The sequence below is a fragment of the Chanodichthys erythropterus genome, chromosome 14, assembly GCF_024489055.1.
Source record: "Chanodichthys erythropterus isolate Z2021 chromosome 14, ASM2448905v1, whole genome shotgun sequence".
In the NCBI taxonomy this organism is placed as follows: domain Eukaryota; kingdom Metazoa; phylum Chordata; class Actinopteri; order Cypriniformes; family Xenocyprididae; genus Chanodichthys; species Chanodichthys erythropterus.
Window position 1 is genome coordinate 4,429,050 of NC_090234.1, and position 144,179 is coordinate 4,573,228.

The window sequence follows — 144,179 nt, forward strand, 5'->3', positions numbered from 1 at the left end:
TGTGTGTGTTGCATGCATACTGTATGTGATCTGCATGTTTAGGTTCAAATATGTCTGCATTTAAGTTAAACATCTACACCTTTCTATCACCGATATTCTTGTTTTTATGAATGCTCGTGTGTTGTGTATGTGTGGGTGTTGACTTCCTGAAGATGATGTGGTGTCCAGCAGTAATTTAATGTGCTGTCAGCGCAGTCACAGCAAAACTCCATCATGAGTGCACAGAGTCTGGGTGAAATGCCAGGAGATGTCATAGTGGGGACACTATTTAATTTACTATTACCTTTTTTACTACTGACTGGTAAGTTCTGTTTAAAGCTTTCTTGTAGGTAGTTTGAAATCAGTTGTCTTGTTGAAACAATCTTTGGCATGTTATTCCATAATATCCCATTCTTAGTAAATTGGGAAAATATATTGCTCTCCATACAAAATCTCATGGCATATGTTCATGTTGCAGGTAAAAAGATTGAAATGTCTCTGCACAATAGAAATATTTTTATGGTAGTTCTGCATTTCTGTACCAATAACTGGAAACCGGTGTTATATAACAGTCTCTACCTCTTTTTACACTCAATGTAAATCGCATCTGCCCTTTTTTATAATTATTATAACTTATTTGGGTAACATTTTGTTTTGCACATCTAGCATTAGGGTTGCTTGATTATGACAAAAATCATAATCACAATTACTTTGAGCAATATTGAGATCATGATTATTTAGCACTCACTGACTGTGGAAACATTTTTATTAAACAAAACAAACAAACAAAAACAAAAAGCAGCAGTTAAAAAAACAAAAAAAAAAAACAAGTTCAACAATGAACACCTTCAGGACAGCATTGGTTGGAAAGATGTAGACACAACGTATAACATTACAATCAAATTTATTTATACATTCCTAGAGTAAATATGAGAGTAAAGATAAATATGAAAGTATGTCAGCACTTCAAAGAATATTTTATATGCATTTAGGAGGCTAAAATGTTGCAAAGACTGTAGCAATGATTTTCAAATCAAGTGTTTTGGTCTTGTACATTTTTAGTGGAAATAAATATACTGTGTGCAGATTTGTACGTTTTATATGAGTGCATATTTATTTGAGTGCATATTTATTTGTACATTCAGAGTTGGAATACTGAACATTTTTACTTGAGTAAAAATATCGCTATTTACAAAAGAATTCACTTGAGTACAAGTAGTACTGAAAAAAATATAAAAGTAATAGTAAATATGTAGTTTGCTGAAAATTTACTTAAGTTACCAGTTTACAAAGTACTTTAGTACACCTAAAAAAAAGACAAATGTAAAGAATTGCTGATCACTGAACTGAAAACTGATTTACTTAAGGTTCAAAGCCACATATTGTCATTGGCTATAGCTCCTTTTAATATTAAAATCAAGATATTTAAAAATGCTTTAAAATTATTGCTAGTTCATGTTTGTGTAATGAAAAATAAACCAAGAAAAAGAAGAATTACAAGTCACTTAACTACCCAAGGCCCTGCTGACACAAATGTGCCGTGTCCTGGACAAAGCAAAGTTTATTTTCAGTTTTTGCATAATCAAAGGGACAGCATGTTTGTGTGCCATTAACTGTGTGCAAGTTGAGGAGGTGTGGTAAACACCAATACTCTGGAAATTAAAATATTTAATGAGCCCAGGTGGCATGATTAAAATGAGTGGTTCTTCCAGGCATTACAGCACAATTTCCAAAGTTAGCAAGTCAATTTAGATAGACTGATGGCAGAAGGTCTGGCTACGAGAGACTATCCAAACTGTTGCTTACCAAAAAAAAAAAAAAAAATCACATCCAAGTCTGGTATTTTTGTCTTGTCAAAGTTTGTGGCGATGCTCTTGTCATCTACGAAATGCCACACAGATATTATCCTCTTTTATTCCCCCCTTTGTCCAAAACTGTTCTTGGGTCATTTGATTCACCTGTTTACGTTTCTTGGAGTTATCTCTGGCGACAGAATCTTTATATGGTGTCATTGACGGGTGATGGAGGGACGTTACACTGGTTAAAATTGCGAATTTCTCTAGATTTAAACATTGTCAACAAAATATATAACACTGTGCTAGTGTGTTTTGGCCCTGGCATAATTTGTTCTTGCTGTAGCTGACCATTGAGATTCTGTACAGAGGGTTTGTCTAGTTGTCAATGTCTCGGATGAACTGTATCCGGCTGACTATGTTAACCACCGGATAACGGTGAGACAGACTAATGTAAATGTAGATGTCACTCCTCTTTCGATGTAACAGAGTACATTGGGTGTTATGGGAAGTGTTGGCCTAGTGTTCCGGTTGATCTAATTAATGCAGCCTAACAATCACTTAAAGAATTTGAGTTGAAAAAATATTAATTGTTATTTGTATGCTTGGTTAAAGACATTAGTCATTTAAAATAGATTTAAACTGCCTCCTGAACAACACAAGGAAAATAAAAATTTGGGAAAGTTTCATTTAAAAAGAAACAAGAAAAAAAAGAAAAAAAGAAAAAAAAAGCTGAGAAAAGACTTTGTCCGTATCAGATTCAGAAAGAAAACAGAGTAATCCATCAACACCCTCAGTGTTTGCACAGTCATTACTCTGTAATGTAAGATGATTGGTGATCACATAGCTGCGTAAACTACTTCTATATACTCCTTCTGGTTTACGCACTTCTTCACTTGTTTTTGACTCCAGAGATGCTATACCATTTCAGAAGATCAATAACAGCACCCCTGTCATTAGAGTAACAGTGAAAACATGGATTGCTGGAAAAACCTGTCAATGGCAGGGAAGCGTTGCCTCATAAATGGCATAAAATCTCTTCAATTGCTGGAAAAAGTTAAGTACTGAGGAGCTAATCCATACAGCGCTTTATAAGTAATTAGCAACACTTTAAAATGTATACAATTCCTTATAGGCTGTGTTGACAGAACCAGGCTAATATGATCATACTTTTTGGTTCTTGTAAACGCTCTACCTGCTTCATTTTGACCAGTTGAAATTGATTTTTATAAACCTGCCAGACATCCACTCACTTATGCATTACAGTAATCTAGTCTTGAGATAAAAAAATGTGTGAATTAACATATTGGCATGGGAGGCTCCGGTAACAAGCCGAGAAATTCTCAAGTTTTGTCGAAATGTATGACATCTCTGGCCCCTTTTGAGCATACAGGGAGTGAAGGTACTAAATTACCTCGAAGGTTACCTGCGGGTCCCACATCAGGATTTAGTTCTCGATCATTTGTGATATTAAACTTTCTCACATGCATTCATGTATTCCCTAATAGATAAGATTCAGATAGAATAGATTCATTATTGTGTCACAAACAGCACTTATTAGGTGTATACAGTTTTGTGTCCTCCCCTTTTTGTCCATTTTGTATAATAGAAGTGGACTATGTATGTGAAGATCCATCCTTTCCTTGTTGCTTTAAGCCACATGACCAAACATGCTTTTCCTTTAGGGTCAAAGAAATTAAGATCATTTACACTTGGGGAAAGGAATCAGGGAGAACAAAGTCAACATTTGACAACTCTGACTGTGATCTGCATTGTTTTACTTTAGGAAGCAAGTAAACAAGTTGATTGGGGGTCTCACATAGTATTTTGACCTCCACAGGGATTGTCATGGGCATGCAAAATCATACATTTTGTGAGTGTAAAGACGTGGGTAGGAAAGCTTTTACTTTTGCCAGCTTTCACCAATTTGTCCCCGTATCTTAAATTCCCTCAGTCAGTTACCCCCGTCGGTGTCTGTTGGTGTTGATCAGCACTTATTTTCACAAACTGAAAGATGTTCAATCAAATCAAAAGTGTACAAATCACCATTTCTCACATGGGATGTCTGAGAAGTGACGTACTGTAATCTGGTGATTTTCATGGTTGAACGACGTGTGTCGTTGCAGTGTGAATTGGCCTTTACGGTACACTTCAGCAGTTACTGCAGATCACTGGTATATCTACAACAATTTTCAAGTAACATGTAAGTTACAATGCTTTTAGGAATTTAGCTTGTATTTCTAAAATGATTTGTTCAGTTTGTTTATATGATATACTTATGTTTTTGGTGCATTTGGGAAACACAGCCCAGGCCTGGAAACTGGTCATAAAAATGAAAAAACCCTTGGAAATGAAGTAGGCTTTTCCTTCACAATCCACTCTCACTAGAGCTGGTGGTTTAGTCACTCTTCCATTGAAAGAGGCAGAATTGGTAATTTCATTTTTCTTTTATAATATATTTGTTTCTGAGTATATTTAAAAATTGTGTAAATTATGTAACTTTTCTGTTCTAAATTTGAATAATGAGAAAGGTGCATAATCAATCCATCTTCCAAACCTTGTTTTTGACTTACACCAAATCACTACATTAAGCCTAAAATAATTTATATTTTAGAAACAGTGGGAAACTGCATACTTCCTTCATTCATACATGCACAATTACATCATACAGTATCTGTAAATTACCCATCAATGGTCAGGATATTGAATGCACACATAGCTTCACGTTTCTTTGATAATTCTATCTGCATCGTTTTAAATGGGATCATAGTAACATTATAGGCTTTTCTTCTTAAGAGAGCTCAAAATGTTTGTTGTATGTTCATTTTTTATAGAGCAGTGATGGAAAGCATGTCAATGTTTTCATTCACAGAGTGTTTCAGCTGCAGTTCCACAGGGAGATCAGATTAGTGGCATAATATGATCTTCCACCATTGCTGACATTTATGAATCATGCCTACAGAGAACAGGAATGTTAATTCTGATGGATCCCACATATCCGGCCAGATGCCTTTTAACCCCTCTACCTTCAGCCCTTATTCAACTCACCTGTCTGTAATTATCAAGCGCTCCGGAAGATCTTAATCGGCTGGTTCAAGTGTGTTTGATCAGGGCTGCGTTCAGCCCCGACAAAACGTTGCAAAAAAACGTTTTTTAAACGGAAACGGTGGTGCGTTGAACACCCCGTTCTGATGACGCAAGAGTTGCAACTATGGCAGCTGAGAAAGACATTCTTTGTGTTCTTTTTGAAGAATTTTCGGAGCCTGATGAAGTCGGTATAAATACGTGTTTAATACTGCAAAATATACTCAATGTTACAGTCACTGTCCTTGCTGTTCACAATAAAAGAGAACATCCCAATCCAGTGAAAGGATTTGTGGAAACTCCTAATTATTGTGATACAACACTTGCCTTGCATTTCAGGATGAAAAGACAAACATTTCAGGTGAAGGATAATCCACTTCTTACCTTTAAGACTGTGTTATGATCTATATTATTTTTATTGTTTGTATTAATTAGGCTTATTATTTCTGATCACTGTTGTTGTGCTTTGATATTGTAATATTTACCATTATATAATCAGAGGAGTATAGAAAAGCTTATCAAAGTGTCACTTCTCAATACAACAGCAAAATATATAAGTATAGTATTTTTATATTACATTAATACTCATTAAAAAAAACTTTATTAAAACATATTGTATGGCATTTTAGAAATATCTGGAAATCCACTTTTTTTTTTTTTAACCAGACAACTAGTACAAATAATTCTAAATAACACGTAAATACTCTCTTTAATTAGTTATTTAATCTGAAAATGCATAGATATATCTCAAACGGTCTTTGTAATTAAATCACATTTATATGTCTCAATTTATTTGCTTTTTTCCAGTGAATCAAACAACGAACAATATACAAACAGAATTACACGTTAAATACAAAATATGCAAATGTTAATGCATTTACCTACACTATGTAATGAAAGAAAGGAGAATCTTTACTATCAGTTAACGTTAGTTATGTTCCTCGTTTTACTTTTTTGCTGTTGACACATCCGACCGAACTACAAACTTTCCAGCAATGTCTGTGAAAAATAGATGCAGCTGTGCGTTCAGAGTCCAGATTTGAACACTGTGAACTGTATTTGAACTCTGGGAGACATTTTTCATCTACTCATGCACTGTTTGAAACCATTGAGTGGAACAGCCGGGTTTCCATTACCCTTTAAACACATTTTTTGAGCTGTGAACAGATATGTACAGGCTGCACATCATTGAAAACACTAAAGGTACTCATTCATTTTATTTATATTTTCAAATGAGTTGTTTTTGCATTTTTCAGAGCAATTTCTGTCTTCTGACATTATCATGTACCACTGGCAGGATCCGGAGTGCTGGTTGGCTCCAGTATGGGCTGGTCGAATATGCTGACATCAACAGTTTCTGTGTTTATTCATGAGAAAAAGCTTGTTTAATCCAATCACTGCACTGCAGTATGCATACGTTTATAATTGCTGTATTATGCATGAGGAAGTATTACTTCTCTTGCCTCTGTCTCTTGTCAATTAGAGACATGTGCTACAACACAAAAATGTGTTTTCCTGTGCCTCGGCCAGAGCTGAAGTTTTGGAGCATGTGGATTGCTTTGCTGTAGTCTACTGGCACAAATGAAAAATATGTTCGCATAAGATCGCATTACAGCAGAGAATTCAAATGTCACTAAAGTGCTGTTCATTCACCTCTGCGTTCGGACCATAGACATGCAGAGCCGTCGGACAAAATTAAACTGTGTCGTTTATCATGAAACCGCAGTGCTCGTAAACTAAATGAAAGTATTATTAGCCATATTAAATATTCTTCTGCATTTCTCCCTTGTGTTTGGGAGTTTGTTGTCATATTCTCTGTGCTCATATATTAATATTCATTATTGTGTATAATGAGTGTGTTGTATGTCTGTGCTTCATTGGTTGTTCTCTCCCCTCTTCCCCGCTCTACACTCCCACTTTTCCAGAGCTTTACACGCCCATTTTTACAAAGATGTTCCAGCTCAGAGGTGTGAATGACCAGGCTAAAACGGGGGTTTTATGACCCTTTATATTGAAAATTTAAAATACGCTCAATGGAAACGTAAATTTTGCAAAAACTCCCATTTATCGCAAGATAATTTTTTATTTTGAGGTGGTTTTTCAGGCAATTTGAAAAAGGAATATATTTTTGCAAAACTTTTCAGATTTACAGGTCACTTGCTGTAAAGTCAATCATTCTTTAAAGATTGTGGTATGTTTGGACAGAAGACAAGAGTTCTTCATAAAAGAAGTAAAAAAAAAATTATTACGGGAAAACTGGATTCTAAACAACAAAGAAATGACACAATTTGAATTTATCAAGACCTCGAAGCAGATAGGAGGGAGAAACACCCAGAAACACCTTATACGTGGCTGCTCCCAAGTATAAGAGGCTTTCCTTGCCACGAACGCTTGGATAACACACCTACGTCTCCTTTGATGAACCATTTAAGACCTATGGAGCACCGGTGCTCCCATTTGTGTGTCTCTGTTTAAGAGCCAATATAAACTGAACCCATAGAAGTAGCACAATAATTCTTTTTGCATACAAAATCAGAGACTTTACACGTTCAAGCCTCCAACATGCTTCTGTTGCGTTGTTTTCACCCTCTGAGTCTGAGTAATATGCGTTTACAACAAAAACAGCACAGCCGCTAACTGAATAAAATATGTAGATTTCACTTGGCATGTTTGCTCATAACTTAATGAAAAATGCAGATCATAAAAAGCATTATTTAAAGCAGATTCTCACGATGCAAATGCAATTAAAAATCAACGTAATGTATTGATCACGAGATATGACACACAGAATAATTTAACATACTTAGCTAAAAACATGTCTCTCCAATGTTCCATGCGTATCCAATGTTCCCAGAACCACCCATGTTCGCTTTCCAGTGTGGAATAACTTATTCCACACTGGAGGGGCGGAGCCAGACATTGTAAACATTCGGGGCTTAGCCCAAATCTATGTTTGTCCAAAGACATTTTAATTTTCTATTAACAGCTTTACTGACAGGAAAGTAGAAATTTTGTACATTTTAAGGTTAAATGCATCAATCTGGTGCACTCTGGAAACTCAAAATTAAGAGCTTCAACACATGTACAGTGTGCAAATTGAACAAAGAAACAGCATTGACTTGTACCTGGACATTAAAAAGGGTTCAAACATCTTTTTTTACAATACTTTTGTACTCATTTCTTTTTAAAAGATAAATCCTTGAGCTTTTATTTTGATCATCACCAGCTGATCGCGTGCGCAAATGTGCGAGAGAGAGAAAGCGCGGCCGGTGTATGGTCGGATACTGTAGAAGAGCGGTATTGAACTGCTTAACGTATTTTAATAGAGAGATGTGTTAAGAAAATTTTTATTTTGAGAGCACTGTTAAGAAACCTCTAACCTGAAATTCCTGCTTGCTGACTGTCTCGCACTCTTGCGGTCGACTGTGCTAGCTCCTCCCCTACCTGCTGCATATTCAACAGAGATGAAGAAACGGAGTAGCCCATAGGCTAGATTATTTTTAAGGTCTATTTTTACAGGCTGTATGCAGTATATGCAAAGCCAAAGCGCAATGAAATAAAGCAACTTATGATTTCGTGGGTTTACATAGGCTATTGTCCAGTTTCATATTTTCTCAATGACAGCCATTACATTCAGGGCTTGACTCAAAACATTCGGGGCTGAAGCCCCGGCAAAATCGGCTGGCGCCGCCCCTGCAAATAACACAAAATAGGTATCATTTTAAAGCTTAGAAACTCGTTTTTTTTTAATGCATCTAACCATTTTGATAATCTCCTAACAATTGCTGAGAAGTGCCTCTAAATGGGAGTGTACTGCTCGTGGGCGCCATCTAGCTGTGAAAAAAAATTAATGAATAATTATATTTTTCAAAACTACTGCCTTGATCATCACAAAATTTGTATCATTTGAAAGCTTAGAGTCTGAACTTTACAATGAATGTAGCCAATTCGATCAACTCCTAAGTAGTGATAAAAAAAAAGTTCCCTTTCAGTCGGTCACGTTCGACGTACGTCAGTAGTGACCGACGAATTGGGATATCGCTTAGAGAGCCCTACCAGCTTCGTGTGAACTAAAACAAGCCAATGGAATTGGCGTGCGATATTTGCATAATGCGCACCGCCCCCGACAGGTGTATATAAATAGGAAGCAGATGCAATCGCACTCTGTCTTTTGCTTCGGAGCCATACACTGGTGTCCTGCTTCAGAAGACTCTTTCTTCGACTAAAACTGCCTCAGAAGAGGATTAGGAGCGAGCTGTCTGTGTTGGTGAAAAGGCACTTCAGCGAGGTCGCGAGTCCCGGGGAGCAGAGCTGTAGAGCTCTCAACTGCTGTTCTAACAGCAACACTACTAAAAGTGTGTGTGTGTGTTGCGATTTGGGCCGGTTCCTCGGTGTGTTCAGGGAGTGGTGTACCTGAGCACATCGCGTCACTCCCTGTGTGCTTCAGCACGAGTGAGCTGACATTCCCCTTCTAAAAGAGCTTTAGAGACAAACCCTGACAGTATGTCATTTCGTCTGTGCGTTAATGGGTGCGGTCGTTCCCTGGTCCCTGCTGATGGGCACAATCGTTGCATCTCGTGTTTGGGCATTCTGCACGCTGAAGCAGCTTTTGTGGATGGTTCATGTTCCCATTGCGGGAACATGACTATCGCGGTGCTGAGGTCGAGACTCTCCTTCCTGAAGTCTCAGGAAGTGAGGGTACCCTCCCCTATGCCCCGTTCGACCATTTTTTCCGGCCCGGGCCGGAATGACGGTTCGGCGGTGTATAGGACGGGTGACCTGAGGATTACGGTCAGGGCTTCCCCGCCGAGCGGAAACGCTCCTCGGGCCCCTGCCGCCTCATCAGCACCGCAACCCATCGTGCCACCGTTGGTTTCCGCTGGGCCCTCTACGGACTGTCCAGCCGTTACCTTTGGTGTGCCGGCGGCGGATCGGATGTCGATCTCTGCATCGGAAGGTGAGCCTGAGTCCTCGGGGGAGGAAGATCCGGACGCGCTGCCGCCCGGGACGGTAGCGTTGCCCGAGTCGGATCCTGAGCTCACGGCTGTGCTCTCCCGGGCCGCCTTGTGCGTCGGGCTTGAGTGGAACCCTCCACCCTGTCCCGGCCCATCTCGGTTGGGGTTGCGCTGGTCAAACCCAGCGTCCCGCCCCAATGCCTTTCTTCCCGGAAGTACACGATGAGGTGACCAGGTCTTGGCAAGCTCCGTATAGGGCTCGTACAAGGCCTGGTCCCTCGTCCGCCTTCACCTCCCTGGACGGCGGGGAAGTCAGGGGATACGCGAGGATCCTGCCAGTCGAGCAGTCTGTTGCGATGCAGTTGTGTCCAACGGCCACTGGCTGGCGCGGTGAGCCACTTCTCCCTGCCCGGGCCTCTAGGCTTACAGTGCCTGTGGGCAGGCTGCCTCCGCCCTGCACGCGATGGCCCTTTTGCAGGTTTACCAGGCAAAAGCGCTGTCGGAGTTGCCCCAGGAAGGTCCTGACCAACAGCTGCTTGGGGAGCTGCGCGCTGCCACTGACCTTGCCCTCCGGGCAACGAAGGTGACAGCGCGTTCTGTTGGCCAGGCGATGTCTACTTTGGTAGTCCAGCAACGCCACCTCTGGCTGACCTTGGCAGACATGAGGGAGACCGCCAAACATCGGTTCCCCCGTGTCTCCGGTCGGCCTTTTCGGCGACGCGGTGGAGAGCTTTGCCCAACAGTTCTTCGCTGCACAGAAGCAGGCTGAGGCTATCAGACATGTCATGCCACGGCGGTCCACTGCTGCCTCCACCCAGCCGCCCGTGGCTCAGCCTCAGCCTGCTCGTCGCCGAGGGCGCCCGCCTGTGTCTTCCTCCGCCCCTGCTAAGTCGGCAAAGCAGCAGCCAACACCAGCCAAACAGCAGGGTGCCGGTCGCGGACGTGGTGCCCAGCCCGTCTCTGCCAAGCCAGGTGGCAAGCGGTCGAGGAAATCTCGGCCCTGAGACGGGCGACCTGGAGGGGAAGGTTCCTGCTCTTAGGGAGAGTATTCTATCTGCTCTCCCACCCCCGGAGGAGGGCCGGGGGGATTTTGTGGCGTCTGTCCATCTACCGCCGCTGGCTCTCCGGAGTTCAGCGGTACCCACTTTGCCACAAAAAGAGCAATTTCCTCAAACTCCAGGTCACAAGAGGGCGCGTCTGCCAGTGTGCCAGGCCCCGCCTCGCCGCTCGCAACCCCCTCCCATTCCGCCAGTAGGCGGCAGTGTGATGGCGCAGACCGCGTCCCGTGCGCCGTCTCCCATTCGCACTGCTGCCTCGCAGAGTCCGACCTCACTCCGGGCCGCTCCCATGCCGTCCGAGTCAGGTCCCTCTCTGCCTTGCTGCCCCACCCCCGTGCGTCTGTGGTGCCTTTGGTCCCGCTGGCTCGGAGTCTGGAGGCGTGGGTCACGCTTCCCAGCCCGTCCCGCTGGCTCATTCGCACCATCAGACTCGGCTATGCGATTCAGTTCGCCCGGCGTCCCCCGGTTTTCAGGGGTGTCCACTTCACTCAAGTTTCGTTGGACAGTGCACCTGTTCTCCGGGCGGAGATCGCTGTCCTACTGGCGAAGGATGCAATGGAGCCGGTCCCTCCAGCCGATATGAAGTCGGGGTTCTACAGCCCCTACTTCATTGTACCGAAAAAGGGCGGTGGGCTACGGCCAATCCTGGATCTGTGCGTCCTGAACCGGTATCTTCACAGGATGCCGTTCAAGATGCTCACGCAGAAGCGCATTTTCGAATGCGTCCGTCCCCGGGATTGGTTTGCAGCAATAGACCTGAAGGACGCGTACTTTCATGTCTCGATTCTGCCTCGACACAGACCCTTCCTCCGGTTTGCGTTCGAGGGTCGGGCATATCAGTACAAAGTCCTACCCTTCGGGCTGGCCCTGTCACCCCGCGTCTTTATGAAGGTTGCGGAGGCGGCCATTGTTCCCCTCAAGGAACAGGGCGTTCATATTCTTAACTATCTCAACGACTGGCTGATCCTGGCCAGCTCGCGAGAGCAGTTGTGCGAACACAGGGACATGGTTTTAGCTCACCTCAGCCGGTTGGGTCTTTGGGTCAACTGGGACAAGAGCAAACTCGCCCCCGAGCAGAGGATCTCTTATCTCGGTCTCGAGGTAGACTCGGTTGCACGGACCGTGCGTCTCACCGAGGTGCGCATCCAGTCGGTGTTGAACTGCCTGAGCTCTCTCAAGCGCAGGACAGCGGCCCCACTGAAAGTTTTTCAGAGGCTCCTGGGGCATATGGCATCTGCAGCCGCAGTCACGGCGCTCGGATTGCTCCATATGAGGCCGCTTCAACACTGGTTCCGCAGCCGGGTCCCGAGATGGGCGTGGCAGCGCGGCACGCTCCCTGTCCCCGTGACACCGAGCTGCCGTCGCACCCTTGTCCGGTGGTCGGACCCTTCGTTCCTGCAGGCCGGAGTACCCCTCGAACAAGTGTCCAGGCATGCTGTGGTCTCCACAGATGCCTCTGCCACGGGATGGAGGGCCACGTACAACGGGCATGCAGTGGCAGGTCTTTGGACGGGGCCTCAGCTGCATTGGCATATCAATTGCCTCGAGTTGCTAGCGGTACGTCTTGCGCCGGCCCGCTTCAAGAAGCTGTTGTCAGGCAAGCACATTCTAGTCTGCTCACAAAGCACTGCGGCCGTTGCGTACATCAACCGTCAAGGTGGTCTACGCTCCCTTCGCATGTCGCAACTCGCCCGCCATCTCTTGTTGTGGAGTCAGAAGTATCTGAGGTCCCTTCAGGCCACTCATGTCCCAGGTGTGCTCAACCGTGCAGCCGACGAGCTGTCACGGCAGCCTCCACTTGCGGGCGAGTGGTGGCTCCACCCCCAGGTGGTTCAGCTGATTTGGCAGCATTTCGGCGAGGCCCAGGTAGACCTGTTTGCCTCCCCAGAAACTGCCCACTGCCAGTGGTTTTATTCCCTGACCGGCGGCACGCTCGGCACGGATGCCCTGGCACACAGCTGGCCCCCGGGTCTGCGCAAATATGCGTTTCCCCCAGTGAGCCTTCTCGCACAACTCCTGTGCAAGGTCAGGGAGGACAGAGAGCAGGTTTTGTTAGTGGCTCCGTACTGGCCCACTCGGACCTGGTTCTCAGACCTCATTCTCTTCGCGACAGCCCCTCCCTGGCCGATTCCTCTGAGGAAGGACCTCCTGACTCAGAGACGGGGCACCCTGTGGCACCCGCGTCCCGATCTATGGAACCTCCACGTGTGGTCCCTGGACGGGATGCGGAGGTTCTGAGTGATCTCCCGCAAGCAGTTGTAGACACCATCACTTCCGCTAGAGCTCCTTTCACTAGGAGTCTCTACGCGTTGAAGTGGAACCTGTTCGTCGAATGGTTCGCCTCTCGCCGAGAGGACCCCCAATTTTGTTCGGTCGGATCCGTGCTTTCCTTCCTGCAAGAAGGGTTGGAGCGAAGGCTGTCTCCCTCCACCCTGAAGGTGTATGTTGCCGCTATCGCCGCACATCACCACGCAGTTGAGGGTAAGTCCCTGGGGAAACACGATCTGATCGTCAGGTTCCTGAGGGGGGCCAGGAGACTGAATCCTCCTCGCCCTTCCTCCGTACCCTCTTGGGATCTGACCCTGGTTCTCAGAGCTCTCCAGGGTCATCCCTTTGAGCCTTTGCAATCAGTCGACCTGAAACTAATGTCTCTTAAGACGGTTCTTCTGGTTGCATTGGCTTCCCTGAAGAGGGTAGGGGATCTGCATGCATTTTCGGTCGATGAAACGTGCCTAGAATTCGGGCCCGGTGATTCTCACGTCATCCTGAGACCCCGGCCTGGATACGTGCCCAAGGTTCCTACCACTCCCTTCAGAGATCAGGTAGTGAACCTGCAAGCGCTGCCCTCGGAGGAGGCAGACCCAGCCCTAGCTTTGCTCTGTCCCGTCCGCGCTCTGCGCGTTTACGTGGACAGAACGCGAAGCTTCAGGACCTCAGATCAGCTCTTCGTCTGTTAAGGAGGCCAGCAGAAGGGAAAGGCTGTCTCCAAGCAGAGGATGGCCCACTGGATAGTGGATGCCATCGCCTTGGCGTACGAATCCCAGGGCGTGCCTTGCCCGCTCGGGTTGAGAGCCCACTCCACCAGAGGGGTGGCCTCTTCCTGGGCGCTGGCTCATGGCGCCTCGCTGACAGATATCTGTAGAGCTGCGGGCTGGGCGACACCTAACACTAGGTTTTATAGCCTACGTGTAGAGCCGGTATCTTCACGTGTACTCGCATCCACTAGTCGGTAGACGTGTTGTACCCGCTCTAAGTGTCGGCTTGCAATGCCATTCCCGCCACTGGCCGGATACGTGCATACTTTCACTCCAGTCGTGTTCCCCGCTTGGCGAACCCTGTCGAGTTCCTCCACCTCCCCCTTCGGCTCGGACATTGCGGAGTGTCTGATATCAGGCCTACATCCGTCGCTGACGCTGTCTGTTGGCTGGGGCCCATATGTCGTGACCCCTCTACGTGAGCGGTCCCATATGTGTAATTATCCACAGCTCTGCTGTCACCTGTCAGATGAGTCTCCCCCTACCAGGTGGAGCCATCCCAGGGACTCCATATGCGTACTGCCCCCCGGGCCAGTCCATATGTGTATTTCCCACGTAAACTCCTCCCCCATTGGGTAGGTAGTGGTCTCCGCAGCGTCCTTTACGGGTTCGCTTCCCCAGTGTAGTCTAGTTTACTTAGTGGGTATTGGTTAGACATAGTGTTAATTTCGTCACCTATTTTTAATTTAGTCATAGTCTTAGTCTTGTGCCAAATGTCCTTGTTAGTTTTAGTCATATTTAGTCATTCACATATCTTTTTTTGTTAGTCAAGTTTTAGTCGACTAAATGTCTCGTCATTTTAGTCTAGTTTTAGTCAAAAGAAAACTCAAGGTATCTTTGTCAAGTTTTAGTCGACTAAAAGTCTTTTAATTTTAGTCTAGTTTTAGTCAAAAAATTTTTTATTACTGAGATTATTAAACATTTCAGTAAAAAAAGTGTTTCACATACCTCAAACATTGGTTAAATGTAATAATTACCTGACAAAATACACTTGTTGAAAGATTTTTGTTGAATGCAAATGTTAAATGTGTCTGGTTTTCAATTTCTGATTTAGGAGACACATTCACAAATGATTAACCTGTTCTGAAGAGTATTTTATTTTAACCAACACAATTCAAAAGCTAGTATGTCGTCGTCGCTCGTCACTCATGTTCGCTTTGGGTGTTGTGTGTTCAGCAGTTTCGTTTTGCAGCCACAGGCGTATAAAACCTGTAAAGCCTCGTTACACTGCACGCGTGTGCGGCTCGTTACGGCTGCGACGCGGCTACCGGAGCTGATACACGGCCACTCTAGTCAATGCTTGTGTTTACACCAGCCGCGCCGCGTGCGTTTGAGTAGCGGCTCGACGCGTCGCTTCGCTAAAGATAGGCGCCTCACCTCCAAGACGCGCAGCTCAAATACAAAACAAAGTCAAAATAATCACCCTGTGTAAACTCCCGCTCATATTTTACATCACTAGAAACTGACGACAAGAGATTCGCAGTTGAAAAACTTGAAATTTCTTTGAGTTGATATCGCACAGAGGACGGAACAACACATTGCCGGAGCCATATAACGAGCCACACACGCATGCAGTGCAAACAAGGCTTCAACGAGGCTTAACTTGAACAACAGCGCGAAGCCGCGAACTCGTTCTGAATATTTTAAAGGCGTAACAGCTGATGAAAAAGCAGAGACGATTGTAGACGAAAATTAAGAGAGATTTTATCTTAGTTTTTATTTTATACAAAACATTTTCGTCTCGTCTTTTTTCGTCAACAATAATGCATGTTAATTTAGTCTTAGTCAGCGTTTTGGACAGTGATGCATTAGTCATGAAAAAAAAGGTCGTTGACGAGCATATTTCGTCTCGTCTCGTCTGACGAAATTAACACTAGTTAGACAGCAGTAAACTCTCTCGGTGTAAGCTCGCCCCCTTCTCCGTCCAGCCGGTGCTATGGGCGGCTGAGCTTGCGCTGGGCACTGGAAGGGGTTTCGTAACTGTGGCGCTTTAGTTGGGATCCCAATTCGTCGGTCACTACTGACGTACATCGAACGTGACCGACTGAAAGGGAACGTCTCGGTTACGTATGTAACCCTCGTTCCCTGAAGGAGGGAACAGAGACGTACGTCCCGTCGCCACAGTTTCTGTACCCTCGCTGTAGTGCGGACACCAGTTGTCTCCTCAGCGAAAAACAGAGTGCGATTGCATCTGCTTCCTATTTATATACACCTGTCGGGGGCGGTGCGCATTATGCAAATATCGCACGCCAATTCCATTGGCTTGTTTTAGTTCACGCGAAGCTGGTAGGGCTCTCTAAGCGATATCCCAATTCGTCGGTCACTACTGACGTACGTCTCCGTTCCCTCCTTCAGGGAACGAGGGTTACATACGTAACCGAAACGTTTTCCTAATTTAACTAAAAACAAATATGTAGATTTCACGTGGCATTTTCACTCATAACTAGATAAACGTAGAAAATGGCATAATCCCTAGCGCTGATCACGAGATATTCCTTGTGGAGGAACAATTTTAAAAATGCCCATTATGCGGTGTAACGAAAAGGAAACCTTGGTTCCAAATGCTATAACTTGTAATTACTTTATGCTATCACCACAAAATTTGATCCAGATGCAGAATCACATATGGCAGAGCCTCACCAAAAAAAATTTATAAAAATTATATATATATTTTGTATTTTATCAGCAGTTTCTCAGCATGCAAATGTCCAAATGTGATGTATGTTTTTAATTTCTAAAAATGTAAAAAGTGCTCTATCAAACGATACCTACCTTTTTACTCTCCTTGCTATAGTTTTGGAGTTATGAATCTTTACTTTTGTGTGTGTCAAAAAAAAAAAAAAACTAAAAATCCCTTCATGTCTTAAAGGGTTAAAAAAAATAATGGCTAGTGCAGTGGCTGGGATCTACGAAAACCTACCAACATCCGTTGCTATGATATTTGGAATGACTTATCACAAGGAAAAAAAGACGTTTTAGTTAACACCGGTTAATGGAAATGCTTTAGAAAATATTGCAAAAGTTTTGCGCAAATCTGTAATGGAAACGTGGCAAATTACTCTCCTTCAGCTTTTTCCTCGCGAAAAAGCTGTCTACAAATTGGGGAAGGCTATTCTGTAATAAGTTACTTTGTCTACAGTATTTGTGTAATTTTCTCTAATTACCTGTCAGTGATTTCTGATTAAGATTAATGATTAAAATGAACATTAAAAGTCCACTAAATATTTTGCCATTTTTGGCTTGGCCCAGTTTTTTGCCCAGGAGGGTATATTTGTTTAATCTTTAATGTATCTCCTAGCAATTTAACCATTTACAAAGTCAGCAAGTGAACAATGCCGCGTACGGTATTCCAGTCTTTAGTGGAAATCTTTTTCTCATTTTTTTTTTTTTTTTCAAATGGTTTGGACGTTTGAATCTGGTGTGTGTATTAAAAATGTCTGTTGGAGCTTATTAGCAACTTGTGGTTTTAAAGAACTGAAAAGTTTTAAAATTCATAATTCATGTTTGAAGTATGACAGTGTATGATTTACATAGTACAAAGACTGAATGAATGACCATTTTTTGTTAAATGTTATAGATGTTTCAATAATATGTTGAAATATAATTGGTCTTTCAGTCAAATGTTGATCTTTCCCCTTTCAAGTAAATAGGTTTAATATATCTTAAAATTTTGTTCATAATTTGAGATTTTCAATAAGAAAATATATCATTAAAATATCAGATTGCATGCCGTTTCCATTCCTGTCTGGACGCAGCTGCCATCAGACCCAACCGTCTCTGAAACTGTTTTACAGTGAGTGACTGGCCTAACTTCACCCCATTCACGGCCCCGAGAATGAAATTCACACGAGCAGGAGACAGATGCGCCTGCATCATGGTAGAATCCCAGATTACCCCTAAATAGTTTGCAACCTGACTCGGGACCAGCACACTCTTTTTGGCATTGAGCCTCAGCCCAAGCTTTTTCATGTGTGACAGAACAACATCTCGATGTTGAACTGCCAATTGTTCTGTTTGAGCTAATATCAACCAAACGTCGATATAGTTCAGCACGCGGATGCCCTGGAGTCTCAGCGGAGCCAGCACTGCATCCACGCACTTCGTGAACATGAGGAATAGGCCGAAAGCAAACCTGAGGAACTTCCTGTGAGAAGGATGGATGGATACATGGAAATATGCATCTTTCAGATCTATCGCCACAAACTAGTCCTCGGACCTGATCTGTGGAATAATCTGTTTGAGTGTAAGCATTTTGAACTTCAACTTCTTTACAGATTGATTTAACACACGTAAATCTATGATCGGACGCAACCCTCCATCCTTCTTTGGAACAATGAAGTAGCGGCTGTAAAAGCCCGACATTTTGCTGGGAGGAGGAACCCTTTCTATAGCTCCTTTTTGCAAAAGTGTCGTAACTTCTTGTTTCATCACCAGAGACTGCTTTGGGGTTACCACTGTGGGAAGAACCCCGTTGAACTTGGGCGGTCGAGAACCGAACTGAATTCTGTAAACCTGTTCTATCAGGTGCAGCACCCATTTCGAAATGTTCAGGAGACGTTTCCATTCTTCCACATATTCTACTAGGGGAACCAGTCTCTCAAGACTGGTCTCTGGTGTTTTTTGAGCACTTGGCTCGTTCATCTGACACGGCGCACCGGCAGACAGACAAATCAAGCACTTCCTCTGAGGATCGGTGTAGACCGCTGCGCCCTGACGCACACTGGGTGGCAGGGTTGGCAGAACGCCCCCCTGAGGGAACCGGAGAGGAACGGGTATCTGATGTTTTAATAGCCTTCCGGGAGATAATGATGGTCCTCAGATCCGCACTACCCCCAGAAGGCTTCGCCTGTGCCGCCAGCCCCGGTCCCCAAGCTTTCTCGAAGCACGAGTGGCTACACTGGCTTTCTGTTGCGTTCTATGCGCAGAGGAGCTGGCTGTCGGCAGTTGTTACTGTGTCGCCGAACAGGCCACAAGGAGACAGCGGCGCGTCCATAAGCATTCTTATCTTTCTCTTTGATGTCGGATAAGTTGAGCCATAGATGCCTCTCCGTGGCCACCAAGGCTGCCATAGAGCGGCCGATTGACTTGACTTGTCTCCTTGGTGGCCCGGAGAGCTTAGCGTCGATGTTCCCACAAAAAGGAACCATGATGGCAGAAATAAATAAATAAATAAAACGCTGCCAAATGATAACTCATGTATTCTTATGTTTCTTATAATCTTATACTCTTTTCTTTTACAGCAGTATCACTGAGGTACAATGGGCTATCAGTCGTATATCTTCTTTTTCTTCTGTCTGTACCGCTGTTGCCCAGTCCAAACTTGGCTACTATGAAGGGTAAGTAATGCTTTGCCTATAATAAGTTAATGTTATAGTAATGTAATATTTTGTAACAGTTTTTCTTAGAGAGAAGACAAAGGAGTATCTGATGGAGAAATGATTAAAGGGATATACACATTTGTGTTTGTTGTAGTGGTGGCACACAGTGTATTTTTGATTTTTGTTTGTTATTCTTCTCAATTCAGCAAACACTGTTAAAATTCTAGCCATCTCATCAATGATGCATTACAATAATTAGAGAGAGTTGTGCTGTCAGCAGAGTCAAGCTGTAGAGATTACCTTCAAGTGGACATTTGGTTGAGTGCTTTATAGATCCATATAATCCTGTCAGACATTTTCTCACATATTTCCATATATTTCCTCTGTCCTTGCTTTAAACTAATTTAGCCTCATGCGCGCACACACACACACACACACACACACACACACACACACACACAAATGTAAGATAAGGATGGTATGAATCTATAAGGTCTCTGGAAAAAGATGACAAAGCTTTTAGTAAAAATTAAGAAATCAGTAACACATTTGCTGCATCAGCTAAGTGTTTTCACAAATATAATTGATTTATTGCTAAATAATCAAAATCTAACACTTTATGAAACCAAGATGATACAGCTTTCTCATTTCCCATTCTTTTTGCAAGGAATAATGATGTTAAATATACTGTGGGGAAAAAGCACAGGGTCAGACAGTGATAATTATCAGAAAGAATTAGCAGTATTCCCATTTTACAAAGGTTACATTCAAGATTTAAAGGATTTAAAAAAATATATATAATAGTAATAATAGCAAAAACAAAGTTATGACTGCTACATATTTCATGTACACTTAAATACTGGTCTGTGCTTGATTGTCCTGCTCGTATTTGCCTATTTAATGTCAGAAAATGACTTTCACTTTTTTTTTAAGCAGATGCAAATCTGAACAAACTGATAAAAGTTATTACATTTATAAAAGTTATTACATTTATAAAAGTTATTACATTTATAACTTTTATTAGGGGCCAAGCCCCGAAAGGGCTGTAGCCCCTATTGTAATTGTACGTTTTACCTTTTATTATTATTATTCTTCCTCCCGAATGGGAGTCTATGGCAGCCCTATCAACGGAACATGAGAAAATGATGAAATTTGGCACACTTGTAGTGATGGTCATGTCTAGAAATCTGACCAATTTTGGAGTCTCTAGGACCAACTCTATAGCGCCACCACCAGTTCAAATATTCAACATTCTAAAGTTTATAACTTTTGAACCATTTGCTCTAGAAAAATACAATTTAGTACATCTGATTCGTCTCTTCATGCTGATTCTATTAAAATTCTTACATTAAGTCTCCGCCCATTACAGTAGCGGCCATTTTGAAAAGTACAGTATTCCGTTTTTTCGCTACTCCTCCTTCAAAATTTGTCCAATTTTGTCCAGACTTTGATCAGGTGATCTTTGGACTGAGCCGCACAGAAATGACTGAACAGATTTTTTTTATTCATCTTTGTTCAAAAGTTATGATGTCACGAAGTTAACGAGGTTGACCCAAAATTGCTATAGAGGCTGTATCTCGGCCAAACTTTGAGCAATCAAAACTAAAATTGGTACACTTGATCAAGACCATGATCTGAGGTTCCATGCCAAATTTGGGAACAGCGCCACCTACAGGTCATGAGATCTGAAAAATGGCTATTTAGGGCAATAACTTTTGAACACTTTATTAGAAAATCAAGATCTTGGTGTCTATGGATTCCCTGTGCCATGCCGAATCCGAGGATATCGAATTCGTCAACATCGGATGAACCACGTGTCCGCCATTTTGAATTTTGTCATAAATTGCAATAACTTTTAAACAATTTGACATATCTTCACACAAATTGGTATGTATGACCTGTAGAAGGTCCTGAAGGTACCTGAGAAGTTTCAACACATCACCACCTACTGTTCCACAGATGTAATGATTATTGCAAAACCACTTATAACTTTTGAAAACACTTTCCAAAATGTGTATGCTTTATGTCATTTTATTCCCTGGCTTATGCCGATTCCGACGATGTGTCATTTGTCATTTTCCTTAAATGTACCTGTCCGCCATATTGAAATAAATGGAAAACAGTTTTTTCGCTACTCCTCCTACAATTTTTGTCCAATTTTGTCCAAAATCAGCTCAGGTGATCTTTGGACCGAGCCGCACAGAAATGACTGAATGGATTTTTGATATTCGCTACCATTCCCAAGATATTCATCTCTGAATGTGACCTTGCTTGTGTTTGTTGTCTTATGCTAGTTAGCTTAGCATGCTAATTGCTTAGCATGCTAACCAGTTGTCATTCTCTTTAATGTGGCTCTTCAGTTATCAAGTTAACCATGAGCTTCATTAGCATTGTTAGCTTAGCATGCTAATATGGATAGCATGCTAAGTAATGCTTTTTTTGTGAATTCTTTGTTAGACTAAAAGGTTTCTTCCACAGTCTGTTGAATGTGCATCCTCAAGTAGCTCAATGTGTAAAGCCAGTTATCTGAAGAGCCCTGTATCCGAAGTTAGTGGGTTCGAATCCCAGGTGGAGCGGTTTTATAAAATAGTGTGTTTTGATTCCTTTACTGCCTCTTGGATTAGAAATAAATGCTTTTTGTTTCATGCTGTGTTCATTTTCATCTAAGCTTATGTACATTTTGAGTTCATTCTTGCCCGTAATTCTGAACCAGCTGTTTCATGTTTGTTCATTTTCTGCTGTTTTTCCTCTTCCTGCTCTGTATTGCACTACAGCATGATGAGCTGCAGAATGATCTAAAGTGCAGCTTTATAAGAATTCTTCATTTTGAGTTCATTTTCACATGAACTAATAAACTTCGGCAGGTATGGAAACATTCACTTGCACAGTGGTGCAATGAGATGAGAAATGGACATTGGACCCGGAGGTCGTGGATTCGAATCTTGTGTGGGGTTCCTTTATACAATTGTGTGTAATGAGTCATTTTGATACCTTTTTTATCCAAATAAGGATTGTGCTAATCTTTATTCCTCTTCAATGAGATACAAGTATTTTAGTTCATTCCGTGTTCGTTCTCTGAACTTCTATTGATTTTCATTTCATTTCCACCTGTCCTTCTGAACCAGATGTTTTGCATGCACATTCAATTTCTGCTGTTTTTGCTCTTCCTGCTCCGTATTGCGCTACTGCCCCTACTGGGGCTTGGCCCCGAATTGCTGCTTGCAGCTATATTTACATTTATAATTGTGCTTAGGAGATATCAATTATAATACATTAAAAAAAAAAAACAAAAAAAACAACAAGGCCTACATTATAAAACTCAGAAGAGTATGTATTTTAATCTCTCTGTTGTTCTCTGGATGTCAGATAGTCAGAATGACAATTCTTGTGTGAACGTTAATTTAATATACCCAAACCCAAGTCGATGCATTATTCTTTCCTTTTTGTATTAGTGTGTAAAAATATTTAATTTCATTGTTAGTCTGGTTGTTTGATGAGAAAAAGATTAAATGTATTTACAATAAACACGTTAAGAATCCCGTACAACTACAGCAGAGGATCTTCTGCTGACCAATTAGCAGAAAGGGGCGTTTAATTCCCGGCAGAAAATCGAATGTGTAGAAATCAAATATTCTAGCTGTTTTTCTATCTATGGGGAAAAAAAAAATTCAACTATCATTATATACTTGCATGTATATAATCAAAGAACATACAGTATATGTGGTCTTAAAAGTTTTGCAGCCCATCCTCAACCTAACCACAGGCTCTACTCTTCACCACAATGGTTACCCTACAAAACTAACGTAACACAACATTAAACACTAACTCATGGCTCCCTATGTTAATCTTGTGCATAAACACAAAACAATAAAACTTAATTTCAACATTTATTTTCCTTATACAATCTGATGCAAATAATGCTGGGAATTAGAAATCTGCTTCAACTCAGTCATTAAGTTCAGCTTACTACAATCAAATTTTGCGTTCACACATTTTTTTTTTCTATTAAGTATAATGAACTTTCTTTATTATATGAGTGAAATTAACTAATTTCATTGAATTAATTTCACTGTTCGGTTTTACAGTACACATTGCAAATGTGCTTCAATGGCTAGAAAACCAAAACTGAAGATAGAATCACAGGACATGGAGGGATGTAAACTCATAAGGGGTGAAAAATGTGACAAAAAAATTTAAATCTCATTGATAGGTTCAGGGGCATGGTCCCTAAGAATAAATTTTTTGTAAAACATCTGTGGGATGTTGCATGAAGCTAATTTCAGAGTAGGTTTAGAGTTAAAAAAACACAATTACAAAACCATAAAAGTTCAACCAGGTTTAGCGGGCTCACAGTGCTCGGGATAAACGTTCTTTGTCAGCTCAAGGTTTGGTCCATGTGTCATGTGCAGCAAACAGCTAATCACAAGGAACATGGAGAGCGTCAGTTCGATTCACTTCTCGTGAGAGAGATGGTGTAATTCACTTCTGCTGGAGATTAGGAGGTCATAATGGAAAAATATCATGACATTAAATTCATTTACAAGGCAGGAATAAACTGCTGCTGCAGTGTGAGTTTGAGAAGGCAGCTGTATCAATGCAAGTGATTCAACTGAATTTAAATCATTTATGGAGGCTCAAAAAGATAAAAGAAAACATGCAAGCTTAATTTTAAAAGCTTTACATATTAAATGTTGTATTTATATGTATATATTTATATTAATTTAAATGCAAATTTTAATATTAATTGTCATTATTATATGAATATTTTATATGAATTATAAATAATAAATAAATGAGCATTAAGACTATCAGAGGCCCCTGGGCTTTACCTCTTGAGGGGCCCTTCATCCACCACAACTATTACTTACATTCACTCAATCCTCTTAATCACAAAGCACAAGTTATCAGCCTTTTATTTTGCAGGAAGAAATGCCATTAAACATCTCCTGTACTTGCCATTATGTCACTCCCCAGCACACTTTCACACTACACAACATTCACTGTCTGGGATTGTTTGCCATTATTGTGTGACATGTGCCATTTTCTTATGCAAATAGTATTGTAAAAAGTTGAATATACCTTTGAAAATAGTTTTTTTTAATTATTATTATTATTCTTGAAACACACTATATTCTTCCCTGGGTACTTTGCAGAAGTGATCCCCCTTAATTTCTATATCTTGTCGGTTCAATGTAGCCAGGATAGTTACAACTATCAAGCACAGGCTAGATAAAATTGCTTTCTAAAAGAGAAATCTGAGGCGTAATTATGCATCATTTTGAGGCACCGGTGATGTAACCAATGAATTTGAGCGTCTACTACAGACAGCATCTAGGGAACCTAACTAAAAGATTTCAAGATCATATGTGAAAATGTAAATACAATGAATTGACTGATGCAAAATTGTATGTGTTTGTATATGCAGGGAAAACAGGCAGGTTTCTTCGTGCTATTTGCTCCACTGGAGTAATATTTTTGGCATTGCAGTGTGGGATGCAAATCACCTTCACATATATTCCCAAGGATGGTAAGATCTTTTCTTATTTGTTTAACTATTATTTTTTATAATTGCTTAAAAGTAGCTCAAAGTTAAAAGTATGAAGGCAATTGTGAAAGTTTAAAATAAGAAATAAAGTCAAACTGTGAACAGAAAAAAATTATTATAGTATTTAATATTTTTTCATTAGCAAGGCAAGGCAAGGCAAGGCAATTTTATTTGTATAGCACATTTCATACACAATGGTAATTCAAAGTGCTTTACATAAAAAAAGAATAATAAAAATAGAACATAAGGAATAGAAATAACAGTAAAAACAGAGAATTTTGCTATCTGGATGGAAGAGCTAGGAAGTCTCAGGGAGTTTGTTGTTGTTGTTGTTGTTGTTGTCGTCCATCAGAGTTGGATCTAAACGGATCTATCCATCAGAGCAGATCAGAATGGATCTTCCTCATCCAACAGGACTGCTACCTGTTAAGGCACTTCAAACTGATAAACATAGTTTCAATCTCCCCTTTTGCCAAGACACCTCAAACTGCACCACACAGCCCTAATCCCCCTTCCGGAGATTTCTTACATATGGAACGCAGTTCAAATTTCCCCTTTGGAAATTTCCCCCTTTGGAAAGTGTCCTGACTGTAATCCAGAGATATCTTAACCATGCACTACAGCTTAAATTTCCCCATGGTTTGTCAAATTTACCATTAGCTTTTACTTCATTTTTTTTTAGTTTTGTATCAAGGGCACAGAGTATAAATTCATGGTCATTTGGCCTGTCACTGGTCACATACACAGTCATGAAATGTGGCTCTGTGAGTGGAATGTGCATAGTAAATTATTTAGATGACTGGCTGATTAAAGTCCACTCAGACAATGTGCTGAACAGCCACAAATTCAAGCATATTAACCACCTGCAGTGTACGGAGCTTTCAATCAATGCGCAGAAGACACAGTTTCATATTGACTTCTATAAATGAATTAATGTTATACGTTAAAGGTAACTAATAATTAGAAGGAAGCAGTATCAGAGTACATAAACATAATTCACGGAGAACACTAATTATGAGGACAAGTGTTGCTTTTAATAATGAACGTGCATCTGAGTGACAGATAAACTACACGCTCTTATTTCAGTTTTGGTCATTTTGTGGATATTACAGCAAACAGTTTGCTTCGTACATTGTTTAACAGCGTTAAGTTATAGAGGGCCACTTTATCGTTCAAATTAACTGTCACATGTATTTTAAATATTTATGTAATGTTCTTGCTCCACCCATGCAAAAACCACATAATTCTAATCTTCAATTCTTACACTATATGCGAATTCTGAACAAGCAACGTATATGTTCTGTGCTGCATTGTTTACAATCAGCTGATCAGCTGATTTCAAGAGTCAGTACTGGTGAGAGAATATAGTTCTCACTACTTTTTTCATGTGAATGTCTGGGTGTCGAGGTTCATACGGAAGAGGATTAGGGCCAAGCAATAATAAAAAAATAAAACCATCTCGAGATTAAAGTTGTTAAATTATGAGAAAAAAGTTGTTAAATTATGAGAACAATAATTTAACGACTTTTTTCTCATAATTTAATGACTTTATTCTCAACATTTTATCTCAACTTTTTTTCTCTAAATTTAACGACTGTAATCTCGAGATGGTTTTATTTTTTTATTATTGCTTGGCCCTAATCCTCTTCCGTAGGGGTTCAGGATGCAAAGCTGAATGTTTAATTTTATTTGCACTATTCACAAGTGAAGCAGAATAATTTTACTTTTTGCAATCTTAAAATGGTTCATTACTGGTTCAGTGGTTTTTAATGTGTTTTGCGGGGAGTGGCAGTCTCCATGTGAACACAACAGTCATCCAATTGTGTTTGTGGCGTTTGTTGGAGTTTGGTGTGTTTGTTGAATTCACCTTTAAATTCCTTACAATAAGCCTACAATTTGTAAGATATTATTATTATTATCATATTATCACACCTGTTATGTTACACATATCTGAATGATCATTTGTAATGTTCATGTCTTGAGCTCAAAATCCAAGTGAGTGTTTGAAATAACACTAGACCTGGATCTGATGTTTCAAATCACAGAATGAAGCAAAAATTATATTAATTATAGAATTATGTGTAATGCTTACTCTTATGCATACTAATCACTTTTATACTGAATAAAAATACTTTATAGGCCTAATATGTAATGAGTGGGATGTTATTTAGTCCACTAGGTGGCAGTAATGGAGAGTATAAAGTTAAGTGCATTTGCTAAAGAGTGGTGTGGTAATTTGTATATGATGGATGTTCCACGTGGAAGAAAAGATACCAGCACAAGCAATGCTTCGTTCCTCTTGTTTCTTGGTGGTTTCTTAAATTTTACGTGGTACCAGGAGTGGGGTCAGAAGGATGCCATGGACGCAATTAAACCACCTGGTTCACTGAAGTTTTTGGAAATGTTGATGCAAACTGGAGGACTTTCAAACAACACTTTGAGCTGTATGTTGCAGCCATTGGACAACCGGAAGCTACAGATGAAAGAAAGATTGCTATTGTTGCTTACTATTGCTGGAGTAGATGCTGTGGAAGTTTTCAACACCTTTATCTTTGAGGCAGACAAGAAGAAACTGGACAAGGTATTGGAAAAATGTGATGCTCATTGTTTGTCAAAGAAAAATGAAACATATGAACGATATATTTAGAACTCGAATGCAGCATGAAGGAGAGGCTTTTGATTGCTTTCTTACTGACCTCAAGATCAAGGCAAAAACCTGTCATTTAATGAATTGAGAAATTCCATGATTCGAGATCAGATTGTTTTTGGTACCTGTGATAAGAAATAACGGGAAAGATTGCTAAGAGAATCTGAACTCACCTTGGATCATGATGTTGAATTGTGCCAGTCCAGTGAGTTAGCGAGACAGAAAGTGATGCAGTTTGATGCTTCTGCAGCGACGTCCTCTCAGAATGCAGCCGCAGCAGTACATGCCATTTCTTTCAGAGACAAGAAACAAGGTAATGCAAGAAGTAGTAGAGGCACTGACAATGAGACATTTCTTTGCAAACGTTGTGGGACTAAACATAAGTTCAGACAGTGCCCAGCATTTGGTAAATGTAATGGCATGAACCATTTTGCAAAAATGTGTTTTTCAAAAGAATATAAAACAGAACACAAAGTGCATGTAGTGGAAGATACAGTGATACCTTGAGTGATTCCTTTTACGTTCAGATGGTTTCTGAGGATGATGCAATTTCTGAGGTAAAAGGTGCATCCATCATGGATTCTGTGCAGTCATCTAAGTGGATTGTTCCTCTTGTGGCTAATGGGACAATAATACCTTTTAAATTGGACACCGGTGCCAAAGTTAACTTGATTAACATTAGAGATGTGAAAGCATTGAAAGAAAGACCCCTGATTAAAAAACACACAGTTCCTTTTAAATCCTATAATGGACAACCAATTGAAACACAAGGAGTTTGTAGACTGAAAGTACAAGTCAAAGGAAAGACACAAAATTTTATGTTTGTTGTGGTTCCATATGGCCATGAGTCCCTTCTAAGAGATAGGGCATGTGAAGAAATTCAGTTGGTTAAAAGAGTGTATGAAGTTAACAAAGAAAACGTTCTTGACAACGATCTTGTTACTGATATTGTGAATCAATTTCCAGATGTTTTTGAAGGTCAAGGTATGTTGCCCTTTACTTACAAAATACAACTGAAGGAAGATGCTACACCAGTTATCCATGCTCCTAGGCGGGTTCCTGTCCCTCTGCGAGAGCCTTTGAAGCAGGAATTGGATCGCATGACCCAATAAGGAGTCATACAAAGGATTGAAGAACCAACAGATTGGGTAAACTCCATCACTTGTGTGAAAAAGCCTAATGGTGAATTAATTGCTTAGATCCTAAAGACCTTAATGATAACATCAAAAGGGAACACTATCAGATACCCACACGTGAAGAGATTCTTAGTGAAATGTCCGGTGCTCAATTTTTTAGTAAATCGGATGCATCCCAAGGTTTCTGGCAGATCCGATTGAATTCTGAGAGTAGCAAATATTGTACCTTTAATACTCTCTTTGGAAGATATTGTTTTCTCAGTCTTCCTTTTGGGATCAAGTCAGCTCCTGACATTTTTCATTGAGCCATGGAATCCCTGATTGAAGGTCTTGAGGGTGTTCGTGTATATATTGATGATCTTGTGGTGTGGGGGTCTACTCTTGAACAGCATAATCAGCGACTATTAAAACTGATGGAAATAATTCAAGTACATGATTTAAAGTTAAACAAGAAAAAGTGTCAGTTTGGAGTCACAGAAATAACTTTCTTAGGTGAAAAGCTCTCGGACAAAGGCGTGGAACCAGATCCAGCTAAAATACAAGCCTTATTGGATATGCCTCCACCTAGTGACAAGAAGGGGGTTTTGCGTGCCTTGGGTATGATAACTTTTCTCTGAAAATTTCTGCCAAATTTATCAGCCAAAACCACACATATGAGAACGTTGTTACAAAATGACAAAGAGTTTGTGTGGTCTTCCTTACATGATCAAGAATGGAAGAAAAGTCCTTGGTTTTTTTTTTTTCTTTTAATCACACTCATCCAATTAAAATCTCTACAGATGCCTCTCAGGATGGACTAGGAGCTGTGCTTCTTCAGGCCGATGAAGATTCCTGGAGACCTGTTTCCTATGCTTCTCGATCTATGACCGAAACTGAAAAACGCTACTCTCAGATTGAAAAAGAAACCTTGGGTTTATTATTTGGCTGTGAGAAATTTCATAGATATATTTATGGATTACCCACATTTTCAGTAGAGACAGATCATAAACCATTGATATTGATAATTCACAAGAACTTAAATGACATGTCACCCAGAATTCAACGTATGATGATGAAATGACAAAAATCTGATGTAAATCTAGTGTATACACCTGCTAAGTATATCATTGTGACTGATGCACTGTCTCGAGCACCAGTAATCTCAGAGAGCAGTCCTATCATGGAAGAAGTGAAAGGACATGTGAGTACGGTGGTTTCATCTTTACCATTCTGGGATGATGCTGAAACTGATTGTGGAGGAAACTGCTAAAGATGCTTAATTGCAGAGGGTGATTGTTCTTCTTCAACAAGGATGGATCAAAAGCAAGTGTCCGCAGTATTTTCCAACAAGAGCAGAACTTAGTGTGTGTAATGGCATGTTGCTGCGAAACAAACAAATTGTCATTCCAGTGTCCATGCGTCAAGACATGCTTTGTCGCATACATGAAGGGCATCTTGGCATTGAAAAATGCAAGCGAAGAGCAAGACAAGCTGTTTATTGGCCTGGAATTAATATGCACATTGAGGAATTGATCAGCAAGTGTGATGTCTGTTTGAGTCATCATTATAAACTGGCTAAAGAACCAGTGCTTATAGATGATGTGCCTACTCAACCAAGGCAAAAAGTAGGAACTGATCTCTTCCATTTGAATGGTAAGGATTTTTTGGTGGTTATTGATTTCTATTCAAATTATCCTGAAATTGAACAGCTCCGTTATACAACAACGAATGATGTGATTCATAACATGAAATGTATTTTTACAAGACATGGAATTCCCCTCCTCAGTATAGTAGTCATGAATTCGGACAGAACAGTATGGCTTTAAGCATACAACATCTAGCCCCCTGTATCCAGGGGCAAATGGAAAAGCAGAAAAAGGGGTATAAATTGTAAAAAGACTTGAAAAAAGTAACTGCGAGCAATTCAGGTGAATATCTGGCTCTGTTGAGTTACCGTGCCTCCCCACATGGTTGTGGATTTTCTCCAGCAGAATTACTGATGAACCTAAACTGTGTGACACTTTGCCAAAATTCTCCCTATAAAAGGAAAACAAAAGTTTGACATTGAATGTGATGCAACATCAGAAAATAAAATAGAAAGAATATTGTGATATGGGAGCTTGGCAACTGAAATCTCTTTCTGAACGAGATGTGGTAAGAGTTGAGGGTCCAACACGATGGAGAAAGAAAGCTGCTAAAATAAGTAAATCCAAGGTCCTTGTCTTGTTCAAACAGAAGATACTACAAAGAAATCGGCGGAGTTTGCTCAAGTCTTCAGAAATATTTCAGCCCTCTGAACAGTCCTCTGAACTTGATTCAGTTGTACCAAAGACTGACAGTCCCATCTTACGGAGATCTAATCGTGTTTGAAAACCACCCGTTAGACTGGACTTGTGAAAGAAAAAAAAAGAAAAAAAACATATGATGTAAAAAAAAAAATTATGATGATGAATTGTTAATGGTAAAATGGGTTGTTGTATTGTGGGGCTTGTTTATTGTGAATTGCTAATTGTGATGTTAATGATGTTAAATTATTTTTTAATATCTAAGGAAAAGGGATGTAATGAGTGGGATGTAAAGATGCCAGCACCAGCAATGCTTTGTTCCTCTTGTTTCTTGGTGGTTTCCTGAATTTTACAAAAAAAATAAATAAAATAAAATAAAAATAAATACCAGAGCAAATACCACTTAGACAAACATCTCATGTGTTTTGTAACTCTGGACTTCTGATATGGCATGGTGGAGAGTGGCAGTGTAAATTGAGATGTCCCAGACATGTCGGTTATACTCCCCAGTTTAAATTAATTTTACACCTTGTAATTGATTAACAAAGAAGGAGGAGGAGAAACAACGAAAAGCTAGAGGCAATTTATCACAAAGACCTGAGAAAACTGAGAGACAAACGACGGAAAATTACGATGAGTGCAACACTGGTGATCAAGAGGCCGCAGATACAATGAAAGTTTGCATCAGTGCTATTATGAAATTAAGGCTATCAGATCTGACGTGAACTAAACCACTTTCAAGAGACTTTATCCAGAGATTGGAAAACTGACTTGGCAAGCCTGAAAATGGACATTAATCTTAAACTTAATGAAATTGCCAAAGATCTGAAAGACACGGTGAATAAAGTGGAGGAGGCCAAACACCGGGTGGCGGATTTGAAAGAGTGGAGGCTAGAGACGTGCTATTCCAAACCCTTGACATTCAACAAAAAATGCAAGCTAAGCTGACAGATCTCGAAGCAAGATCATGGTGAAACAATATACGTTTATACGGAATCCCAGAGGAGGCCAAAGGAGACAACATACAAGAGTGTATTGAAAGATTCATCAAGACGGAATTGTCCCTCCCCGAACTTGGGATACAGCGTTGTCACAGGGCGCTTAGCCCCAAGCCACCACCAAATGCGAATCCCTGATCGGTTATCATTTACTTACTTGAATATAGGATTAAAGAGCTGGTCCTCCATTCAGCATGGAAAAAGAGGTAAGTTTACCTGAAAGGGAGACGAGTGTACTTCGACCAGGATTACCCTGCGGAGACCCAAAAGAAGAGGAAGACATACACTCCTGTAAGGAAACTACTCAAAGAAAAGGGTCTCCGTTTCCAGACAGCACCCCCAGCCTAAGACCTAAAAAAAGAAAGGATTGACCACAGCCATCAGCAGAGAAGATGACGCTGCCGCATCGGCTTCAATGGAGAGGCTGAGTAAAATCTCCTGGGAAACAGCGGCTGCAAAACTGCAACGTGACCGAGAGGGTCATCAGAAGAATGCGCGGAAAAGACTTCAGGATTTCCGCCGGGACACGGGAGAGACTGTGTGATTCACACTCAGATTAGATTACCAGTAAAACTGTCACATTCGATATCAACATTACTAAAATAGCAGTTTAATATAACAAGGCTAATTTTTATAAAAGAGTTCTGTAACTTTATTTCAATATTTGTTCATGCCCAACGTTTTGATTTTGGAGTAAATTAGTTTTATTATGGTTGATTTACATTATGGCTTGACTGACCCATATATGAACAACGGTTATGTCTATGTTGAGGGGAAAGCCTGCACTGATTTATAATATCAGTTAGCACAGGGGAGGCCCTTCGGTAATCGAAGATTTCCTTTCCAAACAGAAGTTACTTTAAAAGGAACTTTGACTATGGAAGTTGCTTTTTTTTCTGCATTAGTTGCATTACAATGGTAAGGTCACTTAGGAGTAACAATTTGATAGTATATCTTAAGATAAATGTCAATATAGAATTGTCAATATAGAATTATTTCACTGAATAGGTTGCAAAATCTTATCAAACGAAGTAAACTTATAACTAAGATGAAAAGAGATAACCAGCAAATTATTTTTTTGGCAGGAGACTCACCTAATACAAACAGCATGAAAAAATAGAGAAAACTAGAGATGTTTCAGATCATGCAGGACTGTATTTGAGACTACATTTGGATGTTCAACTCAAGAAGAGTTGTTTATATTGAGAGATGGTTTTTATGTAATGTGTTATGTATTTTAACCACATATTTATTTCTAGGGTGACTTGTAACATTCTGTCCAGGGACTACAGATGAAAAATATCCTTCGGCTAATTCTGGTGCATTTACAGAAATGTTTTATTAATGTGCAATGTCCCTGTTAACAAAAAAAAAAAAAAAAAGTAACTAAAGAAAGAAATTACAGAAATTGATGGGGCCATATCAAATTTAAAGACAAATAAAGTACCAGGGGGGATGGGTATCTAGCAGAGTGGTACAAAACATTTAGGGAACATTTATGCTCTTAAAATATTTTACCATGGTCTTAAGAGGGGAGAGACCCTAATATCTTGGAAACAAGCTATTATATCAGTGATACCAAAAGCTGGAAAAGATAAGACAGAGTGTGGGTCATACAGACCTATTTCTGTTTTAAATATAGATTATATGCTTTGATAATTACAAAAAGATTAGAAAATATAATTCCATCCTGAGTTGATTGATACTGACCAAACAGGATTTGTGAAAAACAGACAGACACAGAATAATGTGAGACAAGCATTATTTCTGATTGATAGCATGAGCAAAAATAATTCTAAATCTTTGGTAATTAGCCTTGTTGCCGTGCGATGGGAGTTTTTGTTTCTGGTATTGCAGTGTTTTGGCTTCAATAAAGAGGTTATAGGATGTCTTAAACCACTATCTAATTTACCGACAGCCCAGGTTAAGAAAAAATGGTAATAAAAATAAAAAATGTTTCTAGTTCAATTACATTGAAACGAGGATGTTGCCAGGGAAGTCCCACACTTTTTGCACTATTGATAGAGCCTCTTGCTCAAGCAATTAGAGAAGATGTAGATATATCAGGATTCCAAGGAAATTAACAATTTTTTTTTTAATTATTTTTTATAATGCGAATGATATTCTTATGACAATCTCCGACCCAGACTCCAGTTTACCTAAACTTATGTCATGCCTTGAACAGTTTGGGTGGTACTCGGGATACAGATTAAACTCAGACCTTGTCTTTTAATTATTCACCACAGGAGAACATGCATAATAGATATAGTTTTAAGTGGAAAACTAATGAAGAATGCTGAAGAATGGTTAAACATTTGTAAAACACAGTATACTACCACCAGGTCAGGTCAGTGAAGAGAATTCTCATGGAAGAATATAATAAGATTTTTTATTACACCAAAAAGAAAATTTTACAGGATGCTAAACCAGAATCTGCACTCTGTTGGAGACAATGTAATAACTCTATGGCTGATTACTTTCACATATTTTGAAAGTGTCCAGCAATTAAATCTTATTGGTTAGAGGTAATCACTGAAATAAAATTGATATTGGGATTCGAAATTGAGAGCAGCTTCAGTACCGTATATTTAGGAAACATACCAACTGATTTTAATACTCAAGACAAGTACCTACTTAAATTATTATTGGTTGCTAGAAAAAAAGCATTAACTAAGCAATGGCTGCATGAAAGTCCACCAACAAAAGAAGAATGGATAATGATTGTAAAAGATATGTATGATATGGAGAAACTGACCTTCTGTCTAAGATTAAACATGGATAAATTTTACAAATACTGGTCAAAATGTTTAAAGTAAGTAAGGAGTGTGGATAGAACATAGTGAGATATTGTAAGTAGACTGCAATGTGTGTGTTTTTTGTTGTATGTTTTATGAGAGGACCTTGAACCTTCTATGGACAAATATTCTCCTGGTGGATGTTTTTTTTTTTTTTTTTTATCACTTTCTCTCTCTTCTGATATATGACTGTATATGAACTGTATATCTCAACTGTATATGAACAACATAATTGTATGTGATACCCCTAGTGACCTGTCTGTTCCGTTCTTTTGCATGGGTTGCATATAAAAAAATAAAAAGTAAAAATTATTGCAACTCTGTAATTGGCCAAAATGCAACATTCAACTTTTCCTAGACTCTCTACTCTTCCCTGTGGAACCCAGAAGCTGGACCTCTACCCCACTTTCAGAATTTTTGTTTTTTGAGTTTTAAAATTTGAGTTTATAAAATTCTAATTCAAAAATATATAAAATGCCACGTAATATTATATATATTTTTAAATGAGGTGGGAAAGGACTTGTATATTCAGCAGCTTTCTTTTTTATCCTAAATTAGCCATTGATATTAATGTATGCTTTTTGTTCTTCAGTGAATGGGCCATGGGACAACATTTTGTTTCACCTCGGCATTGTCAGGTATGAAATATATGAATTCTTTTCATTTTGAATCTGTTTTATTTAATTGAGTCTGGAATTCAACATGCTAAATCACTGATTAATTATAATATGATTACTCAAAAGCAGCTAAAATATGAAACATTTTGAAACATTATGAACATTTTTTTTTTTTTAAGTAGGAAACGTCTCTGTTTATGCATGAATCCTCGGTTCCCTGAGAATAAGGGAACAAGACATTGTGTCAGTAGCAAATATTTGGCCAATGATGTTTAAGCTGCCTTACTTGGCATAAATGATATATAAGGTGAGATTCTGCCCAAAAGAAAGCCATACCTCTTGTAGAATGGGCTCTCGTTCAGTTGGGACATTAGAAACCTGTTTTTTTGGTAACACTTTCTATGAAGACCATGCTTATAATGAATTATATCTCTATTTATACTTATTTATAAGCAAGTATTATTATTTTATAAACATGTTTATAAAGACTTGTTAAGACCTATACCACATTATAAGAACAGTTATAGTTACATTTATATTATTTATATAATTAATTATAACTCATGCATTTGCTTTTTCAATGCTCATGCTCATAATCCATTATACACTGATTTATAAGTATTAATTAGTCAGGTTCCATGAATGTATTTATAAAGATGAAACCTGCATTGCTATAATGTTATTATATTATAGTTACAATTACTTTTTAGTAATTCAGATTTATTTCTGTCAAATAAGTGAATATATTGTTATTAATAGCCGTGTTTTGTTCTTATCAATACTTATTGTGAGTAACTACTCTCTATAAATGCATCATTGATGGCTTTAAGTAAAGTGAAAACATAGGATGCAATTTTCCTAAAGAAAATGTTAAGAAATCACGAGGATGTGCTCATTATACATTTTAAGTTGCTTACTTGTAAATGTAACTAATGAACAATAATTCCTGTAATAATAATAAAAAACAGAAATCATTAACACAAACAGTTGGATGTCACATACAAAACACTGCAACGATATTTTAAAAGTATAATTCCCAACTGCTATTAGCAATAGCATGCATATGGCTGACGAGATACTGATTTTGACAAAAGTCATGACCTCTAATGCAAACATTAGCCATTAAAAACATAATTAATAACTAATTGGTACAGCAAACGAGTCTATGGAAATATTTTATATATGATCATTTATAAATCAGTGTATAAAGGATTATGACCATGAACATTGAAAAAGCAAATGCATGGCTTATAAGTAATTCTAAAAATAATATAAATGTATCTATAACTGTTCTTATAATGCAGTATAGGTCTTAATGAGGCTTTATAAATATATTTATAGAATAGTAATACTTACCTATAAATGGGCCTATAAATCATTATTATTTTTTTTTCCATCTGTGAACATAGAGTTGCTGTGCCTTGCCAAAAAGCTCCAGTTCTGTCTCATCTGTCCAGAGAACATTCTCCCAGAAGCATTGTGGCTTATCAATATGCATTTTAGCAAGGTTCTTTCTCTGCTAAAACTGTCTCAATGATTCCAGTATCTTTGCTTTTCTTAGTAAAACATTTTTTTTAAACTCTTTCCAGGTTTAGTGATGTGGACACACTTAACATAATACGTCTGCTGATGCCAGATTTTGGTGTCTTCCTGTCTACACTGTTCATCATACGTTGGTGCAAGGCCAGGATCCAACCTCACAGTGAAAACTGCAGTCAGCTCTATGAGACTGAGGTAATGAGCATCTAGTCTTGTTATTGTAGAGCAGGGCTGCTCAGTCCACCTTTCTGTAAGTCAAATCAAACACCTGAGGATGTTGATCAAGGACTCTGAGTTTACCTGAAGGTGCCCTAGATTCAAAAATTGAATTTATCTTGGCATAGTCAAATAACAAGAGTTCAGTACATGGAAATGACATACAGTGAGTCTCAAACTCCATTGTTTCCTCCTTCTTATATAAATCTCATTTGTTTAAAAGACCTCCGAAGAACAGGCGAATCTCAACATAACACTGACTGTTACGTAACAATCAGGATCATTAATATGTACGCCCCCAATATTTGTATATGCCAGCTCATGTTCAAGGCATTAGACAAGGGCAGCCAGTATTAACATCTGGATCTGTGCACAGCTGAATCATCAGACTAGGTAAGCAAGCAAGAACAACAGCGAAAAATGGCAGATGGAGCAATAATAACTGACATTATCCATGATATCATGATATTTTTAGTGATATTTGTAAATTGTCTTTCTAAATGTTTTGTTAGCATGTTGCTAATGTACTGCTAAATGTGGTTAAAGTTACCATAGTTTCTTACTGTATTCAAGGAGACAAGAGCCGTCGCTATTTTCATTATTAAACACTTGCAGTCTGTATAATGCACAAACACAACTTCATTCTCTATAAATCTCTCCAACAGTGTAGCATTAGCCGTTAGCCACGGAGCATAGTCTCAATCTCATTCAGAATCAAATGTAAATATAAAAATAAACACTGTACTTACGCGATTAGACATGCTGCATGACGCACACTTTGTAAAGAACAATTTTGAGGGTTATATTAGCTGAGTGAACTTTGTTTATGGTGTTTAAGGCAAGCGCGAGCTCTTGGGGCGTGGGGCACCAGATTTAAAAGGGCCGCATACCCTGAATCGGCGCATTTATAATGATAGGCAGTTAAAAAAATTAATAAAAAAAAAAAAAACTATGCGGTATTTTGAGCTGAAACTTCCCAGACACATTCAGGGGACACCTTAGACTTATATTACATCTAAAACATGTTCTTCGGCACCTTTGAAAATTAAAGCATTGATGGAACTAAACTTTGCAGGAAAGTTCATTGAGGTTACCCTCTCGATTAAATCATCCAAAACGTACTAGCTGCTTTGTGCTGCAACAGAAATTATTATAAGGAATAAAGAATTTTTGCTGTATTTATTTTAGTTACATTTATGGTGTTGTCTGCTTTTGTCCCGTTTCCATATTTAATAGGGTTCGGATGAAGAGATTTCAGACTCAGAATGTGAAGGGGAGAGTGGAACGCCTGAAGGTTCCTCCTTTGACACCTCTGTTCAGAGCCGCAGCTCTCCTGCCTCCTCTCCTGACGTTCTGCAGAAACTCATCATATTTATGACTGGACTGAGACTTCTCATGTCTTCAGCAATGAACACTGCTGGAAAAGTTCTGATCACTGTTCTGTTAGGGCTGGCAGGTAATGCATATACATATGAAAGTGTGCATGCATTCTGGAAAATGATCTGTAGATGCAGTCAATGATGTTACATATTTTGGCAGGTATAACGTTTCCCTCTCTGACGTCGGCACTGTATTTCATGGTGTTTCTTGGCCTTGTGTGGAGCTGGGTGTTGGACTACACCATCTCTCTGCTGCACTACAGCTCTCTGTGTGTAATGATGACCATCTTCAGTGGAGGACACGTTCTTATCATCTACCTCTACCAGCTGCCTCTCTTCCAACAGTTCATTCCTCCTCAGGATGACTTTGCCAGGTGCAGTTCAGAATGATCTCTACTAAATAAACCAAAATCGTTCAGTAAAACCCAATGTTATTCACATCAGACATGCTGTAAAAGTATGTTTTGTTATGAAGAAGCATCATCAACAAGTCACGTTGCACACAATTATGGTCTTATTTAATACTTCCGTTCTATTTGATTTGGAACTCACATGTAAAAATGTCAAACACTTGAATTTGAATTTTGGCCTGGAAATTAGTGCGTCAGATGTGCTGATCATAAAGCCTGATACAATTTCTTTTTTAATCAGATTGTCTACTGTGTCAGGCTCTGCAAGTGAAGATTGAAGATTATAGCAAATTATATTTTTTATAACTTGATACAAAGTTATAAATCTTCTGCAGGAGAGCAAAAAGTTAATTTCCTCAGGCATTGATTTTACAGCATCGACAAGAACCAAATTTAAAAAAAAAAAGTGAGTTACAGTGCACATAAAATGCAAATCTTTTTAATCCATGTAGACACACCAGAAAGCTTTCCTGTGCCACACAAGTTTATTTCTGTTGTCCAGGCCATATTTTTCAAGTCAGTCTATTATCATTTTGTGAGGCCTGTTGCATCTAAGCTTTCAGCTGACTGAAAGTGTAAAAAAAAATGTTGACGGCCCTTTTGTATTAGTACCTCACAACTACAGACATTTGTTCTTTTTTCTTTAAATCTAACATAGTTATTTTGTTATATACTGACTGTCATGTACGCTAATGGCAAGTTCTCTGGAAAGAGGTTTGGTTAACGATACCCAGATAAGTAGAAGCCAATATGATTTTGTGTGGCCTATAATGGCTAAATGGTCTCTATTTTGTAATACAGGTTATGGTCACCATTTGTCGCTGAATAGCATAACACTCACTAGTAAAAATAGGCTGACAATGCTCGTTACAATTGCCTCCAAGGTAATTGGAATACAACAATCTCAGCTTAAAGGGATACTCAACCCAAAAATTTAAATTCTCTCATAATTTACTTACCCTCATGTTTTGAGAAATAATCCATCTTTATAAATTCATGTAATACAAGAGAATGTGTCCCTCAAAGTTGATACTCCAAGAACCATGCAAAGCAATCACAACGGTAATCCATAGAACTCCAGGGGATGAATCTGTCTTACGAACTGAACTGATATTTTAACTCTTTCCCTGCCATTGATGGAATTTTCCATCATTTATTATGAGACACTTTTTCTGCCATGGACAGAATTTTCTGGCTATTCGTGTTTTCCCTGTTATATGGTAGGGGTTACTATTACACATCTTCTGAAAGAGTACAGAACCTCCTGTTAAAATCACAGGTGAAGAAGCAGTGATAGCATATATAAGCAGATGCATATGTAAAACAACGCGTTCATCAACATTAAACAGCATATAAATCAATACTGCCTAACATTACCAAATGAAATGAACTTGTGTCTACCCTCAAAGTCGGTAATTTTTACAAAATATTTTTGGTGTTTGTGATTTCTTGATTTGTGATAATATTTTACAATTCTATTATTTTTCTATAGATTTGTCTGTTAATACCATTTTACACTTAGTGACAGGCAACTGAACATGCAATTTATGGTTGTTAATGAGTATTAATGCATGAACTTAGAGCAAGAAAAATTGTTTTAATAAAACCTACTCCATTGTTATTAACACTAGCTAATGCTAGTAGTCGATCATGGTTGGATTTAACTGTTTTTAACTGGCTTCTTGAACAAGTTCAGTAGTCAAATTTGTCTGGCTATTGGACAACTTCATTGCCCATCCCTCACACCGGTGTACATGCCTCCTCCCTATCATAACAGCATTTCTTATCTGATGACATCAATGTTTTTGATTAAAAGATTACGAGGTACACATTACCACATCCCAACCCAATTGAACACCTATGGGAGATTTTGGACTGACATGTTAGACTGCGTTCTCAACCACCATCATCAAAACACCACAGGATGGAATATCTTTTGAAAAAATGGTGTTCCTTCCATCCAGTGGAGTTCCAGAGAATTGCAGAGTCAAGGCACATTGAAGCTGTTGTGGCAGCATGTGAAGGTCCAACACCTTACAAAAACATTTTCAGCATCTGTTTGCATCTAATATTTCTGTCTGCTTACCAGGTTGTTTGGTTTGACAGCACTCATCCAGACCAACATGTCAGAACCGTATAGCCTGGCTCTGCATGAAGATGGTAGTTGGCCTGCAATAGTGAACCCACTGGTGCTCCTACTGCTGTATTTCTCAGTCATGAATCTACTACACAAGTGGAATCATTCTAATGAGGAGGTACTGTAATGCACTTCACATATGCACAGACATGAGGCAACAAAAAAATAATAAAAAAAAAATGTGGCAGGGTGTCCTAACCTGCTTCTGGAGGGCCACCTTCATCATCTGCAGAGTTAAACATCAGATAACTGTAAACTGTAAAGTATGTGAACCCCTTGCAGAATCTGTGAAAATGAGAATTATTTTAATAAAATAAGAGGGATAATAAAAAAATGCATGTTATTTTTTGTTTAGTACTGTCCTGAGTAAGATATTTTACATAAAAGATGTTTGCATTTAGTTCACAAGACAAAACAATAGCTAAAAAACAATATTAAAAACCCCATTCATAAGTATGTGAACCATTGATTCTCAATACTGTGTGTGGTTACCTGATGATCCAAGACTGTTTTTATGTTTTGTGATGGTTGTTCATGAGTCTCTTGTTTGTCCTGAGCAGTTAAACTGAGCTCGGTTCTTCAGAAAAATCCTCCAGCTCCTGCAGATTCATCAGTTTTCAAGGATTTTTGCATATTTGAACCCTTTCCAGCAGTGACTGAATGATTTTGAGATTCGTCTTTTCACACTGAGGACAACTGAGGGACTCAAACTCAACTATTAAAAAAGGTTCAAACATTCACTTTCGCTTTCACATACATTTTTTTAAAACATTTTTCTGGTTGTATTGTGGGTCAAGACTTTTCTAAATTGTATAATACACTTGGGTGATTGAAACAAAGTTTGGTCTGTCATTTTTCATATTATTTCCAGAGGAACGAGCGGTTCCCTCAATTTTAGTGTACGCTCTAGTCGGAGTGTTACATAGTGGTGGCCCGTACGGGGATCGTTCTGTTTGTATTTTTTCTTTTTTCCTTTTGTGTGAATACATACTGTATATATTTGTAAATATGGAGGATACAGGATACTGCTACTCAGACTGCTATGATTAATGATGATGTACAGACACCTAATGCTACTGGTGAAAATATTGTGGACAATGCTGATATCTCTGGTGTTACGCCTGAGGTAGATTTTACGGCAGGCCCATTTGTAACTCGAAGCAATCCTACAGCAGAGTTAACATCTATGTTAAGTTCCTTGTATATCTCTGACCCTGATGACCAAAGTGATGGTGATGATGATGATGATGATGTAACATCAAGCTGTGTGTATAATGTCAATGTAAAACAAACAATGCAGGCAGATATTGAGAAGTTAAAAGTGGATTTATTGGCCCTTAACACAAAAGTGCAGGCTGGGGAATGTGATTTTAAACAGTCTATTGAAAGTGCTTTGAATAGAGAGGCCAATTTTCGGCAGTGGACGCTAGCTTGGCGGAGCTGGATGAATATTTCCAGAAGAGTCTGGAGAAGTTGGAGAGGGCCGTTACAGACTGCTTTCTGCGGAGGGAAGCAAAATGGGAGAGTCAGATGAAAAAGCTGAGACTCACAAGTACCCCTTCTCTGTCCCACCTACGAGCATACACTCCAGCTACCTCCTTTTCTTCTTTTACTGCCCCTAGAACCCCGATACCTGCTGCCAGAACTAAAACACCCACGTCTAAAACTGTCAATGTTACATATGATGTACCCCCTGTTAACACCCCACTAACCACTGTGCTTAATCCTCCAGCTGTTCAAAGTGCCACGTCCTTCTATTTCCAAGGACGGGGTGGTGAGCCGCATCCTTAATAATATCAACCCCAGGGTGGCTGGCTGCCTACGAGGAACTGTGAAGACAGTAGAACAGTTGGTAAAAGTGGGGTCAAAGGTAGAGAAGGATTGTTTAGGGGCGAAGGATTACTGGCAGAAGGTTGGCAGTCAAAATACTAAGGAAAAGGCAGATAAGAGACCATCTGAAAGAAATACCTCCAAACACCTGGCTGGCTTATCCATTGCCCAACCACACGCAGCAACATCTCTCCTATTGGTGCCGGTGGGGGTGCAGGGCAGAGAAATGAAGGCGGTGCTCGACACCGGGAGCACCTTTACACTAATGCAGGAAACCCTCTGGACACAGTTAGGAGGAGAGGCAGCGACAAGAACTACAGACCCTCCCCAAAAGTTCATAATGGCAGATGGCAAGGTTCATCAAGCAGTAGACCAGAGGAAGGTGCAGTACCAGATGCTTATCCCATGCCTCTTGTACACGATTTCCTGGAGTCCATGGAAGGAGCTGCATGGTTCAGCACCCTGGATCTCCAGTCCGGCTATTGGCAGGTGGAGATGGAGGAGGGCAGCAAAGACAAGACGGCCTTCATTACCACCAAAGGCTTATACCAATTCCGGTCTATGCCGTTTGGGCTCAGGAACTCCGCAGCCACCTTTCAAAGACTGATGGAGAAGGTGTTGGCAGAGCTGAGGGGGCAGTTTTGTTTTGTGTATATCGACGATATAATTGTCTTCTCCCGATCTTTACAAGAACACATATCTCATCTAAACATGATATTCCAAAGACTCACCCAGGCCAATCTTACCCTCAATATGAAGAAGTGCCATTTCTTCAAAAGACAACTGAAGTTCCTGGGCCATATTGTCTCCGACAAGGGAGTTGAGGTCGACGCTGAAAAAACCAAAGCGGTCATTCAGTATCCTCCACCTAGAGACCTAAAGGCACTCCAGCGTTTTCTTGGTTTGGCTGGTTGGTATCACAAGTTCATACCTCACTTCGCAGACATCACAGCTCCCCTCAACAATCTGAAAAAGAAAGATGTCCAGTGGCAGTGGACCCCAGAGTGTTAGGCCAGCTTTGAGAACATCAAAACCTTACTTCAAAGTCCACCTGTCCTAATCCAACCAGACCTCAACCAGCCGTTCCAGGTCCATACGGATGCCAGCGATGTGGGCTTGGGTGCCATCCTCTGCCAGCAAACACCTGAAGGAGAGAGAGTAATTGCGTATGCATCACGAACACTTCACGGAGTGGAACTTAATTACTCGACATCTGAAAAGAAGTGTTTGGCAGTGGTTTGGGCGGTGGAAAAATGGAGACATTATCTGGAGGGAAAACGCTTTGATGTATTTACAGACCATGCAGCTTTGGCCTGGGTATTTAACAGCCCCAAGACCAACTCCCGTCTGACCCGTTGGACCCTCCGGTTGCAGCAGTTTGACTTCCAAGTCCACCATCGGAAGGGCTGCTTAAACCAGGGACCTGATGCTCTGTCTCGAGCCCCTGGGAATGTAAAGGAAGAAGAGGCACCATGTTTGGCAGTAACAACACCTAAGCATTCTTCAGACATTACACACTCACTGGCTGAAATAGCACAGGCCCAGGAGAGCGACGAAACAGTCAGCCGTCTGAAAGCAGAACCTAAAACCAGGAGGGTTAAAAACCAGCAAAGTACCTTTGAAGAACATCAGGGGGTATTATATCGGCAAGTTCCAATGAAGAATGGGAGCAAATTCCAGATGGTTGTCCCTCAAGCTTTGATACCTGGATTTCTGCATTACTTCCACGACAATCCATTGGGTGGACACCTGGAAAGACTAAAAACCTTGCTGAGGCTCCTGGAGGTGGCTTGGTGGCCATCGGTGCGTGCAGACGTCTGGAATTACGTCAAGGGATGTGAAACCTGCCAAAAATATAAACATGACAATACGAAACCCAGTGGTCTGCTGCAAACAACACAAGTAACAGAGCCTGGTCAAATTATGGGGTTGGACCTTATGGGACCATTCCCATGCAGCAAGAAACGCAACACATACCTGCTAGTAATGGTGGATTACTACTCTAAATGGGTAGAATTGTTCCCCCTGCGTGAGAGTAAAACACAAAAAATCGTGAGAATACTCAGAGAGGAGATTTTCACTCGATGGGGGGTCCCAAAGTATCTTGTGTCTGACCGGGGTTCTCAATTTACTTCCAATGTGCTCTCTGAATTGTGCAACACCTGGGGAAGCATCCAGAAACTCACCACAAGCTATCACCCACAAACAAACCTGACAGAGAGAATCAACAAAACATTAAAAACAATGATAGCATCATATGTGGGGCAATACCATCATGGGACCACTGGTTACCTGAGTTTCGTTTTGCTATCAACTCAGCCTATCAAGAGACCACTGGCAAAACCCCGGCTGAGCTGATGTTGGGCCGTCGACTTCAGGGACCCCTGGAAAGACTCATCCATAAAGCCCCTGCACCAAATCAAACATCGTATAATCTCATTGAAAGACAAACTATGATGGCAGAGGAGGTAAAACGCAGAGTGGAAGTGCAAAAAGCCAGACAAGCGAGGTATTATAATTACCGGAGGAAAGATGCGCAGTTTCAACCGGGTGACCTCGTCTGGATGAGGACGCATCCCCTCTCATCAGCCACCAACAAATACTCTGCCAAGCTAGCGCCCAAGTGGGAGGGTCCAGCAAAAATATTAACAATAATAATTTATGTAGCAATGCCATATAAGGGGTGATATTTATACTTATGTTTGATTAACACGAATGCATGGTTGATCATTTATTTTAATTGTCACCCTGTGCTCTGTTCCGTTGCTCCTGTGTGTGTGTGTGTGTGAGACCTCAAGTGAACGGACTCTCGCGAGATTCCACAAGTCCCGCGCGGCCTTTGCGTCACGTGAGGATAACACGGAACTTTAAAGTTAGCCGGCAAACCGGCATCGAGCAGCATCTGTGTTCGCTCCCTCACTCCAGTGATGGAGTACTCGAGTCCTGGACTCGGACTCGAGTCCGACTCGAGTCACTATTCTTTGGACTCGAGTCCGACTCGAGACTCCATTCTCTGGACTCGTGACTCGACTTGGACTCGCGGACTGATGACTCGTACTTGGACTCGGACTCGAGGATATATAAAATCGGACTTGAGCATTCATCACGTTGTTTTTGACTAAATATGTTATAAAAAATTATATAAGTTTATATATAATATTATATAAGGTTTCGTGCCCAAGACCGGCCGGGATCTATTTTTTCCCTCACAGACACTGCTACCGCTCGCTCTCTTGACAACACACTCACTGACGTCACTCACTTTACACTCGTGCATGATTCGCGTGCTAAATGTTCAAATTTGGAAAATGCAGAAGATGTGCCCCGGATCGTGAAATTCGCCAACACGAATTTTGCATCTAATGCTGGAAAGAGCAGCGCTAAATGTTATGTGTGTAATTGTACAACTGTGGAAAACAACTTCAACTGGGACAACTTCAAACTTTAACAGACACCTGTCACAGATGCACCCAGAAAAGTAAGTAAAATGCTTTCCATTGGCTAACGTTAGCTTTTAAAAAAACTATTATTGACTAATGCATATATGATAATAAACAGAAGAAGCTAGGGTTGGGCGATGTTTGACAATTTGGCATCAGACGTCGACGATGTCTAATGTCTGGTTAAGATTACACAATTTTTAATTTACTAGTCACTGTGTCAGATCAGATTACATGATTTTTTTTGTCTGTTGCGATAGTCACTGTGTCAGATTACACAATTTTTTTTTTCACTGTGTCAGATGGATGACGCAATTTTGACTCCTAAAATCCTGTGGTGTCGTGGACAAGAAACATGTCAGACTAACGTTACACGTTGTTTTCTGACCAGTCGCGTGCCGTCACACACACATTCACTTGAACACATACAAACGCACTCACGCTAAATCACTCGGTCACTCACTCACAAACGCTCTCTCTCTCTCTCTCTCTCTCTCTCTCTCGGCATATCGTATTGATTTTTACGTTTTAAGTATTTTTAAAATACAGTGCCCAGTAAAATGCACGTTCACAACAATGGAAGTAAACACATGCTTTTGAACACATGCTTTTGATGGCGTCGTAAAGTTGCAAATGTGTCTGGCAAAGTGTATATGTCAAATCAGTAAATAAACTCCCTTTGCAGTCATGACAGCGGTATCATTTTTGTTTAATGTAGAACCTCTTTAATACATTTTATCAGTTCTTTGAAGGTCCCAGAGTGGAGACATGTAGGCACTGGGAGCTCGAGACTCGACTCGGACTCGAACTCTGGTAATGGTGACTCGACTTGGACTCGACTCGGACTCTTCTTTGGTGACTCTGACTTGGACTCGGACTCGAACACTGGGACTCGAGACTCGACTCGAACTCGACAGTTGGTGACTCGACTACAACACTGCCTCACTCTGTCACATTTGTGGATTATTTGCCGAACTGTTTTCTTCTGGAGTTTACTGCCGCCTCACCTGTGGAGTTTTGTCTGGGTGTTTTTGTTTTTGGGACTTTGGACTACTTACCAGGGAGGATTTTTAACAGTTCGGTGGTCACGTTGGATCTGCTCTCGGACATTCATTCATTCATTCATGGACATTTTCCGGTGAGACTGATTCAATAACATACATACTACGTTTGGATTTTCGCTCTCACATACATTTTTTTAAAACGTTTTTCTGGTTGTATTGTGGGTCAAGACTTTTCTAAATTGTATAATACACTTGGGTGATTGAAACAAAGTTTGGTCTGTCATTTTTCATATTATTTCCAGAGGAACGAGCGGTTTCCTCAATTTTAGTGTACGCTCTAGTCGGAGTGTTACAAGGTAACCACACACAGTATTGAGAATCAATGGTTCACATACTTATGAATGGGGTTATTTTAATAAATTCAGCTATTGTTTTGTCTTGTGAACTAAATGCAAACATCTTTTATGTAAAATATCTTACTCAGGACAGTACTAAACAAAAAATAACATGCATTTTTTATTATCCCTCTTATTTTATTAAAATAATTCTTATTTTCACAGATTCTGCAAGGGGTTCACATACTTTTCCACTGTATATTACCCCTCCTCCTACCTCATGTAGTTACAGTGCTAAACAGCTGCTGCTAAGTACTCAAGTTGATGACACAAGAGATTTTCAGGATTACTAGAAACTTCCATTCAGTTGTGGTAGGGTAAGCTGAAGTTGAGCTCTGCAGGAAAGTTTAAGGCAGGAACACACCAAGCCAACGGTCAGCCGTCTGGCAGTTTTTGTTCGTCGACCGACTAAATTTTCTTAGTGTGTTCCACAACATTGGCTGAAGTTGGTCCTCATCGCCTTTTTTCGGCCGATATGAAATGTTGGAGCACGTCAGTCCATCTGATCATTCGGATTGGCTGTTCAGATACTGCCACCTGCTGGTTCGGAAAGGCATTTCATCTCACGCAGGCGCAGAACTGACGTGCTACTTGGCCGTCGGCTGTCTAGTGTTGGTTTGGTGTGTCAGGCCAACTTTGGACACAGACGCTGCCGATGTGAGCCAACCCCGCAGTCTGCTTTCGTCGCCACTAGTTCGTCGGCTTGGTGTGTTCCTGCCTTTTATACGGCATGATTGAACTCCTCTAAAGGCTGGTTCATACTGTGCGATTTAGGCCACGATTTGGTCGTCTGAGACAAATTTTGTAAATCCTAAAAGATTCCTATAATCCTAGCTTAAAATCTGTAGTCTTTGATCACTAGTTTGACATATTCACAGATAGCCGATTAATGACCATTGCAATCAGATTTTACCTCCGACGAAATTCTGGCAGTGTCAGAAGATTTGGCGCACAGTCCTGCAGTCTGACTTCTCCTACGACAAACGTCAAATTGTCTTCGTTTTTCAAGACAAGCTGTGATCAAAATGAATGATAGAGATGTCTTTATCGTGTGATGCAGCTCGCCGTCACTGAACATGTGTGGATTGATAATGTAAAACTCCAGACAAGATTTCATGCGGGCACCTGTTTTTTAACACGTCTTGACTGTCGTACAGTCTGACATAAATGACAGCTGAGATCCCACAGTGTGACATGAGGATCATGTTCATACAGTCTGACAAGCAACAATCTTAAAGGACTATTATAAATCGCACAGTGTGCACCCGGCTTAACACGGTGGTTCCAAACCCTGGTCCTGGAGTACACCCAACATTGCCTATTTTTGATGTCTCTCTTATCTGACACACTCGTTTGAGGTCTCGGAGTATTTAACGAGCTGATGAGTTGAATCAGGTGTAGCAGTTTTACTTAACCTCACACAAGATACCAGTTATGTTGGACTTTCACAGGTGGTCACACCACTTAATGTGTGAAAGTGTGAGATTACCCCTTGCTCTTTTACCTCAGGGCACCAGCTAAGGAATTTCACCTTAACAGTAAAATAAAAACCTAAGACAATAGTTCAAAAAATAAAATTATGTAAATCAGAGGGAGTTTATCATCTGACCAATCTGAAGGCTCTGTGATATCCTTGATTAGCTTGTAGAGCCTCTGTTGTATTATCAGCTCAAGGTAGACACAAGTGTATTGAAATAATTGTATTAACAAAAAGATAAACAAGCGTAAATCAGCATAACTACTAAATGAATACCATGAATGATAAAGGAATAGTGCAGAATATGCTTAAAATACAAGTGATAAGGTTCGGTGTGGTTATGGCAGAGTTATGTTATTTAAATCAGCTATATAATGTCTAATATAAATGAGAAAATCACATACTGATAGTATACAACAATGCCAAGGTCTCTGGAAAGAGGTTTGGTAAAGTGATATTTACGTTCCACATGGTCGAGTGAGCAGTCCGATGGTGTGATATCTTCAACTGGTTTTGCTGGGTAACAATGCACGGGTGAGAGGAGCCAGAATCCATTCAACAGCCTAGAATGTAAAGTTCTGTGGAATGGTGATCTCCTGGAGCTCTAAAAGGGTTCTAAAATCTGAAACACTCAGATGAGGCCCTGCAGAAGATCCTTAACAATCTGGGCCAGAGACTCAGAACTTGGTAAATCTTCTTTGGTCTCTCTGGCATGAAGACTCGGAATGAGCTGTTATTGTCTCGCTTGAGTTTTTTAATGTCTCTTTCCTCTCAGACTGGAGACTCAAAATGTGGTTTTATCTGTTGATGCTTCATAAGCTGTAGACTCAGAGTATGGAATCTGTTGATGTCTGTTAAATCAGTGTCTTTACATTTTTACCAGTGCATTTTTCACTTTCCAAGCCACCTCCAGAATACATCAGTTTTAAGGATTCCAAACATGGTTATGAATGGATTTGGATGGAGTCTTGTGGCTTCTCTTTTTTTCAGCCACCAATGCTGTTCCCAAAATGATTTTTTATGGGAATTTTAATGTAGTTATTTATGGACTTAAATATTATTATTTTGTATTAAAATTAATATTGAGTCAGATGATTCCTTCCAATATTTCGGGGCGCCAGTCAAAAAATAAAAAAATTTTCACCTTGAAAATAAAGAACAATCATTGGAAGATTGTTGACGGAATTACAATTATATAAATTGGAGGAAGTTCATCATCTGACCAATCTGAAGGATTTGTAAGATATCATTTACTTGTAGAGCCCATTACTGTATTATCAACACAAGGAAGACACAAGTGTAATAAATAGATTTTATTAACAAAAGGATAGACGAGAGTAACTAACAACTGCTGAATGTATAAAGTGCAAAAAGATTGATAAATGCAAGTAAATGAGTAGGATGTTACAATGGCAGTTACACATTAATCTTATGGAAAGATAAACTGTAGTTTCTCTAGGTGAAATAAGCTAAACCTAATTCTAAATTTAACAAAAATAAACTGAGAGATTATTTGTTATTAACTGATATCAGCTATGCAAGATCTAATGCAAATTAGATAACCATATACTGACAATATACACTAATGCCAAGGTGTCTGGAAAGCTGAATCTGAGGGTGACGTCTTCCACTTGCTGAGCTGAGCAGCGTTGCAGTGGGAAGAAAGGAGTTGGAATCCATTCCACAGCCTTGAATATGAAGTACTTGTGAACATTGAACTCCTGAAGCACAGAGAAGGTCCTTTTCCTGGAACACGCAGAAGAAGAGGCCTTGAAGAAACCTTGAAGATTCTGATGTCTGTGCAGACGATCCTTATTCTCTGGAACATGCAGACGGAAGGATCTTTAGATTCTGAAGTCAGTGCAGATCCGCGCAGTCTGGAACATGCTGATCTGGGGTGAACAATGGGGAAAATGATGATAGGATTAATCTGCTCAATGACATGCTAATATCATTCTTCCCTTGAACAAATGGTCAGGGTGATTGTCTTTGCAGGCCTATCTGCAAGCCTATCTATTTCCTTGTTTGCTTCTCTTGGAGGTGTGAGTTTTGGAGTCCTGTGCTTTTCATCATGGCAGATGAGGTGATGAGGAGAGTCTGCCCTCATGTCTGCCTGCTGATCACTACAGGTGTAAACCTTACGGATAAGTCTCAAGATGGGTGCAGTGCAGAAACTGCCTGTGGACCAATGAGAAGTCCTGTCCTTCCCGTGCTTGAGGTGTCTGTCAGTTGTCCTAGCATCCTTATTTAATTGTGTTGGACAATCCAAATGAAATGTAGCAAACCTTTCTTCACTGTTGCAGTCAAAGAAGGAGCCTCACCATAAATCTGGACAGTGAAATGTGTTGTTCACTACACAGGTGTGTTTGATTAGGGAGACATCTAAAATGTCCAGTGCTGGGGGTACTCCAAGACCAGGGTTGGGAACCACTGCTCTAGCATATTCAAAATGCTGCTACCTAAATTTTTTTAAACTCCTGGCAATCCTGTAATCTAATCTTTTTGTTATATTACTTCAGTTACTACTGCTAGGCGTTACTACTTAATGCCATTGTGTAAATGGAGTGCAGTTGTTTTTTGCAGTTGTGTTCATGTTTATCTATTTATCTGCATTTGTAACCCAAATATATACCATGCTCAGGAAAATATTGAAAATTATGCTGAAGACTGCAGCATCCCATCAAGCTTCTCCCCTGAAAGAAAAGAGGTAAGATAAAATACAGCAAAATGTGCACTCACCAAGACCACAAGAAACAGACTATACATAACACAAGTGAACAAAGTCACAGAATTCTAGTCAGAGAGCACACAATCATTTGCAAAGGGTTCCCAGTAGCCTTTTTAACAGTGTTGTCGTTCTTGAGATAGGTCTTGGTCTCAGACTAAAAGGACTCTATTTTATTTCAAGACTGGTCAAGACCACAACTGCAGGGATATCGCTAAATTGCCATTGCATTGCCTGATTTCTTTGTTAACTTCATTAATGCAATCGGATGTCAAATTTCCTGCTTCAAAAGCAATCAATAACTTATTTCTAATTTAATTTATTTTGTCACTGTTGTGCTGGATCAGAAATCAACAAGGCATTGTCACCAAATGTCACCAAAATTAATACAAATGCCCTCAAAATTCAAGATATGACTTCATAAAAGTACTTGTATAAGATCTTCATATTTATATTGTAACATATGATATCATTTAAGAAATATCACAACAAAGAGGGCTGTTTTCACAAATATCAGCACAATTGCAAATGTGATATTGTTTTTTTTTTTTTTTTTTTTTTTTTTTTTACAAATGTACAATAAACAAAATTATTTTTAAAACATTAATCTCAAAATTATTTATGCATTTATAATTGTATTCAGATGCAACTTCTGTTTGGCAGATCGCGCATCATGTAATTTTTCTTTATTTTGCAAAAAACAACATTTAGTTTTTACTGTGAGTGCACACAAATAAAAGTAGACAGTCTGTAGTTTCAATTGATGAATTTTGTCTGTATGAAAAAAAAGTGAGTATTTTAAGTCAATTTTGTTGCTATGTGAAGAAAATCCAGCAAAACGCGTTGGCGTGTTTCCCGACCCCTGAATGTTAACACAAACAGGCAGGATGATTTTCACATAATTTTGAAGCAAAAAAACTCTAGTCTACAAGATCTAATACTCAAAAGTATTGTGGACACATATTTGGACCTTATTTCAGTGACTTTTTTGTTTTTAACAAACACAAACTTTATTTTATCTAAAAAAACATATATTATTGGAGCCCAGTATGTGCTGAATACAGTGTAATGAGACTTTAGCCATTAATATGTTTATAAGCAACTTAAAGTAAAAAATGTCAAGTCATGTCAAAACATTTCTCCAAGATAGTTTAAGTTAGTTTAAGTTACCATTATTTAAACTTATGATTTCTGTGTTGTTGTTGCCATTTTTTTAGGATATGGTGTTGGTGTGGAAGAGGACGTGGCAAGACCACGAAGATTCTGGGGTGAATTCCCTGATTTTAGAGGATGACTTCCCAAATTGCTTGGCTTTATCTCCATACACACAGAAGATTTCTTATTGTACCTCAAAAAGTAATTAATATAGAAAGTCTACAATATTCTTGTGCATATTTGCACAAATCCAAATACACACAAAATAATGGGACAGAAGAGAGTATGAGAACAAGGTCAGCTATGACTAAAGGCTAGATGATAAAACCAATGAATAGAGGAGCAGGGAAGGAGGTGTGTTGGTGGCAAGTGGTGAGTGCAGACTGAGCTGAGAAAAATCTGAACTATTGCAAATCTAGATATAGTTTTGTCATTGCAACAGCCACAGATACATATGCAGGTAATGGCTTGCAAAAGCTAAACTCTTAAAATAAAACTCTTAAATATATACATTATATAGGGCTGCACGATTAATCGCATGCTATTCTCACGCGCATTTCGTCAGTAAAGCCGGTTCCCTGATTACCGCTAAATCACAATCACCTGCTTTCAAATGGAGCGCCATTTAATAGACTGAGCCGTAGATCACTGAAAAGCCACGCAATATCGCGTTCATTATCGCAGGCGATTCATCTGCGATATGAACGCGATATTGCGTGGCTTTTCAGTGATCTACGGCTCAGTCTATTAAATGCCGCTTCATTTGAAAGCAGGTGATTGTGATTTAGCGGTAATCAGGGAACCGGCTTTACTGACGAAATGCGCGTGAGAATAGCATGCGATTAATCGTGCAGCCCTACACTGTCACTCTGTTCACATCTATTTATTACGTTTATTTTGTTCACATTTAAGAATCTGTGTGTGATTGTGTGTGAAATGCATTCACAGAATATACTGTGGAGAATGAAAGCTCTGGAGGCAATGAAATATTGAATGACGTGGACCCTCTATCTTCCACTGATCGGCCTGGACCCAGCGCGTTGATCGTGTTTGGACAGTTCATCATGAAACAGAGCTATATAATTGCTCTCATCATCACAATGGTAACAGTGTTTGCAGGCAGAATGGCCCTAATATATGTTAATTCATGATTGCAGTATAGTTTATAGTACTTTTTGACCTTTTTTTATTTTTATTTTTTATTTATAACAGACTGTAAAAGAACCAAAAAACGTATTTTTTTATTCCTTCTTATAAATAATATTTTCTTATTGGAACCTGAATACATTGTGCATACTTTCCAAATTGGAAGATACGTCCACAAGTTTCAAGCCTTGTTTCAATGAAATTGAGGGCACCTGCTCTTCTTCTTTACGGAGGTCCGTCAAATTAAATGCTTATCTTATATGTGTGCAGGTATGGAGCATCAGCTATAACTCATGGCTTACATTAATATTACTGGTGTGGTCATGTGTGATCTGGATGTTGAAGGATCGGCGGCGGTTCGCTATGCTTAGTGCTCCATTTCTTGCTGTCTATGGGACATTTCTGCTAGTGATTACGTTCATCAGTCAACTCCATCTTAACCATATTGACATTTTCCCTACTTTACCAAAACTTGTCTTGATTGACTTTGATGTCTATGGTTATCCAGTGCCCTGTGTGCACCTTGCTGCAAAGGTATGAAACCTAAATCTTGAGATAGTTTAACAAAGTGTTCTCAGCGTAGAGCTGCACGATTAATACCATTGCGTTGCAATTCCTGAATGACTGAATGTGTGTGATCACATCGCCACTACATTGTCATGTATATGAGTGTGACAGCTTCACAAATATTCTTCTTAACAAAGCAATATCTTTATTTTACAAACATTCAAATAATTACAGTACTGAACTAAGTTCTGAAATCAATAATTATATTTTGGACCTAAATACTGATTTCTGTTGTAGTGATCAAACATAGAGTATACATCACCTTTTAAGTAATTAAGTAATTTGATGCTTCAAGATTAGATATTCCACTCGAGCTGTTACACTTCTCCCAGTTTATCAGTCATGCTGTTCCTGTTTAGAACTACAAGCATGAATAAAAAAATAATTGCAAACATATCGGATGTGGTGCTTTATCACTTTTTTCCCTACACTGTATAACTTTTGACCTCTAATGGTTAAAAAAAAAAATACAACTGCACGCATCATAACAACACAGAGCATCTTCATGCTACCCACAGCTGTGAAATCTGTCGTGAACATTGTTTGATACTGTATTTTTATTAGATGTTATAGACCTATGCATAACTTCCCATATCTGTTTTAAAATCAAATTATTTCTTTGCAGGTTACTTATTCGTTTAGTTTCTGGATTTTACTTAGGCAACGGCTGAAAGAAAAAAATGAGGAGCTGCAGAACATGGATGATTTAATGGAAGTCAAAGTTCAAGCATGTATGGATATCTTTTTGATCTTTTAATTAAAAAATGTTTCAACAGAATGTGTGCATGATATACAGAAAATATAAGGTGTGGTTGTTTTGCATTGGAAAGGATTGACACAATGAACACAATGTATACACTTGATGCATGCATCAAAATATGCCAACTGAAGGCCACAAAACAAAGGCTGCCTTCCATGAGTCCTACACTCACTGACTGTTTTCTGTACAAACAGTATGGATGCAGATGCTAATACTGCTAATACTTAATATATATTATGCTTCTTACATTGATTGGTACCCTCACCTGATTTAATTATGTCATGCGACTTTCCATTTATTAACTAATACCATATATGGGCTAGGTGTGCATTAAAATCATGTAATGCACACCTAGCCCATATATGGTATTATTTAAAGTGGAGTGCTTTACAGTACAGATTATTTCAAAGCAGCTTCACTGTAATAAACAGGAACATACAGTAATGATGAAAACTTTAACTATAAGACAGGAGATCTGTCTTTAGGGCCTGTTGAATTGTCCTGGTCTTCACTGACATTCAGAGCTGTGTTGTGGTTGTCTCTGGGTGCAGGTCCAATATCTGCTATAATAAAAGCTAGCTCGCTTCCCATAATGTTTACTCATTAGGTCAGAGGGCGGAGAGTTGGCGGTCTTTTGTGGTTGTTTGAACGCATTCAACCACATAAGTGTCTACACTATGAAAACAATCCGGTAGAATGCATTTTCGACAACCTCTGGAAGTGGTCGAAAATGGACAAGCTCAAAACTTTCTAGACCCCATTTACACCTGTATTTAGCATCTTAATACCAGGTGTAAACAGGGCCTTAGACTTTAGTTACAGCCTGTAATTTATAGGCTTTTACATCATAATTCTTATTAATTATTTCAATTTCAGTTGCTGTCAAGCGATAGAAATATGCTGCTGTTTCTAAGACTAAAAAGGACAGTAGATTACTATGAATTTCCATCAAACAATATCCAAACCAATTTTAATGTGTTGTGTAATTGGGTACAGCATGGTGAACATTTATATATCTTTTGGCTACCATATTTTGCTTTCCTGATGGTTTAGCAACAGTTGAGGACACAGCATGGAAGTCTCATCTAGGTCCTTCATGTTTGTTTGAAAATATAATATCTCACTTGCAAAATAATTAATATATTGTGGAAATGTGTGTGTTTCTATTACAGGTGACAACAATCAAACCTCTCAAATGATGACTGTGTTTGGAGCATTAGTAAAAGGCATTTTGGTGAAGTACTGGATCTTCTGCTGTTGCTTCATGTTCTTCTTTGTCAGTTTTTCTGACAAAGTGGCAGTCTACAAAATTCTCTATATCTGCTTATTCCTTTTCGGTGTGGTTCTGTACAAGGTGAGTTAAAACCATGTGTCAACCTTTTCAGATCCATATAGCCTTGTTAAGAAGAAAGTACAACCTCTTTTAATTCTATGGTTTTACATATTAGGACATAATAAAAATCATCACCCCCCTAAAATTAGGTAAATGCAACCTCAGATGAACAACAACACATGACATATTATGCTGGTTGGAAACATTCAGGTGTTTGCCACAGAGGAAAGACATCAGCAATGATCTTAGAGAATCAGTTGTTGCTATCATCAATCTGGAAAGGGTTATACAGCCATCCACCATTCTACAGTGAGAAAGTTTTTCACAAGTGGAAGACATTCAAGACAGCTGCCAATCTTTCCAGGAGTGGACATCCCAGCAAATTCACCCCAAGTTCAGACCGTGTAATGCTCAGAGAAAATCGCAAAACACCCAAGAGCTATATCTCAGACTACAGGCCTCATTTAGCATGTTAAATGTTAAAGTTCATGGCAGTTCAATTAGAAAAAGACTGGACAAGTATAGCATGTTTGGAAGGGTTGCCAGGTGAAAGCCCCTTCTTTCTAAAAAGAACATGGCAGCACGGCTCAATGAACTGAAGCAACGTTGTTAAGAATAGTGGGCCAAAATTCCTCCATAATGATGTAAGAGATTGATAAAATCATAAAGACAATGATTAATTCAAGTTCCCATTCAGTCGGTCACGTTCGACGTACGTCGGACAGACCGACGAATAGGAATCTCGCTAGAGAGGCCAATCTACTTCGAGTGTAACTAAACGAGCCAATGCACATTGGCATGCAATCATATGCATCAGCTGCTCGCCTCGCAGCGCGGGTATATAATGGGCAGCAGGTGCGTTGCATCTTCAGCTTTTCGCTTCGGAGCCAAACGGTGTTTGTTCCTGTTCTCTGCAAGCGAGTGTCTGCTAGAAGACGAGTCAAGCTTTTTGGTTGAACTTCTCTTTTTTTCCGAGTGCGGGCGAACAGCACAGCAGCGGGGTCGAAGTCCTCTCTTTTTCTGTTTTTGTTTCGTTTGCCGTTTTTGAGCAAATAGCTGTTTGACAGCGTCAGAAGGCTGTTCTCATGGCCGGTACGGTGCGCTTTTGAGCGCTGAAAAGCCGTTTTTACGGCTGGTAAGAGTGAGCGCCTTCAAAGAGAGAGAGAGCACACACGACAGGCTGCACACAATCCCTGTCTGTGTTGCGGTGGCCGTTCCCCTGCATGCTTCAGCACTTCTAAAAGAGTAAAGTCCCTGAAAGAGCTTACACAAGTAGATTTGCGTCTTTTTAAAGATGACATCCTACTTGTGTTTCTGGATGCGATCGTTCCTGTCCTCACTGATGGCCACCATCACCGTTTCACATGTCTGGGCGCGTGCTGAAATGATGTTCGTGGGTGTTCATGTTTTCATACGAGAACATGATCACGTCGACACGCCGGTCGTGACTCTTCTTTCTCCGGGAAGCTTGAGTTCCCTCTGTTGTTGGCCAGCTGCCGCTTGTGTGTAAAAGCATAGCCGCGGGTCTGCCCGACACTCTGGGAGACCGTGGAGATCAACGAGAGCAAAGAATAGTGGGCGGTTCCCTTGCGTAATCTCCATTGTAGCGCCCTCTCTGGTGCACCAGAAGAGGTCTACTTTGCTGATATGGCTTGGGTGACATGAGGTTGAGGGGTTCCTTCGGGGAACCAACCCCCTAGGGCCCCTCCCTCTCTAGCGCATTGCAAGCTGTGCAGTTTCTGGATTGGATTGCTGGTCCTTCTCATAGGGGAACCTAGCATTTCATTCAGAGCTCCAGCTGAGTGACAGACGTCGATTGCAGCATCGGAGAGAGTGCTGTTATGCTCTGGAAATGAGGGTGACGCTGCCCACTGTAATGGTGTGTGCTTATGCTGACTCAGATTCGGAGTTTACAGCCATGCTTTCCTGGGTCTTCCAGATGTGCATGGAAAACTTGGCAGTATGGGGGTATATTGGTGCCATAAATATGGAATATGGAATCCCCTGCAGGAAACTCTGGCCCAGCAGGCTCTGCTGTGTCCATTGCGGGGAGATGACGCCTCCCGTCTCTGCAGTTGTTTAAGTGGTTGGTGAGAATCACCCCTGAGACGGGCGACCCAGAGATGGGTGGGGCTGCTCTTTCACCCCTGGAGGAGGGCCGGGTGGTAAATCCTTTTATTAGGTTTGTTTCTGTTCCGCCACTGACCCAAGAGGCAGCGGTACCCAAATTTAAAAGACCAGTTCCTCCATTTCCAGGTCTGAAGAGGGTTTGGAGAGCAGTGGGAGGAGAAAAACCTCACCACTCTCATCCCCCTCTTCTGTCGCCAGCGGACAGCAGCGAGCAGCGGGCAGCCAAAGCCTCGACTGCTCCCTCTGTCCATCCGTGGAGCCAGGTAAGTGTTGCCTAGCACACTGTGACGCCGCTTCGGGCCGCCTTACAAAGAGAGCCCCCCAAGCCGCGTCCCTGTGTTCCACCTCGCTGCCCTGCTGCGGGTACACCGGTGGTCCCTTTGGTCCCGCTTGTACGGTCTCTGCGAGCCTGGTTAGCGCTCCCCAGTCCGTCTCGCTGGCTCCTTCGGACCATCAGGTTCGGCTTGCGATTCAGTTCGCCTGGCATCCCCCCCAAGTTCAGGGACGTCCTCTTCACCACAGTGAAAGATGCCGATGCCCCTGTCCTGCGTGCGGAGATCGCAGTCCTACTGGCGAAGGACGCGATAGAGCCGGTCCCTCCAGCCGATTTGAGGTCGGGGTTCTACAGCCCCTACTTCATTGTACCCAAGAAAAGCGTCGGGTTAAGACCGATCTTGGACCTGCGAGTTTTGAATCGGAGCCTCTACAAGCTACCGTTCAAAATGCTCACGCAGAAACGCATTTTCGAGTGCATCCGTCCCCGAGATTGGTTTGCAGCGATCGACCTGAAGGACGCGTACTTCAATGTTTCGATTCTTCCGCGACACAGGCCATTCCTGAGATTCGCGTCGAAGGTCGAGCATATCAGTACAGAGTCCTACCCTTCAGGCTGGCCCTGTCTCCCCGCGTCTTCACGAAAGTCGTGGAGGGAGCCCTTGTTCCCATGAGAGAACAGGGTGTTCGCATTCTCAACTATCTAGACGACTGGCTCATTCTAGCACAGTCTCGGGATCAGTTGTGCGAACACAGGGACTTGGTGCTCAGTCACCTCAGCCAGTTAGGGCTTCGGGTCAACTGGGAAAAGAGCAAACTCGCCCCAGTGCAGAGGATCTCTTTTCTCGGTATGGAGTTGGATTCGGTCGAACAGATAGCACGCCTCACAGAGGAACGTGCTTGGTCGGTGTTGAACTGCCTGAATACGTTCAACGGCAGGACAGCGGTCCCACTGAAGTTCTTTCAGAGGCTCCTGGGGCATATGGTGGCTGCAGCGGCTGTAACACCGCTCGGTCTGCTTCATATGACACCGCTTCAGCACTGGCTTCACGGCCGAGTTCCAAGATGGGCGTGGCAGCGCGGCACGTTCCGGGTGCCAGTCACTCAGGAGTGCCGCCACACCTTCAGTCCGTGGTCGGACACTTTGTTTTTCCGGGCAGGTGTGCCCCTAGAACAAGTGTCCCGGCATGCTGTGGTTTTCACAGATGCTTTTGCCACCGGCTGGGGTGCCACGTACAACGGGCATGCAGTCTCAGGGGTTTGGACGGGACCCCATCTGCATTGGCACATCAATTGCCTCGAGTTGCTGGCAGTACGCCTTGCTCTGAGCCGCCTCAAAGGCCTGCTTCGGGGCAAGCATGTACTGGTCTGTACAGACAACACTGCGACCGTTGCGTACATCAACCGTCAAGGTGGTCTACGCTCCCGTCGCATGTCGCAACTCGCCCCCCATCTCCTCCTGTGGAGTCGGAAGCATCTGAGGTCGCTTCGCGCCATTCATGTTCCCGGTGTGCTCAACCGTGTGGCCGACGAGCTATCACGAGCTGCGCTGCCAGGAGAGTGGCGACTCCACCCCCAGGTGGTTCAGCTGATCTGGAGAGAATTCGGAGAGGCTCAGGTAGACCTGTTTGCCTCACCAGAAACCTCCCACTGCCAGTTGTTTTACTCTCTGACCGAGGGGACACTCGGGACGGATGCACTGGCTCACAGCTGGCCCCGGGGCCTGCGCAAATATGCGTTTCCCCCAGTGAGCCTACTTGCACAGACCCTGTGCAAAGTCAGGGAGGACGAGGAGCAGGTCTTGTTAGTTGCGCCTTACTGGCCCAACCGGACCTGGTTCCCAGAAGCCTCACTCCTCGCGACAGCCCCTCCCTGGCCCACCCCTCTGAGGAAAGACCTTCTTTCTCAGAGACGGGGCACTCTTTGGCACCCGCGTCCAGACCTCTGGAAACTCCATGTCTGGTCCCTTGGACGGGATGCAGAGGTTCTAGGTGACTTACCCCCTGAGGTACTTAACACCATCACTTCAGCATGTGCACTGTCTACGAGATGTGCTTACACCTCGAAGTGGAACCTGTTCGTCGAGTGGTGCTCTTCTCGCCGAGAAGACCCCCGAAGATGCTCGATCAGAGTCGTGCTTTCCTTCTTGCAGCAAGGGTTTGAGCGTAGGCTGTCCCCCTCCACCCTCAAAGTCCATACTGCTGCTATATCCGCTTACCATGACCACATAGATGGCAAATCTGTTGGTCAGCACGACCTGGTCATCAGGTTCCTTAGGGGGGCAAGACGGTTAAATCCTCCTCGTCCCCCCTCCATACCCTCTTGGGACCTCACTCTGGTGCTGAGAGCACTTCAGATTGCTCCCTTTGAGCCTTTGCTGTCAGCAGACTTAAAGATTCTGTCTATGAAGACTTTGCTGCTGGTGGCATTGGCCTCCGTCAAGAGGGTAGGGGACCTGCAGTCATTTTCGGTCGACGAATCGTGCCTGGAGTTCGGGCCGGGTGATAGCCACATGGTACTAAGACCCCGGCCTGGCTATGTGCCCAAGGTTCCTACCACTCCCTTCAGGGACCAGGTGGTGAGCCTGCAAGCGCTGCCCTCGGAGGAGGCAGACCCAGCCCTGGCTTTACTCTGTCCAGTTTGCGCCTTGCGACTGTACATAGACAGAACCCAAAGCCTCAGGACCTCAGACCAGCTCTTTGTCTGTTATGGAGGCCAGCAGAAGGGAAAGGCTGTCTCCAAGCAGAGGATGGCCCACTGGATAGTGGATGCCATCGCCCTGGCTTACCAAGCTCAGGGCGTGCCCTGCCCGCTCAGGTTGCATGCTCACTCCACGAGAGGTGTCGCATCCTCCTGGGCGCTGGCTCGTGGCGCCTCGCTGACAGACATTTGTAGAGCTGCGGGCTGGGCGACACTTAACACGTTCGCTAGATACTATAGCCTTCGTGTCGAGCCGGTCTCCTCCCCTGTTCTCGCCACAGGTCAGAGGCACGGAGAGGCCCCGGCTTAGTGTCAGCTTTCTGCGCTACATGCGCTTCTTTTCTCCAGAGAGTCCCTACAAGGCAGACCCTGTCGAGTCCTCCGATATCCCTTCGGCAGCCGATGTGGCGGAGCGTCTGGCGCCAGGCCTATACTCCGTTGTATCCTTGAGAACCGGGTTTAGGCTGGGTTCCATATGTGTGACCCTACGGGGATCCCATATGGTTGGTTCCACAGTTGCTCCTAAACGAAGCCCGTGTCTTTCCCTCTGGGAGAACCTACCCTTCATCGGGTTGGAGTCACCCCAGCTCTTCCATATGTAGCACAGCCCTACAGGATTAGTCCATATGTACTTCTCCACATAACTCCTTCGGGGAAGGATGTGGCTTCCGCAGCGTTCCTTTTCCAGCGAAAGGGTACGCTTTCCCAGCGTTATCCAATAGTCTCACTGAATGGGTTTTGAGGAACAGCAGTGATAGACTCTCTCTGTGTTAGCCCTGTCCCACCATCCTCAGGCAAGGGGGTTCAGGTGGCTTACAACAGAGCGCTGGAAGGGGGCAGCTCCTGTGGCGCTTTGGTAGGGATTCCTATTCGTCGGTCTGTCCGATGTACGTCGAACGTGACCGACTGAATGGGAACGTCTCGGTTACAAAGGTAACCCTCGTTCCCTGAAGGAGGGAACGGAGACATACGTCCCGTCGCCACAGTCACTGTACCCCGCTGATGCTGCCGCCTATCCGGTTTGGCTCCTCAGCGAAAACCTGAAGATGCAACGCACCTGCTGCTCATTATATACCCGCGCTGCGAGGCGAGCAGCTGATGCATATGATTGCATGCCAATGTGCATTGGCTCGTTTAGTTACACTCGAAGTAGATTGGCCTCTCTAGCGAGATTCCTATTCGTCGGTCTGTCCGACGTACGTCTCCGTTCCCTCCTTCAGGGAACGAGGGTTACCTTTGTAACCGAGACGTTATTGCTTCTGAAGCTGGTTCTACAAGCTATTGAATCATAGGGTGTACTTAGTTTTTCCAAACATGGCTTCTCCATTTTTTTTCCCTGTATTTTTGTTAAATAGTTAATCTGAGGTTGTATTTACCTAATTTTAAGACCTGCTAAAGACCAGATGAACATATTAGTACATGGACCCCCTGAAGAAATGTTGTGGGACCCCAGTTGACAACAAATATACTCCGCATCCAGGCTAGGGATATGTGCATTTTGGTGACTTTGACCACACAAGTGATCTTCACTAAAATTGGCTCAGATCATTGCTTAGGATTGATTCAGTTTATTTAGAGGTCTGTGTTTTTAAGTGTTTGAATATTTTGCCCCTGTAGATGAGCTGTAGCTGAGTATAAACATAAATATTAAAGGATTAGTTCACTTTCAAATGAAAATTACTCCAAGCTTTAATCACCCTCGAGCCATCCTAGGTGTATATGACTTTCTTCTTTCTGATGAACACAATCAGATAAATATTAATAAATATCCTGACACATCCAAGCTTTATAATGGCAATACGCATTACCAAACGAGTATGAGCTGAAGAAAGTGTCTCCATCCATCATAAACATATTCTACACAGCTCTGGGGGGTTAATAAAGGCCTTCTGAAGCGAATCGATGTGTTTGTGTAAGAAAATTATCCATTTTTAACAAGTTAGGAAGTAAAATATCTAGCTTCTGCCAGACCGCCTTCAGTATTCAAGTTATGAAGAAAGTGTAAACTGGTGTTGCATCAGTTACACTTTTTCCATAAGTTTAATACAGAAGGCGTAGGGCATACGCTTTTTGAACTGCAAGAATTTTACACTTTCTTCGTAAGTAGAATATGGAAGGCGGTCTTGCAAAAGCTAGATTACTTCATAACTTGTTAAATATGGATATTTTTTGTACACAAATGCATCGCTTTGCTTAACATAACAATTTTAAGTTGAATATAAAAAAAATTATAAATACACATCTAAATTAAATGACTGAACAAAAAGTGAATAAAAGAAGTAATGTTGGAAAGACTGGGAAAAATAGGGATAAACTCATAAAAATCTGTCAATGACTTGCTGATGTGCACAAAAACCAGCCATGTATTGGGCATTTTTGGTTGGCCATCATGTGGTCCCATGCCATCTTCGTCCTCCTCCTCCACCACCTCTTCATCTTCCTCCCTGTTAAGTAAGGGCACTCTCATCTGCACCGCAATGTTGTGCAACCTAGCCGTTACTATTATTACTGCACAGCACTTTTGTGGAGCAAACAGAAGACCACTGCTGGACTGGTAAATAGCCTGAAAGCGCAGCTTCCACCTCCCTATTGTGCGTTCCACAATACTTCGTGCAACACGGTGTGCTTCGTTGAAATCAGTGTCCCTGTTATTAGCCTCAGGGGTGAAGAGATATCGCCTCAGTGGGTAAACACTGTCCCCAAGCAGCCTCCATTTGTGCCTCCTGACCCACAGATGAATTGGTGAACATGAAGGAGTCGTGTGTGCTTCCGGGCCACCTTGCCAGAATGTCTGTGATCAAACCCTTAAGGTCACAGATCACCTGGCAATTGACAGCTGCATAACCTTTGCGGCATATACAGTATGTACATGGCCATCCACAGAAGTGTAAGGTTTGGGATCAAGGTACCATGGATCACTCCGATGACCTGTGGGATGTGATGATGCGTTAAAAAAATACTGTTGTATTTCTGTGATGTCCTGTCTTGATGCTGGAAATTTAATGTGTTCCACAGCAAGTGGAAGTAATGCATTGGGGACAGCTTGAACTGCTCTTGACACTGATGCCTTACTTAGTCCAAGCCCATCTCCAAGTACCTGGAGAAAACTGCCTGTTGCATAAAATCTCAAGGTGGCTAAGAGTTGGACTTCAGGGGACAAGGCAAATTTTCTCCTGGTGGCACACATCAGCAGAGGTCCAATGCTATTCATCAGTTGGGCTATTTGTCCCCTTGGCAGACAATATCTCCCAATTATAGCCATGCCATCAAGGATATCCCAGGGTTTTGATGCTGTCTGATGAAGGCATTTAAAGTCACTAATCTACTTTGTGATCGTCTTTGTCATTCTCTTTCTCTGAGCTTTATTACTTTGGGTTATTCAGATCCCCAGGACCTGCAAAAGACATTGTACAGTCATACAAATAGAACAAACTACAACTACAACTACAACTACAAATAGAAAACATTTCACATTGCACAAGAAATGACAGAAACGTAATCAATCCGCATTGAACAATAATCACATTACCTGACTCTTCTGGCAAGATAATTGGCACAGCCTTGGAAACTTCATCTCCTCTAGTGCAAGTCTCCTCTCTTCTAATGCCAGCTTGGCCTTCTTGAGCTCAATGAGCTGCTGTTGAAAATTGTCATCCCTCTCATTGGCTTCTTTAAGGCATTCTCTAATGTCTTTCAAGATATCTAGTATCTCCCTCTCCAGCTGAAATAAGTCCTGACTACAAGTACACACATTATGAAACTGCTGAGGTGTTGTGGCTGCAGTCTGGACAACCGAAGATGAAGGCTGAGGCCTGGGAGGGTTGTTTGGAGGACTAGGAGATGATATGTGCTGGGAGATGGCAGGTGAAACTGATAGTTCCTCTGAACATGAAGGACCTGGCTCAGGCTCCCTACTCCTCCATGGATGTCAATACCACCACTAATGCCATCTGAAGCACTTGTGCCAAGAATTGACAAGGCCTTCTCTTCCTCTACTGTGTGAAGGGGGGACTCATTGATCACACCACCTGTTTTATTAATTGCAGTCCTCTGCAGTGCCCTCTTCCTTTTTGCCAGACTTGCAAAATCCTTCTTGTGGACCTCTTTGCCTGATCTTTTAACCACCCTGGTTGCTGTTAATTTGGTACCAATGTCCTCCCAGATGTTTTTTTGTTTCCCCTTATTTGTATGGTATCCTTTAAATCTGGTGAAAATAACATCTGTATTCTGCTCCACCTCCTCTAGAAGGACATTTATTTCATCTTTTTGAAAGGTATCTTTTCTTGTTTTTTTTTGTTTTTTTTTTTTTTGTTCAGCCATTTTGTCAGTGCCTCAGCCTGTAGGTGTTTTATATAGGCATGTCTTGATTGCTAATCCACATCAGATGACAATTATTAGGTGAAAGGTTCAGGATACTGTTCCATATAAGGTTATATTTCAGCACATTGCAAATGGACAGCAACTCTTAGGTAGCACTTAGAATGCGTTCCCGTGTGTTCATGTTAAGTGCATTTTTGGGAAACGCACGAGGAATTAAGGCAAGTGTTCTTAACCTTCCACATAGAGAGTGCTCATACTAGCTAAGATATATCATTATTGGGAAACCCGGCCCTCGTCATTCTAACGAGTAAACTCACTTTCAAATTTGACTGGAATTTTCACATTTTGAAAATGGAATGCTCACTTTTCACCATCCAATCATTTCCAGATGCATAAAATAAAGTCCCTACATATTTTTTTGTTGGTTTGTTTTGTTCTCTCATTGAATTTAATTATGGAAATGTCACATTACCTAAGTAAAATGGGTTGTGAATTCTGTTTAACTTGAAAATTGATGTAACTGTTTTGTCCAGGTGCATTATCAAGTATGGAGAAGTCAGTTGAAGTATTTCTGGGTGGTTGTGGTTGGATATTCAATGCTAGTTTTGATCCTGATCTACGTGTATCAGTTTAAAAGTGTCTGTAAACTGTTCCAACAGATTTTAGGCATAACAGAGGAAAGGTAAGAACTGCTATGAAGATAATCATTTCTTATTCATTTTTGGTGGCATTTTTGCCCCAAAGCCCTGTTAATGTTCATAAATGAGTTTGCTGATAGCATATACATATGATTATGAGACAGCTTTTACACATGAAATCCATGTGTTCGCTCTGTCAGGTTGCGAGATCTTGGGCTGGAACAGTTTGACACCGTTGAACTATTTGCACGAATCTTACGCCCAGCTTTCTTCCTTCTGGCCTGCATTCTTCAGCTGCATTATTTCAACTGTGACTTCCTCTCTTTAACCGATCTTCAGACAGTTTCGACAAAGAACAGAACAAACAGGTGTATCAAAATACGCAGACACACATTGCACATTTGTATTTTGGACTCAATAAAGTTTGTGTGGAGTTTATATTCTGATTTTATATATATATATATATATATATAAAATATATCATACCACCATCAGAATAAAAACTCCACACAGATGCCTGCATACTCCATAGCTTCCATTCAAACGTTTCTTTTCATTTTATCTTCATTTTCCTATGTCAACCAGTTGCATCAGCACTGAACTGAACAAACAGCCTCTTATGTCTAATGCTCACTCACCTGCCTTTTACACTGAAAAACTGTATTCTTAAGAAATAGTTTTGTACAATTTTCCAAATAAGACAAAATTAATTTATTTGAGAAGCAACATTTCACAAGATATAAGACTAGTCTTTGGGAAAAAATGTGTATATGTATCTTTAATTTTAGTGTATTTTGCATTACTGCACTGGCACTATCTTGCATTACTGATTTTTTTTCCACCCACTTGAAACTGCCAATGCAGTAAGACAAAATCAAGAAATTTCTATCAATGACACATTCTTTGAAACAAAATTATATCTTATGATATTGTTTCAGAGAAGAAGATCTGAAGGAAAGACTGAAGGGGATTTTTGATATGTGAGTATTTCACCTCTTGAAGCAGCTTTAAATTGTTTTTTTTTTTTTTTTTTTTTTTTTACTTCATTAAAAATTATTGCTCATAAAGTTATTCCTCATCCTTCCTCTCCAAAGCACCATCATCTGTTGAGTGTTATAAGAATTACAAACTGTGACTTTGTTTCTTATTTACTGCAGTATAAAGAAAAACACGGAGAAACTCAAAAAATGGTGAGTGAGCTTCTTTTAGGTTTGCAGGACTTCAAGTGAGAGTTTATTAGTGAGCTATTCAAGTCACAGAAACAGACAGTGCTTTAAAGACACGTGCAGCACATTACAGGTTGCTTTATGTTACTATCACCCCCTTCACCTTCCAGAATTTATTGTTGTTCAAAAACATTTTGACCCAGGTGCACTTTCTCATATAACAACAGTAAAAGAAATGCCAAGTGGTGCTGTGCTACATTTTCTGTTCCCCAATTAATAAATCAAGTAACTGCATGCAATTGAACTGCATTGTTTCAAAATCACAACTCATTTCACCAGAGAGGTATACATGATTCTGTCTTTAGTATAGTGTGTTCTTTTCTCCGTTAAAGGCTGAAGGAAGGGCAGCTCCGTGGAAAATCTGCTGATCAAATGAATATTTCATCTTCCTCCTTGGACAAACATCAAGAAATAGAATTAGATGATGATGGTAAGTACAATTCCTACCTGAACAATTTGGTTAAAAAGAACCACACAAGTAATACATGCAACACATTCTGTCTGAGAAAGCTGTTATTTACTGGAAATCTTCTGCATTTTTTCCCTCCAACAACACTCAAAAAATAATGTGTTTGATGAGCACAATTAGTGTGGAAAATTTTGTAGAGAGTATAATTCAAACAAATGATGTTTTGCGAATCAAATTGAGCTAATTGAAGTTCTTTTTTAACAGAAACCTTATTGAAGTAAAGCTATGCACAAAGAAGACTGGGAGTGTAAAACCAAAATAGTCTTTATTTAAAACACACACACACACACACACACACTAAACTTACAGGAGAATAAATAGTAGAAACAAGAAAACTACTAGCCATACAAACTAGAACCCACCAGGAGCGACTAAAACTGCCTTCACATGCTATCGGAATTATCGTAAGTAGGAGAAATAAATGCACTCTCATGTCCACTGAGAAGCTCTGGAATAATTTTCATACCCAAGTTCCCGAGTTGGGCAGGTCATGAACATTAGTGAATGTGTGGTTGTCAGTAATTGGGATGTTAAATGTTATTTTGTTTATAATAAGATTTTGCCAATAAATAGGCAAGAGTAAACCTGGTGTCCTGCATGATTCATGCTCTTTCCAACAACAAAGCACTTCGAATCACGAATCACGAAGCGAATAAGACTTTAAACGCTTAACGCGAAGTCTTTCCAAACACAAAAACACATACAATAATATTTATATAAATTTCTCCCGATCCAGTTCTATGAAATCCTCTATCCAGTTTTAGTTTTGTACACTGAAAAGGATTAGGAGTAATGAAATTAATTTGTGTATTAATTGGGTGTAATGAAATTAAGTAAACTGAACAAGCAGAGGGAAAAATCCACAAGACAGGTTCTATAAGAGAAGAAAAAATTATGTAATGCAGTATATTGAAATAAGCAGAATGTGTGCATGTATTGTAGTGGATGCAGTGAACCAGTGGTTGGTGGTGGTGGACAGGGTGCATGAGTTGATCCTGCGTGCTGTTCTGTTGTTATGGAGATGTCAGGAGCTATGCTGGAGAATACTGGAGCTCCACAGCTTCAAACTAGTCTCAACAGGCATCATCTGGGTTTGCGTGCAGGAGGTAAGACATCAACCAGTGTACATCCTACACAAACCTTACGTTAGATTAGCTGGACATATCAGTCAACTTTGGCTAGCACCTATATTCTGTTACACACACTCTTACATGCTATGTGTATTTCAGGTATCGCTGATGAACTTTGTGTTTTTGGTGTTGTGGACATTTGCTCTGCCATATCCCACACTGCGGCCTTTGGCCTTCAATGTGTCTTCTGTTTGGGCCTGTGTGATGGTTGTGTGTAAAATGATGTACCAGCTAAAAAGTATCAAACCTTCCGAGTATTCTTCAAACTGCACTGTTGTAAGTATTATTTCTGTGACTGCTGCCTTAGAAACAAAATTTTAATACTATATTACTAATGCACCAGCAATTCTTACACACACACACAACTAAACCTAACTATCACAGGAAACTGTGCGCACTTTTACTTTCTCACAAAAAACATAATTTAGTATGTTTATAAATCCATTTACATTGTAGGTGATCTCAGGTTTATATTACATTGTGGGGACATTTGGTTATTGGACTTTTGTGTTTGTCTTGAATTGGCCATAGCGAAGACCATGTTTAAACATAAAGTGATTCATAAGTGTACTTGGTACCAGACTACCTTAGGCCACTACGGCGGCAACCCAAGGACATGCTGGTGGACACTGGGAGTGAGGGAGCCCGTCAAGCGGAAGGGGGCCTTTTGGATTTGGTTAACCTGTATGGTAAGGAAAGCACTCGGGTATGGGGGGAGCTCGGGGAAGCCATGGAGAAGGACTTTAGATGAGCTTCAAAGAGGTTCTAGAAAACCATCAAATGGTTTAGGTGGGAAAAGCATGGGTTGGTTCAGGCTGTGGTAAGTCAGGACGGGGACTTGATGACCTCACCTGGTGATGTAGTCTGGAGGTGGAAGCAACACTTTGAGGATCTTCTGAACCCAGAGGACATGCCTTCACAAGTTGAGGCAGGGTTGGATGACTCAGGGGGACCCTGGACGATTTTCCTGGCAGAAGTCTCTGAGGTAGTTTAAAAAGCTCAGAAGTGGCAAGGCGTTGGGGGAAGCTGAGATGCTGAAGGCCCTGGATGTAGTCAGGCTGTCTTGGTTGACACGCCTGTTCAACATCACATGGGAATTTGGGACATTGCCTGTTAATTGGCAGATGGATGTGGTGGTTTCCTTTTTTTTTTTTTTTTTTTTTTTTTTTTTAATAAGGGGGGCCAGAGGGTATGCTCCAATTATGGAGGAATCACACTCCTCAGCTTGCATGGGAAAGTCAATGCAAGAGTGCTGGAAAAGAGAATCTGTTCAATTGTCGAAACTTGTTTGGAGGAATAACAATGCAGGTTTTGTCCTGGACGTGGAACAGTGGATCAGCTTTTTACCCTGACAAGAACTTCAAAGGGGGCATGAGAGTTTGCTTATCCAATCTACATGTGTTTTGTGGATTTGGAGAAGGTTTATGACCATGTTCCTGGGATCGCTTGTGGGGGGCGCTTCAGGAGTATAGGGTACAGGGGATCTTTGGGTGGCATCTCTGCTTTTTGCAGATGATGTTGTCCTGTGGCTTTATCAGGCTGTCATCTTCTGCACCTCCAAATCCAAGGTCATGGTTCTCAGCTGGAAAAGGTGGATTTCCTGCTTTGGGTATGAGAGTGAGTTGCTTCCTTAAGTAAAGGAGTTTAAGTACCTCTGGGTCTTGTTCACGGGTGTGGGTAGGTCAGAGCATGATATAGACAGGTTTATAGGTGCGGCGGCAGAAGTAATGCAGTCATGTACTAAACGTTGTGGTAAAGAAAAAGCTAAACCTGAAGGCACCATCACTACTAAATAGAGGATTGAGTCCAGGTACAAGTCAATGCAAAGACAGTATTTTTCTAAAAATGGTCAATGAAGAGTGATTGGAGCTCAATTTAGCCTTTAAAGTGCAAAGACTGATGCATTTAATATTAAAATGTACAACATTTTCTTTATAGAGAATGCCCAGTATTCATTTCTGAATGCTGGTATTCATTTCTGGCTATTTGACTGGCATTGTTAGGGATAGACAGATCATTTTTCATGCACACAGTAACTATTCATATTCCTAATGTTGCCAAAAGTTTAATATGTGATCCATACAATTTTTGTCCTTTTAAATGTCCAAATTTTTATGTCCAAATTCTTTAACAGTCCAACTTTTCCAAAGGGCCTGTCATCATCTAATGAGAGTTGGACTGCTGGTAACACAGAAGAGCTATTGAGGAATTCAGTTCTGTATGTGGCACCAATAGATCCAGCGATGTGGGTCGGCGGACTGAGGAAGTGTGAGGATCGCATCCTGCCCTGTCTCTGGGTATTCTGCTAAACATTTTTAAAATAATAATGAATTACATTCCTTTTTTCTTTTATTGAATAAACCCCCCCCCCCAAAAAAACATTTATATTTCTCATCTAAATATCAGCCATATGCAATTTAAATACAGAATTTAAATCGGTTATGAATGGTGCTTATTGTTGATGTCAACTGAATTGTCTATATATGCATACAGAAGAATAATGTTTTTATTTATTGGTGATTCCAATAGAATCACCTGTTAATTTTAGGCCTCCTTGTGTTTGATGTGACTGTCCATCGCCACCAGCTGCATCACCGTCTTCAATATGGCCTTAAAGCAACATACTTCAGCACCATATTTCAGGGTGTGACACATCATTATCTGGACCAAGGCATTCTGCCCTCCCTCAAATATTTTGCTAACTATTTCTTCTACAAGTTTGGTTTGGAGGTACGTAAAGTTAGTATACAATACTTTAAAACTTTTACATAGCATACATTACATAATAGTTATGTTTGTGCCATGTAATGTCTTTTCATGTTGAAATTAGTTTTTGAATTACCTTAGTGTCTGCTCATTATTGTTCAATTCAAACATGCTATTAGAAATAATCATGTCTTGATTTTGCAGTGTAGACGCCTTCCTGGGTGAACATATTTAGTTGATCCTGGAACAATATTCCTGTCCGGAAATTTAGTTCTAACCATATCCTTGCCCCTAAACCTAACCTTTATACACTTTATACATTTTGTGTATTCTTTTCTATTCAAAAGTTTCTTTTTTTTATATTATGAATCTACTAGCTTGTTATTAGCCATGTAAATATATGCATTAAACATGATACAGTGAGATTTATAGGGTTAAGAGGACAACACAAGTTTCTTGTTAGTGTTCTTTTTTTATTAATTACAGAGCCCAATGTTTCTTGAAGTGAGAAACTTAATAAAAATGTTAGAAGAATGTTGTCTGTGGTATATTTTTGAATGGCACAATTATTGGCACAAATTTTGAGATAACCCACCGCAAATTCAGTCATTTTAGGCCTCAAAACTTGATTTAAACTTGACAGATTCAATATCAATAACTATTTTGAATTCAAATTTTATAGCAATATAATCATTCAGTATTTTATGTTCCAGCTTTTGCTGAGAATGCAAATCAAATGCTGATGGGGCTTCAAACTAGCATTATCTTTGAAATAAATCTACTACATTTTCCACTTTATTTTATTTATCAGGTTTGTTTTGTGGTAGCAGTAAATGTCATTGGCCAACGGATGGATATCTGTGCACTTCTGCACTCTTTTGCTCTAATGGCTGTTCTGGCACGTCGTCGTAGGAAGGCCATAGGAGAAGTGTGGCCAAAATACTGCTGCTTCATCGCAATTTTCATGGTGCTGCAGTACCTGCTGTGCATTGGCCTTCCACCAGCGCTCTGCATCGGTCAGTTACTCAACATTACTACTGCAATGTACACTTGTAAGAAAGGAATACATTTATTTGCAGGTCTGTTGCTGAGGAATTTAATGTTCAGGGAGTTAAATTTACACACAAATAAATGTACAATGTGACGGTATAAATAGCTGTTTCAAAACAAAAACATTAGGTTGGGTTATGGAAACATCATCTTATATTAACTAGTTCTTTGCATCATTTTAGCTAGTTTTCATTTTTTCTTACTGCTAAAAGTGTGAGAGGGTATTACGAATAAAAAAGCCAGACAACAGGACCTAGATGATATTATCACCCAGGAAAAACACCAAATAAACACACACATACACAAAAAAGGTCACAACATGAAGGACCCTGCTGTTTCGTTTTAGATTAGGAGACAGAGATTTGACTTCCAAACTCAATACAAGGATTATTTTACAAGAAATTAACCTTTATTCCATAGTAAACATTCTAAAAGAAATCTCTGATTCACGTTCATGTACTCTGTCTTGCCCTTGACTTTCATTCCCCTTCTCTTCAGTGTGTAACTCCACCTCTATAAACTCGTTTAAGTCTGTTCTATACTCTCACTACAGATCACAATGTCATCTTTGAACATCACTGTTCGTGGGGTTCCTGTCTGATCTCATCTGTCATCCTTTCCATCATCTTTGCAACCTAGAAAGGGCCGATCCTTGATGCAGTCTGTCATTCCTACTGCACACCTCTCACTGCCCTCATACATGCTGTACTTCTCTGCCACTCCTGAATTGCTCATTCAATACCAAACTTCTGTCAGACACTTTCCCTCCAATACACTCTTAACATACTCTTCCTTCAGGGTTACCCCTACACCATTTATCTTTCCATTCCCACCTTGGTAGAACAGTTTGAATGCACATCCAATGCTCCTGGCCTTACTCCCCTTCCATTGTGTTGCCTCTTGTATACACAGTATGTCTTTTATCTGTTTCAACATATCTCCATACCAGCTCTCTTCCTTTACCAGTAATAGTCCCCACATTTAATGTTCAGACTCTTACCTCTACATTCTTACCCTTCCTTTTTCTGCTGTCTCTTGACATGCCTTCTTCCTCTTCTTCTCCTCCTCCTCCTTTCTCCTTTGCCCAACAGTAGCATAGTTTCCACTGGCACCTTGCTGGTCAACAGTTCTGGTGGCGGTCGTTGATAACCCGTGCCTTGACTGATCTGGTATGGAAATCTGGTTTATGTTCAGCATTTAATTTGGCACAGGTTTTACACCTGATGACCTTCCTGACACAACCCTCCACATTTAATCTGAGCTTGGGACTGGCACCGAGAGAAAACTGGCTTGTGCAACACCAGTGGTAGTACAATGTAGAGAAAATTAGATTTAATGATAAAAAAATGTCTCTATTAATTAGCTGATGAGTCAAATCATGAGGAAGTACAAGAATAGGGCCAGGATCATTCTAGAATCAAAAGAATTTTTTTTTTTTTATAAAGCACAATATCCAAAAAGCATGTGTCCTAATGAAACACTTCCACTCTCTGCTAGATTATCCCTGGAGGAAGTCATCTCCGGCTTTGAGCTCTAATCTGATAAAGTGGCTGTATCTACCAGACTATGCCATGAGTCCCAACGCCACCTTCATCCTATGTGATTAACTTCATCACACCTCATTTAATTAGCTTTTCTTCCAAGAGAAATGTGTGTATCACTCTAATTTTCTCATGTCTTTTCGATCAGATGACTGCCTGCTGTTGTTGGTAGCGTCTCTGCAGTGGCAGGTCTTTGAGGATGAAAATCAGGCTTGCGTGAGACTCCTGGCAGGAGAGAATGTGGAGATCAGTCGAAATCTGGATCCTCAAGCCCTCAACCAGTACACTCCAGTCAACAACTACCTTCATTGCCGGTATTTGTTGGTTTTCAATTAGTGTACATTTTTCTCAACAAAACAATGTATATTAAACAATGTATATTTTCATTGGTCCTTAGCAAAGTATAAGATAATACAATTTTAAAAGCTTAATAAAACTTTTGTATGTGTTAATAATTCATTAGTTACAGTTGTTGACAATTGCTTACAATTTCTGAAAATGTGGCTTCTTTTCTCTACACACACATCACCTAAACATATTCACAGCATCCAGTACACAGGTTGAAAAAATTAAGATGGACTTGTTCAGACAAACCTTTGTTGTGCTTGCTCTTTCTGCATACAAACATAAAAAGCGATATTTTGCACAGACAATGCCAAAGAGTCATGCACACAAATAGAGGTTGAATAGTACTGTGTACATCATTGAGTTTGAGACACAGTGCTAATGAAGAATATATTATTTCTGTTTCACTACGGTTAATGCACTGAGCAGCCATATTGGGATTTGAAGTCAGGGTTGTTGCAGTTCCCCTGAGTTTCCAAATCACTATTCTGACTTGAGGAGGCATTCCAGTTAAAAGTTTCTACTGGGAACTAGGAATTTTCCACTTCAGAGGACAGATGGAATGCATCATTAATTCAACTCTATTCAAATGTTGTTTTTTGCATCATAACTATTTCATAATTAGCTGTAGGTGTTTTCACTAGCTGTAGTCTGTATTTATCAAGTTTGATGTTTGACTGTCTGCAGTTTATGTAGAACGAAATATGAATTTCTTTTCAAGTAATGTTAATAACATACCTTATTTTTTACCAGAAATCAAAAGCCATCATTGTAAAAATGCAAAAATACATTTGGTGCAAAGATGGGTAAACGGTGAAATTAAAGGAACATGGATGGTTATGTAAGACAGACAGTAAATGACAGGTGTCAAGAATAAAGACAAACAAGTAACCAGCGGAAGCATACAGAGTTTCACACTGACTGAATGGATGCTTAGAATGTGACTTTCATTTGTCCTTTTGTAGCTTAGCCTAGAACCTTCAACATGTAACATTACAAAAAGAAGAAGAAAAGAAAAAAAATCAGGGTTTTTTTTATCTGTTTCAACATATCTCCATACCAGCTCTCTTCCTTTACCAGTAATAGTGCCCACATTTAATGTTCAGACTCTTACCTCTACATTCTTACCCTTCCTTTTTCTGCTGTCTCTTGACATGCCTTCATGCCTACAAAAAGAAGAAGAAAAGAAAAAAAATCAGGGTTTTCAGTTTGTGAAAAATGTAATGCCATTTATTGCATTGCTTGAGCATAAACGCTAATGTAAATACATGCTGTGTTATATGTACAATGTTGTGATGTGTTATGCTTTTGTGTGTGTGCCTTCAGGTCGTACCTGGACATGGTGAAGCTGTTTGTGTTTAGTTATTTTTTCTGGCTGGTGCTATGCCTCATCTTCATCACTGGAACCACAAGAATTAACATCTTTTGTCTGGGTTATCTGGTGGCCTGTTTCTACTTCATGCTGTTTGGAGGCACATTACTGCTGCAGCCAGTGCAGTATGTGCTCAGACTGTGGGACTGTCTCATAGCGTACACCTGCGTGGTCATCAGCCTCAAGAACATGCTCTCAGTGAGTCTTCTGTCAAGCCCTGTGGGATGATACTGTGACCAAGAGAGTTTGACGAATGGTTTGACGAACCATGCTGTGCCACTTTGCCACATTTCACACAGGGAAATTCTGTCATTTCTACCATTTAAAGACAGTTTTTACAAGGTCAACACAGAGGATTCAGAAATGCAGTTTTTGATTACAAAGTTTTAGTAAATGCCATGCATAGATAAAACCAGATTAATGAATAGAAATAGTTTTATTAAATATCAGATACACTACAGAAGATGTAAAAAGTCTGCCCACCTTTAGGAACAGAAAGGCAAATGGAGAATAATTGGCGTAGCTGCTGTCCATAAAATAGTAGTCTTCGCTTCGACTTTGAAATAAATACGAACTATAGCAGCTGCATTTTGGACTAATTGTAGTCTAGAGGTCATGTATGCATGGACTTATGACTTATTGTGTTTGTTTGTTTGTGTGTGTGTGTGTGTGTGTGTGTGTGTGTGTGTGTGTGTGTGTGTGTGTGTGTGTGATCAGCTTGGCTCTTGTGCTTATCTGGAGAGTCTACAAAAGCACGGCTGTTGGCTCATTCAAGCTTTTAGCATGTTCTGCACCATCAAAGGCTACAAGTTACGTAAGTAAAAGTCCAAAAGTAAGTAAAGTTCATTTATATTTTCAAATCGTTCATAGGCTTTGTACACACTGCAAAGTTTTGGGAGTAATTCTGCTTTACATTGTGATCACATTAGCACCTCAACTGTACATACATTTTCAATAATTCAATGATTCATCATCAGTAATTCATTGCATATGTATAATAAATACAGGAACCACGATGGATGACAAAACTATACCAATGTATTGGCACTTCATGGCTGTTAATGAGAAACACAGATGCCAGTTTAACTTGTTTAGTTGTGTAAGCTATTGTTCCCAAAACTAACATTAGTTACTGGAGTCCTATTATTGTCTGGAAATGGTTTGAAAACTGTTGTTTGTGCTCATTAGTGTTGAGTGTTGAGCTAGTGTTTTTCATTGTTTTTTTTTCTTGTAAACTATAAAAAATAACCAAAGACTACTTACTATCCTTAAGTTCTAGCGACTTATAACCTTTACAAACAAGCAGTAATGAATCTCAATACAATATCATTACAATATAAGGTTCTGTGATTTATTTACTCTATTTATTTATTTATTTTTGCTGGCTATTGGTTTTGTGTGTATATATAGCACAGTATATATTAAAAAGTCATTTTCAGAAAGTTTAAATCTACATTAAATGTACTGCAGGTTAATACTGGAGATTTAATTTTCAAGAAGAGAAGAGATTCTGCAGCAGAGATTTCTAAAATCTTAAACTTAGCATAACGGGAAAGCAGTTGACCAGAGGCATTGCAGAGGTTCAGTGACAGACCTCAATCAGATTTGTGTTATATCATTAACATGTATGTGTTTGTATAGCCATGCCTGACAGTCAGTGTGAATTGCCGGAGGGTGAAGCTGGTATCGTCTGGGATGCGATCTGTTTCACTGTGCTGTTGGCTCAGAGGAGAGTCTTCCTCAGCTACTACTTCCTCTATGTCGTGTCTGACCTTCAGACTTCTAAGATCCTTGCTTCAAGGTGAGAAAGGAGCGTACAACATGGGTGTATTGACAACATCTAACCCTTCAACATATCACGTATTTTATCATTATCACAAACCCATTTTATCATTATCATATATCCATAAACATTATCATGTATTTCAAGTACACATAAAAATTATTGCAAAAAAAAAAGTCAAAAAGCAGTACCAAAGTAGTCCTACATATTAATAATTTAACATCTAGGGTTATTCTAGTATTTCTTTATCTTAAGAGGTGCGGAGTTGTTTGAAGCCAAAGTGAAGAAACAGGTGGCAGCAAGATTGGAGATGGAGCTAAAATCTGTGGAGATTCTAAAGAAACAGTATGGAGACTTTTTTGTTAATTATTAATGAAATATGTTAATATTTTATATTAGTGTAAATCTGGTTTCATTCTTGTCTCACAGAATGGAGAAAATCAAGTCAAAACAGAAGAATGCTCCTCATGAGCAAGATAAATCATCTGCTGTTCATCCTGAATCCTCACATGTCCCAAAGCGAAACGGTAGCCCATTTTATTTTAATATTATTTAGTTGTGATGAAATCCACATGTCAGTATGAACCATAAGATAATTTATCTTCTCACTGGTGCTTATTTAATCTGCCAGACCATATCACAATATCACCAAACTTCAGAATAAAATTTAATGAACATCATATAATAAAATTTCAGACTGTCCTCCAAAAAAAGAAAAGAAAATGACCCTATAGGTCATTTTTCAAGAACCTTATTACGACCTATATTTATGTTTTAAAGTCATGCACCCTCTAGCTGGCATAAAAATAATGACAGTGTCGTGTTACGTCTGTCGTCATGAAATGACATATGACTGTCCTTGCCAATCAAAATGCGTGTTCATTTAAATGCAATGTGTGGACTTTTTATACCATTTGTCATATTTCCATTTAGCAAAACTCATTTCTTTATTAACGACTACACCCACCCCACCCCACCCCTAAACCTACCCTTAGTGATTTATAGTGGATATACACTTTATGAGCACATGTGTTCCCTGGGATCAAACCCAAGATCACGTGATTGCATATTGTTATATATTGCAATTCTCTACCAATTGAGCTACGCGAAACCCAAAATATGACGCAGATAAAAGGGAACAATGCATTAAAATGAAAGTGTCCTGTTGTCGATAGGGGCGCAACTTTAGTAAACGTTCCTATGGGTCGTGTTTCAGGGAAGTGACAAACGACATATATAGGCGTATTGTTTGGAGGGCATGTTGTAAAATGTGACTGTGATCTCTTTAATGTGTAGAGCTTACTGAGATGTCTATGTGTGTGTGTGTGTGTATGTCTGATTGTATGTTCAGATGGGGACTGCGGCTATGATTTGTTTGAAACTGACAGTGAGGAAGAGGAAGAGGATGTGAAGGACAGGGCACAGGAAAACATTTTACCTAAGAAGAAAACTGCTTTTCAGGTACAGATAGAGAGAGAAATGCAAAACACAATTTATAGATATGAATTCATATACATTTAACACCATTATAGGGATTCTCACACATGGCACCAAAATATATTTTGTGTTTTGGTCACTCGTCACGTAAGGTAAGTGTGAGAGTGTCAGATGACTCTTTCATTGTTTAATTGCAGAGCACCAGGCAAAGAGTCTCACCTTGAGAGTAAAGACAATCCAGGAAGATTGTTAAATTCAAATGATATAAATTGAAGGGAGATTGTCATCTGACCAATCTGAAGGATTTGTGAGATATCTGTAACTTGTAGAGCCTCAAGCTGCTTTATCAACAAGCACAGCCACAGGAACATATTATATCAGGGGGTGGGGCTTGATGCTGCAGGGTGGTTCCGCAGTGGGGGATTCTGGTTCCTGCGGCCACAAGTGTAATAAACGTGTTGGAAATCGAATAGGAAGGACTGTCTCAGTTTATGTACTGATGGGGCCGCTAACATTTAATGTAAATTAGAAAATCATATACTAATAATATACAACAATTCCAAGGTCTCTGGAAAGATTTGGTTAAGTGATATTTATGTTCCACGTGCTTGAGTGAGCAGTCCAGTGGTGGTGACTTCTTCCACTGGTCATGCTGGGTACTTTTTTTTTTTTGTAGTGAGGGGGTGATCCTAAATCCATTATGTTTTGCACAGGTGTCTTTAAGTATCATCAACAATGTTAAAACATTTAATTGTAACTGCATGTGTGTATTAAATAATTAACTCATAAGAGCATATGTACAGTGGACCAATACAGAAGCAAATACAGCGACTGGTAATTTTCTTTTGCACCAACAGTTGGCATATGAGGCTTGGACAGCAGGCTCCAAGGCAGCTCTGAGAGACCATGAACGTCAAGAGCAAGAAGAGCAAGAAGAGCAAAGGAAAGCCAAAAGAAAATTGCACAGACAAGAGGGTACAGTTTCTGAATTATGTTTGCATGAAATACCAAGCTTGTGCTTGACTTGTGTAATTATTAATCACTTCCATAAGTCTATTAAGGTTCACTCTGTGACTTAAATATTCTGTCTAACCATCTGCTCATTTAATCTCATTCAGGAATTATTTGAGACAGTGCATACATTCAAAATCTCTTGATCTCTCTGATTTTTTATGTAAAACATATAGAAAAAATGTATATTACAGAATCTTCCTATCTTACAGTAAGTCTTAAGTTAATTACTAACAGATTGAGTTATGGACCTTTCTTGTGCTATTTAGAGTTTCGTAACAGAACTTTATATTAAGAAGAGGATCTATGACTTCCAGAAGCATCTTTTTAAGTTGCAAAGAATGACTGGAATTGTTCCTCAGGGGGTTTACAGTGCTCTGTCTGATCCAATACTGTAGCAGACGGTGGCATGGTTATACTTTTATCTCTAATAGTATCAATCTTGTAAGTAAAGATATTCATAAAGTCATTGCTGCTGTGCTGTTGGGAAATGTCTGAACTTGTTGAAGCTTTATTTCTTGGTAATTTAGCCACTGTATCAAATAAATACCTAGGGTTGTTTTTGTTTTCTTCTAAAAGAGTTGAATAGTAAGCAGATCTAGCAGTTTTTCAGGGCTTTCAGTAGGCAGAAACACTATCCTTCCATGCATTGCAAAATACCTCTAGTTTTGATTTCTTCCTGCAGGGGTGTCCAAACTCGGTCCTGAAGGGCCACTGTCCTGCAGAGTTTAGCTCCAGCTTGCCTCAACACACCTGCTGGGAAGTTTCTAGTATGCCTAGTAAGACCTTGGTTAGCTGGTTCAGCAGTGTTCATTTGGGGTTGGAGCTGAACTCTGCGGGACAGTGTACCTCCAGACACCCCTGGTCTATAGTTTCTGTTGCAAAATAAAGTATTTCTGAGCTATCAGGTATGCTGAGGAGTTGAGACAAATCATGACTGTTATTTATAAAGCAATCTTTAGTGGTAGAAGTGATAGTTCTACCATATTTGTTACAAGGAGTTAGTTTTGCAGCTTTGGCTAAATGGAGCTGTTGCGTTGCACTGATGCAGACAACATCATCAACATCGATTCCATGTGAAAATATTAAATCTAAAGTATGATTATGACTATGAATGGGTCCTGACACATATTGTCTAACTCCAGTAGAATTTAACATTAAGTATTAATAGACAAAACATATTACTTTCGATTTAAATAACTTTAGTATTTGTATCAATACTAGGTGCATGCTGGTGAGACTTTTAAAAGTATAAGGCCATCCTCACCACCTAATAAATTTATATTATTAAATAAAACAATCTACTTTAAATAATATAGGAGATTTAAGGTGTGCCTTTAACCCTATTTTACCCAAGTGGTTTTCATTGTTATATCGTAGCCATGGAGAAAGAGGAGTCTGATGAGGAGCAGCAAGAGGAGTTCAGTCAGAATGAAGAGGAAGAAAAAGGTAAACCTGCTGACAAATATAACATCCTTCTATATTAATGACAGACCACAAAGGGGGACTTGTCTTTTCTTTTACTAAACACTAACCACAGCACCTGAGTTAACACATCTGAGGTGCAACACCTCAACTCCCATTTGCAAATGCTCACCCAGATTCAACCAATCAGAATATAAAGAGATTACTGTTCAAAATGGGTAAACTTCTAAATCACTCTTGTATAACATATTAACACCGTAATCACAATGTCAATGCCATGATGCTATTACAGTAAATGTCATGACATCTCTTGCCTCCTCAAGGCACAGAGAAATTTGAGTTTAATTTACACACAATATTAAGTTAATATAATGATCAATATTATTATGTCAACAGAACTCAGATTATACAAGTTCACACATTTAATTGTTTTCTTTAAACATTTCCTCTCATTTTCTTGTAGAGCACATATTTAGGCGAATACTTGACACTGTGAAGTTTCTCTGGGTTTTCCTGCTCCGTCTTACTGAAGATGTAATATCAGGTCTGAAGTCTCTCTGTAAAGACAGCTTGAACATCTCTAAGGTGCTTCGCCTTGAGAAAACTCTGCTGAGCATACAACAGAACAAGGTGATGTCGATGTTCTGCCAGTTATGTTTTACTCCATTGCCTGTCTGCACTGAAATAGATGATTATTCAGATGATGATTATAGTACAGGGTTATCGCCGTTATTTCCCAATCTATGGAATATTGCTGAACATGGGATACTTCAGTGACTTTAAACTGAGATGAAATGGAATATCTATAATATGAAATGGAATGTCAAGTTGAAGTCACTAGATTTTGGATCAGAACCCCACTGTGAAGCGGCTAGAATTTTTGGTTTATCATTTATTTTGTAAAATATTTTAAGTTAAAATGGCACTTCTCACTGTTTAGGGCAGGGATGTCAATCATGACAGTATTCATCAATTCTACAAAAACTGGCTCTCCAGACAAGACACAGAGGCATCATTGGACAAGTCCAAAGAGGATATACAGGAAATAATCTCCACACCTCCAGCCATGAGCAGATATCCATGTGGCTATGTCAAACTCAACAGTTTCCACTCATGGGGCAGCAGTCTTTCCAGGTATGCTAATAACATTATACATGTATAAGTATGGCATTGAAAAGACAGGTAAAATTACATTTTTGTATAGTGCTTACAGAATCTTGTGACCTCAGGATGAATATATTGAGGTAGAAAACATTGAATTGAGGGAAAGATTTCCTGGATTTACTTTTAATTTTGTTCCCCCTATAGAGACAAATCTTGGTTGAGATGTTTTTATTTAAAACTAAACTGAATTGAGTAAATTCAACTAATCTTTGATATGTCCATATAACTTGATTCAGCCAGTTCATCCTACATGATATGTTTGAGTAGAGAAATGTAGAACCACTGTCCATGACTGAATCAAGTTCAGCCAAAGAGTTACTCTTATCATATTTTTATCATGTTGAATTTACATTTGTATATGTTTTTTTTTTTTTTTTTTCAGCTGCCAGACTGACGACACTCCTCTAGTAACACGCCAGCCAACTCAGGAGGACTTGGATCCCCTGGATCTTACACAAATGGATGATGTCCAGCAGTGCAAAAATGGAGATGTCCCGATAGAGTAAATATCAGAGTTTCTACTTTTTTCACTATCACAACAAAATAGCCACTTTCTGTGCCTGGTTTAGCTTTTGCTTTTTATAACTTTAACATGATGCTGTACAATAACTTTCTATTAGCACGCACTTATACAAGAGCATGTAATTTCTGTTGTTGATTAATTTTATTCCTGATTCAGAAATCCTGAGTACAATGAAGAGCTGAAGGATCATGATGAAGGATTTGAAATGGTAACAGATGAATGGACAAATGAAGAAAATACACCTAACGTTGTGTTGCCAGAATTCCCCGGACTGAATCATCTGCATGAGGCAAAAAATGAAGAGATCCAAGAGTCCAGAATGCTCAATCAAGAGACCAGAGCACTTACTGCCAGTGAATTGCTGCTTAACAAGTGAGATAGACACACACACACACACACACACACACTCACTCACTCACTCATACACGTCTATATTTCTAACAGGGTCTATCACTCTACACTGGCCAAGAGGGGACCAGTGTTTCTGGTCATTTTGAAGAAACAAAAATGACATACAAAATGTTCTTTTAAGGTCTTTTTTAATAATAAAACTTCAAATAAGCATTTTTTATTTATTTATTTATTTTAAAAATAGTCCCTGACCGTGAACAGCAGCAGAAGTTACATTATTATGCCATTAGATGATGGCAAAGAATGTCTTTATGAGTGTGTCAGTCAGTAGCGAAGACTTTTACATTGAAAAGACTGAATTGTTGTGAACACAGAACAAGACGCAACTGACAAATGCTTTGACTAGTGCTGTCAGTCACGGGAAAACCCCTTAACTGTTAAAAGGACAAGATAATACATCAGACATTTAAACAGTTTTTTTATTATGAATGTAGGACTGACCTGTGTTCCATTAAAACCCATTAATGACATATTACTTAACAATTAGTTAATAGTCATGTGCCTCAACAAGTAAAGTCATAACATATACATAATACATTTACAAATTATTAGTTAATGATTAATTAAAGCAGACACCTGGAAGTTGAAGTACATGGCTTCAACCCATTGTGGTAGTTAACATATTAACTTACACTTTTTAGTTAATAAAGGAATTAATACATTATAACACATTTAATTAATAACAATTCATATATTACTTAACCTATTAATCAGATAGACTCTTTATTAGTTGCTGATGCAGTAATCATTAATTAACGGTTTAGTTCTTCGTGACTCATACATTAACACATGATTATCTGTGCATTAGTTAAGCATGAATTAATGCATATTAGTGCACCAGTTCTGTAAAGTGTTACCGATTATTTTGCTTGTTTTAAGGAAAAACTCACTTAATTTTGACTATTTTTTTTCTGAAAACAAGACAATAATTTTTACTTGTCTAGAAAATGCTTCTTGATTTAAGAATTTTTAGATATTTGGACTAGAAACAAGACAAAAAAAATGTAAGTAAGAAGCATTTTTTGCAGTGCAGGTGGCTACTTTTAAATAGCTTGCATACTTGTTTAAATGTGCACAACTTAAAGAGGAAAGAACTTTCATTTTTGAGTTTGCTATTACTGTCAGCCAGCAATAGCTAACAATTAAAGTATATGTATTAATATGCTATTTTTTTTAAGTAAAATCATTCATCCTTCCGCTATTAAAATAGTCCCTGACATCTAAAATGTGCAGTTCTGCAGGTATGCAGAACCACTGCATCAGTTCATAAAGACACACCAGGCACACACTTTAAATATGTGGGGTTTTCAGAAGGCCGTTTTCTAATTTCTCTGTTTTCACTTCCTTCATACAGAATATTTGATATTCCAGAGATTGAAAATTCTGAGAGGTTCTACTCTTCATTACCATGTGGTGTGCGTCTCATCTTTGCTCTCTACCATTTGATGGAGTCTCAGTCAGAGATGTTCTGTTACTTTGTGATTATCTTAAATCACATGGTCTCTGCCTCTCTGCTAACACTCTTCCTGCCCATCCTCATCTTCCTGTGGGCCATGCTGTCAGTGCCACGACCAACCAAGCGCTTCTGGATGACAGCTATCATCTACACTCAGGTCAGCATCTTCCCAACCGCTGCAGCTGATGTTAAATAATAATCATTGTTAATAATCATTTGTTCCACATTTAGAATTTGGGTGCATCTGGAGATATATGCCTGGCTTAAGGCTTAAGCCTAGTCCCAGACTAAAATGCATGTTTGAGCTTTCTTAATTTACACCGAAAGCAGTGCATTGTTTTGTCTCAAGATGCACACCAGTTTTTTTTTTCTTTTTTCCTGAGGCACATTTATAAATGCTACTTAAATGTCTTAATTGATAGAATTAACTTGATATAGCTGAATTAATATTACAATAAATTAATCTGTTCGTCCAGAAAACAATCAGTATTGATCGTCTATCAACTCACAGAAAGAATGTTTTTTTGTGGCCACCGAAAAAATCTCCCTTTCTCGCGTGTAGCTGTGATTACAATCGTTAAAAAGCACCTTGTTAACAAGAAGTCTGCAGCTTATACTAAACCTCTGTTTAGTTAGTTAAATGTACAATACTTGCAATGCCTTAGCCATTGAACGAGCGTTTGGAGTCTCAGGAGAAAGTCTTGATGGTTCAGTAGTTCGATAGTGCTGAATTTGTTATTGAATTAATTTCTTCCGTGTTGACTGAAGAAATGATGATGAACTTGTGATGTTAGCCTGACTCGGTTATGATTGAGGAAGTTACTATTGTTGTAACTCGAGTCCCCTCCGGCTGCACATCAGGGCAAAGGTCCAGTCATTTCCACAGGAACAGTAACCCGAAGCAAAACAGAAGAGAGGGAATCCTCACTGGGACAGTGGCCTTTAACTTCTGTAGAGGTCACTTTTAACAGAAAAACACAAAAGAACCACAAAAGTTTTTTTAGGTGGCAACAGCTGTAACACTGGAGCAGAGAACATAGACCTGAAATGTTCAAAACTGTCCTGCCATCTTTTTCTCCTTTCTTCATCTCTTTCTACTCAGCTCACAGTTGTGGTGAAGTACTTTTTCCAGTTTGGCTTCTTCCCATGGACTACATCAGCCTATCGTGGCATTAATGCGGAGCGTGCGTTTGCAGTACCCAACATAGTTGGAGTTGAGAAGAAAGATGGCTACGTCCTGGTAGACCTCATCCAGTTAATTGCTCTGTTCTTCCATCGCTCCATCCTTAAGGTACTTGACCTTCCCAGAAATCTACATAAGAAATTGTATGTAGATATACGTTTTATTTTATTTGTTTTTATTATTGTTAGAAATTAATGCTTTTATTTTGCAAAAATACATTCAATCGATCAAAACATTGAATGTTTTCAAAAATCATGGGAATGTCTGCTAAAAATTCAGCTTTGCCACCATAAAAATAAATTATATTCAAATATATTAAAATAGAAAACAGTTATTTTAGTTGGTACAATGCATTCTGGGATTGCGTTCTCTGTGAAGGATACATGCGATGCTGCGTAAGCAAAACTATAGCAGTGTAGCAACAGGCAGTTTTTGCATCAGGATGCCTAGTCAGGTGGCTCAGTAGGTTTTAGAACAGAGCCAGTGAGATGAGATGTGTTGTGTTTTTGTGCTTTCAGGGTCATGGTTTGTGGGATAACAAAGAGGTGGAGATGCCTGACTTTTTTAAGAAGCTAAAGAGGAAAACAGAGAAAAACAAGATGACTGGAGGATCAAGACGACGAGAAGAAAAAACAAGCAGACGAATTCCCTTCTTTTCTCTTCAGGCTTCATGCGCTTCTTTATTTCGGAGACAGAGAGCAGAGAGCCCTGAGAGACAGGGTAACTCCTCCATATGGAAATGAATGGGGAATATATATACATACACAGATAACATATAAAAATACATGTACATACATATACACAATGACACATTTTGCACAGGCCAGTTTTGTTTTCTGTGTGTTTTGTTCATTTCTACTGTTATAAGATGTCATATAAGTAAGTATTTATATATCCGTGTTAATATCTTTTTAAATATCTTATCATCAGATGAGAACCATAGCAGGAAAAAGCATTCACAGAAGAAGCGCCAGAGGAATGTGCCGCTAAGCAGGAAGGAGCGAATGAAGAAGTACATGAATGACCGACTGCTGGAGGCCAAAGCTGCTGTCATTGAGCTGTAAGAGATGAGTCGCATGGAAAATACACTCAATGAAACATCTGTAGATACTTTGAAAATGTATTATTCGAGAAAGCTTTACATAATCAAAAACATTATTTAAAAACATTCTAATGTTTTTTGTTTTTTTTTCAATGCCTGGAATTTTTGTTCATTATTTATTTTAAAACAATTAAAATAATCTGTATGTAATCATGGAATATTATACACAAACATCTCAGTGACGCAGACCGTTATTATGCCAGACGAACATAATCAATACTCTTGACCAGGGGTAGGCAAGTTCGGTCCTAGAGAGCCGCTGTCCTGCAGAGTTTAGCTCCAACCCTGAAAAAAACCCTTCAGCTGCCTATGGCCTTAGTAATCCTGAAGAGCTTGATTAGCTTGTTCAGGTGTGTTTGATTAAGGTTGGAGCTAAACTCAGCAGGACAGCGGCTCTCTAGAACCGAACTTGCCTACCCCTACTCTTGATATACCACAATGAGATAATTACCTCGATCTCTATACCATGAGGATAAAACTGGGCAAAGTTTTACCATGTCGAGGAAGCCCTGGCATTAGTACTGGTGTGAACAGCTTCACAGTCCCCTAAAAGAGGGTTTAATCTAGGAGCCAGACACAAAACAAGACATAACCCTTCATCTACAGTACATGCATCTCAGCAGACAATATAGGATAGATCTTGACACTTAATCAACCATTTTACAGATTGATTAATATCCATTAGTTGCATACAATGCCAGATGCAGATGAAAATGAGGCTGTGAGGGATAGATATACAGTCTTTACAATGGCACGCACAGTATAAAGATCCTAGATCATGTAATTTTTACAACTCACAACTTTTAAAAGTATGAGTTTGTGTCTTTTTTTCAGAAAGACATTTTGTCAGCTGAACTGGTATGTTGTTAAACAACAGTGCAATCCACTGAACGCACTGTTTTCTATTCCTCACAGCCTCGTTTTCATTCCTGTCAAAAATTAAATATGGTGCTACCCTGAATAAGGGTTATTCTGTGCAACATTTTTAACTGCAAAGTAATGGGGGAAAGCATGCAGTAAGCATTTTAGCTAATCCTGACACATCTGTCATGAACATGAAGTGGACTGGACATGTGAGTAACTAACTACCTGACATGAACTCTATGAAGCAAGAAAGACACAGAGGCTGAGTAGAGTCACTGCAACTTATGTACATCGTAAATTCGGTCTGCGTCACTGAGTATTTTTGCATGTGTTCTATCCAGCTAGTGCAATGAATATCTAGTGCCAAGCTCTGCCTCTGACGGTCAGCAATACTGAGACAGAATCTCTTCTGCTGTTCAGACACAGCACACATGCTCACCAATCACTTTCACAATTACCATTTCATCGGCATTGATTGTCAGTCTGGGCTGATTTAACTTTTTTTTTTTCAGAGCTCTAAACATATACTTACCCATAAGGCAATTCTTCTATGACATCATACACCCTGAGTACAGCCCTGTGTGTGATGTGTATGCGCTGATGTTCCTGATAGATGTGGTGAACTTCATCATCATTATATTTGGATATTGGGCTTTTGGAGTAAGTATTAGAAGTGCTCTCACAATCCTTAAATAATTTGTTCACTCTTCAATTCAATTAAGTTTGGAGTATTTCATTTTTAAGGAATTGCAGAAAGCAGTATGTCAAAAGTCCCTGGATAGTCTATTATTTCCAGTATATTTTAAAAGCTAAGAACAAACTGGTGTGACGTTATTTTGAACAAAATCAGGCCAAAAACAGTTTATTTGGACTTTGTTTCGGGAGTTCGAAACTACAGAGCCCCTAAAAGGACATGCTGGTGGAAAAAAAAATGAGATGGAAGGAAAAATAATAAGTCAATGCTTTTGCGTTCTTTCGCAAATGTTTTGCGTTCCCTCAAGAAACTTTGCGTTCACTCGCAAATCCTTTTGAGCTCTTTGCAAGGGGATGCAACATTTCTTGGCGGAATGCATATGTTTTTGCGAGAGATTTTTTCCTTCTCCATGTCCCTTCAGGGGCTCCGTACGAAATAGCTGGCCAAAACATACGTTGTCTCCAGCTGGTAAACACCTTCAAACTAACATTGGTTTGTAGCGATTATGTAACAGGTAGGTGTGGCTCTGTGACTCTGCCTTCTTTGACGTGAGTTCATTTCTTCTGTTCTGTCCTTCGAGGTCAGACGTCCACGAGTAAAAACACAAATTCACTGGAGAGCTGCTTTATAGTAGAAATTAAAGTTGTACTTCTAATTGAAAGCAAAACTGACACTCTGTTTTCATGTTTACTTTTTATCTTCATTTGAACATTTGAGCTTACTGAATTTCATTGTTGAGATGTGACTAGCATGTGCTCATTTTTAATTTTTTTTGGCAAATAATGAATGCGTTGAATTGATTAATACAGAAACACAGTGCAGCCGCTGATATAACAGAGTCACTGTCAGAAGACCAGGTTCCTGAGGCCTTCCTCGTCATGCTTCTCATCCAGTTCAGCACCATGATTGTGGACCGAGCACTCTATCTCCGTAAAACTCTGCTTGGGAAGTGTGTTTTCCAGGTTGTGCTTGTGTTTGGGATCCACTTCTGGATGTTCTTCATACTGCCTGGTGTCACAGAGAGGTGAGGAATAACTGAAGAAGTGTGTATACTTGTGTGTATACTTATCCAGTGTGTCATCCAAAATGGGAATATCATGAGAAATTAATTTAGCACACCCCTGATCTTCCCAACTAGAACATGTGAAGCATGGCCCTTACTTGACCTTGTTCCACCCCTGAATGACCAAACAAATCTGCTGGCTCAATTTGTTCATAATTTTGGGAAATAACACTAGCTATGGCCAGCTCTAGCTATGACTCTTTTTAATAAGGTTTTAAAAAAGTATAAATTACTAGTATAAGTTTAAATTAACTGTGGTCTCTCATTTTCCTCCAATGTTTCCTATTTCAGGAGATTCAACCGGAATCGAGTTGCTCAACTGTGGTACTTTGTCAAGTGCATCTACTTTGGTCTCTCAGCCTACCAGATCAAATGTGGCTACCCAAACCGTGTTCTTGGGAATTTTCTTACCAAGAACCACAACTACTTCAACCTCTTCCTCTTTCAGGGGTAAGTCAGTTACCCACTTCACAATGACTGATTTGTTCATTGTTTCTGTATATTCAACAGAATAAATTAAACTTCAATGGGCCAGGTCTACTATATGAAAAGAGTAACTTTAGAGTAAAGGTCCATCATTAATAGACAACTATGCAGGAAGTAATTTTCACACCACCTTCTTCGTTGTGCACTTAATGTTGTGATTAGTATTTATTTGGTATAATTTGTCATAGTTACTTACTCTAAATGCAATGCAAAAAATAATTGAAAAATTGTCTATTTGCCTGATCATGGCGACTTGCTTGTTGTATTCCTCACTTGTAAGTCGCTTTGGATAAAAGCGTCTGCCAAATGAATAAATGTAAATGTAAATGTAAAAACAGTACAATTTAGGTTTTTGAGGTAATGCTAATGAAGTAATCATGAATGACTGGAAATTTATTGGTTGGTCAAAAAAGATAGGAATCCTGAAAATTATAATAATGTGTGGATAATTTCTATAGCTCAAATAATCAGTTTAGAAGCATGATGCGTTTGCTTGTGTAGTTGCCATCTTAGACCAGTGATAGTGTGTCTGTCTCTCTAATGGGCTGTTCCCCCCCACAGGTTCCGCTTAGTTCCGTTCCTGACCGAGTTGAGGGCCGTGATGGACTGGGTGTGGACAGACACCACTCTTAGCCTGTCTAACTGGATCTGTGTGGAGGACATCTATGCTAACATCTTTATTCTCAAGTGCTGGAGGGAAGCAGAAAAGGTGAAAACCGGTCTTTCTAAACTGATGCATTTGGGTTCATTGTCATTTTAGAACAAGCAACAGTTTCAGATGTGTTCATATCTTTTTCTCATTCAGTACCTGTAATATTAGAATGTTTCTATGTTGATTCGTTTTTACTACCACAATCTCAGACCAAATTCGCAGAAATAATATACTAATAAAGACCATTTGAAAACTGCAACCTTTATCGACAATCAGTTCATGTTTTAGTGTCTGTCACACAATCCTAGGTGAATTACCAAACTTACACTGCAAAAACATAATATAATAAAATAGAGAAGGTTGTAACTTATGTGTCAGTGATCACAGGTGTATTCAGAATGTTTTCTTGCCACAGAAATATCCTCATCGACGTGGACAGAGGAAGAAGAAGGTGGTGAAATACACAATGGGTGGCTTCATCATTTTTGCTCTCATCTGCATTGTCTGGTTTCCTCTTCTCTTCATGTCATTGGTTAAATCTGTAGCAGGAGTAACCAATCAACCTTTAGATGTGTCCATCCAGCTGAGCATACTGGGATATGAGGTGTGCAATTTACACATTGACATTGTTATCTGCAGTACACCGATCAGGTATAATATTATGACCACCTTCCTAATAATGTGTTGGTCTCCCCTGAACCGTCGAGGCATGGACTCCTCTAGACCCCTGAAGGTGTGCTGTGGTATCTGACACCAAGATGTTAGCAGCAGATCCTTTAAGTCCTGTAAGTTGTGAGGTGGAGCCTCCAAGGATCGGACTTGTTTGTTCAGCACATCCCACAGATGCTCTATTGGATTGAGATCTGGGGAATTTGTAGGTCAAGTCAACACCTCAAACTTGTTGTTGTGCTTCTCAAACCATTCCTGAACCATTTTTGCTTTGTGTCAGGAGCATTATCCAGCTGAAAGAGGCCACAGCCACCAGGGAATACCGTTTCCATGAAAGGGTGTACAAGGTCTGCAACAATGCTTAGGTAGGTGGTACATGCCAAAGTAACATCCACATGGATGGCAGGACCCAAAGATTCCCAGCAGAACATTGCCCAAAGCATCACACTGCCTCCGCCGGCTTGCCTTCTCCCCATAGTGCATCCTGGTGCCATGTGTTCCCCAGGTAAGTGACGCACACGCACACGGCCATCCACGTGATTCATCAGACCAGGCCATCTTCTTCCATTGCTCCGTGGTCCAGTTCTGATGCTCACGTGTCCACTGTTGGCTCTTTCGGTGGTGGACAGGGGTCAGCATGGGCACCCTGACTGGTCTGCAGCTATGCAGCTCCATACACAACAAACTGATGCACTGTGTATTCTGACACCTTTCTATCAGAACCAGCATTAACTTCTTGAGCAGTTTGAGCTACAGTAGCTCGTCTGTTGGATCGGATCACATAGGCCAGCCTTCACTGAGCCTCGGCCGCCCATGACCCTGTCGCCGGTTCACCACTGTTCCTTCCTTGGAGCACTTTTGATAGATACTGACCACTGCAGACCGGGAACCACAAGAGCTGCAGTTTTGGAGATGCTCTGACCCAGTTGTCTAGCCATCACAATTTGGTCCTTGTCAAACTCGCTCAAATCCTTACGCTTGCCCATTTTTCCTGCTTCTAACACATCAACTCTGAGGACAAAATGTTCACTTGCCGCCTAATATATCCACCCACTAACAGGTGTCATGATGAAGAAAGAATCAGTGTTATTCACATAATATTATGCCTGATCAGTGTATATGTGCTCACTACATATATTTCTGAAGTATGTTTTATATCTGTGATATGTCTATGTATTAATATACATAATTATTATATGAATATATTTGAATAAATATATATCAGAGCTGGGAAAAATGATGTTCATTTCCATGTATAATATAGACTGGGTTAGGCCTTGCGATTCACACCTTTCCTAGTTAAGACTTAAAAGAGCAAGAGGGATATAGCAGCAGTGTGGAGATCTCCAAAAAGCAGTGGCAGTTAGGAGCGGGAGCTGCAAAAGGGCTTTAACTATTACTGACTAAGTCCACTCCTCTTTGGAAATCTCCGGGCTGCAGCTACTTTACATGATTTAAAGTATGTGGTGTGTGTGTGTGTTTACAGCCATTGTTCAGCATGAGTGCTCAGGAGAACAATTTGATCATATACTCTGAATCAGCCTTACAGAGGATGACCAATCACTACGCCACTTACCCGGTACACATTACATTTTTCCCACACAGTTATCTACAATCACACTTTGAACCTTGAGTTTTTAACAACTAGACTGTCATCCTTCTGTTGTCGATCTGATCAAACTGTCCTCCTTGTGCCTCAATTAGTCGGCGATGCAGTTCATTGTGAACTATATGGCAGAGGACATAGTGATGGCAAAGATCAAAAGTGACGCCAGTCTGCTGTGGAGCGTCAGTCCTGCCAGCCGAGACGCCATGATCCATGAACTCAGCAACTCAACACACTTTTACATCACACTGCGCTGGTCTTTACTGCGGTATACTCTCACAAACACAACAACTGCACACACTATACAGGCCAAAGGCTTAATGATTTTTCAGCAGAAACAAGCAAAATTATTTTCAAAATTTAAACAATAGAAGATATGAGCCTTAAAAAAAGTCTAAAAAAGTCTCCAAAAAATAAAATTAAAATTAATAATTCAAAAGTTCAAAGAGACAGTAAAATATTTAACACGAAATTTCATTCGGTGGAGTACTTCAGACTGGGGTCAAGTCTCGAGCACTCCACCATAGACAAGCCAAACATGCCTACCTCTGCTTTCATTCAAAGATTACATGAAGATGTCAACTCATGAAATAAGTAGAGTACACCTTCACTGATTATGCTGTATTTTAAATCATACCATTCACAATAGAGATCAAACACGTCAGAATAAATTATTTAAACTAACATTGTGACTAGTTGCTTGTCAGAGACCAAAACAGGTCTTGAGCCCAAAGGATCTGTTCAGCCAGTCCCATACATCCTGCAAGAGCAAGTGTACCATGATTGGAAGCAGTGCTATATGTTCTCATAATCATAAAAATGTGTAACATTTCATGGCACGTGTGATGTCATTGTGTTTTTGCACATTTGAACAGAAACGCGTCTCTGGTGATGAATGCAGAGGCGGCTGGTGAACACACAGTGAAGTATGAAGACAGCGTACTGAGAGATGAACTGGTGTCTATGCTCAGAGGGACACAGGGCCGTCCACTGTACGTGTTCCTCAAACGTTTAAATGTGGACTCCCTCTATATCTGTTTTTGCCATTTCTCATTTTGTTTTCTGATGTCTGTCAGGTTGCTAGAAAATCTCCTGCCAAAGTATATCAGAGGAACTTCCGGACCTAATGCTAAAGTGGCACATCGACTTAAAGTGGGTGAGTTATCAACTCTAAACATTTGTATTTTTGGCATTTCTAGTGTTTATTGCCTCCTTGCAATTAATTGCTTCATTGTTTTTCTCAGTTGCTTTGGATAAAAGCATCTGCTAAAGGAATAAATATAAATGAATGGCATTAGAACATATCTGCAGGATGTTTTCATGACTTTAACCTAATCATTCACAGAGCATTCCAAAGGCTCGGATGATCGTCATCTACAGTTCTTCCGTTCTCTGTCCATCAAGCTGCAGCGAGGTAACGGGAGCTCCTCAGAGATGGGGCCGCAGTGGTGGGTGGTGGAAGAGTGTTTCCCTGAGCCTCCAGCCAGCAGATGCCAGAGTATTGAGATGGTGGTGTTCAATGATAAAGTCAGTCCATCCAGTGTGGGCTTCCTAGCTGGATATGGGTGAGTTTAAGCCATTTTTACAATATCTGTAACATACAGTGCATCCGGAAAGTATTCACAGCGCTTCACTTTTTCCACATTTTCTTATGCTACAGCCTTATTCCAAAAGGGATTATATTGATTATTTTCCTCAAAATTCTACAAACAATACCCCATAATGACAACGTGAAAGAAGTTTGTTTGAAATCTTTGCAAATTTATTAAGTATTCACAGCCTTTGCTTAATACTTTGTTGCACCAATTACAGCCTCAAGTCTTTTTGAGTATGATGCTACAAGCTTGGCACGCCTATTTTTGGGCAGTTTCTCCCATTCTTCTTTGCAGTGCCTATCAAGCTCCATCAGGTTGGATGGGGAGCGTCGGTGCACAGACATTTTCAGATCTCTCCAGAGATGTTCAATCGAGTTCAAGTCTGGGCAGAGTTGTCCTGTAGCCACTCCTTTGTTATCTTGGCTGTGTGTTTAGTGTCGCTGTCCTGTTGTAAGATGAACCTTCACCCCAAGTCTGAGGTCCAGAGTGCTCTGGAGCAGGTTTTCATATTGGCCAGGTGATGAGCGGTGCCTGGTTTCCTCCAGACATGACGCTTGCTATTTAGGCCAGAGAGTTCAATCTTTGTTTCTCATGGTCTGAGAGTCTTTCAGGTGCCTTTTAGCAAACTCCAGGCGGGCGAGGAGAGTGGCTTTCGTCTGGCCACTCTACCATACAGGCCTGATTGGTGGAATGCTGTAGAGATGGTTGTTCTTCTAGAAGGTTCTCCTCTCTCCACAACGGGTTCTTGGTCACCTCCCTGACTGAGGCCCTTCTCCACCGAACGCACAGTTTGGCCGGGCAACACGCTCTAGGAAGAGTCCTGGTGGTTCCAAATTTCTTCCATTTACGGATGATGGAGGTCAATATGCTCATCGGGACCTTCAATGCAGCAGAAATTTTTCTGTACTCTTCCCCAGATCTGTGCCTCGATGCAATCCTGTCTCGGAGGTCTACAGACAATTCCTTGGACTTCATGGCTTGGTTTGTGCTCTGACATGCACTGTTAACTGTGGGACCTTATATAGACAGGTGTGTGTCTTTCCAAATCATGTCCAATCAACTGAATTTACCACAGGTGGACTCCAATCAAGTTGTAGAAACATCTCAAGGATGATCAGTGGAAACAGGAGCACTTTTTGAGCTCAATTTTGAGTGTCATAGCAAAGGCAGTACAATAGTTTTGTACATGTGATTTTTTTCGTTTTTTATTTTTAATAAATTTGCAAACAAATTTCTTTCACATTGTCATTATGGGGTATTGTTCATAGAATTTTGAGGAAAACAATGCATTTAATCTTTTTTGGAATAAGGCTGTAACATAACAAAATGTAGGAAAAGTGAAGCGCTGTGAATACTTTCCCGATGCACTGTATCTGGTAGGTAAATATTAGAGTAGTTCACCTAATAATGAAAATAATAAGCTTTCATTTACCATATTTGTTTTGAAATGATATGAAGATGAGTAAATGACACTATTTTCTTTTTTTTTTGATGAACTAATCCTATAAAATGAATTTTTGAATAAACTGATGATTTAAAATATCAAATCTTCTTGTTTTCTTTTCTCTCACACTGCAGCATTGTGGGTCTGTACATGTCCGTGGTGCTGGTCATTGGTAAGTTTGTGCGGGAGTTCTTCACGGGCATATCCCGATCCATCATGTACGAGGAGCTGCCGTGTGTGGACCGCGTGCTCAAACTGTGCAATGACATCTTTGTTGTGCGAGAGGCTGGAGAGATGGAGATGGAAGAGCAACTGTTTGACAAGCTCATCTTCCTGTACCGCTCACCTGAGACCATGATCAAAATGACCCACAAAAAGAACGAGTAGCATTCATTCATGACTGCATGACATTTCTGTCACAAATATCAACCTCTGCACATCTGAGAAGGACACTTTTGTGTGAAACGAGTGTCTGCTATAAGGCACCAACCAGAAAGTAATTTTATACATTGTACTGCAGTACTAAGGAATGTGCATTTACATCTATCCATGAGTTGGTTTGAAGCTAAAGAATACATGGACTGAATGAATTGAAAAGAGCATCAATGTAAAATAAATTATATACATGAATGATAGAAGTTGGATGAAATTATTTATGCTTTATTGACTTCACTAGTGGTATATCATCAACATTCATACAATGCATGATTATTTAATCTTTAATATTTCAATGAGCCTTTTTTAATCAGTTAGACTATTTCATATATTATGCTGTCATTCCATATAATAAACCATGGCATGTGGAAAACAACTTGTATTACATTTGTATTGCATCTTATTGCGTAGCTGGAAAGTTCTCATTGAACATTAAGACTATCTTAAAAATCTTTGGTCTTGAGGAATAATTGTATTTATTCAGAAGTAAATCATTATTGTAATTCAGTCCAGAGGTAAGCTATTCCTCTATGCATAAAAAGAAAGGATATTCAGGCTGTTAAAATACACCACAAAATCAAATTGAATGTTTTTGCTGGTTTTATATCTTCTACCTTTACCATCAACTATATGCAAGTGTACTTCTAAATGTTGACTGAATAAGACATGTCTAGTTCAGTCATGAAAGATGTCTCAGGCTGCTAGCAATCACATCACTTCCTCCATGGCACAAGCTGATGACTTGACTGATTTGATTTGAAAAGTGAATAATTCAGAGCAATGAATCAGAGCAATTATATAAAAATATACATTTTTAATAATACAAATGATATATCTTTATTTATTTATTTACTTCTAAACTATACATTTATGCTATGTTTTGGGGGATATACTGTATGTTTTTTTTTTTTTTTTTTTTTTAATCTATTTACCACAAAGTTACTCAACTATGCCATTAGTTTGCTTATGAAATGTTACATTTTATTAATAAAAAAACATTTTAATGATGCTCAAAATGTTCATTCCACATTGTATTTGTGCTCTAGTACTAGGGCTTCATTTATACAGAAATTTTCAGATTTATGCTGGATGTAATTATTGATTGATTGATTGATTGATTGATCTTGACAAATGAAAAATAAAGAACTCATTTTTATCAACTTTCCCATTCGTTTTCATTGTTCGGTCATTTTGACCCTGAACATCCTTAAACTTTTTTTTACGCATCTTCAGAACAACCAAATCAATCATATTATATATATATATATATATATATATATATATATATATATATATATATATATATGATAGATAGATAGATAATGTCTCAAAAGTCACTGCTTCTGAAGTCACTTATACTTTCATTTATTATTTCTTATGTAGTAAATACCACATAATGCACTAAATAGGGAGTGATTATTACAACAGTGTAAGTACAGTTTTCATCGGGGCAAATGATGCCTGGTTTCACATTTCAGTTATACTGTATCAATATTATTATAAAGTTTGAGAATTTAATACATTTATTGCAGTGAAGTATTTACCATAAAATGATAACACTGTTTTTATAGATACTAAACTAGACAACATACAAATATACACAAAAAGGCAAGATGGATTGTAGTAAAGTAAGGGCATAAAGAAATTTTCTAGAGTGTAACCTTTAGCCAGTAGGCTGTTCAAGCCAGAAATGGTATCATATAAACAGAAGGTCTGACAATTTCACACTGAGGGGTGAGTGAGTGATTTTTCATTCTCACATCTGGAAACTCTGACCCTCATTTACTAATACACATTCATTAAATCAGACAGTGAGCTACATGTGCCAAAGAAAGAAAGAATACCAGATTCAGCATCTGGCCAAATGGTTCTGGCACCTGAAGAGCCACACAGGACTTTAGTTGAATTGCTTGAAGGACATTGTGGTGTGGAGTAGGGATGGGCATTTTCCCAAAATATTGTATTCGAATATTTGGGCTTGTTCCTCCTTCGTTTATTTAAATTACCTTAAACATGAAGGACTTTATTTTTTTTTTAATTCATCAAGAGTTTGTAACCATTTCTGAACAAGCTTATGATTAGGCAATATACACAACAAGCTTAAGTTATATCTTAAGGTTTTCTTTTAGTTTAAAGCATTAAACAATTTGTGCAAAAAAAAAAAAATAATAATAATAATAATTGTATATATATATATATATATATATATATATATATATATATATATATATATATAAAGAACAAAAGCACTTAAACTCAAGCAGTGCAAACTAGAAAAACACTAATAAAGCAGACAGCGCCAGTTATCGTACAAAACGTACATAATACACTCAAGACAGTAGCCTATATGTTTATCGTTTTCATATTGTTTCACATGTTCATGTCGAGAAAAACAATTATCCACATGCTCGGGTCAGAAAACGAGCCGTGCTGACAGACGTTGCAGAAACAATGATAATACATAACGGTGTGCTAAGCTAAGTTTCTAACAGCAGCACTTTGTGTTTTCTGTTCGTAAACACATCTCCCTCGACGAAATTTAAAGGAAGCATATGTCTCAAAATCATTTTGCTATCAGATAAGTTATCTTCTCGGCTCACTTTGGGTATAGCTGCGCTTAGCCTACCTGTCGTGAATTCAGTGATGAACAGCTGTCTTTCTTCATTTCATGTGCTTTCTCATGATGGTGGTGATATTATGATAACTCGGTTTCATTAATTAATTTGATCAAACGTAATTCCTTTTAGTATGATCATTTTCATCCACGTAATTCCAAACGAAGCAGACAACAACATTATGTGACGATCAAATAAAATAAACTTCTTAAACACGCTCCACAGCGCCACCCGGTGCATTTAGTTATAACTGCGAGTGGATTTATCATGGATTCACTGCATTTACGGCCAGAAAAGCAACAGTAAAACTCGAATAGTATTTTTATTTTTCGAATATTAATTACAGGTCAAATATTCGACTATTTGTGCACACCCCTAGTGTGGAGAAAAAAAAAAGACACCAAATTTACTGGCCTGAATTGGAGCAGGACATCTGCAAACGGGTGCGTTGTCACATTTCCCACATTACACTTTACTTTCAGACAACTCTGTGCCTCAAGAGGGCCTTTATGATGGAAAAGAAGGAATACAATCCTATGTATTAAGGACTCAAGTATTACAACCCAACCCCGGACATAAACCTCTCAAATTTACTTATCTATTGCTGAGTTTTCTATTGCTTTCAGCCATTTCACTGAAATAATCTTTTCATCCTTCCTTCACAGGTGGTGCAAACATTGATTATCTGGCACCAATAGCTGATCTTGATTTGTCCTATGGAGGAGGACACTTCTACACATATCACAAGCTCTTCTCCACAAAGTGCGCTGTACAGGTCACCCAGTGGAACCAATGCCCCTACTGGGGAGCACTCAACCCTGATATCCACAGCAGAGTGCTTCTAGACTGCAGAATCATCTCGTGCGTGACCTGCAGGCACATTCTACCATGTCTTGCCTACAAATTAACCCCTAGATGGACACAACCCCAGTTAAATCCATGCGCCAACACCCGCAACCACAAGTGCAAATCCCCACAATCCTGATCCCTTCCTCTTTTACAGATAGCCGACAACCCTGCAACAACTTTTACATCGGGAAAAGCATCAGACAGCATTGCCGGTACCTTGCTCATGCCTGCGAAGTATGCCCAGTGATGAAAGCAGTCAATAAAAAATATTTCTCGCCTATCTACCTCACCACCCAGATTCCAATTTAACTAATTATCTGCTGTTCAGTTTTGAACAGTTTTAAAGGTGCCATAGAATTGAAAATTTAATTTACCTTGGCATAGCTAAATGTTTCGTTAGCATGTTGCTAATGTACTGTTAAATGTGGTTAAAGTTACCATCGTTTCTTATACTGTATTCACAGAGACCAGAGCCATGTCGTTATTTTCATTAATAAACACTTGCAGTCTGTATTATTCATAAACAACTTCACTTTATAAATCTCTCCAACAGTGTGTGATGTTAGCTTTAGCCATGGAGCACTATCAAACTCATTCAGAATCAAATGTAAACATCCAAATAAATATCATACTTACATAATCGCAACATGACGAACACTTTGTAAAGATCCATTTTGAGGGTTACATTAGATGTGTGAACTTTGTTTATGCAATGCATTATAGAGTTGCGAGCTCGGGGGGCGGGGAGCGCGAGCATTTAAAGGGGAAGCACGCTGAATCAGCGCATATTTAATGATGTCCCAAAATAGGCAGTTAAAAAAACGAATAATAAAAAATGCATGGGGTATTTTGAGCTGAAACTTCACAGACACATCCAGGCTTATATTATATTACAGTACAGCCTTCAGCCTTAGACTTATATTACATCTTGTGAAAAAGCGATCTAGGGCACCTTTAAACCCGGCGTGGAATGCCCACTCTCTCTCTCAAAAAAAAAAAAAAAAAAAAAAAAAAATATTTTAAAATAAGTGTCACTAATTAAACAAGTGTATGTTCAGCTTATGTCAGCCTCTCACATGTCTGCATCATGAATTGTTGGACAATGTGGAGTCTAGAGTGGGCATTTATTGTTTTATGGGGCATTTATTGGGCATTTATTGTTTAACTGGTGGTGGATGAGGAGAGACCCCTGATATGATTGGAAAGCGCTTTGGGTGAACAGTTGTACATATGAAATATATATATATATATATATATATATATATATATATATATATATATATGCCTCATTCATTCATTCATTCATTCATTATGCAATATTCTTTTGACCAGTGTTGGGTAAGTTACTTCAAAAAAGTAATTAATTACTAATTACATCATCAATGTTGTATGTAAAATACTTTTCTAATTACTCTGTCTAAAAAAGTAATTTAATTACTCAATAAGTTTAACCTTTTATAACATTTTAGCTTTATTATAACATTCTAGTTTTTAGTAACAAATAGGGATGTCAAATATATAGTAGTCGGTACAGATACCACGAGAAGTGCACAATACTCGATACCAAAGTCGATACCACAGTAAAAATATATACAAATAAAACAACGCTATATATTTCCAACAGGTCTAATAGTAGTAAGTAAAAATACCACAGAAATTGAATAATCAAATATAAAATAACCTATCTATCTATCTATCTATCTATCATACACCTCAAAACATTAGATTCTTTCGCGTAAAGAAGATAACCACAAATAACTGCAGTTTCAGTGTTCAAATAGAGATGGCGACAAAGAGGTAAAACTTACTGTTTTATGTAAAGAGTAATTGATTGCCAGTTAGTGTAGTTCTTTTCCTTAAAAATAACATCAGCAAATATATATGCAAACCAAATAAAAGGACAATATTTAGTTTAAAAACACTTAACGGGTCAATTATTTTCCAATATAGCATATGCCATCTCTAAAATTAATAAGAAAAACTGAACTGCATTAATATATAGATAAAATGCATTGATACATAGACAATGTATATTTAACAGTTAATATTTAAAAGTTAACAGAGGTACATTTTAACAGAGTCCCGTTTCACTAGGCCACAATATCAGTACAGCTTTATTCTTCTATTGGCGTGTCTTTTTGCAAACACTTCAACAAAATCATCAAGATTCATGGCCCTTGCCCTTCTTGACTCTACGTTTAACACCCCCAAATTGCTCAATCGTTCGATAATAATTGTATTTCTCAAGACAGTCTTAATCAACTTTAGCACAGAAAAACTGTGCTCACATGCTGCAGTGCTCACAGGCAATGCAAGAGCAATTTTGCAAAGTTTAAAAATCTCATGAAAAACCTCCCTATATGGCTCAAGGAAGGAGGTCTACTAAATTGGACGGCACATCCACACCGCTGGCAAGCTTCCTTTCAAGAACTCGTTTAAGTTGAGGAATTTCATATTCTAGGTCCTCGGTGATACAGTTGTATTGTGAAGCAAATGGAAACAATAAATTTTTCTCACAAATTGTGGGACTTCCAGGATTCAAGGCATGTATCCCTTCCATTATGACACAATTCTCTTTAGAAAACCTTCTGTTCATCTCAGAGAGAAGTACATCAATAATTGGAATGAAGGAGCCTGTCCTATATGATTCCTTATCTGTGCTGACCTGTCTCTGAGCTATTGGTGTGGAAATGTAAAACCCTTCAGTCTATTTAACTTCACCTGCTGGCCCAAGAACCATAACTGATTCTGCCTGTTCCTCGCTGTGCTCTGCAAGATCCCCTGTAGCAGACTCTGCCTGCTCACTGGCTTGCTGCTCTGCCTCATTTTGGACATTATCTTCAAGTGTATTCTCACCTTCCTCAGACCTACACTCCCCTGTGCTACATTTCTTCTTAAAAAAATTAGAGATGCTGCAAATTGACATAGCACAGTGTGACTAGCCATAGCTAGTAAAATAACTTTGCAGCTTATTAGCACCAGCGTTAATTATAGCTAATGTTAATTCAACACTGTAAAAACTTTACTGAGGAACATTTAGTTGGCAAAAAAGTTAACTTAGAAGATACATTCATGTCTTCACTATAAGTCACTACTGTATGGCATACATACCTGTTGCCGTTGTCATCTTTACAAAAAGTGCAGGTGCTCTCCTGTGATCGAATCACTTCTGCAGCCTGAGCAGTCAACGACGGGATGGAGAGGGGAGAAGCAGCGAAACAGCTACTCTGGTGGCGCAAATCAGTCTACAGTCTTTTTTGGTGGCTGCAGCGTGTGCTTAATTTTATTTGTTTTTTGTTCACTTCATGAACTATTGTGAATTTTCATTATGCATTCAGATCAACAGCACCCAATGCAAATTCATACTAGGGGTGGCCACAGGGGTGGCCAGAGTTTATACAGGGGTGGCCTTGGCCACCCCTTGGGGGCGCCCCTGCTGCTGAGATATACCTAGTTCATCTGTGCTGCATAGCTGCATTTTCGATGCAAGTCCGAAATAATTCTTATGAAGAAAAATGGTTTGAACATGAACTCAACGTACAGCAATGATTGTCACGTGAAAAGAAGACTGGATGCAATAGCAAGTTATTCACTTTAATAGTGCTTCACGTCAGGTTAGTCAGATATATATATACAGTACAGTCACAACACAAACAGCAGGAGAGATGGTAACACAGGGACTGGATGGGCGATGGTGTCCGTGGTGAGTGGTGCTCCATGGTGAGAATCCGTGAGATGAGATGAGCAAGGTAAATCCAGAATGAGTATCCAGGGGAACAGACAGGAAACAGCAACGAGAACTCCAACTCCAGGAAACAAGAAACACGGTAACACGAGACAACACCACGACTCCAAAAACAACGATCTGACAAACATGAGACGAAAGACAAGGCGTTAAATAGGCAAGATCTAATAAGCCACAGCTGCCGCTGATCAGTAATCAGCGGCGACGCCCACACAGAACAATCAGGTGACACACCCCACAACCCACACACAGACAACAGAATGACACAGTGGATCTGCGAACCGTGACAGTACCCCTCCTCCTAGAAACGCCTCTCGGCGTTCCCACCACTCCTTACCTGTTGATTGTAATCATCAATAAGGGAGTGATCCAGAATGTCCCTCGCAGGTACCCAACTTCTCTCCTCCGGACCGTAACCTTCCCAGTCCACCAAGTACTGGAATCCGCGTCCCCTCCGCCTCGAGTCCAGAATATGATTAACCGAATAAGTTGGTTCCCCGTCTACGAGACGCGGCGGTGGAGGAACCGGAGCAGGCGGATTAAGTGGTGAATGAAAAACTGGTTTGATTTTGGACACATGGAAGGCGGGATGAATCCTCCTGTACGCCGGAGGCAATTTGAGGCGGACTGCCACTGGACTAATGATCTTAGTGACAGTAAACAGGCCAATGAATTTGGGAGCAAGCTTATTAGCCATGGAGCGGAGCGGAATGTTCTTAGTAGAAAGCCACACTTTGACCAACGACGTATACGGGTGGCTTTGACCGGTGGCGATCGGTCTTAGCCTTGGTGCACGCCCTCACTTGCAACAGAGTCTCGCGGGCTCTGTTCCAAGTGCGATGGCACCTCTGGACAAAGGCGTGGGCAGAGGGGACCGCAACTTCGGACTCCAGACTGGGAAACACAGGTGGCTGGTAACCTAGGCTACATTCAAACGGAGAAAGGCCCGTAGAAGACACTGGTAACGAGTTGTGAGCGTACTCAATCATAGAGAGTTGTTGGCTCCAGGAGGAAGGATTCTTGGACGCCAAACATCGCAACATTCGCTCTAAATCCTGGTTGGCTCTCTCGGTCTGACCATTGGTCTGTGGATGGAACCCAGAGGAAAGACTAACCGTCGCCCCCAGTAACTTACAAAACTCTTGCCAGAATTTGGACACAAATTGGGGACCCCTGTCAGAAACCACATCTACCGGGAGGCCATGTAGCCGGAAGACATGATCAATGACAGTAACCGCTGTCTCCTTAGCAGAGGGTAATTTGGCTAAGGGTATAAAATGGGTCACCTTCGAGAACCGGTCCACAACGGTCAAAACAACCGTATACCTGAGGGAGAACGCTGGGAGAGAACTGCACCTACCCCCACCTCTGACGCGTCGACCTCCACCACAAACTGACGCGAAGGATCAGGGGCTATCAGAATGGGGGCCGAAACAAGGCGGCCCTTCAGTTTGGCAAATGCAGTCTCGGCTGCATCTGACCACCTGAAGGTCGTTCTGGAGGAGGTCAAAGCGGTCAGAGGTGCGGCTAGTTGGCTGAAATTGCGAATAAAACGCCGGTAAAAATTGGCGAACCCCAGAAACCGCTGTAGGGCCTTACGGGAATCTGGACTTGGCCAATCCACCACAGCCTTAACCTTGTCAGGATCCATGCGAATTCCCTCAGACGAGACGATGTACCCTAGGAAAGAAACAGATTGTGCATGAAATTCGCATTTCTCCGCCTTGACAAAAAGCCCATTCTCTAGCAGCCGCTGAAGCACTCGTCTGACGTGTTGAACATGCTCCTGGAGGGACGATGAAAAAATCAATATGTCGTCCAGGTAGACATATATGAACTGGTCAACCATGTCTCTCAACACGTCATTGACGAGTGCCTGGAAGACCGCGGGCGAGTTGGACAGCCCGAAAGGCATGACCAAGTATTCAAAGTGCCCTCTAGGGGTGTTAAAAGCGGTCTTCCACTCATCCCCCTCCCTGATGCGGACCAAATGATATGCGTTTCTTAAGTCCAATTTAGTGAAAATGGACGCTCCTTGCAACTTCTCGAAGGCTGAAGACATCAGCGGCAAAGGATAAGTATTCTTTACCGTGATGTTGTTCAGCTCCCGGTAATCAATACAAGGTCGCAAAGACCCGTCCTTCTTCCCCACAAAAAAGAACCCCGCCCCCGCTGGAGATGAGGAAGGGTGGATGAACTTGGCTGCCAGAGAATCAGAAATATATTTCTCCATGGCCTCCCTCTCGGGAACAGATAGAGAGTACAACTTGCCTTTAGGCGGAGACTTACCCGGAACTAAGTCTATTGCACAATCGTAGGGACGATGCGGAGGGAGAGAAGCAGCTCGGGACTTACTGAACACCTCCTTCAGGTCAAGGTACTCCTTGGGCACGTTAGACAGATCCACCGCCTCATCCTGCAAAACAGAAACAGACATCGTGGGACAAGCAGACAATAGACAAGACTTGTGACACTGGGTGCTCCATTCAGTGATAGTTCCGAGTTGCCAGTCGATGCGAGGGTTGTGTTTGGTGAGCCAGGGGTGTCCAAGAACGACAGGTGCGTGAGGGATGTCCATGAGGAGGAACTGTGCTTCTTCTGAATGGTTACCGGAAGTGACGAGGGTGATGTAATCCGTAGTGTGGGAGAGACTGGAAAGAGACTGTCCGTTGAGTGCATTGACTGAAATGGAGTGCTCAAGGGATGATATTGGAATTCCATGTTGTCGTGCAAACGTGATGTCCATGAAACTGCCCTCCGCCCCAGAATCCAAAAGTGCGCTACAGGTGATGTCGTGTGTAGCCCATCTCAGTCTAACCGGGAGGAGGGTCGATGGCGAGGACTTCTCGGCGGAGATCCCGCCCGATAGTAGCCTCGAGTTTACTATCGGGCTTGGTCTTTTACCGGGCAGCTCCTGATGATGTGTCCTGATGTCCCGCAGTATAAGCAAAGACCAAGGGACCTCCGCCGCTCCCGCTCCTCCCGAGAAAGCCGAGCTCTCCCTACCTGCATGGGCTCAGGATCGGGTGCTGGGCTAACCGCATCCACCGGGCTGACAGGAAGACCGCTGTGCCTCTCTCCGGATTCCACTAGTGACTCCGCTCGTCGGAGGCGAGAATCAACTCGAAGCGCCAGCTCAACAAGCCCGTTGAATGTCTCTGGAAGGTCCAACGTGTATATCTCCCGGTGGATACGATCAGCCAGCCCATGCAGGAACACGTCCCACTGCGCCTCCTCGTTCCACCGACACTCTGCCGCGAGGGTGCGGAACTCGCTGTTCCCCATAGCGCCGCCTTCCCGTTGAGCAGGGTCAGTACGAACGCCACCTTGGACTCCTCCCTCTCAAAGGTGCGTGGCTGCAGGGTGAAATGGAGAGAACATTTATTCAAAAACACTCGACAAAAATCTGGCTCACCGGCATAGTTCTGAGGAACGGGAAGGCGGGGCTCCGACAGGTCTCTTCGTGCGGGTGATGGTGGGGGAACGGACGGTGGGGCTGACGCAGTGGGAGCGCGAAGTTGTTGTAGCTGCTGGAAGAGCTCGGACACCTGTGTTACCAGCGCCTGGACGGCGCGTCCGGTGGATGAAAGACTCTCCTGCTGCTGGTCCATACGATTAACAGCGTGACTGATGAACTCCGTGAAAGCTGCTGAACTCGCTGCATCCATGGTAGATGGTCAGATCGTTCTGTCACGTGAAAAGAAGACTGGATGCAATAGCAAGTTATTCACTTTAATAGTGCTTCACGCCAGGATAGTCAGATATATATATACAGTACAGTCACAACACAGACAGCAGGAGAGATGGTAACACAGGGACTGGATGGGCGATGGTGTCCGTGGTGAGTGGTGCTCCGTGGTGAGAATCCGTGAGATAAGATGAGCAAGGTAAATCCAGAACGAGTATCCAGGGGAACAGACAGGAAACAACGATCTGACAAACATGAGACGAAAGACAAGGCGTTAAATAGGCAAGATCTAATAAGCCACAGCTGCATCATGTCATGCATGTCTGTGTGTGGGTTGTGGGGTGTGTCACCTGATTGTTCTGTGTGGGCGTCGCCGCTGATTACTGATCAGCGGCGACGCCCACACAGAACAATCAGGTGACACAACCCACACACAGACAACAGAATGACACAGTGGATCTGCGAACCGTGACAATGATGTTGCGTGCTCCCAATTTACAGGAGTCATCACAGATACATTGAAAAAAGAAAAGACATGGCATTCCTGATAGACGGAGACACAGATATCGCCACAAAGGAAAGCGTCATTGTGTACAGTTATATCTTGCGGAGAGGAAGACCGGTGAATATACTGATTGGTCACATTGAGGTCGAGCATGCCCATGCCCAAGGTAAGCCATGTCATGTAGTCTATGTCAATAATATGCCTACCATTGTGCTACTGCATTAACCATATGTAATATGGGGGTAGATTGCATTATAAAGTCTTGATCTGGGATGTAAATGGTATTATAATTTTTATTTGTCTAATTAGGAATTTTGCTGCCTCAAAGAAAGCATTTGCTACTCTTGGGGACCAGTGCAGTAACTGGCTGGAGAAAATCATTGCTCTGGGTGCTGATGGTGCTGCTGTTAATTTGGGCAGCAAAGGGGGTGTCATAGCCCTTCTGCAGCAAGAGGCAGGTGATCACATTGTGCCTTTCTACTGTATGCCTCACAGGTAAGGCTAGAAGATAAGGTATGACTGACACCCTAAAGTCACTGTGGGTTATTTTCTTTTATAGAGCAGATGTATCTACATTTAAAATTTGACTATCTTTTCAGATTGGAATTGGCAATGTTGTCAGTGCAGAGGGACAATCCAATGATGGGGCAATTGTATGACCATCTACATTTAATTTGGAAGAAGCACCATTTCAGCCCAAAATCAATGAGAGAGCTCAGGGTGATTGGGGCTGACTTGTGAGTAAATGTGCTGATGCCCAGTGGGGTGAAGGGGACAAGGTGGGTCCCACATGTTTCAAGGGCCGTGGAGACCTTTCTTAAACCAGCACAGTTCACTTCTGTGTACTACCATATGGACCATTTGGCAGGCTCCTCTGCCAATGCAGACATTGCAGACCGAGCTACAAAGGCATTCTTTCAGAATATTCCTTTCACTAGAGACACTTATGACATTGTTATTGATTTTATTTTTTGGGGGGAATTTACTTCAGTGTTCTTTGTGACAAATTTTTACTGTTGTATGATACAGGTTAAGAAATCAATGGAAGATGCCATTTTTGTGGCCTTTTGCCATTTTATTGCAGACGTGTTCAGTTCAGGGGAGAGTGTTTCTGAGTCTGACGCAACCAAGGCTGTCAGATGCTTCAACATTTTCAATCATGATAGCTGGCCAAAGAACCAAGAGGACTTAGTGGACCATGGTGCTGATCACCTTGCATTTCTCTTGGATCACTTCTCCACAGTCCTGAGAAGGTAGCTGGTGGATTACTACAATATTATGTTCATGTGAACACTGATTAGCTGTGTAATCCACATCATTTTCAGAAATGGTGTAAACAGTGAACTTGCAAAAGAACAGTTTGGAGAATTGAAGCTGTTGTGAGGATGTTCAAAGACAAGACCTACCTCAGCCTTTGGGAGCTCATGTTGACCAGAGAGCCCTACTGCTCAGAGTACAAGGTCAGTTTTTGTTAATGTTCTTTCTTAAGATTGTGTCAGTTTTGCTATCTAACACATATTGCTTGAATAAATCTCTTTAATGTATTTTTTGTCCCAGATCATCCTGCACCTTGTACACATTATGCTGGTCCTCCCTGTCTCTGCTGCAGTTTGTGAGAGAGGGTTCTCTGCACAGAAGAGGATCAAATCAGACACTAGAGCATCCCTTCATTCAGACACAGTGGAAGATCTGATAAGAATCAGTGTAGAAGGGCCAAGTCTGAAAGATTTTGATGCTAGAGAGAGTGTGGCCAGATGGTTTAGCCAGATCAAGAAGGCCAAACTACAGGAATTGGCCATCCGAGGGGCATGTGACTGCAATGGAGGATAGTCCATAAGACACTGAGCCATGAGATGTTCAGTTTGAAGCTCTTAAAACACTTAATTTAGATTTTCTTTTTATTTAATTTGTTTTGAGATGTTTTAAGTTTAAATTTCAGCTTAGTGAAGCACTTTAAGCACCAACACTTTTTCAGTAAGTTACCTTTCTTGTAGAATCAAATAAAGAACTTTATGTTGACCAGATTGTTAGTTAATCATTTGCAAGTCAATATTGCCTATATGGACAGTGATTTTATAAAAAAAGTGAACCAGTGCAACCAGTGCAAAAAGTTAGTCTAGAGCCCTGAGGAGCTACTTTTAATCTTTAGAAATATTTTTAAAAAGATATATCAGTACAACCAAAGGAGATGAAGGAGACAATGGGCAGAGAGAGCAAAATCCCTAAGATATCAGATAAGGGGAACTATGATCAAATATTTAATTTATGTGAATAAAATAAACAGTCAGATCAGGCTAATAAACTATTGACCTACTGTGAGCAGCAACAGCTAACTATGCCAGCTTTCACTCCCGGAAGTCACCATTATTGTTTTAAAAGCAAACATCAGGATGCCAAAAGTTGGAGAAAAACATCATAAAACTGGCCTGGCAGGACATCTAGTCATAAGTCCACATCTGATCAAATACATGATTGACAGCTGATGGCATGTCAAAAATTGGTAACAGGGGCCATAAATCAGCATTTAGACCCATAATATTAAATATAAACTACTGAAGCTCTTCCCGTCCATTTAGATACAGGTAGTGACTAATGCAAAAAGCAAGTTCCTTAACATCTTTGAGGGATATCCAAGTTCTTGTATATTTAGCTTGTATATTTAGCTGATTTTTGTGTCATCTGATAATCTAGGTGCTCATTCTTTCGCAGAACTACAGGAGATTTTATTTGTTGAGCACATATGTCGGTTCTGCTTTGCAAAGAGGAATGAAATCCAGGAGAAGGAGGTCCAGTCGGGAGTATCTTAACTGAGAACCAAGCAGGAGCATGACAGGCAAGTGGCTGAAGTGTTACACGATGCGAGTTTGGTAAAGCAGTATGGTTTGTATGAAAGGTGGCTGAGTTTTAAGTGAAAGGTTGGAACATTTTCACATAGTTGGTGGATTTCCACCTGACATAATGCATGACCTTATGGAGAATGTCATCCCTATTGAAATGTCCTTGTGCATTAATGCTGTCGTCTCAAGGAAATTAATCTCATAAGAATGTATGGACCACTAAGAGAGATAAGTGGACAATGCGATTTGAGGGAAAACATAAACTCTTCAAGCAGGTAATCTGTGACACCAAAAACTTAAAAAATGTTCCACAAACTTTGGCTGCTCACCATCAGAGACTGCTGGCTTACTACACTGACTCGCCCTCCTTTCTCATGCCATTCATACAGACAGAGAAGGTGATGGGTACTTTGATTTCAACTTTCCCTGAGAACATTTAAAAGTTGTATTATCTCAGTAGGGAGTTGTGTGGTACACATATTTACAAGTGATTAGTGATTTGTAAACATCTAGAAAAGTACTTTGCGGCAAGGCAAGAAATAGTTAATTTGTTTAAGCCTCTGGTATTGTACATATCGGGGTCACTTTCATATTGTTCACTGTAGAAACTGACCAGAGACAATAATCTTACAATAATATGATAATAAATTGATTTCTACTTTTAGTTTTATGAAATGACTGTTAATTGTATCTAGTTCAATGACATTTTTTCTTTATGATTGGCAATATTCGCATAAATTATGCACATTTTAACTAAATCAAGTATAGAAATTAAATATAGTGTTAATAAAATAAAACTATTTAAAAAACCTTATATACTATTAATGAATGAATACATTATTTAAGAGAAAAAAGCTAAAACATTTAGGGGTGGTTTCCCAGACAGGTATATAATTTATTTTTATTTTTTTATTTTTTTATTTTTTTTATTTTTGTATTTTTTTTTTGATGTTGTTCACTTTATTTAAGCAATTTATTTTGATTTAACACCATTGTTTCTGGTTCAAATGTGATTGCTTCATGTTATGTTGACTTGAGATGGTTACTAGAACTCACTTGAAGTTTTCATTTTGAAATAACATGTTTCAGTCAAGTAACCCAATCAAACAGGACTTTCACTTCCCATCATGCTTTGCACTGGGCTGAATTGGGAGAGTAAATGTTGAAAAAGTGTTATTTTATGCATTTTTTAGAAAGATGAGAATATGGAGAGACGTGTTACTGTTTAATGTTCTATTATGTAAAACTTTATGTTTGTGTTTTTTGGAGATTATCGTCGTGGTGAAGTGTCGATGAGAATTGCTTTTTTTATATAATGAAGTAATCACTATGATAGTGCTTTAGATCAAACCAGTATCATTTCTAGACTGCCAACACTGATCATCACATGTGTAAATAGTTACATTTAGTTTGTTGCTATGTAAAGACAAAAGAAAAGCATTAATAATCACAGGATTAATATATGTATAGAATTCATCTTTTTAAATAGAATTCATGACAAACAGATTTCCAGGCATTTCTTTTTTTCCACAGTTGATGTATTTTGCTTGCTTTAAAAGAACTGTCTCTTGTTAAATAAAGTTTTTTTTTTTTTTTTTTTCTGTCTTTTTCTGCTGCTATTGTTTTCCTTGGATTTGCTTCTCAGTTCCATGCAATTTTAAGCTTTTCTTGGTTCATTCCATGTTTTACAGGCAACCAATCTTGTGCTAATTCAGATTAGCACAGTTGGTTTTAAATTAATCTAGTTTATTTTAATTCAGGACTCCATAGTCCAGGTTTTAGTAATCTGTACTTAATCTGTGTTTCAGAAAGCCATTTTTTAAGACACGTTTAACTGTTCTGGATTAAGGCCTATCCTGGCTTAATTTAAACCTGTCCGGGAAACCTTAAAATACAATGAATGAAGGCAGGAATTGGAGCCATCTGGTGGAGAAAAAAAGCGTGCGCGTGTGTTCTTTGGCTCTTTCCCCTGTCCCGTTCTTCACAGGTCACTCTAATTGGACGTGCAGGCTGCACGCACGGTGATTGGAGATGAGGAGTGAAGGCATCTTTTAAAAAAGGAATGAATGGGCGGTATTCGGGAGCAGATAGAATCCAAGTGATTGAGATTTGTTGTAATTAATTGAAATAATGTTTAGCGATTGTAAGCGTTCCATTGCTTCAGTTGCTTGGCCCTTCTATAGGTATAATATCAATACTTTGTGCCATCTTTCTAAATTTTTTTCTCCCTTGTGTTTGTTCAAGTTCAAGTGAAGTGAGTGCGTTTTTTTTTTTTTTTTTTTTTATTATTTTGTTAGGTCATTTAGTTGTTTTGGGCTGTGATAAACTAATCCTTTGCCTGGCCTAGCCTTGAAGTTTGTTTAAAATGGTTATTTTAGGCCTATAGGCTATTTGTGATTTACCTATCTTCACATTAAATGTGAAAACTCGAATAAAAAAAACTTACTTAAACTATATAATTATTTATCATTAACTTTATATTATACACTTGATTTTGTGACTTAGTACATTTCATAGTAATAATAAACTTTATTAACTTATAAAATCTCTGAATATCATTCGATGTTGAGATAAAATAATCGACTAAAAATTCAACAGTTAATTTTGTCTAAAATTTACAGTTATATTTAAGTTTTCTTTTTCACTAAAATTAATTTATTATTTGATTAAACAATTATTTTTTTAATAATATATTTGTGGATATTTTAGTGGCTATTAGTGGCTATTTGTGAAATTATATTAATTTGTGAAATTGAATTAATCAGTATTTTTAATCTTTAACACACTTACATTAAGTTTATTCAATTAAAACAATGCTCACTTCCTCCGCCCTCTGACGTGATGACAGTGAGTCTAGCAGAATTGGTGCATTTCCTCTGTGAAATTCAGGTTTGAGTATGTTTTCTTTTATATATAAAATCATTGCTGTACTTTAAATCATTTTATTTATTGCAAAACAACATACAGGAATGTGAGTCACCTAAATGCTTAAAACACGACTTTATTCTGAAAGATAATGAATAATTATTTTGGATGATAGCATGTTCTCAAAACTGTGCACTGTTTGTTTTTTAGCAGGTTATGGAGTCAGTCGCGTTGTAGTACCTTTCGGCTATGATTGAAATGTAGGATGGTGGGGAACACGTGTCCATCTCAGCCTCAAGAACCAGCGCTGATACGAAGGAAATGGGATAACAGACCGGTCGATTACACTTGAATTAATTTTAAATGTTTAATTTTTACTTGTAAAATGTTTGTTACATTGGTTTAAATGTAGGCAGTATTGTATAACGTTACATGTTAAAACAGTATAAAAATGCTGTCTTGCTGTAGGCCTATCCATCGACAACAAAGGCCAATGTCATGTTGTGTGTACTACAAAGGTTTAAAGGAAATTAAGTCAGTTTTACTCATGAATAAAAACAGTTCATATTACTCATAAATATTGGTCGTTAAATGTTTCCCCCAAAATATTTCTATACTCTTTTATTTTGTTGATGTACCAAATGCAATTACTCAGGGGTGCGTTTCCCGAAGCGAACTACGGTCGCAAGTTCCATCGTTACCAATAGAGTTCAATGGGACTTACAGTCATGGTTCACCAATGATGCTTTCGGGAAACGCACCCCAGATCTTCTTTTTTTTTTTTTTTTACTTACATTTACTTAGTTCATACGCTATATGTAATTGATTAAATTGCTTTACAATTTAATCAATATTTTTAAGTGTAAAAATGTTTTACCACAAATCATAAAAATCATAATAAAAGTTTTAGAGTGTGTCTAAAACCCCTAGATGGGGTTATAACAATATTAAAGACAATAAGTAATTGTGTATGACCTAATAAGAACGTGAATAATTAAAGGCATTTTAAACACTAAAACATTGCTCTTTGTACACTCTGATAATTGCTGGGCTATTTCACCCCAAGTTTGGGTAAAATATGGACCAACCCAACCGTTGATTTAAAAATGTAATTTAAAATTGCACACCATTTTTGTTTTTAAACCAACTCAGCATTTTTTAAGCTCACAGCTGATGATACATTAAGATATGCGTAATGGTATCGAGGTGAGCATAACCTGTTGCCACTGTTTTAGTACTGACGAAATTGCAATAACTATCACCTGTACTACACAACTGCCTCACCTGCTACAAATCTTTTCAAAATTTAGGTAATGGTTATAAAGGTGCCACAACTAGTGTTTCAATGCTATTGAGAAATTCAACCACTAAACAGTGTAATCATGGCAAAAACTAAAAGGGGGAAGGGAGCTGTCAGAAAAGACATGTGGAAAGCAGCTGGAGGTAAAGAGGTAATTGTAAAGTTTTTCAAGACAGCATATATAAATCAGCAAGACACAACTCAAAATGCACCAATCTGACATATGCTATCCACTAACATATTTGGTCAAAACACGCAAAACAACAGACAATGGCTTTATGTTGTGTTGAGGGGGTACAACAGGAGGGACTTGAGAACAATTGTTCAAACGGAAGATGAGTCTACTGATTCCATGCCCTCCAACTGGCATCCAAGAGAAGTAATTCAGGGTAGTCAGAAGAGGGGTCAGAAAGGGCCTGAGAGAGTGAAACCAATGGAGCGTGAAACTGACGTGCCTCCTCCCAGTGAGCTGAGTGTTCAGAGTGAAGCTGATCATGTGCATCCTCCAAGCAAGTTTCAAAGTGGTGAAAATGAAGATGTACAAGGTACAAAGGATGACTTTCGAAAGATGTTAAACCCACCAACAAAAACCTTTAAAATCTGGGAAAAAAAACTGCCCTTTGAAAGGGATAAATAAACTTAGACCGCCATGGACTCACTACATATATAAAATTTTGCTGTCCAATTAGATTCACATACCAACACGTTTGTGTAACAGGAAGCCGAAAACGGCACTGTCTGTACATAACGGTGCGGACCAAATGCACATTCCCTTCATGCTCCGCTAATTACAAGTTTGTCATCAAACACAAACCCTTGCAACATCAGTACGTTCCAGTGTCAATGCGCCGTTCTGGGGAAATACTCCATCAAAAATCCCATCAGCGCTTCCGAGCAAGTAACATCAGGCGAGGAGCTATTGCCAGAAGTGTCAGTGAAGGCGTCGGCAAAGAGTGTTACACCAGACTGCGAAACACCCCAGTGGAGGAGCTTGTGGCAGGTAACATAACCCACAGCCTCAATAAAAACATCCTGAAAGTAATCTCTCATGAATAAAAAAAAACATGCAGCTTCATGACAACGTTTTAATTGAGAAACAGCTGACACAGTCAATAATCAGGGGAACGGATACTGCATTCTACAGCACACCGGGATATGTGCACAATTTCAAGTTGACCCGTTTGGGGCCCACCTCTACACATAAACTGGAATGACAATTTTAGCACATTGCTTAAAAAAATCCTGAGTGACGCAGTATTAAGACGCTACAGGCAGTGTAATCTCCAGTATCCCAAGTCAAAAATGGAGAATACTGTACTATGCTCTGACCTTACCAGGAAGAGGGAGAGATGCCCCACCTTTGCCAGTTAGTGAGATGATTTCATCAGAGCATTCTGTCCTGCCTATAACATTCTGGCTCATGCAGTTTTTGCTGAAATTGCAAGTACACCGTGTAGACACAGACTACAGCTGGTCTCTTATGCAAGCAGTTCTTCTTTCTTTTAACAAGGAATCAGTGCTTTTTCTATTTATTTTATTTTTATTTATTTAACCTTTATTTAACCAGGAAAGGTCCCATTGAGTTACAATAACTCTTCTCCCAGGGAGTCCTGGCCAAGACAGGCGGGCAAAAGTTTCAATACATAAGACAGGACATAAATTACATAATACACCACAAATCTCTATACAATATACATACTAGAAAACAAAACAAGACATTAACGTCAGCAAATAAACATACAATTGTATAAGATACCTAAATAAAAACAATTGCACTGTTCAGTCAGAGATGACTTTAAAAGGTTTTTAAAAGTATTAATAGATGGAAGCGATACTAGATTTAAAGTATTTTGGAGTTCATTCCAGGCATTTGGTGCATATGATGAGAAAGCGTTTTGACCAATGGCTTTTTTTGTTGATGGAATAATTAATAGTACTGTCCTATAAACACTATTTTGGTAAATTAGCAAATTTAAAATATAGACGGGTAATTTACCCATTAGTGCTTTAGTAATAAAAATCAAGAAATGGATTTTCCTTCTAAGGGAAAGGAAGGGCCATTGTACAGTTTCATACAGAGTCCAGTGGTGAGTCCTAGCTGCTGCACCTGTAATGAAACGTAAAGCTGAGTGGTACAGTATATCTAGTTTTTTTAAATAAAAGTGAAGTAGAGTGCTTATAAATTAGATCACCATAATCCAAAACTGATAGAAATGTGCTCTGCACCAACCTTTTCCTTGCTGAATAAGGAAAGCACTTCTTTAATCTAAAATAAAAACCTAACTTGGGTCTAAGTTTTTTTAAAAGGCTCTCAATATGGACCCCAAAAGACAATTTATCATCCAACCAAATACCTAGGTATTTGTAGGAAGTAACTCTCTCTATTGGAGTATCACTTTGTGTTAAAAGAGTAAAATCGATAAGAGAATGAGAATGTGAATGTGTAAAAACCGTTAATTTTGTTTTTTTAGCATTTAATACCAACTTTAATCCTACCAGAGATTTTTTGTACCTGACTAAAGGCAGACTGTAAATTATAAATTGCTTCCTTCAATGACATAGCAGAAGTGTACAAAATATTGATTCAGATTCAAACCTAAATTATTTATATAAATGGAACATAAAATAGGGCCCAAAACTGATCCTTGAGGGACACCCATTTTTACTTCTAGCAGGGATGAAGTACAGTTATCTAATGCCACACACTGAGTTCTACCACTCAAGTAATTAGAAAACCACTTTAGCAGATTGATACTAAAACCTATGTTTTGCAATCTTTGCAGAAGACAATGATGGGCAACAGTGTTGAATGCTTTAGATAAATCAATAAATAAAGCAGCACAAGACTTTTTTGTCATCTAAAGCATTAACAATATCATTCATAACAGAGGTTACAGCTGCAATTGTACTGTGTCCTTGCCGGAAACCAGACTGAGTGGGACTTAAAATACAGTTGTCAGCTAAAAAATGTTGTAGTTGCTCATTTATTAGAGACTCAAACAATTAAGCCGAGACAGATAGTCTGGAGATTGGTCGATAATTGTCTAAAGCTGACGGGTCTCCACCTTTTTAATAATGGGAGGACAAATGCAGATTTCCATGACTTGGGGATAGAACCACTGTATAGACTAAGAATAAAAATGGAGGTAATAGGATCAACAATCAAGTTTGCAGCAGTTTTAAGGAAATATGGCTCAATCTGGTCTGGGCCAGCAGACTTTTTACAATCCAAGCCTAACAGTGCCTCTTGTACTTCAGATACAGATATAGGAGTAAAATAAAAATGATTTAAACTTACACTAGATGAGTCTGTGATAGAGGTTACACTATCTGCAGAGTTGGCTTGAAGTGTCAACTGAGTAAGTATTCCTGCATTAATAAAATGCTTGTTAAAAGTGTCTACTATATTTTGTTTACCCCTTACTTCACCATGACTTGCTATTATAACTTCAGGGATAGTGGAGGGTGGCACGTCACCCGAAGAAGATCTAATTGCTTTCCAAAATGTTTTGGGGTCATTAAGGTTTTCATTTATTAAATTCACAAAATATTTACTTTTTGTACTTTTTATTAGTCTTGTGCATTTATTTCTTAATACCCTATAATTTAACCAACATGTATCATTATTATTTCTTTTTGCTTTGATCCATGCTTCATTCCGTTCTCTAATAGCTGTTGCAATAGAGTCATTAAACCAAGGATTATCTCTACCCCTCACTCTATATCTTCTAATAGGGGCATGTTTGTCAACTATGGCTAAAAAGGTTTTTTTTTTTTTTTTTAATAATTCCAGGCCAGCTCAACATCATCCATATCGCAAACTGAGTTTAAATCACTCTGATAGATTTCATGAAGGAAAGCTTGTTCATTAAAACATTTGTAATTTCGTTTAAAAATGAACCGTGGCTTGTTTTTAGACAATTTGCAATTTGCAAATGTTGGCTTTGTTATTGACTCAATGGAGCAACATTCCAACGGCGCCTTAGCATATATGGCTACTCCCCCTCCTTTACCCACACAATCTGTCCTGAAGAGATTATACCCTTCGATGTGAATCATATTACTTGTAATTGATGGTTTGAGCCACGTCTCTGACAAGACGATTATATCACTTTCTGTCAGTTTAGCCGACAGACGAATAGAGTCCGTTTTATTAAACAGACTGCGCATGTTTACATGAATAAAACACAGGCCACTGCTATCTTTCAGATCGTTAGGGCTCAAAAGGTCAATCGTTTTTGTTCCTGGATTAGGATGGATGTTACCTGATAGGAACAGGAGTAAAATAATCCAAAAACCTGCTGATCTTGTCAGGCATGCATTGCTGATTCATACAGGGAATACATCCTAGGTAATGGTTTTCCTCAAGATGACCAAGAAAGTCATCTAGAGATGTGTCATTTGCTGAGGAGGGGTATGCTAAAAGATCCGGAAAAAGAGGCAAACGAAAATCCTGCTATTTCAGTGCCCCACATGAAATGCCAGAGCCAAAAAAAACATTCACCTGAACACAGTCATGAAGATGCTGTTAAAAGGGTAATTTCAGAGTTAATAATAATATATATATATATATATATATATATATATATATATATATATATATATATTTATTTATTTTTTTTCTGGCTATTCATTTGAGTTCCAAAATAAATTTTCCAGATCAAAACACACCGACAAGCTGCCATTCCAAAGATTTGTAATAAAGGCAAAAAACAAACAAAACAAAACACATCAGGTAAGTACAATGAGCAGGCCACTGCGGGAGAAACTGAAGAAGGACAAATTGCAGATGAGGTATAAGAACTATAGCATTTATAATAGGTCTGACTGTGCTTAATTTTATTTTTATTTATTTATTTTGCAAAAACGAGACTAGGAGGGGACCTGTACTTCCTTCAAATGGAAGGAAATGGAATATATATAATTACACATATTCTTTTTTGATTACTGTGTTCTGTGTTTTTGTTGTTGTTGTTGTTGTTTTGTTTAGTATCTTCACGTTCCAACAAAGCAAATTTTTATTGTGGATCATGCAGCTGCTGAACCGGACATGAAGATGCTTACAGCTGCATCTCAAAAATTCCAGTAAACACTGACCCCAATCCCCCACCCCTCCAGTTTGCAACACTCATGTGAACACACCCACAAATTATTATGAAATGCTTTGCACTAAATTTTATTTTCTTTCGGATACTTTGGAAAACTGGTAATTGTTTTCAAACATAGGCAGTATTTCAGGATGCGTCTGAACCAGCTGGGAAAGGAGGGGTGGATCAACATTCAGTGGAAGCCTGGACACATATCACACTGTCCAGCATGATGCAACAAGCTGTGGAGTGTTTGTCTTGCAGGTATCTGTTTAACTGAACAATTACAGTCATTATATAAAGTTTGTATTGCCCTTTTAAAGTATTGACCAAAACCAAAAAAATCGAATAGATCGAATAAAAAGTCATGTTTCACAGTATCAAAGGCTTTATATATATCTACAAATAAAATGTAACTGTTATCTGTTATGTAATCCTTATAATCTATTAAATCTAAGATTAATCGAATATTATTACTAATATGTCGTCCTTGCATAAAGCAAGTGACCATCATCTATAATTGTATCTAATTACAACTTTATTCTTTGTGTAAAAATATGAGCCATCAATTTTGCGTCATTATTAATTAAGGTTATAAGCCTCCAATTGTCAAGAAGCAAACAATCCTTATTAGGTTTAGGTAACAATGTAATTAAACCTTGACACATAGTTAGGGAAAGCCTACAAGATTCTATAGCCTCCTTAAAAACCAATAATAAGAATTCAGAAATATAATCTTGAAATACCTTATAAAATTCACCTGTAAGGCCATCATTCCCTGGGGATTTATTATCTTTTAACTTATTGATGTTCTTTTTGAGTTCGTCAATGGATATATCTTGATCACAAAAGTCCTTCTGAGTTTCATCAATACCTTGTGCCACATTATTTATATAAGAGAAGAAGTATGAGCTCTGATTACTGTTGTGTTCAGAATAGAGTTTCTTATAAAATTCAACAAAATGTGAAATTTTAGAGAGCTGTTCATTAATTTTAAGTTTATATATACTATTAACACGAACATTTATTTTTTTTAGATTATGAAAATATTTTGTATTCCTTTCACCATGTTCTATCCATTTCTGTCTAGAAAGAATAAAAGCTCCCTGTGCTAAATTTTGATAGATATTGTCTATTTTTGGTATGTTCCCAATGTCCCATATATTTAGTCTTTTTTTGCCTTTATTAAATTTTCATTTATAATTTTTTTTGGCTTTTTCTTTGAAGATCTTCTACACTTTGAAAAGTATATTATTTAATTTCCAATAATTTGGTTTATATTTTATTGATTGATTCCTTATACACAAAACTAAAATAACCAAATTATGATCAGAAAATATTGAGGCCACCGCATGAGGTGCTCCGGGAGTTTCTCCACAAGTTTGTTCTGGTATACATCGACGATATCCTGATCTACTCCCAGAGCTTGGCCGAACATTGCGGAGGTCCTGAAACGCCTGAGAGAATACCAGCTCTTCCTCAAAGCCGAGAAATGTTCCTTCCATCAATCCTCAGTGCAGTTCCTTGGGTATCACATCGACCACAGTGGCATCCGGATGGACGAGGGGAAGGTGGAAGCCATTAAGAACTGGCCCACTCCAACTACGGTAAAAGAACTCCAACGATTCCTTGGATTCGCCAACTTTTACAGAAGATGCATTCAGAACTACAGCTCCATCACCAACCCACATACAAGTCTCCTATGCAACAAGCCCAAGTCTCTGTCCTGGACCCCAGCTGCCACGGAGGCCTTCAACGACCTAAAAGAAGCATTTACCACTGCTCCTCTCCTGGTACACCCTGATCCTAACAAGCCATTCGTGGTGGAGGTGGATGCCTCCACAACCGGAGTAGGAGCGGTTCTTTCTCAGCAGCAGGGGAATCCGAGCCGCCTCCATCCATGCGCCGGCTTCTCCCGCAAGCTCAACCCGGCGGTTGAAAACTATGACATCGGAAACCGAGAACTTCTTGCAGTCAAGTTGGCCCTCGAGGAGTGGAGGCATTGGTTGGAGGGGAGCTAAACATCCCTTCCTGGTCCTAACGGACCATAAAAACCTTGAGTATCTCAGAGTATCTCACTGAGAGGGCATGTCCATCTTGGCGTCGCGATCGCAACTCTCCTTCTTTAACATGGATGTTGGGCAGGATGTGGTCTACGTAGAGTTCCCCTCCCTCAAGGACTAAAAAATGCTTCCCTGGCATTTTGGTCATGGCTGAAAAATGTGGGAACTGAGTCCTGAAACACTCTTCCCTGGGGTAAGGAACAGCAGCTTCGACCATCCCCTGAGTAAGGCCCAGTCTACTCCATCCCCCTGGTATGGAGGACACCTCTCGGGTTTACTCCAGATGCTGGGTAGGTTACGACATTTGTGGTAGCACTTGCTCCCCCCCAACACTCGTAACATGGTTCAGTTGCTATGGCGTTTTCCATTGGGCCCCCATTACGTCAGAATCGATGGGGGGTTACAGTAGTAACCTAGACGTTTTCCAGCATCTTCTGCATATTTCTATAAAACCATCACACCTCAAACAGATGTGTGTGTGCTGTCTGTGCTGTCTGGGAGTGGAGATTTGTCAAATGTACTCCACAAAACTGTTTTTTTTTTTTTTTTTGGTAAAGAAACAGAATGACAATGAAAACACCAAGACTTTAAAAGTCTCCAGCTTTATTTAGCACATTAAAAGCAAAATCCAAAATGGCATATGCTATAAAGCAAAATATGTGAAAAATATGTGAAAAACAGAAAGTTACATGTATACACCAAATGCATGAGTACAGAATGCAGCTCTGTTTACAACTTGTGAATCAAACACTTCAGTCAACTTTGGTTACACTTCGGTGACAACATCTATGACTACATCTACAATAATATACTCTAAGCCCCCCTTTTTTTTTCTAGCAAAACTTTCCCAAAGCCCAATTTAGCCATCATATTGAAAGATCTGCAGTTAGGTTGAATGTGTTTCAATAATACCATAATGGATAGTGATGTAATTTGTAGTTACATTGACTGTAACTGAAAAATGTCTTTGCTATATTAAACAATCCCAGCCTCATTTTAAGCAATGCATGCAGATATCTAAATAATTACTTGATAAGTTATAATTAAGGTATTTAACTGAAGCATTTGATTATCCTTGGAGTTAAAGCATCCTGATATGTTTTCATGATTGGGCGGGTGGCAGTGGGACTTCATTTGGAGGGTTTGGCTCATCATCAATCTTTAAATCACGACAGAACAACACCGGTTCTTTACCAAGACCCATTCTGTACTGCCACAGATATAAAGACCCATGTGGCTTCAGCTCAAATGAGAGTTGTTCTTCCTCTTCAGTCATTTCAGTCCAGCTTTCATTTTCAGTGCTGACATGTGAACCTCCATATTCTGCAGAAAATGAGAACTGACACTTGGCAATTAATCCTGCAAGAGCTCCAGATTCAATCGAGGCTGACGCGGCTATCTTCCAGTTGTGTGTGATCTGGGTCATCTTCTCCTTATTGTATCCAACCTTTTTAGTGATTTTCTTTTGCCATGTCACTGGTGTATTGCTGTCATTAGATATAGTTTTAATATTCTCCCAAATGCCAAAGGCTGGGCCTTTAGTTACTGACAGCCCACCAGGAAGGAAATTAAGAACATCAGGATGAACAGAATAGACATCAGTGCACTCATCTTTGTTGAAGTTGGTACCTTTGTAGTACTCAACTCCCCACTTTGAGGCTGGCTTGAGGAAGTAGTAGTTGTTTGGAAGGCCCCAGTAATAGAGACCGTCTCTGCAGTTGGGATGCAGGCTGTATTCTACAGCATCCGAGTCATGATTCATGTTTGTTGTTCTTCGGTAAGTGCCTTTTCCTTGGAAGATGATGTAAAACTTGCCAAAGGCTGAGAGGTAGTGGTCTCCACCCTGGCAGTTGGGATGAAGGCTGTAAACTACAGCACTGCTGTCTGCCGTCAGGTCAGTGACTCTGCGGTAGGAATTGCCCTTGATGATGTAAAAGTAGCCATCTTCATGACCAATGTAATGGTCTCCATTTTGGCAGGCAGGATGCAGACTGAAAACAGAGATGTCTGAACCTTCTTTGAAATTACTTGACTGCATATAGCAGCCGAGATCAGAGCGGATTATATAATAGTAGTTGTTCACTCCACAGAAGTCAGTGCCTTTTGCTTTGCTCTTGGGAACAATGCCGTTCATCTTGCCTGAACCTGCAACACAAAATAAATCAAACATTCAATCTCCACACCAAATGCAGTTATTTTAGTCCTTCTATAGATTGAGCTCACTGATTACCAAAACAGCTTTATATATGAGGGAGGAAACATGAAAGCTAACTGATGATATAATACAGGGGCCTTATTCACAAAACATCTTAAAGCTAAAAGTAGCTCCTAACTTGATGATTTAGGAGAAACTCTTAAAAATAATGGGCGTGTCAGTCCTAATTTTAGGAGTCCTAAATTTTTGCTCTAAGAGTATTTCACAAAGCATTTTAGTGCTAAAACTAGCTCCTAAATCTGTGAATTGTTGGGAGTAGTCAAGAGGACTCCTAAGTCACTAAGACCAAATCACAAACAGTCCAAATCCACCCAGAGACACTGAACACCATTGAGACAATAGTGATAGAACCTTAGGTGCTGAACCTTTTCTTCATAAATGCAATACATCTTGATTTATAGATTTGAATCTACGATAAGATGCCAAAAAAAATAAAAAATAAATAAATTAACAAAAAAATAAATATTGTCTGATTACCTGTGGCAAAGGTTTCACACTTACAAATAATTAAATAGATAAAAAAAGTGTGTGTATATATATATATATATATATATATATATATATATATATATATATATATATATATATATATATATATATAATAAGTGTATTTGGTGTGCTGTCCAAGGGGATCGAGGGCTCCGAGATCAGAATTTAGCCCAAACCCAAAGTTCTCCCCATATCCCCAGCCGAGAGTGAGGAGCGGGTTGGCGGAGGGATACAGAAAACTGTCAAAGTAACTATAGGCGAGTCAGCTTTCGTCTGTGTATATATTCATCCTCTCGAGCTGATTAGAAAGACTGTTTGAATGTGTTCCTCACAATCTTTGTTTATAAAACGTAATTTGTCGCTTGAATTCTGCATTCTCTTGAGATGCAGACATCCAAGAGGTGGACAATTAAATGTATATACTAGTATAATGAGAACTAGTATAATTAGTGACACTTAGCCTACATTTTAAAACCTTTATTTGAATATGGCAACATTTGTATTTTAAAACCTTTATTTTAATATGGAAACATGACACCTCATTCTACAATATTTCTATGATTAAATCGCTGACTCCTCCCCCATCAGCCAATCACTGTGTGTATACTCCATAGCAACGAGGTCAACCCCGCCCTTACTCTTAGCTTTAAGGGTTTAAGAGAAAACTCTTAGCTAAAAACTTTTACTGCTATTTAGGAGAACTCTTAGTGGTAAGATAAAGTGTTTTGTGAATACGGCCCCAGAGCTTTTATTTCAATGCAGCAGATCTATATCTAGCAGAAAAGACACTTTTTTTCACATTTGATATTCAATAGTGTTTTGATCTGCCTGCATTGACACTCTATTGTATGCAAACTGAACTGAGCTGGATGATGACATCACTGTTTACTCCAGTGCTGAATTTACTTAAGATGGATACTGACACCATTTTCTTTAAGAGCTGCTGTGCAGCCAAAATTATACACCAGTTATCACTTTAAAGCTGCTTTGACACAATCTGCATTGTAAAAAGCGTTATATAAATAAAGGTGACTTGACATGACTATGTCAATATGCACCTCTGGAACTTGAGGATTTTAAAATTGGTACATTTTTCAGAAAACTGTCATGTTTGTCTTTGTTTGATTTGGACTTTGAGTTGGTTTTTCATTTTTCCTGCAGCCCGTTTCAATAAGGAGGTTCAACTAACTTGGAGTTTTTGATTTTTCAGAACAGCTGATTTGAGTTAGTTCAATCAACTCTAAGTAGGTTGACTCTGAGTTAAGCGCGTACACCACGACTAAGAAAAGCCATGATCAATGGAGCTCTGAAATTACGAGTCACCATGGCAACAGCACCCAACAAAAAAGACTTCTGCATACTTCCGAGTCATTACGTAAGTTTAATTCTAAATCACTGTAAAACTGGCAGTACACTAAGTTATTGAACTAATATTAATTTCCAAGGAATCCCACTGGCAAAAAAAGAAAGAAAGAAAGAAAGAAAGAAAGAAAGAAAGAAAGAAAGAAAGAAAGAAAGAAAGAAAGAACATGGCAGAAGCTAAAAATGAGGTACAAATCTTAATTTAATCGGGTAAAGCTTTAAGCATAAAAGATTCATAATTAAATGTTCTCTAATCCAAAGTGTTACATTTTCCAATTAGGGTAATGAAATTAACATTTGACTTTTACTCAGCCAACAGAAAGAAGGTAGAATATTGAAATCCAACAGGAAAATGAATAAACTGTTACTTTAATATTTGTAGGAAATAAAGGTGACCAAATAAATTGCGAATAATTTGTTTATTAGCTGTGGTGGTGGTTACAGCTATATCTCGGACTACCCTTCCATTCCATACAGTAATGTGTTTAATTTTCTCAGAAAACAGGTATTCAGATGAACCATGAGCCCACAAAAGCTAAGTATTAGAAACAAACTTACCTGGATGACTGTAGACAGCACTGGGTCAGAAGAGCAGTGTCTCCATGAGATGCTTGTCTGAGATTTCTGTCTTAAATAAAGCTCCTCAGAGGGCTGGAAAAACACACCCACAAGCCTCAGGGCAGACCAGTCAGCAACAGGAGTTATCAACTGCCATGTATAGTTTTGGTTTTGTTCCATGTTCATGATTCATGTCTTATTTGGTGGTTTTCACAGTCATGTTTTCTGATTTGCATGTGCTCCCCTTTATCTTGTCAAGTCAAATCAAGCCAAGTGTTTGTTTGTTTGTTTTATGTTTGATTATGTTTGGAATTAATAAACTGCACTTGGGTTCTTCAAGCTCACCTTCACATCAACAGTCACTGCAATATTACATTGATGTGAAAAGGTATTTGCCCCTTTTCCAGTTTTTTCTATTTGTGCAGTTTTCTCTAGTGAAATGCAAACACTTTTCCAGCACTTTCAAGCAGTGGCTGCCAGTGCTTTTAAAGAATATAACAATTATAAATGTACTTAATACAAATATATATTTATTATTTGTCACACATTGCAAGGTACAATACGAATAACAGACCATGGCAAATATTGCCATTTGCTCCAACAGCAAAACAAAATAAAAAACATTTAAATAAAATGAAAAATGAAAAAAATTTGAGGTTTAACTAAAGTAAAGTCAATTAACTCTCCGTTAACTTATGAAAAGCACACTTTCCATGCAGGTAAAATAGAGTGTTCTCATGGCTGTACTCTGGCTCAGATATTACGTGCGTGTGCTTGGTTATGGAGTGTGGGAACCAACTGGTAGAAATATAAATCAGTTGTCAAATATTTCAATATGTTTTGTCATTTAAATAATTTCAGTTGATCTATAACACGCGATGGGTGCTGCCACCACAGTTCAAGGTAGGCAAACATTAGAGCCTAGAATTGGATGCGAGCAGCTATTGGCAGCCAATGCAGACTGATGAAGAGAGGAGTGACATGCACTCTCTTCGGTTCGCTAAAGAGCGATCTTGCTGTGGAAATCTGGATCAGTTGTAGAGGCTTGAACAGCATGCTGGAAGGCCAGCCAAGAGAGCATTACAATAGTCCAGGCTGGATAGAACAAGAGCTTGGACAAGAATTTGTGTGGAATGCTCCGATAGGAAGGGTCTAATCTTCCTGTGAACAGTCGTTAACCAGAAACTTCCATGGTAATTTACAGTGCCGTTAACTTATGAAAAGCACACTTTCCATGCAGGTTTAATCAATCAACATGTATTTCTACACTAACACAAGCTGACCAAAGTGCTTTACACTTGCAAAATTACCAAAACAAAATAAACAATAAAACACAAAAACAATCTCCAAACACCTAGGGCAACTGTATGCACCAGAGAAGAGATGTGTTTTCAACATATATTTAAAACATTCAAACGAGTCTCAGGGTCTTAAGTGTAGAGGAAGGCTATTCCAGAGGCAATGTCAAATAAAATATAGTGTTCTCATGGTTGTACTCTGGCTCAGATATTATGTGTGCGTGCTTGGTTATGGAGTGTGGGAACCAACTGGTAGAAATATAAATCGGCGGTTCAAATATTTGAATAATCAAATATTTGAATGTGTTATATCATGTCAGTTGATCTATAACACACAATGGGTGCTGCCACCACAGTTCAGAGAATCAGATCTGTCGGATTAAAGCCTAAAGCCTGTGTTTCTGATATAAAACACGTCATCAGATTTTAATTAAAGAAAGGATTTGCCTATTATTAATTGCTTTCCATAAACATCAGAGTGTATTTAACAAAATGTATTTTCGGCTATAGTAGCCTATTCAGAGTCTATGTACAGTAGGTAGGTTCGTGTAAGTTTTTATAACTTCATTTTCTATTTGGAATGAAATAAGGAAAAATGAAAAGACGGCTCATTTATTCGTTTCGTCGTTTAATTTAACAAATGAAAAATGAGATTTCGGCTTGATTTCTCATGTTTCATTTGTGGTTTACAAATCAGTTTATGGCTTTGATATTTCATTCGCACATGCGACTGAAATGCCCCTTTCATCTGATTGGTCTAACCGTGCCGTCTTCAGTAGGGCCTTAAATCTGTCAGGCAGAATAAGAGTCGGTACGGCACACCGTCAAATCCTGCTTTAATGAGATTTTGTCACCATGCGAACCACCACTCACTGACATTTGAAGCACAATTATGTTGCTGGACACATAATTAGTGCTGCTACGGAGCTTCCTCTAATGTACGACACTTGAGAGATCGCAAGCCATACAGTGTGCTGACACTGAGTTTAGGGTAGAACGTATGATTTTTGGAGTAGGTTCTACCTATGTTTCCATGTCCCATTGATAAATGCAATGAAAATAGCTGCATCTCTCTGGATAAATGTAAAATGTTTTACTGTATACTGTATGGGCAAAAAGGATTAGGGGGTAAACATGAATGATAAACATGACCATGATAACATGTCCATAACATTTCCCACTCACCTTTTAATTAGAGCACTAGGTGTGTGTGTGTGTGTGTGTGTGTGTGTGTGTATGAATTAAGAATTTGTTTTGTTTAAAATTAAGTATTGTTTTTTGCAAATCTGTTTCAAATCTGAAACAAACTATCTAAAATGACCAAACACTACCAGAGGGTACATGAAAGGTGATAGCTACATGTATAAATGTGTCATGTTAAATTTGATTTTGAATATGGAGCAAGAAAAATACAGAGAAATTTATCAGACAGGAACATTTTGATTTCTTCACTGGGACTAAAAATACAGCCTTATATGGTTGGAAGCAAGATGGGAGGTTTAAAGAGTGGGAAGTCATTCTGTTAGACAGAAGGAGTATCTTCAAGCAGATTTCTTGACGTCTTTCCTTGTCTTTGCTAATTTCCCACATGAACTAAGTTTTTTTTTTAAGATTGTAGATTTATTCTGGAGAAAATGGACCTGGGGTGCGTTTCCCAAACAACAATGTAACTTGCTGCTGAACTACCACAGTACGATGCATCGTTGAACAAATCAACTAGCTAGTCACGACCGTTTCCTGAAACCTTATTGTCGCAAACCTGTCGTTCAACAAACTTACTTGTTTTTAATTAGGATGAATTATTTAGTCATGGTCCTGGGTGACATCCTGTAAGGCAGACATTTGGTTGTACAGTCTAAAACGCCATGCTGCACCAGATACTGCTTCCTGTGGATTATACGCTTCCACATCATCTTCCTCTTGGCTGTCGTCTGGTGGTATAATGTCATCAACACCAAGGCAGATGTTATGCAGCACAGTGAATGCTGCTGTACACACAAATATGAAAACAACATTCTATGTAAAATTTATCTCACATTGAAGTTGTGTGTTAAGAAAAAGTCAAATATAGAGAAAAATAATACAACCTTTGCTGCAAACGTTGGATGCACTTCAAGTGCCTAAGGGAAGATGGCTCTAAATCACGTTTTCATCATTCCAAAAGCATGCTCAATTGAGCAGCCTTTAGAAAGATGTGCATTGAAGCGCTGAGTAGATGGTGAGGCAGGATTCTTAAATGGGGTCATAATTGTGATTGGCTTCTCTGTGCAGGGGTACCTACCATCGCCGAGGAGGAAAAAGCTCTGCGGTGGATACTTAGCCTGTTTGTAAATGGGGCTGTTCTTAAGTACCCACGAGTCATGGACACTCTCAGGGTACCCAACAAAAATGTCAAAAAATGCTCCTTTATGGTCACAAATCTCTTGAAGCAAGATGGAGGCAAACAGCTTTCTGTTTTTGTAACAATGTCCATCAGGGCCAGCTGGTGGTTTTATTCTGACATGACATCCATCAATTCCTCCAACAGCTTTACCAAATGCCTGGTGATTGGCGAGAGAAGCAAAGCCTGAACCAATCTGGAGCAGATGTTCTTCTGACCTTGGCAGGGCCACAACCTTTGGCAAAATAGCCATGACTTCATCAGCCACTCTGTATATAATTATGTGTATGGTTGGCCGTGGGATCCCAAAAGCCTGTGACACAACCCTGTAAGATGCACCACAGGCCAACCAATACAAAAACACCAGTGTCTGGAGTGTCGTACCCCAGCCATGCCTCCGTTTCTGATGAAGCAGCTCCAGGAGTTTATTGAGGCTCTCTCTCTTCAGACGAAAGTCTGCTTTTGTATCCCCGCCATCAAAAAACCTCTCAAGAACAGGGACATGGGGGTTAAGCCTGCAATAACTCATGTCTGTCTGTATGAAGCAAGATAGTAAAAATGAATAAATAAATACTACACACAACATTACATTTTGTTCATTTTGAATGTTTAATCATGATAATAATAAAAAAAATATTGTACAGTATCTACTTTTTTACAGTATCTTAGTTTTTCTTACAATTATCTTAAAATCATGAACACTGGGTTAAATGGTAAATTATGTAATTTGTAGCACTTTTACAGTCAGAGGGATCACCTATAATAATATTGTATGTGATGTAAATAGTAATATTATTTATAGTTAAATAAATGTAGTTATAATTATTGCCTCATTACCCTATTTAGCTTACCTTAAATCTCCTTAAAAACAGATAAACTTGGTTCTTCTTAATATCCTCCTCCTTTGTCTCTGTAACAGATATCTGTTGTACATTCGCCTCAACTCCTCAAGCATTACCCAAAATAAAACAAACAAATGTGGCACTAGGGTAAAGAAAAGAAGGTGTCATTATGTAAATTTGAGTTGTCTTTGAATTCCTAAAATAAAACAAAAATGCAATACTAAACAGTCTGTACTTATAATGGTTTCATTATATAGAGATAGACAGGCAACTAGAATAAAGAGCAATGACACATTACATGAAAGCAAGTGTTTTACCAGTTTAATTTTCTGTAGATTCACAAATGAACAGTTATCAAATCACTGGAAAAAAAAAATAGTGATAAACCAATTTATAAACAACTTAACCTATTACAAGTAAATAAGGAACCAAATGCAATACGATGTATAATAGATCAATTATAATTTAACTATCTCAATTACTGAATTTTTCCTGCAAGCTTTTTGTTAGCATTTAGTTATTAAACAAATAGATTGACAATTTGATACTACTAAAACAGCCAATGTCAAACATCACAATTTTCTGGCTACCCACTGTTTAGAGTGCTTGAGGAACACTACATTGAACCGTGGTGTACCTATCAAAAAAAAAAAAAAAAAGTATATTTGTTCTGAAATATTACATTACAGTCATTGGTGTATTGTTTAACAAACTTACCAGTGTTGGTTCTGGCCTGCTGTCTATTAACATTCTCATTGTGGTCAAGCACTGCCACCTGGGCACATGCAAGCATTGTTGTGTAATGGAAGTGTATTCTTTTGGGGCAGTACTTCAGGAACAGTGACTGGAACACTTCAAGCTTACCTGATAAAAAATAAAATAATACAATGTTCAAAAATGTTCTTGCTCTGTACATGAACATACATTATACATATGTAAACTGACCAGTATGCTTGTCTAAGACAAGGTTCTCTAGTGTAATTAACGCCCTGGACGTTTTATAGAGGTAAGCTTGCTATGCAGACATCTTCTTTCTTCTCCATCTTCTGTCCAGGAATGAACCCCTCTAACTTCAATATTTGAAGTAAATATTTAGCTGTCTTCTACAGCTGTCTTATTTTTATTTGCCAAATGACATACATTAAAGGTGCCCTTGATTCAAAAATTGAATTTACCTCGGCATAGTTGAATAACAAGAGTTCAGTACATGGAAAAGACATACAGTGAGTCTCAAACCCCATTGTTTCCTCCTTCTTATATAAATCTAATTTGTTTAAACGACCTCCGAAGAACAGGCGAATCTCAACATTACGTAACAGTCGGGGTGTACGCCCCAATATTTGCATAATGCCAGCCCCATGATGTTCCCAAAATTATAAAAGTCATTAGACAAGGGCAGCCAGTTAACGTCTGGAGCAGCACAAAGCCGAATCATCAGACTAGGTAAGCAAGAACAACAGCGAAAAATGGCAGATGGAGCAATAATAATTGACATGATCCATGATAGCATGATATTTTTTTACTGATATTTGTAAATTGTCTTTCTAAAAGTTTCGTTAGCATGTTGCTAATGTACTGTTAAATGATGTTAAAGTTACCGTCATTTCTTACTGTATACGGAGACAAGAACCATGTCCTTATTTTCATTATTAAACACTTGCAGTCTGTATAATTCATAAACACAACTTCATTCTTTATAAATCTCTCCAACAGTGTAGCATTAGCCGTTAGCCACGGAGGACAGCCTCAAATTCAAACTTTAACATTCAAATAAATACTTTACTCACATAATTCGAAGCATGCATGCAGTATGCATGACGAACATCTTGTAAAGATCCATTTGAGGGTTATATTAGCTGTGTGAACTTTGTAAATGCGCTGTAATACAGTCAACAGCTGGTGTGGCAGGGAGAGCGCGATTTAAGGGGCAGCGTCGAGTGTAAGTCAGTGCATTGTTAATGATGCCCCAAAATAGGCAGTTAAAAAAAATACTAAAAAAAAAATCTATGGGGTATTTTGAGCTGAAACTTCACAGACACATTCAGGAGACACCTTAGACGTATATTACATTTTGTGAAAGAACGTTCTTGGGCACCTTTAAACCCATGATGAATGTTTGGGTAGTCGACTCGCATTATCTTGCGATGGGGATGGATAGGGATCTATCTGTTGTCACCACACCTATTCCAATATCATCATCTAGGATTTTGCTGAGTGTTCTCCTGAAACCATTTTACTCCATTGCTACAGAACTTGATGATTCTGTAACCTATAATAAAAATAAATGGCAATTGCAAATAAGACACAATATTACAAGGTTTGTAAATCTCTGAGAAAAACTGAACAGTGTTTTGTGAATAAGACCCATAACCTGTTTGCTTTACTTAATCTTAATCTTATCGACCACCCGGTATACAGTCTGCACTCAGAACCGTTATGCACGCGCTACATGCATGGACCAGTTCTTTCTGCGTCATGCATTGTATTTGAGGGGTCTGTGCGTACAGCATGTGCATAACGGTCCTCAGGGCAGACTGTACCAGTGGTAAATATACACCCTCAGACAGAACAGGCAGCTTGTCGATGACTGACAGAGCAGAATATGCATGGCAGAGCAAAGTGTGGATGTACTGTCCTTGAAGGACGTTCAACTTGGACTGGAAAATGGTTAGTTTACTGCCGAGAAACCCACGTCAGGCAAGTCTGATGTGTGGGAGTTTTTTTCTTGTGTCATAGATACAAAAGGGAAAAAAAAAAAAAAAACCTTAGCGTAATGTGATAAATGCCTAAAAGTGTTCCCGTTCAGCAGTCAAAAGACTGGAACCTCTGGTTTAAGGCGGCATTCATGCCTCATCACAAAGGGTCAAACTAAACTGACATTTACAACGTCTAGGCCGGTGCCAGAGCGGTTTAAAAAAGAGACCACAGAAATATATGTTGAATTTGTTTGCCAAGACATTCGACAGTATGATACTGTGTCCAGAAAAGGTTTTAATCAGCTGGCCCAACATTTGGTCGACACAGCAGCAAAAATCTGAAAGTTTAATGTCAGTGAGATACTTCCACATCCAACAACAGTATCAAGAAATATTGAAATGAGGGCTCAGAGTACGTAGACATGTTGTTGACAAAATCACTGCAGTAATATACAAATTCGGATATGCAATTACAACACGCATATGGACAGAAATATATCACAAAAGTCTTTTTTGTCTGCAATCATCCATTACATTAATGAGCAATCTGAGCTACATTCAAGAGTGCTGTCCCTTTTGACCCAAGCACCTCAAAGACGGGTGAAATCATTCGAATGCACCTGCTTCAGAATCTCAGAATATTTGGCATTGATGCAACAGAAATGGGAAGAAAGATTTTGTCACAGATTATGGAACCAACATTATCAGTGCCTTACGAGGATACACGAGACTAAACTGCACAGCGCACATACTAAAAGTGACTCTGTCCAGTGCGTTTGGTCCTGCCATAATGGAAAATGTCTCCAGAGATCACTGGGATTCTAACTGATGTTATAGGTCCCGTTCTTCGTGATCCCATGTTTCAAACTTTAGTTAGTGTGTAATGTTGTTGTTAGAGTATAAATAAATTCTGTAAAATTTTAAAGCTCAAAGTTCAATGCCAAGCGAGATATTTTATTTAACAGAAGTCGCCTACATCGAACGGCCAGTTTGGACTACATCCCTCTACTTCCTTCTTTAATGACGTCACTAAAACAGTTTTTTGACTAACCTCCGCCCACAGGAATACACAAGAGTTGCGTTTGTAGAGTGTGTTTGTCGCCATGTCGTCGAAACGCTGTTATTTTCATCCCACAGTCCAATCACCTTTGTTTGGCCTTCCCAGGGACGCTGTAGTTAGAGATCAATGGTTACAATTTATGTTTAACTCATTCCGGAAAATTATAATTGTGTTATCCTTACTGCAATAGTTAATGTTGGACTGCAGTGCACATAATGGCCACAAGAGGGGACTATGTTTATGTATATGGCTGTTTTCTGTATGAGGTACTCTTCTGAGTGAGTGCTAACGTTGTACATTTTCTGTCGCTGCTTGTGGAGATTAAAGAGTTCAGTCTCTCGGGAATTATTGTCTTTTGTGTTCATTCGGCACAACACCACAATAATCCACATGTAAAACTATGTGCAGCACACGTTATGGTAAGAGACGTGACCTTTCCGGGCAAGGATCGCTAAGCTGCTATCGAATCAAAACACAGGAACCGCTGGCACAATCAGAACTCGTTACGTATTTCTGAAGGAGGGACTTCATAGAACAAGGAAGTCATCAGCCCGTTTTTATGACAGTGGAAACAGCGGTATACAGATAAGTAAATTATGTAAAAAATACTGTGTTTTTTTACACGCAAAACATAAACACACTATAAACACAATCAAAGCTTAAAAAAAAAACACGAAAAACGGGACCTTTAAAAAGTTGGTCACATATTTCAAACACTCAGGATGGCAGGGCAAGCTAAAACGGTCACTGAAACAATCCAGTGGAACTCCAATTTTGACATGCTGAATTCTGTTTTGGAACAGTACGAAGACATCGCATCTGTGCTGACTGAGTGCAATAATCATCACAAGATCATACGCATCAACCCCAGCACGCTCAAGTTACTAGTATCATTCCTAAAACACTTGAAAGAGGCAATTGACGACTTGGAAACCGACAACACAACTCCAAGTGCCTCACTAGTTCTTCCGTAGTGTGTGCGATTAATTTAGCACTGTACATCAGCCACAAAAGACTGCTCTCTGAAATTGCAACCGTCTGTGTGAAATAGCTGAAAGCACTTCGCCAAATTCGGTTCACATGCTTTATGGAACAGCAACCTTTCTGTCACCAAAGTTTGAAAATGTTGGATGAAAGAGGGCGTCAGGAGGGGATACAGGTGTCAAGGAGATAATCAAAGATTTAAAGTTTGATACCCATGGTGAGGATGTTGAGCCTACACCTGCCAAAAGACCTAGGGCCCTATTTTAACGATCTAAACGCAAAGTGTAAAGCGCACGGCGCAGGTGCACTCAGGGCGTGTCCAATTCCACTTTTGCTATTTTAACGACGGAAAAACGGTCCGTGCGCCGGGGCGCATTTTTAAAATGGGTTGTCCCTATTCTCTTAATGAATAATAGGCGTAACGTTCAGTAAACCAATCAGAGTGTCATCTCCCATTCCCTTTAAGAGCGAGATGCGCTTGCGCCATGGTGGATTGCTATTTACATGGCGGAATTTGTTGGCGGAAAAGCTGAACGCTTTTCAAGCGAAGAAACCGATCTGCTCGTGCGCAAAGTTAAAGCAGGCTTGCAAATGCAGGCTTTCAAAGAGCTCCGCACGATGAGTCAGTTAATATATATATATGTGTGTGTATTGACACGATTGTTTAATTAATTAGCCAATTTCGTTCATCGTTATAAGTAATAATAGGCTGAATTGAAAATAGGTAGCCTTATTCTAATACACGCAATGACTATTCATCATTACATTTTTATATTTATGTAGCCTACACAATAATATTCTTTTACACTGTAATCCTTTTGTTTTTAGTATTTGGCATGTTTGTGTGATGCACATCCCTGTGTGTAATAAGCAAAGTCAACGCACACTGTGGATGCGCCCAGAGGCGCAGTTTCTACCAACGCGCTCTAACAAAAAAATATTGCGCCATTGACTTTAGACTTTAGACCAGGTTTGAGTTGGTTTATGGCGCAGTCCATTTTCAGCTCCTTAAAATAGCAATGCGCCGGCAATGCGGCTGAACACACCTCTTTTTTAGACCAGCACGCCCATGGGCGCACTAACTGGCGCAAATGCATTTACTAATTTAAGGACGTGGCGCTGAACGGGAAAACGCGAACGGAGCCGGACGCAAACTAGCAAACACACTTGCGCTGCGCTTTGCGTCGCATTGCGCCGGGTGTATTATAGGGCCCCTACTGTTACATAGGCAAAAATATTGTCCAAGTTGACAACCAGAAGAAGTCAAAAGCTGAGAGTGCTGATGTGGTAAAATAACCAGATGCAAGAATAAGGACTGCACTGTTGTAACAGACACTCCAAAGCCTTAGTTCACTGACAAGCCACGCAATATCACGTTCAATATCGATATGAATCGCCGTCGATATTGAACGCGATATTGCGTGGCTTGTCAGTGAACTACGGCTCTGTCTATTAAATGCCGCTCCATTTGAAAGCAGGTGATGACGATTTAGTGGTAATCAGGGAACCGGCTTTAGTGACGAAATGCGCGTGACAAAAGCATTCGATATATCGCCCAGCCCTAATGGTGAGAACATCAACAAAGGATACACAGATCTCCAGATAAGTGTAACAGCAGAGGATCGCTGATCATTCAGGACCTCAGGTAAGTATCAAACTTAAACACAGGATTATCTTCCATACAGGTAACTTCTCAAAAGGCTCCAACTCAAACAGTCTCAAATGTTGAATAACTAAGGTAAGAATCAAACAGTCACTTAACTTGATGTCAAACTGAGGTCCTTTTCAAATTCGTACATACAAAGTAAATCCATAGGTTGAGATCCAGATAATTGTCAGTTTGTTCTTCTTGACTGACCAATGAGAGCAGACTGGGCATTTTGAAAAGCGGGTTTTGAAGGGGACCTATTATGCCCCCTTTTACAATATGTAAAATAGGTCTCTGGTGTCCCCAGAGTGTGTATGTGAAGATTTAGTTCAAAATAACCCACAGATAATTTTTTATAGCATGTTAAAATTGCGCCATTTCAGTGCGTGCCCTTTAAATGCAAATGAGCTGCAATGGCCTGAGAGGGTGGAGCTTCGAGAGTTCATTCTCTGGTGTCAGGATTCAGTCAGGACACACTATAATGTAATATTTAATTATGGTTATAACTTATATTGTCTTCTTTTATGCACTATATTACTACAAGCCTGTTGTACAGTCCGAATGATGGCCAAAACTATACAGATGAGTTTTATGATGTTTATTGTACTTCACAAAAAATATGAAGCATCTGTTTTCACTCTAGAAAATCTCAGTTACTTAATAAAACACAGGGCAAGTGTGCATTAAAATATTATCCATAAACTCTCTCTCTTTCCCTTGTATTATCACCAACATACACAGCAAAGTACACAGAACAACTTTTTAGCACAACTGTTCTCAAAGCAGTCCGGTGTGAAATGATTTGCACAGACATAAACGAATTTCAGTAGAATTGAGTGAGCATTTTCTTAGAAATCAAAATGAATCCACCTCGTCTTCAGCGGCTCAGATTTAGGGAGTAAATAGAGAGAGCCCTGTGGATTAATCCATCCAGCTACAGAACACCTAAAACACTTGGGAGATGTACTCGTCAGTGCAGCAATGGTGGACTGTGTACAACTCGCTGTGAACGCGCTCAGGGCCAGGGATGGACTGGGACCAAAAATCGGCCCCGGCATTTTGGCCCAGACCGGCCCACCACCACATAAGATCACAAATACCACCCATCCTTCCGCTTATATATATATATATATATATATATATATATATATATATATATATATATATATATATATATATATATAATTTATTTTATTTCGTTTTTTGAAGTTGTTTACAACCAAGTCACCAAAATACACTGAGCCCAACACACAACAGTAAATCTATTAGCCTTATTACAGTTTACATATTCTTATCACAATGTTAATTGTTGTTGGTGTGGGTTACTTATATCCAACAAGCTATGGTAAACAAGCTAGGTAACATTATAATCGCTAAAATAGCGGACTCACTGGAAAAATCATCAATCTTTTTTGTTGTTGTTGTTATGACTAATTACTCAGCACCGTCAGCATTAAAGAGAAAATAATCACTTCATCCGATGTTTTTGAATAAAATAGCCTTGACAGCCGACTGACTGGAACTCATCTGTTAGAACCGTTCTCTCCCGCCGGCGCCGCAGGACTTCTACAGAATCTACACACAAGCGAGTGTGACGTGCGCGGTGGACCAAACCACTGTGAGGCAAGGGTGGGGTGACTCAAACTCTAAACTTAAAACGCCCGTTTGCATTTGTATTGCTTTACTACTTACATAATTATTTTAAGTTTATATAATTTATGCACAATACTTAGCGTGATTATTAATTATATATTTTTTGGGGGGACAGCACTCAGATACGGGGGGTCCTGTAACCCCCCCCCCCCACCCCCGCGCGATTTACGCCCCTGCTGCTACTGCCGAAAACATTTGTGTCAATTTCACACATTTGGCAGCGTTTTTTTCTCTCACGCAGCTTCTCTGCACCGTCTATGCTCTGCACCTCCTTTGCGTTTCTTCTCCATCACACTGAAACTGCGCGCAGACAGAAATCCTATAGATGGCGCTGTTCAAAGATATGATTGGGCCAGTCCAGTGTCAATCAAGAAAACAACCAATGGGCCGCTGAGCTACATGTTTCATGAACCGCGTCTGTCAGAAGGAAAAAAAAGAAAAAGCCTATGTGATATTTTTCATAGACAGTAAAAGAAATGGACACAGCGACCCCATTGGAACTCAATTGAGTCAAGTGAAGCCCATTTTTAGCGATTTTCAGCACTTCCGTTTCTGACGCGCAGACTCACACTAAGCTTGATGACGTCCGCAACCTGTCTGACAGATGTAAATCTTCTAGTAGCTGTGCGTGAAAACTGCCATCGTTAATCTTGCAGAGACGGCGAGCTTGAGCGGGGAGTTCTTTGGCGTGAGTGAGCAGGAGTAAGTATTCTGATTAATTATTTTGTATAGTATTTTAAAATGTAACGCCAGTACGGCATATTAAGATAATCTCCCAAATTGTCTGCGAGCTTCTCCTCCTGTCTGTACGGTAATTTCTCTACTGTGCGACAGAGAGTCAAGTGGTTATGACGCAATCGTTAGCTTATTTTTACAAAAACTGTTTCTACGGGGCCATAATGTAACAGAAGGAAATGGAGCCCTTTATACATTGTCGTGTATCTTTGGAAATAAATAATGGACAAATGGAGTCTTTAAACGCCTCAGATGTAAAGTTATTCACTGTCAAAGTGACGCCAAAATGAATGGGAGTCAATGGGATGCTAACGCAAGTGAAGTTCTGCTACAAGATGGCGGCACGCGGCCGACTTCAACTTCCGGTCGACTTCCAGACTCCTGGCCACCCCACTGGCTAATAAATTTTAGTAGCATCAGTTATGCATTTCATCCCTAATGCACACTAGTAGTTGAGTTTTATTAGTCTGAATAGAAATGCCTATAGGTCATCATTACAGCTATGATTGATAATTACGAGAGGGGCTTATTATTATTATTGTTATTATTATCATTATTATCATTATTATTTTAATATCAGTATAACTGATTTTGCCTTTTGTTTCATTATAGATATCTCCCAGTCAAGAGCAGAGCAGCCCAAGCAGCCACATCTGAAAATCTTCCCTCATACCTATCAAGGAGACAGAAGACGATGCTTCTCTAAAGACTGGTACAACACACATAAATGGCTGGAATACTCTCAGAGTAAAGACTCTACCTACTGTTATGCCTGCCGGCACTTCAGTCTCCCCTCCTCAGGTGATTCAGTATTTACATCTGAAGAGGGGTTCAAACATTGGAAAAAGGCAACCTTCAAAGATGGGGGACTTTTAGGTCATGCCAAATCTGAAGCACATACTAATGCAATGTTAGCATGGGCAGAGTATGAAAAATCTACTCCAAGCACATCCTCTCTCTCAGACATGGGCAGTATTTCAATTAAATGTATTTTAAATACGTATTTAATTACTTTAGTGTATTTTGTAATTTGTATTTTGCAGGTGTGGAAAAAATTAAATGTAGTTTGTAACAAAATATTTTGAGGGAGTGTATTTAGAGTATTTCAAATACTTAAATGCTTAAGAAAAATCACCATATGCTTATCACCATAGTAAATGATTTTGCCATATTTTCGGTCTGGCAATGGCAATGGCCGGTCCAGAACTGTAAAATGCTGCCTTCTGAGGACACATTTCAAGGTAGGAAGGTATCAAGGCACGTCCGAATCCAATGTTAGCCTCACTTCCTGTTTCCTGAGATACCTTCATCTGATCGATTTTTGAAGGAAGCATAAATGTGTCCTTCACTGCCTTTGATATCCCACAATCCTGTGCTTTCCATTCTGTGACAGTTGAGCTAGAAAAATAAAGATGGCGTCTGAAAGTTGCGTTTGCTGCTCAGTTTGTGTATAAATGTAAGATTTTGACCAACATATTTCAATTTTGATATCATTTCTATCGAGAAATTACTACTGTAGTAATTAAATATTTGTTTAGTTCTCACCAAAGCTCACGCTATATTGCTGTAGATCATTGTTACGCTGCCTCAGAAGTCTGTCCGAAATCAATTTCGTGAGGTACCTTCATGTACAAACGCTGCAGTACAAGTCATTCTCTTATAAGACACCGAGGCAGCAAGACAGCTACCTAGGTTTTCGGACGCAGCCTGCGTCCAGGTTAGATGCACGAAAATCATGTGACACCCTTAAAAGCTCTGGACCGGGCTCCCTCCAAGAAGTGAACGAGTTTTGAACACAGGAGAAGAAGTGGCGCTGCCACGCTGCTCCTCTTAAAAAGGGCATTAAGGTAAAGTGTTTTGTGAAAAATATACAGTCTACACACATATTGCACACTGAACGGCATTATAGAGAAAATTGTGCCTTATGAGATCGTCGTAAGCTCGTAACTCCACTGAAATCTCCATGCTAAGCAAGCGCTCACAATATAAAATCTACCTGCAGTTTTTACACGTTTTTAAACGTATTAAATGTGAGAAATATTGATATTCCTTCGGATTTTGTGTAAAATAATCATCAATGCTATTGTTTTTCAATAATTGTGCACGCAGCGCGATTCTACTACGGAAAAGGCAACCCACAAGTAAAACAAACCCACACATATTATGATGTGTACCTTGTAAAATGTTTTTTACAATGTTTTATCATTCATGTAAAATGTGTACCTTGAATGCAATGTAAGTCGCTTTGGATAACAGCATCTGCCAAATGCATAAATGTAAATGATTAATCATATATATTATGATTAAAATGGAATTTTGATTTTGTGACAAAAAATCTCAGTCGGTTATTTTTTCCCCCTGGAGTACTAGCCTATCCCTGTAACGATGGAAGGACTCAGGCAGGGGATCCAAATGCAGCGTTTTATTAAGTGAGCGCGGTCATACAAGCAGGGTCAAACAGGAACAAACAGTAGCAATAAAGAACAGGCAGAATCGTAGTCAGGGTACAGGCAAAAGATCGAGGCAGGCAGCAATGGGTCATAAAACAGGAATCAGGCAGAAACAGTAACAAACAGACGGACAGGGAAATAACGCTTAGAATTGTCACGGGGTGAATCAAGACTTTGCAAACTGGTGGTGTGAGTGTGAGTCCTTTATAGTCCTGATAATGAGCTGCAGCTGGGTGTGGTGATCAGTGTGGTGTGCTAGGGTGGATGTGGCAACAGGTGATAGGTGGAGTGAGTGCATGTGATTGACAGGGAGGATTATGGGAAATGGAGTCCGGAGTGAACAGGAACAGACTGTGATCGTGACATAACGCCCCCTCCCGGAAGGCGCGTCCTCGCGCCGTAAAAGGAACAGCTAGGGAGGGGGGGTGGGTGCATTGGAGATCTAACGGCAGACGGGGACGGAATCTCCAATGCAGCCCCAGGGACTCAGGCAGCCACGGTGGGTCAGGTGGTTCGGGCAACCGCGGCAGGTCAGGTGGCTCAGGCGGCCACGGCAGGTCAGATGGCCTGGGCAGCCACGGCAGGTCGGGTGGTTCAGGCAACCACGGCAGGTCA

The 144,179-nt window shown here is 39.8% G+C and overlaps 1 protein-coding gene across 1 annotated transcript; it reads left to right on the forward strand.

Moving 5' to 3' along the window:
* Positions 1 to 11,754: 11,754 nt before the first annotated feature.
* Positions 11,755 to 97,592, forward strand: si:dkey-11f4.7 (piezo-type mechanosensitive ion channel component 2). Its single transcript, XM_067410212.1, is given in 53 exon segments — positions 11,755 to 12,006; positions 12,054 to 12,213; positions 19,145 to 19,240; positions 24,648 to 24,749; positions 35,200 to 35,245; positions 36,814 to 36,958; positions 38,216 to 38,435; positions 38,519 to 38,732; positions 40,858 to 41,023; positions 51,693 to 51,758; positions 52,994 to 53,120; positions 53,880 to 54,034; positions 54,348 to 54,611; positions 55,270 to 55,375; positions 56,577 to 56,758; positions 66,694 to 66,842; positions 66,999 to 67,166; positions 67,737 to 67,778; positions 67,956 to 67,988; positions 68,357 to 68,454; positions 69,436 to 69,599; positions 69,723 to 69,899; positions 71,774 to 71,920; positions 72,153 to 72,353; positions 73,141 to 73,345; positions 74,877 to 74,978; positions 75,069 to 75,234; positions 76,592 to 76,835; positions 77,355 to 77,451; positions 78,279 to 78,438; positions 78,676 to 78,765; positions 78,850 to 78,947; positions 79,772 to 79,881; positions 80,715 to 80,832; positions 82,249 to 82,317; positions 82,757 to 82,923; positions 83,234 to 83,427; positions 83,840 to 83,959; positions 84,137 to 84,352; positions 85,746 to 86,004; positions 86,950 to 87,138; positions 87,549 to 87,750; positions 87,961 to 88,090; positions 89,509 to 89,656; positions 90,500 to 90,714; positions 91,045 to 91,203; positions 91,801 to 91,948; positions 92,307 to 92,495; positions 94,047 to 94,139; positions 94,265 to 94,434; positions 95,042 to 95,322; positions 95,512 to 95,731; positions 97,340 to 97,592. Coding segments are annotated over 53 exon segments (8,292 nt in total).
* Positions 97,593 to 144,179: the final 46,587 nt, after the last annotated feature.